At 42.5% G+C, this 105,000-nt stretch overlaps 2 protein-coding genes across 7 annotated transcripts; both read left to right on the top strand.

Annotated features, from left to right (window-relative positions):
- The first annotated feature begins 748 nt into the window (after positions 1–748).
- LOC121523318 (relaxin-3 receptor 1-like) lies at positions 749–17,175 on the top strand. 2 transcript variants are annotated; one of them, XM_041808147.1, is made up of 2 exons: positions 749–887; positions 14,815–17,175. In XM_041808147.1, exon 2 carries the CDS (start codon positions 15,010–15,012, stop codon positions 16,240–16,242), a length of 1,233 nt encoding a protein of 410 aa, XP_041664081.1. In that variant the 5' UTR covers positions 749–887; positions 14,815–15,009; the 3' UTR covers positions 16,243–17,175. The 2 variants fall into 2 exon arrangements, with proteins under 2 accessions (XP_041664081.1, XP_041664082.1); XM_041808148.1 differs by lacking the exon at positions 749–887 and adding an exon at positions 12,242–12,750.
- A 12,553-nt stretch (positions 17,176–29,728) lies between these two features.
- LOC121523492 (mucin-12-like) lies at positions 29,729–104,473 on the top strand. Of its 5 annotated transcripts, none has more exons than XM_041808403.1 (49): positions 29,729–29,965; positions 43,538–43,606; positions 43,725–43,749; positions 43,855–43,872; positions 51,256–51,318; positions 51,916–52,052; positions 52,134–52,250; positions 53,922–53,979; positions 54,140–54,187; positions 54,472–54,537; positions 54,710–54,843; positions 57,196–57,330; positions 57,407–57,464; positions 57,553–57,633; positions 59,604–59,665; positions 59,779–59,847; positions 59,939–59,963; positions 60,043–60,072; positions 60,278–60,346; positions 60,430–60,569; positions 63,714–63,833; positions 64,422–64,479; positions 64,666–64,710; positions 64,795–64,851; positions 64,942–65,090; positions 66,438–66,539; positions 66,619–66,667; positions 66,749–66,829; positions 66,974–67,300; positions 71,836–71,904; positions 72,110–72,246; positions 72,506–72,607; positions 72,714–72,771; positions 72,856–74,618; positions 84,765–86,112; positions 86,222–86,343; positions 86,421–86,534; positions 87,272–87,329; positions 89,706–89,828; positions 89,933–90,034; positions 90,123–90,467; positions 90,552–90,626; positions 92,816–92,949; positions 94,705–94,833; positions 94,973–95,030; positions 95,120–95,203; positions 95,304–95,399; positions 100,949–101,803; positions 102,245–104,473. In XM_041808403.1, the coding sequence occupies exons 1-49, from the start codon at positions 29,939–29,941 to the stop codon at positions 103,792–103,794; spliced, it is 9,741 nt and encodes a 3,246-aa protein (XP_041664337.1). In that variant the 5' UTR covers positions 29,729–29,938; the 3' UTR covers positions 103,795–104,473. The 5 variants fall into 5 exon arrangements, with proteins under 5 accessions (XP_041664337.1, XP_041664338.1, XP_041664336.1 ...); XM_041808404.1 differs by having other exon boundaries at positions 100,949–101,793; positions 102,235–104,473; XM_041808402.1 differs by having other exon boundaries at positions 100,949–104,473.
- The last annotated feature ends 527 nt before the right edge of the window (positions 104,474–105,000 follow it).

Raw genomic sequence — 105,000 nt, forward strand, 5'->3', positions numbered from 1 at the left:
TACTTTCAGGGGTGGTCTAATATATTTTTTAAGCACTGTATATATATATATGTATGTATGTGTGTGTGTGTGGGGGTGTGAGTGTGTGTGTATGTGTTCAAATAGATGGGTAAAGAAATAACAAGACAACTAACAAAATATATATAAAAAAATTAAGTCAGAAATAAGTAAATGAAAAGAAATGGATCTAAAAATACAGAATAAACAGACAAATAAATATAAACAAATTTGAAAAAAAAAAATAACAACAAGAAATATATAAAAATTAAAATGAAATGAAAAATAAACATGAAAGTGAAAAAGGTAAATGAATATATGTGTACATTACTAAATAAATGAACAAATAAATACATTAGGAAAAAAAAGATGAATGAATAAATGAAAAAAATTTAGGAAAAAGAAAAGTAGAGTAAGTAAACAAAATTAACAATCTGATCCATTTTAGTATAACATCTAATCTGCTCACGTTCAAGCTTGAATAAAAGTGTGTGAATTTTTAGTACAAACATGTAATGAACCCAAAAGGACAAAGGTCAATTATTCAGGCAGAGAAGAGCCTAAAAATAACATTAGAGGAATGTGGAGCCATCTGTGGGGGTCATGGAAAGAATCTGAGTCTTAATCACATTTGAATAAAATTCAAACACTTGCTGTCTGGGTGATGGCCAGGTTCCCATCACTTTTCCTCCCTAAATCTCAGCAGGGGTCTTCACTGGGGATTTCCATCCTCAGTATGCAGAGTGAAACTGTGATGGGTGGAGCATGGATCTGGGGGTGGGTGACATCCAGCCTGTTGTTTTCTGTCTTTAAGATAACTCCATGATGTGATGCACTGCTTCTGGAAAAATCACTGAAAGCTGCAGATTTGGCTCCTCTATGGGAAACAGGTGAGACTCTTTAGTGTAATAATGTGTTAACTGTAGACATAATTGAAGGTAGAACTGTTAACAACTGTTAGATCAGGCTTTAAAATGTGTTTATGTTGTAGTATTTTATATCACACAGCAGGAATGCTGTGAAAGATTGACATCTTTTAAGCATTACTGCAGTCTGGTACACAATACTACAAACAGACTCAGCAGCTTTAAGGTGAGATTTAAAGACTTGAGAGGTGGATGTTGTCTGGACTTGTCATGTGTAAATACACAGTAATTCATCCAATTTATAGCTAGATGACTGAAAGGCAGCATTTTGCACATTTTCATTAGAAATATCTCAAATCTTGAGCTTGGATCTTCAGATCAGGCCAACAATCAGAGTTTACAATGAGGACTCTTTTTGCACGCATATGTGACATGAACAAATAGAATCATTCATCACTCATTGGTGATTGTATTTGAGGCTGAACAGTGCCCTACAGCTTAGACTAGTCTGCAGCCCTTCTGCAGACAGACACATTGCGGACGTTACAGACATGTTAAGGATGTGTAGATTCTGCACACACATATCGTGGTGAAATTTCCTATATGTAGTTGTCTTTGCTCTCATTCCCTCACTTTCATTTGTCAAGTGGTTTTAGAAGAACATAAACTCCTTCTTATCTTTCCTTGTGCTGGTCTTGATATTTCTTGCCAAACTTTCCGTTTTGTCAGAGGGGAGTGAATGAAAACATGTCAGCATCTTATAATTAATCTCCTTAATATAAAGAGGTTCCAACTATTTTAAGGCAAACAAAGATCAACTGTTTTACTAAATATGGTCTGAAATGCTCTGATAGAAATTAGGAAATACCTGAAATATTTAGAAGAAGAAGATCTACTTTATACCAGTGGTTCATAAATGGTGCACTGATGCACACTGGTTTGTCTTATAGCAGGTCTAGGTGTGCCTGAGGATATGTAGAATAAGACATAACTGCAACTATACAGAAACTAAAGATACCCATGTAACCCAGGATAAAGACACTGTTTTAGATGCATATGCAGAATAATGGTTAACATGATCTGGGACTGAGCTCAGATTTTCCTTGGGCAGAAAAAAATGAAACCAGCATTGTATCTGAAGAAACCCAACAAAGGGAAATTAAATCCTAACTCTCTGTTGTTGAACACACACAAAGGTTGCCAAATATGCAAAAACAAGATCCTAAAAACGTGAACAAACAGGATCCGAAAAAAATGAACAAGCATAATCCGAAAAACATGCAAAAAAAAGAGGACCCTAAGAGCATTAACAACCAGGATCCTGTGAAAATGCACAAACAGAACCTGTACAAACAGGATCCTAAAAACATGCACAAACACGATCCTGTAAAAAAAATTCACAAACAGGATCCTAAAAACATGGAGAAACAGGAATCTTTAAACTTGCACAGACAGGATCCTGTAAAGATAATTCACAAACAGGATCCTGTAAAAAAAAATTCACAAACAAGATCCTAAAAACGTGGAGAAACAGGATTCTTTAAACATGCACAAACAGGATCCTGTAAAAATAATTCACAAACAGGATGCCAACAACATGGAGAAACAGGAATCTTTAAACATGCACATACAGGATCCTAAAAGCATGCTCAAACAGGATCCTGTGAACATGCACAAACAGGATCCTTTCAACATGCATAAACAGGATCCTAAAAACATGGAAAAACAGGATTCTTTAAACATGCACAAACAGGATCCTGTAAAGATAATTCACAAACAGGATCCTGTAAAAAAAATTCACAAACAGGATCCTAGAAACATGGAGCAACAGGAATTTTTAAACATGCACAGACAGGATCCTGTAAGGATAATTCACAAACAGGATCCTGTAAAAAAAAATCACAAACAGGATCCTAAAAACATGGAGAAACAGGAATCTTTAAACATGCACAAACAGGATCCACTGAACATGCACAAACAGGATCCGTTGAACATGTATAAACAGGATCCTAAAAACATGCACAAACAGGAACCTGTGAACCTGTACAAACAGGATTCTGCACAAACAGGATCATAAAAGCATGCACAACCAGGATCCTGTGAACATGCACAAACAGGATCCTAAAAGCAAAAAAAATGGGATTCTGTGAAAATGCACAAACGGGATCCTAAAAACATGCACAAACAGGATTCTTTAAACATGCATAAACAGGATCCTAAAAGCATGCACAAACAGGATCCATTGAACATGCATAAACAGGATCCTAAAAACATGAGAAAACAGGACACTAAAGACTTTCAAAAAAAAAGGATTTCGAAAACATGCACAAACAGGATCCTAAAAACATGCACAAACAGGATCATATGATCATGCACAAACAGGATCCTATGACAATGCACAAACAGGATCCTATGATCATGTAAAAACAGGATCCTGTGAACATGCACAGACAGGATCCTATGAACATGCACAAACAGGATACTTTAACATGCACAAAAAGGATTCTGTGAACCTACACAAACATAAACGTGTGAATATACACAAACATGATCCTTAAAACATGCACAATCAAGATCCTGTGAACTTGCACAAACATGATCCTTAAAACATGCACAAACAGGATCATGTGAACATGCACAAACATGATCCTAAAAGCACGCACATACGGGATCTTAAAAACATACACAAACAGGATCATAAAAGCATGCACAACCAGGATCCTGTGAACATGCACAAACAGGATCCTAAAAGCAAAAAAAATGGGATTCTGTGAAAATGCACAAACGGGATCCTAAAAACATGCACAAACATGAACCTAAAAACATGTGTAAACAGGATCCAAAGAACTTGATAAACAGGATCCTAAAAACATGCACCAACTGGATCCTAAAGACATGCACAAGCAGAATCCTATGATCATGTGAAAACAAGATCCTACAAACATGCACAAACAGCATCTATTATCATGTGAAAACAAGATCCTACGAACATGCACATACAGGATCGGATCATCATGTAAAAACAGGATCCTATGAACATGCACAGACAGGAACCTATAATCATGTAAAAACAGGATCCTGTGAACATGCACAAACAGGATCCGAAAAGCATGCACTAACAGGATCATATGATCATGCACACACACGATCCTGTGAACATGCACAAACAGGATCCTAAAAACATGGAGAAACAGGATCATGTGAACACGTACAGACAGGATCTGAAAAACATGCACAAAAGGGTTCATATGATCATGCACAAACAGGATCCTGTGAACATGCACAAAATGGATCCTGTGAACATACACAAACAGGATCCTGTGAACATACACAAACATGATCCTTAAAACATGCACAAACAAGAACCTGTGAAAAAAAACAAAAACATTATCCTCAAAAAATGCACAAAAAGGATCCGGTGAAAAAACAACAACATGATCCCTAAACCATGCACAAACAGGATCCTGTGAACATGCACAAACATGATCCTGAAAGCATGCACAAACAGGATCCTGTGAAAATGCAGAAAACGGAACCTATGATCATGTAAAAACAGGATCTTGTGAACATGCACACACAGGATCTGAAAAACATGCACGAATAGGATCATATGATCATGCACAAACAGGATCCTGTGAACATGCACAAACACGATCCTTAAAACATGCACTAACAGGATCCTGTGAAAAAAAACACAAACATTATCCTTAAAACATGCACTAACAAGATCCTGTGAACATGCACAAACAGGATCCTATGAACATGCACAAACAGGAACCTATAATCATGTAAAAACAGGATCCTGTGAACATGCACAAACAGGATCCTTAAAAAAATGGACAAACAGGATCCAAAAAGCATGGACAAACAGGAACCTAAAAACAGAGAAAAACAGGATCATATGAACATGCACAAACAGAATCCTAAAAGCATGCACAAACAGGATCCTGTAAAAAAAAAATCAAAAACAGCATCCTAAAAACATGAAGAAACAGGATTCTGTGAACATGCACTAACAGGATCCAGTGAAAAAAACACAAACATTATCCTTAAAACATGCACTAACAAGATCCTGTGAACATGCACAAACAGGATCCTATGAACATGCACAAACAGGAACCTATAATCATGTAAAAACAGGATCCTGTGAACATGCACAAACAGGATCCTTAAAAAAATGGACAAACAGGATCCAAAAAGCATGGACAAACAGGAACCTAAAAACATAGAAAAACAGGATCATATGAACATGCACAAACAGAATCCTAAAAGCATGCACAAACAGGATCCTGTAAAAAAAAATTCAAAAACAGCATCCTAAAAACATGAAGAAACAAGATCCTGTGAACATGCACAAACAGGATCCTGTGAAAATGCACAAACAGGATCCTTAAAAAAATGGACAAACAGGATCCAAAAAGCATGGACAAACAGGAACCTAAAAACATGGAGAAACAGGATTCTGTGAACATGCACAAACAGGATCCTGTAAAAAAAAATTCACAAACAGGATCCTGATGACATGGAAAAACAGGAATCTTTAAACATGCACAAACAGGATCCACTGAACATGAACAAACAGGATCCTGTGAACATGCACAAACAGGATCCTAAAATCATGAGGAAACAGGATACTAAAAACATGCACAAAAAGGATCTGTGAACCTGCACAAACAGGACCCTAAAGACATGCACAAGCAGGATCCTGTGAACATGTAAAAACAGGATCCTATGAACATGCACAAACAGGATCCTATGATCATGCACTAACAAGATCCTGTGAACATGCACAAACAGGATCCTATGAACATGCGCAAACAGGATCCTAAAAGCATGCACAAACAGGATCCTGCGAAAATGCACAAACAGGATCCTTAAAAAAATGGACAAACAGGATCCAAAAAGCATGGACAAACAGGAACCTCAAAACATGCACAAACAGGATTCTTTAAACATGAACAAACAGAATCCTAAAAGCATGCACAAACAGGATCCTGTAAAAAAAATTCACAAATAGGATCCAAAAAACATTGAGAAACAGGATTCTGTGAACATGCTCAAACATGATCCTGTAAAAAAAATTCACAAACAGGATACTGATAACATGGACAAACAGGAGCCTGTGAACATGCAAAAAAGGATCCTAAAAGCATGCACAAACAGGATCCATTGAACATGAACAAACAGGATCCTGTGAACATGCACAAACAGGATCCTAAAATCATGAGGAAACAGGATAATAAAAACATGCACAAACAGGATCTGTGAACCTGCACAAACAGGATCCGAAAAACATGCACAAACAGGACCCTAAAGACATGCACAGGCAGAATCCTATAATAATGTAAAAACAGGATCATATGAACATGCACAGACAGGATCCTATGATCATGTAAAAACAGGATCCTGTGAACATGCACAGACAGGATCCGAAAAATACGCACAAACAGGATCATATGATCATGCACAAACAGGATCCTGTGAACATGCACAAACATGTTCCTAAAAACATGCACAAACAGGATACTGAAAACATGCACAAACAGGATTCTATGAACATGCAGAGACTGGAAACTTTAACATGCATAAACAGGATCCTGTGAACCTACACAAACATGATCCTTAAAACATGTACAAACATGATCCTGTGAACAAACACAAAAATTATCCTTAAAACATGCACAAACAGGATCCTGTGAACATGAACAAACAGGATCCTGTGAACATGCACAAACATGTTCCTAAAAGCATGCACAAACAGGATCCTGTAAAAAAAATTCACAAACAGGATCTAAAAACATGGAGAAACAGGATTCTGTGACCATGCAGAAACAGGATCCTGTAAAAAAAATTCACAAACAGGATCCTGATAACATGGACAAACAGGAATCTTTAAACATGCACAAACAGGAGCCTGTGAACATGCACAAACGGGATCCTAAAATCATGCACAAACAGGATCCATTGAACATGAACAAACAAGATCCTGTGAACATGCACAAACGGGATCCTAAAATCATGAGGAAACAGGATAATAAAAACATGCACAAACAGGATCTGTGAACCTGAACAAACAGGATCCTAAAAACATGCACAAACAGGCCCCTAAAGACGTGCACAAGCAGAATCCTATAATAATGTAAAAACAGAATCCTATGAACATGCACAGACAGGATCCTATGATCATGTAAAAACAGGATCCTGTGAACATGCACAGACAGGATCCGAAAAATACGCACAAACAGGATCATATGATCATGCACAAACAGGATCCTGTGAACATGCACAAACATGTTCCTAAAACATGCACAAACAGGATACTGTGAACATGCACAAACAGGATCCTGTGAACATGCACAAACAGGATTCTATGAACATGCAGAGACTGGAAACTTGAACATGCACAAACAGGATCCTGTGAACCTACACAAACATGATCCTTAAAACATGCACAAACATGATCCTGTGAACAAACACAAAAATTATCCTAAAAACATGCACAAACAGGATCCTGTGAACATGCACAAACAGGATCATATGATCATGCATCAACATGATTTTAAAAACATGCACAATCAAGATCCTGTGAACTTGCACAAACATGATCCTAAAAACACACACATACAGGATCTCAAAAACCTGCATAAACAGGATCCTGAAAACATGCCCAAACATTAACCTAAAAACATGTGTAAACAGGATCCTAAGAACTTGACATACATGATCCTAAAAACCTGCACAAACGGGATCTTAATGACATGCACAAGAAGAATCCTGAGATCATGGGAAAACAAGATCCTACAAACATGCACAAACAGCATCTATGATCATGTGATAACAAGATCCTACGAACATGCACAAACAGGATTCTATAATCAAGTAAAAACAGGATCCCATAAAAAGTGCACAGACAGGATCCTATAATCATGTAAAAACAGGATCCTGTGAACATGCACAAACATGATCTTAAAAACATGCACAAACAGTATCATATGATCATGTACAAACAGGATCTTATGAAAATGCACAAACAGGATCCGAAAAGCATGCACAAACAAGATCCTATGAAAATGCACAAACAGGATCCTGTGATCATGTAAAAACAGGATCTTGTGAACATGCACAGATAGGATCTGAAAAACATGCACAAACTGGATCATATAATCATGCACAAACAGGATCCTGTGAACATGCACAAACATGATCCTGAAAACATTCACAACCATGAACCTAAAAACATGTGCAAACAGGATCCTGTGAACATGCACCGACATGATCCTGTTAACATGCACAAACATGATCCTTAAAGCATGCACAAACAGGATCCTTTGAACATGCACAAACATGATCCTAAAAACATGTACAAACAGGATCATGTGAACATGCACAAACATGATCCTAAAAGCATGCACAAACATGATTATGTGAACATGCACAAACATGATTCTAAAAGCATGCACAAAAATGATCCTTGAACATGCACAAACATGATCCTGTGAACATGCACAAACATGATCCTAAAAGCATGTCCAAAAATGATCATGTGAACATTCATTCATTCAACCTTTATTTAATCTCGAAGAAATCATTGAGGGTGTTCCCTCATTTTCAATGATGTCGAGAGTACAACCAATAAAATGCATCAAAAAGTGATACAAAGAATATCAACAAAACAATTAAAAACAGTTACATTCAAAAGCAGAGTAGTTCACAATCATAGTTTTAAACTGACCAATAGGGACAAGCGCTTGCAGTTTAAATGTTTGTTGTAAAGCATTCCAAGTGAACGCAGCAGAGAAGCTGAAAGCGGTTCTTCCAAATACAGTGTTTGCTCGAGGAACATCAAGCATCAGGAAGTTACTGGATCTGGTTGAGTACTGATTGTGAGACTGAATTAACAGAGATGTGATATATGATGGCATATTACCAAGTAGGGCTTTGTAAATGAATAAGTACCAATGCCTGTCACGTCTTACAGACAGGGGTGCCCAGCCCACCTTTTCATATAGAGTGCAATGATGAGTGGAGTAGCCTTGACCAGAGATGAATCTGAGGGCTGAGTGATAAATGGAGTCCAGGGGTTTAAGAGTAGAGGCAGAGGCGTTCCTATAAACAACATCCCCATAATCTAAAACAGATAAAAAGACAGCTTCAATGAGACGTTTCCTACTTAACAATGGGAAGTTAGTTTTATTCCTGTAAAAAAATCCAATTTTTTGTCTTAACTTGCTGGCCAGGGAGTCCATATGAAATTTGAAGGTGAGTTTTTGATCTAACCAAATACCAAGATATTTATACTCAGATACTCTTTCAATGCTGTGTCCTGTTAAAGTGGTAATGTGAACATTATTGTCGTTGATGTCTGTGGCTTTGGAGAAAAGCATGAATTTGGTCTTACTAGGATTGAGAACCAGTCTTAAATGAAACAGAGCGTGTTGTAATTGATTGAAGTTTTGCTGGAGGGTTTGAATGGCTGAATGTGCAGTATTGGCAAAACAATATAAAATTGTATCATCAGCGTAAAGGTGGGTGTTACAATCTATTATAGAGGATGTGATATTGTTGATATATATTGTAAATAATAAAGGACCCAGTATTGAACCTTGCGGTACACCTTTTGAAAGAGGCAAGTACACAGAGCGACAATTATCAACAACAACACATTGATCTCTCTGTGAAAGGTAGTCCTGGAACCATTTACAGGCTAGAGAGTCAAAACCAATTTCTCTTAACCTTTCAAGGAGCAAGGAATGGTCAACAGTATCAAAAGCTTCAGTTAAGTCTACAAATAAAGCAGCACAGTATTTCCTCTGGTCTAACTGAGAAATTATATCATTTGTGACAGAAGTGACTGCAGTGATGGTACTGTGATTTGTTCTAAAACCTGATTGGTGTGGATTTAATACATGATTACTGGAAAGGAAGGATTTGATTTGCTTGTTGACTAATGATTCTAAGATTTTTGCTAGGCAGGACAGTTTGGAGATGGGCCGATAGTTATTGAGGTCAGTTTTATCCCCACCCTTGTGTAATGGGAGAACATGTGCAGTCTTCCAGACCTTGGGGAAAACCCCAGTGGAAATAGACAGATTAAACAAATGTGCAACTTGCTCTGCAATAATTGGTGCACAGAGTTTTATGAAAAAAGGATCAATTTTATCTTGGCCAGTTGTTTTCCTGCCGTCTATATGTTGAAGTGCGTCTCTGACAGCAGAGGAAGTAAAGGGCTGCAAGCTAAATAGAGAGGTAGGGTTTGTGGAGGGAGCCTGAGACAGTGGCTGACTGTTTAAAGCAGAGCTGGAGTAAATGGTGTCAAACTGGTTTCCAGCAGCAGCAAAGTGTGTGTTAAAAACTTGGCAGATCTGTTCTGGTTTGTCTATGATACAGTGATTATATATAATACTTGAAGGAACAGTTGACATTGGGTTGTTTTTAATTACATTAACAGCTTTCCAGAACTTTGATGGGTCATTATAAGCATTAGAAACAATATCTATATAATAATTAGCTTTGGCTTTCCTCAGTGAAGAAGTGCATTTGTTTCTCAACTGTTTAAAAGTAAGCCAGTGCTCTGTACCCCCTGTTCGCTTTGCCAAAGCCCAGGCTTTATCCCTTTCCTTAAACATTAAGGATAGGTCTGTGGTGAACCATGGGCTACGTCTATCTTTGATCCTGAACTTTTTAAAAGGAGCATGTTCATCAATGATAGTAAGCAAGGTGTTTAGAAATACTTAAAAGCCTCTTCCATATTCAGTATTTCTGTTGTCTGATTTATGTTGCTGTCTATAATGTCTTGTAGAAAAGCCTGCTCATTGAAATTTTTAAAATTTCTTTTAAAAACAATCTTTGTGCTTGACTTGTTGATTTTAGCACCCCTAACACAGACTATAGGACAATGATCACTTAACCCAAGACCAAAAACGCCAGAGGCAGAAATGTTGTCAGGTCTGTTACACAAAATTAAATCAATTAGCGTTGACCTGGAGGAGTCCTTTAAATTAGGTCTGGTTGGTTCATTGACAATCTGTATCAGCTGTAGATCATCACATTTTTCTTTCAGGTGATCTGAGTCATTTGATAACCAGTTGAGGTTAAAATCACCTAAAACTATTAACTCAGACTTGTTGAGCTCTGAAAGTAATTCAGCTATATCAGAGACTGACAGAGAAGTGGCTGAGGGTGGTCTGTAGACACCAACAACATTGACTGGGCTATTGTTTGAAATGATAATTTTCAGAGCAATAAATTCAAAGGAATTGGGTACAGAAACAGCTTTTAAAGGAGTAACAGACAGGCATGACTTCACATACACAGCCACACCACCTCCTCTTCCAACTCTGTCTATTCTGTACAGGTTATAATTTTGTAGATTGAACTCAGAGTCGGGTATACTCTGCTTAAGCCAGGTCTCAGTTAAAACCAGGATGTCAGGATCTGTCTGTGAAAGGAGAATTTTTAACTGGTCTAATTTAAGCTCACTGCGCAAACTTCTGATATTTAAGTGCATCAGACCGAGTCCCTTCCTAGATTTAAAAGCAGACTGATTAAAGGGTGGTGGTCCTGAGTTGTGTATAGTTGTGGAAGTAGAGCTTGCTTGAGGAATGGGTTTTATAGTGATTAGATTTTCTGAATTATAACCTGTACAGTAATTAGACTTATGGTGTTTATAAAGGCTATTAGTGATTATGACTGGAATGTTATAAACAGGAGGAGTGACATTAAACAGAGGATGAGGTGTGTGTTGGCTGCCATACCTTCATACATTGAGAGATTTACAGGAGTGCAGCGTCAGCTCAATGTTCATGGATAGAAGGCGAGATCCTGAGAGGTTTGGGTGAAGACCATCATGTTTGAAGAGGTCTGGTCTGTTATAGAAGGTCATGAACTTGTCCACATAGGGGATGTTCTTAGAGCTGCAGTAGCCCTTAAGCCAGATGTGCAGCTGCCTTAAACGGCTGAACTTGACATCTCCAAAGCGGGGGGAGGGTAGTGGACCTGAGATGATGCATTTTTTATTTGTTTGCTTAATGTTGTTGATGAGGGTGAGGAAATCCTCCTTGAGTTTCTCAGACTGTTGCAGCCTGAGGTCGTTGGTGCCAGCGTGAATTACAACAGTGGAGAGAGATGGGTGATGACGTAGCAGCCGGTGGGCGGAGTTGTTTATGTCACTGACGAGAGCACCTGGATAGCACGATGTGGTGCACCTGCTGATGCGCACGTGCCTGACCATGGAGGATCCAACAACAAGTACAGATGAAGGGCAGGAATTGTTGTCCACCAAAGCTGCCCGCTGGGATGTTTTCCGGTTTGTAGAAGCAGGAAGAGATGGTCCACAGTGAGGCTCGGGCCGCGTACGGGGGTTAGCCACAGCGGAGATGTCGGCGCCGGATCGTCTCCTAGAGCGGTTGGCAGCCTGGCCGTGCGCGAGCTGCGGAGGGCAGGCTGGTGCCGGGAACTGGATACGCTGACCCAGCGGTGGAAACTCCTGCTCATCTTGGATGTTTATCTTGGGCTCCAGGGCTTGAAACCTGTTCTCCAGGTGTAGAGGCTCCAGTGCCGGGCAGGGAGGTGTGCGTTTGCTCCGCAGCTTACCTCCTTTTACCAGCGACCATGGCTCAGGTGTTGAGCAGGTCTGGGATTCGGGCTTTGCACCGAGGCTCAGCCAGATGTCTTCCCTTGCCGCACACGGGTCGTTAGATGGAGCCGATAGACCCGTTCCAGGGTAGCGTGGTGTCGCAGTCTGGTGGTGCTATGGAGGACAGCCTGGAGAGCGAGATGTGTTTAGCCTGGGCAGTAGCGATCGTGGTGAGACGGAGGAATTGGTCGTCTTTCATTCTCAATTCCTGACGAAGGCGGCAGATGTCTTCGGTGATCTCTGAATATGCAGGTAGGCAATCTTTACACACACCCATAGTTCAAGTCACAGCCCGACAACACCTTCAGCGAGTGTATATATCCAACCAGTCCCTTTAGTGGAAATCCACGACTGGATGGAAATAAAGAACGAGGCTGTCGGATGTGTCCAAAGTTTCTGTGCACAGAATCAAGTTCCGGAGTAGAATTATAGTTGAAAGCTGCTAACTAGCCTAGCCGCCGGGGCTAAAAACAGACCCCTGTAGGCTAGTGGCAGCCGGGAGTCGGGGCTGGTTTACAAACTTGTAAGTCCATAGTCTGGTGCGGCAAGCGTTCAGGACAAGATATGGTAGAGGTAAACCATGGGATATTAACTCATAAAAAAGGCACAGTAAAAGCATCAGATTATCCCACAGAAAGCGATTAAAAATGAGTGTTTACTCTGTCGTGAGTGTCCGCACCTGAGTGACCACCGGAACCGGAACTCTGAGCACGAACATGCACAAACATGATCCTAAAGACATGCACAAACATGAACCTAAAAATATGTGTAAACAGGATCCTAATAACATGCACAAACAGGATCCTGTGATGATGCACAAACAGGATCCTGTGAACATGCACATACAGGATCATATGTTCATGCACAAACATGATCTTAAAAACATGCACAACCATGATCCTGTGAACTTGTACAAACAGGATCCTATGAACATGCACAAACAGGATCCTGTGAACATGCACAAACAGGATCCTGTGAACATGCACAAACAGGATCCTGTGAACATGCACAAACAGGATCCTGTTAACATCATTAATGGAGGGACGTCTGAGAGCCGTCTACATCCCTCAAAGCAGCATCATCTGTGAGATTAGGGCAGACCTTTCCAAACTTCAGTAAACCACAGCCCAATCTGAAACCTGGAAACTTTCTAGGACCACTAAAACTTCCCAACACTGATTTAGCTCCAATCTAAAACTTCAGTCCTTAACACACTTAAACCTCCTGAACTTTTGTCTGGAGTGCGTTTCTAGTTTCTCACACTTCTTTGGGATTAATAGAACCTGTTCAATCAAACACCAGCCTTGTCATTGAGCAGGAATTTCTTGGACATTTTCCTTTCCAAAATCCATAGAAATTCCCGTACATTGCAAAGGAATTAGCAACAACTTCTGGGAAAATTCTTGAAAATATCTTTGAAGTATCCAGTGAATATAACCCATCATTTCTTTAAATAGTGCCCATGCTTCAGTGAAACTTTATCAGAAGCATAAACATTCCAACATTTTCCAGTGACAGTGTTACTTGGATTTGTGGAGTATTTTCATATATAGGGTCTGTACAGTTAATTCTCTGAAGTCCATTTACCGTATGTTATTTTTTCTTTTTTTTCTATCCTGTTTCTTAACCAGGGTGCAAGTACCATATTTTCTTCTCACATGCTGCAGAATGACAATGAAATGCTCACTGAATTCTTTCAAATTCAAAGTAAACTTCCAATGAAACTCTCAGAAATATATAAACATATCTCCCAAATGTCCATGAAAATACATGAAAACTCTTCATCAAATTCACAAAAGATCACAAATAAACTGGTACAGCAGTTCTGACACCAGACAAAGTCAATGATAATCTCCTGGCTGTATACTATCCTCTGGACAGGGATGAGAGCCAGACCTGAGCCCACATGGGGAACAACCTAACCACTGGTCCATCTGTGCTTCAGGTCTTTTCTTTTCTCCTGGACTCCATCTAGGACTCTTCCTGACCCGTCAGACTGAGCTGAACTGCAGAAGTGTTTCTGTATAGAGGGTTAATAACTAGATATTGGGTTCTCATCAACATTAAGAGACATCTGAAATGTAAAAACTTGGTTAAACTGTGACTTTTACATTTCTCCCCTCCTAAAGTTGACAGATGTTGAATCCCTTTATCTTTTAGTTTCTGTTTCCTCCCTCAGAAGTTGAGATGTGATTAGCTGATCTACCTCTGTGGGTAACACTTGGTATAATCTGTTTATCTGCCCAGACTAATGAACTTATTTACTCATGAAGTGCAGTGCCTATTATATAATCATCATTTCCTCTTTGTTTGCAGAGACAGATGACAGTCAGTTAGGAGGAAAACAACCAGAAGACACATTTTTAGCTCACTGTGGTCTCAGGGAGCAGAAGAAGAAGAAAAAGACGGCGTAGACGGTGCAGATAGAGCAGACGAAGAAGCAGACGGAGAAGACAGAGAAGACGGAGCTGAAGGAGCAGACAGAGCAGTATCACAGGCCTCTTGGCTCGAATGTTTGGACCGGGTCAGAACATGTCAGACTGGGACAGTAAGAGACTGGAGCTCCTCAGAAGCATCCTGAGCAGCTGCAGTGCAGCCTCATCCTGTAACCACTCCCACCTGATTTTCCACAACAGCAGCCTTGAGAAGGGCCTGGAGATCCTTGATGATGGATCCCCCTGGTTGAGAATCCTCATCTCTGTGGTTTACTTTGTGGTTGCCACAGCAGGAGTGTTGGGAAACCTGTTGGTGATGTTCCTGATGTATTCCACTCACACCATCACCACAGGAACCATCAACTTCTTTGTGTTTAACCTGGCATTAGCTCACCTGCTGTTCTCTCTCGCTCTGCCATTTTGGGCTGTGGACATCGCCTTAGACTACAGCTGGCCGTTTAGCTTAGCCACATGTAAAGCTGTGTCCCTGCTCACTGGGTTGAATGTCTTTGCAAGCTGCTTCTTCCTAACAGCTATGAGTGTGACTCGCTACTGCTCCGTGGCCACGGCTCTAAAACCCCGGGCCTCCCTGTGCAGCAGATACTGCACCTCCCCAGTGGCTACAGCTTTAATCTGGGCTGGCGCTCTCATAGCAGCGATGCCCAGAGCCGTGTTTGCAGACCTGAAAAATGTAGGAAGTGGAAACGACACAGCATGCCTGCTCCGCTTCCCAGATGGCACGGCCTGGCTGGGGATAAACCAGCTCCTGAGAGTAGTGCTGGGATTTCTGCTGCCCTACGCCACCATCATCCTCTCCTATCTTCTTCTTCTGCGCTTTCTCTGCAGGCACAAGCTGAAAGGCAGCAACTCTAGGAGAAAGGCTGACATTTCAAAGTCTGTAGCAGTGGTGGTGCTGTCGTTCTGTGCCTGCTGGTTCCCCTACAACATCCTGACATTCTGGAGCGTCCTCATTCAGCTGGACATCGTTGATATCAGCCCCTCCTTCTACTCAGCTCAAACCTACTTCTTCCCTCTGGCAAACTGCCTGGCCTTCACCAGCAGCTGTTTTAACCCTGTTATCTACTGCTTGGTGAGAAAAGAGTACCGCGTGGCTCTCCGCACTGTGCTCTTCAAGCTGAGCATGGCTATCATGTCCAAGATGCCCTACGGTCTAAACTCTGAGGAGGGGTCAGGCCCAGCAGGACAGCTGGCCATTCCTCTGGAGAACGTTTACAGCCAGATGACCCACACCGACATGAGGAGATACACAGCTCTGTCTGCACTGCCCACTGTGGTGTCAACACTGTAAAGCCACAAAAGAAGGCCATGGGAAAGTTCTAGTTTAAAGAAGGAATGACCCTGCAGGGTCTGAGTTCAGGGCTTTAGACGGCCTGCTGTAAAAAAGCTCCTCTGTTTTCACACACATGCTTTCCTGTGTCTCGTGCTTCGAGTTTTCAGAGCTCCGTCATTGTAAACATGACATGAAAAGTTCAGATTAGGATGATCAAATCAGCAAATCTAACATTGCTTTCCCCATATGCTAACTGTTGTTGCTAATAGAAGACCCATGTAGACTGTAGCACTGTAGTTTAAAGGAATGCGTGCTACTGTAGCCTGAACACCTTGTGCCGTCTGTTTGAACATAAAGTAATAAAGAGACTACATTAGCTCTGCTCTTCTGTGATAACTGCTAAAGGAATCTTTTTTGAGTCACTTTATTATTTTTGATTTTTTTACAAGCATAAACCTTAACAGCAGGGGTTCTCAACATTGGGGTCGGGACCCCCACGGGGGTCACAAGATGCCCTAAACAAACTAAGAATATTTTAAATTAAACTGTTGCCACTTTACACCTATTTTACCACATTTTTTCTACTTAAAAACTTTTTTTCCCCATTTCAAACCCTTTCCAACACTTCTTTCTGCCTGTCTCTGGCACTTTACACCTCTTGTTTTAACCACATTTCACTGATATGCTCATTTTTGCCAGTTTAACACATTTCTGCCCATGTCTCTGTCTTAGTTAACCGTTTTTGTAAGTTTATATAAATTTTTCATCCCATTTCACCAAATTTCCACCCATTTTTGCCAATTTAAAGTCATTTCAGCCATTTTTAATTCCCCTGCCACTATCTATGGTCGGTTTTGCCACTTTAACCAATTTTTGCCACTTCTAATGTCCACTACTTTAAAAATCCCATTTCACCACCTTTTCCACCATTTTTTTTGCCATTATTGACCTATTCTAGCCATTTTTTAAACCTATTTTATTTCTGTGTTAAGAAGGCTGTCTACCACACAAATGAAAGAAAATGCACTTGCTTCTGTGGTCAGAGTGGTTATTTTTCAGGTTAAAGCTCTCTCCTTTTCCCCCCTCATGGACGGCCTTGTCTCCACATGACTATTCTAGAAAATTCATGGCTGTGTTCAACCACCTTCAGGTCCAGTGGGGGTCCCTGGTCTCTGGCACCTTTATTTTGGGGTCCTGGGCTGAAAAGGTTGAGAACCCCTGCTTTAGAGATCCTAGGGGAGTGTGCCATACACTTTTTTCATGCTTAGGCCATTTAGGCAGTGTTGAGTAAATTTATCTGAAATTATCCAGAGGATTTTCATTTAAAAAGTTTTTAGATTTGTTTTCTCAGTTCCTTAAATTCACCTGAAATTGTTGCACTGACTGATTCCAGGATTTAAAAATATTATCATTTATTTTTGGATTATTTATGTGAGAAACATTAAATAAAGGAATTCACGTAAACTGAGTGCCAGAGAATCGCTCTTACGTTCACTGTTGTTCTGATGCTAGTGTATGAAAAAAATCTGTATCCTCATTTATCTACATGTTCATGACAAAAGGGAAAACAGAATTTATTTTCTTGGCAAATGAATTTCAAGTAAAAACTTGAATATCACACCAAAAACAAAACAAACAAACAAACAAAAGCTAAAATAGCTAAGCTACAAAAGAAAGAAAAAAAAAGAACACGTGTCTTCCTGAGAACAAGAACAGTGCCATTGAAAACCAATGAAAACACCATTTTTGAGCCCACATTTATCTAAAATTAACTGAAACAATTCTTTATATTAACCCTTATCTAGACCTAGCTGACGTTAACCCTTTGGTAGACCTAGCTGATGGTAACCCTTAGGTAGACCTAGCTGACGTTAACCCTTTGGTAGACCTAGCTTACGTTAACCCTTAGGCAGACCCAGCTGACGTTAACCCTTAGGCAGACCTAGCTGACGTTAAACCTTAGGCAGACCTAGCTGATGTTAACCCTTAGGTAGACCTAGCCGATGGTAACCTTGAGGTAGACCTAGCTGACGTTAACCCTTAGGCAGACCTAGCTGACGTTAACCCTTAGGCAGACCTAGCTGACGTTAACCCTTAGGCAGACCTAGCTGACGGTAACCCTTAGGCAGACCTAGCTGACGTTCACTCTTAGGTAGACCTTGCTGACGTTATCCCTTAGGCAGACCTAGCTGACGTTAACCCTTAGGTAGACCTAGCTGACGTTCACTCTTAGGTAGACCTTGCTGACGTTAACCCTTAGGCAGACCTAGCTGACGTTAACCCTTAGGCAGACCTAGCTGACGTTAACCCTTAGGCAGACCTAGCTGACGGTAACCCTTAGGCAGACCTAGCTGACGTTAACCCTTAGGCAGACCTAGCTGACGTTAACCCTTAGGTAGACCTAGCCGATGGTAACCTTGAGGTAGACCTAGCTGACGTTAATCCTTAGGCAGACCTAGCTGATGGTAGCCCTTAGGCAGACCTAGCTGATGTTAACCCTTAGGCAGACCTAGCTGACGGTAACCCTTAAGCAGACCTAGCTGACGTTAACCCTTAGGAAGATCTCGCTGACATTAACCCTTACGCAGACCTAGCTGATGTTAACCCTTACGCAGACCTAGCTGATGTTAACCCTTAGGCAGACCTAGCTGACATTAACCCTTAGGTAGACCTTGCTGACATTAACCCTTAGGCAGACCTAGCTGACATTAACCCTTAGGTAGACCTTGCTGACATTAACCCTTAGGCACACCTAGCTGACGGTAACCCTTAGGCAGACCTAGCGGAAGTTAACCATTAGGTAGACCTAGCTGATGGTAACCCTTAGGCAGACCTAGCTGACATTAACCCTTAGGTAGACCTTGCTGACATTAACCCTTAGGCAGACCTAGCTGACATTAACCCTTAGGTAGACCTTGCTGACATTAACCCTTAGGCACACCTAGCTGATGGTAACCCTTAGGCAGACCTAGCCGACAGTAACCCTTAGGTAGACCTAGCTGATGTTAACCCTTAGGTAGATCTCGCTGACATTAACCCTTAGGTAGACCTAGCTGACGTTAACCCTTAGGTGGACCTAGCTGACGTTAACCCTTAGGCAGACCTAGCTGACGTTAACCCTTAGGTAGACCTAGCTGACGTTAACCCTTAGGTAGACCTAGCTGATGTTAACCCTTAGGTAGACCTAGCTGATGTTAACCCTTAGGTAGACCTAGCTGATGTTAACCCTTAGGCAGACCTAGCTGACATTAACCCTTAGGTAGACCTTGCTGACATTAACCCTTAGGCAGACCTAGCTGACGTTAACCCTTAGGCAAACCTAGCTGACATTAACCGTTAGGTAGACCTTGCTGACATTAACCCTTAGGCAGACCTAGCTGAAGTTAACCCTTAGGCAAACCTAGCTGACATTAACCGTTAGGTAGACCTTGCTGACGTTAACCCTTAAGCAGACCTAGCTGACGTTAACCCTTAGGTAGACCTAGCTGACATTAACCCTTAGGTAGACCTAGCTGACATTAACCCTTAGGTAGACCTAGCTGACGTTAACCCTTAGGTAGACCTAGCTGATGTTAACCCTTAGGTAGACCTAGCTGATGTTAACCCTTAGGCACACCTAGCTGACGGTAACCCTTAGGCAGACCTAGCGGAAGTTAACCATTAGGTAGACCTAGCTGATGTTAACCCTTAGGTAGACCTAGCTGACGTTAACCCTTAGGTAGACCTAGCTGACGTTAACCCTTAGGTAGACCTAGCTGACGTTAACCCTTAGGTGGACCTAGCTGACGTTAACCCTTAGGCAGACCTAGCTGACGTTAACTCTTAGGTAGACCTAGCTGACGTTAACCCTTAGGTAGACCTAGCTGATGTTAACCCTTAGGTAGACCTAGCTGATGTTAACCCTTAGGTAGACCTAGCTGATGTTAACCCTTAGGCAGACCTAGCTGACATTAACCCTTAGGTAGACCTTGCTGACATTAACCCTTAGGCAGACCTAGCTGACGTTAACCCTTAGGCAAACCTAGCTGACATTAACCATTAGGTAGACCTTGCTGACGTTAACCCTTAAGCAGACCTAGCTGACGTTAACCCTTAGGTAGACCTAGCTGACGTTCACTCTTAGGTAGACCTTGCTGATGTTAACCCTTAGGTAGACCTAGCTGACGTTCACCCTTAGGTAGACCTAGCTGACGTTAACCCTTAGGTAGACCTAGCTGACGTTCACTCTTAGGTAGACCTTGCTGATGTTAACCCTTAGCTAGACCTAGCTGACGTTCACTCTTAGGTAGACCTAGCTGACGTTAACCCTTAGGTAGACCTAGCTGACGTTCACTCTTAGGTAGACCTTGCTGATGTTAACCCTTAGGTAGACCTAGCTGAAGTTAACCATTAGGTAGACCTAGCTGATGGTAACCCTTAGGCAAACCTAGCTGACATTAACCGTTAGGTAGACCTTGCTGACATTAACCCTTAGGCAGACCTAGCTGAAGTTAACCATTAGGCAGACCTAGCTGATGTCAACCCTTAGGTAGACCTAGCTGATGTTAACCCTTAGGTGGACCTAGCTGACGTTAACCCTTAGGCAGACCTAGCTGACGTTAACCCTTAGCTAGACCTAGCTGACGTTAACCCTTAGGCAGACCTAGCTGACGTTAACCCTTAGCTAGACCTAGCTGACGTTAACCCTTAGGTAGACCTAGCTGATGTTCACTCTTAGGTAGACCTTGCTGATGTTAACCCTTAGGTAGACCTAGCTGATGTCAACCCTTAGCTAGACCTAGCTGACGTTAACCCTTAGGTAGACCTAGCTGATGTTCACTCTTAGGTAGACCTTGCTGATGTTAACCCTTAGCTAGACCTAGCTGACGTTAACCCTTAGCTAGACCTAGCTGACGTTAACCCTTAGCTAGACCTAGCTGACGTTAACCCTTAGGTAGACCTAGCTGATGTTCACTCTTAGGTAGACCTTGCTGATGTTAACCCTTAGGTAGACCTAGCTGACGTTAACCCTTAGGTAGACCTAGCTGATGTTCACTCTTAGGTAGACCTTGCTGATGTTAACCCTTAGGTAGACCTAGCTGACGTTAACCCTTAGGTAGACCTAGCTGACGTTCACTCTTAGGTAGACCTAGCTGACGTTAACCCTTAGGTAGACCTAGCTGATGTTCACTCTTAGGTAGACCTTGCTGATGTTAACCCTTAGCTAGACCTAGCTGACGTTAACCCTTAGCTAGACCTAGCTGACGTTCACTCTTAGGTAGACCTAGCTGACGTTAACCCTTAGGTAGACCTAGCTGACATTAACCCTTAGGCAGACCTAGCTGACGTTAACCCTTAGGCAAACCTAGCTGACATTAACCATTAGGTAGACCTTGCTGACGTTAACCCTTAAGCAGACCTAGCTGACGTTAACCCTTAGGTAGACCTAGCTGACGTTCACTCTTAGGTAGACCTAGCTGACGTTAACCCTTAGGTAGACCTAGCTGACATTAACCCTTAGGCAGACCTAGCTGACGTTAACCCTTAGGCAAACCTAGCTGACATTAACCATTAGGTAGACCTTGCTGACGTTAACCCTTAAGCAGACCTAGCTGACGTTAACCCTTAGCTAGACCTAGCTGACGTTAACCCTTAGCTAGACCTAGCTGACGTTCACTCTTAGGTAGACCTAGCTGACGTTAACCCTTAGGTAGACCTAGCTGACATTAACCCTTAGGCAGACCTAGCTGACGTTAACCCTTAGGCAAACCTAGCTGACATTAACCATTAGGTAGACCTTGCTGACGTTAACCCTTAAGCAGACCTAGCTGACATTAACCCTTAGGTAGACCTTGCTGACATTAACCCTTAGGCAGACCTAGCTGACGTTAACCCTTAGGCAAACCTAGCTGACATTAACCATTAGGTAGACCTTGCTGACGTTAACCCTTAAGCAGACCTAGCTGACGTTAACCCTTAGGTAGACCTAGCTGACGTTCACTCTTAGGTAGACCTTGCTGATGTTAACCCTTAGGTAGACCTAGCTGACGTTCACCCTTAGGTAGACCTAGCTGACGTTAACCCTTAGGTAGACCTAGCTGACGTTCACTCTTAGGTAGACCTTGCTGATGTTAACCCTTAGCTAGACCTAGCTGACGTTCACTCTTAGGTAGACCTAGCTGACGTTAACCCTTAGGTAGACCTAGCTGACGTTCACTCTTAGGTAGACCTTGCTGATGTTAACCCTTAGGTAGACCTAGCTGAAGTTAACCATTAGGTAGACCTAGCTGATGGTAACCCTTAGGCAAACCTAGCTGACATTAACCGTTAGGTAGACCTTGCTGACATTAACCCTTAGGCAGACCTAGCTGAAGTTAACCATTAGGCAGACCTAGCTGATGTCAACCCTTAGGTAGACCTAGCTGATGTTAACCCTTAGGTGGACCTAGCTGACGTTAACCCTTAGGCAGACCTAGCTGACGTTAACCCTTAGCTAGACCTAGCTGACATTAACCCTTAGCTAGACCTAGCTGACGTTAACCCTTAGGCAGACCTAGCTGACGTTAACCCTTAGCTAGACCTAGCTGACGTTAACCCTTAGGTAGACCTAGCTGATGTTCACTCTTAGGTAGACCTTGCTGATGTTAACCCTTAGGTAGACCTAGCTGATGTCAACCCTTAGCTAGACCTAGCTGACGTTAACCCTTAGGTAGACCTAGCTGATGTTCACTCTTAGGTAGACCTTGCTGATGTTAACCCTTAGCTAGACCTAGCTGACGTTAACCCTTAGCTAGACCTAGCTGACGTTAACCCTTAGCTAGACCTAGCTGACGTTAACCCTTAGGTAGACCTAGCTGATGTTCACTCTTAGGTAGACCTTGCTGATGTTAACCCTTAGGTAGACCTAGCTGACGTTAACCCTTAGGTAGACCTAGCTGATGTTCACTCTTAGGTAGACCTTGCTGATGTTAACCCTTAGGTAGACCTAGCTGACGTTAACCCTTAGGTAGACCTAGCTGATGTTCACTCTTAGGTAGACCTTGCTGATGTTAACCCTTAGCTAGACCTAGCTGACGTTAACCCTTAGCTAGACCTAGCTGACGTTCACTCTTAGGTAGACCTAGCTGACGTTAACCCTTAGGTAGACCTAGCTGACGTTAACCCTTATGTAGACCTAGCTGACGTTCACTCTTAGGTAGACCTTGCTGATGTTAACCCTTAGGTAGACCTAGCTGATGTTCACTCTTAGGTAGACCTAGCTGATGTTAGCAATTTTTACTACTTACCACTAAATGGGGCCCTTGCCCTTTTTGGACAAATGTGTATCCATAAGGCACTTAAAAGATACTCTCACGGTGGGATTTTCTGTAACTCTGTGAAATGAAGGCATAAAGAAATGAAATAAAAATGTCTGTGGTTGTTGATAGGAATATAAACTTGGGTTTTTCATTTTAGATTTAAGAGATTGCATCTCTGAAGCGCAACTCCAACAAGTTTTGTTGTGCATTCAGCACATCAATAGCCGTTGATCAGAAAATTGATTAAAGTATTGATAATTTATCTAAATACTGAAAATTAACAAATATTTACTCTGTCATGATTAGAAGTGGAGGGAATTACAAAAAAGAAAATAAATCAACTGATTTAAACAAATTATGAATATAGTCATATAAAGTAGGGGCCAAAATGTGTCCCAGGGGTCAGTCTTTTTTTATATGGCAAATATCTCGTTTTACTGAATTGAAAATTGAATAACTGGCATTTAAAGGGTTAAAAACACAGAAAATCTTAAAAAAGGCCAAAAATTTACTATTCCATGATCAGAGCTGGAAGTGATAACAAAAACAAACAAAACATTTAAAAAAGATATAACTATAATATATAAACCCATTTATTTCTTTCTTTGACACACAGTAACATAGATGCTGTAATATTTAATCATTTTGACTTTATTTTTAGAAATCTTAAAACCCTTTATCATCACTGTTTGATTTCCCCTATAATTTTCTTACCTGTGAAACACGGTTGACAGTCTTTGGTTAAATGTTGACCCTGTTAGGCTCTCAGGTTTGACCTAAATCCAGATTTCGGCCCTGCATTAGGGTATGAAAGGGACTCTTGGATGAGAGCATGGATGCTTTGAGTGTAGCTCTGTGTTTTATCCACAGCCATGACATCCAAACACACACAGCTGCAGTCTGACATGTGACAGTCTTATGATTACTGCAGAGATCACCAAAGAACAACTAACCCTCTGAGAAGAGGATAAAATGTCTGATGAACACATTTGACCAGAAGAACAAAGAATCAACATGAGGACAGACTCAGACACGCACTAATGAAGGATCAGAATCCTGATACTTCACTAAACAGCAGAGGTGGGAAAAGAAAACAACTACGACACTCAGAGAGAAGGACCGTTACTCTGGTTACACTGATTGGTCTGTAAATCTGCCCACGTTAAAGTCAAACGTTTGACGGTAGAATATGATCCTTCATTACGGGCATCAGGAGAGTCAAATATACAGATGTGTAGAGTTCAGTCGAACTCTTCTTCTACTCCACACAGTCAAACTCCTACAGTCTGACTGAGCTATACAAACTCTGAACACTCTGTGGGAAGATGAGTCTCCTCTGAAAAATACATGTCTGCATCCTTTAGGACACAGGGGTCAAACTCTGATCTGATATTTCTGTTCTAACTGTCCCATCAGTCTGAGGTCTGCAGATTTCCTCCAGCATAAAAATGTCAACTTATCCTGATGATTTAAGATTTCTTTGTTAAAACACAAAATCTGAAAAAATAAGGAGTAAAAATATGTAGATAAGAAGTCAGGAATGTGGGAAAAGAAATTAATCTGTGTTTTCATTTTCCATTTTCCATTTAGCATCTCACAGTTAGGACTCAAACGTAGAATTTTGACTTTTAATTTCATACTTTGAGCATTTCAACTCAAAATTTCAACTTCTCATTTAATATTTGAACTTTTAGATTCATAATTCTAATATTTAAGTGATATTTCTTTGACCTTTCACCTGACTACAGCGTTGAACTAAACCGATGGATCATCGCTGTTAGATAACTCCGAAAGGAGTTAAATCAACTCTAAGTAGTTCAAGCCTGAGTTTCAACACTTCAGTTTTTACTGTTTATAGATGTGATGTAGAACCATTCTGTCTCTATGTGCTACGGTGGAGTCAGAGGAGGAGGGACAGAACAGGAGGGCTCCAGTAACAGTACTGTTACTCTGGTTAGAGCTGAAGGAAAGCACTGATTATCATAAGTTAATTTACAACTCTAAATTTAAAACATGTCCTCCCAGTGAGGGTCAACGAGGGGTCAGAAGGCGGTCATTAAACCAGTGGTAATTTTAGTAGATATTTTTAATTTCAGTCTTAGTCTTAGCCTTTAGATGACATGCCTTTTTGTTTCAAGTCACTTTTTAGTCATTTCTACCTTTTTTAGTTTCAGTCCATAAAAAGTCCTCATATTTTAGTCTTTACTTTTAGTCCAAGCATTTATTCTTTTGAATCTGGTACCAAATCATGGTAGTGTGCTCTCTGTCTAACCTGGGGTCCCTGCTTTTTACAGCTGAGAGGAAGAATAGATACAGATGCTTTGTTTTTGACAGATTTACTCACAGTGGAGAAGTATCACAGATTTTAAAAGTCAGATGAAAACTAAATTACATTTTAGTCTAATTTTAGTCATCTTGATGAAAACTAAACTTAGTTTTTGTCAGTTCTAGTCATCACAGATCTATTTTTGTTAGTCTTAGTCTAGTTTGTGTCATGGAACAAAAGGCTGTGGATGAACATTTTTAGTTGTAGTTTTAGTCGATGAAATCACCGCTGCACTAAAATGTCACTAAGGGATCACTGAGGAGTAAACTCACGATGAAAAAGTGGTCAGAATGTGGACAATAGTTTTCAAATTATTATAATTATTAAATTATAATAAATATTAAAAAATTTTTAAATTATGATATCAAAATACTGAACTGCCACTTTTAGAAAGCTCATCTGTGATTGTCTTTCTCTCACTACACCAGCAGGTGGTGCTGTTGTTCAACTTAAAGTCAGAGACTAGACCTGACTGTAGATGCTCTACACAATCAGATTCATATCTGTGACCAGACTGAGAAGACTGGACCAAACAGAGTCTGTGTGTACTGATGCATTATGGGAGTCATCCCTTGTCATAGACTGTCTCTAACTGACTTTAATTACCAACTCTGATATTTTGGATGTAAATGGGGAACCAAGTGTGAAAAAGCATCAATACTGATTTTCCCTGTGGAGGACTCCTGACCCTGACGGTAAGGTCAGTGCTCCTGAAAAAGACCCAGAATGTCTTCATGGAAGTGAATTATAGTTAGGCAGATCCCTTTAGACATATGGAATCACTAATAACTGAACACTGCTCCTACACAGAGTCTATATTGATCTGGAAGAGTGACACCACGCCTAGAGACATGTTATCACATGGTGAGTTTGAGTTTAGGGTTCTTTCTAAGGGCTGATGAGTGAGGACATTTCAATACAGTGATACTCAGCCCGTGGCTCTTTGTGATGATTTGTGGCTCTTTTATGTCTTATTTTGAAACATTATTCCCCCAGAAAAACCTTCAAAAGGAAACACTGACCTCAGAAATAAACCATTGTGAGTCACTTTAATCAGTTTGTTTCCACACTTACAGCAGGCTCAAGTTGTCGAACTTCATTTTCAACCTTTATTTCTTGTCTGTATATTCCCATTGCCCTTTAAATTGTGATCTTTTGTCACTTTTATTCAATTTCTACTGCTTATAGCCCATTTTTGACACTTCTTTTTGTATATTTTTGCCACTTTTGTCCAGATTTTGCCCATTTTTGACACTTTTGAAAAGCTTTTGGCCACTTTTTTGCTTTTTTTTTTGGTTACTTTTTGCCCTTTTAACCTGTCTTTTTCAATTGAATGCCACTTTTTTCCCATTTTGCCACTCTTTGCTACTTTTTGCCCATTTAAGTCACTTTTCACTCATTTTTTTTGCCACATTTTTGTCACTTTTTGACCATTTTTTCCACCTGTAACTCATTTTTTTGTCACTTCTCACCCTTTTATACCACTTTATTCCCAGTGTTTGCCATTTTATGCCCATCTTTCCTCTTTTCACTGATTATGGCTGCTTTTTGACCATTTTTGCCACACTCAACTTATTTGTACTGCCACTTTAACCTGTTTTCACCATTTTTCAGTTCTTACAGGTGTATTTTTCAACAGTTTGGCTCTTTGGTTGAGCAGGGTTGACACTGTTGTCATAAATACAAATATGTACACAGAGCCACAGACTCCCTAAAGGAAACTATCCATGTGCTAGCTGTGCTCCGTGCAGCAACACCCATGAGATGACCTGTACCTGTAAAACTGTGAAAAAGTATTTTCCCTCTCTGATTCCTGATTTTTGCATATTTATCACACTTAAATGTTTCAGATAATCAAACCAATTTTAATATTTCACGAAGACAACCCAAGTAAACAGAAAATGCAGTTTCTAAATGATGATTTTATTTATTAAGGGAATAAAAATCCAAACCTCTTTGTCCCTGTGGGAAAAAGTAATTGCCCCCTTGTTAAATCATGAGTTAACTGTGGCAGTTCTTGGAAAGCTGAGTTCAGTTTCTCTGGCCACACCCAGGCCTGATTACCTCCAGATTAGTTGAATGTAGAAATCCCTTAAATAGAAGCTGTCAGACAAAGTGAAGTAGGCTACAAGATCTCAGAAAGAAACGCATCATACCACCATCCAAAGAGATTCAAGAACACATGAGAAACAAAGTGATTGAAATCTATCAGACTGGAAAAGGTTACAGAGACATTTCCAAGGCTTTGGGACTCCAGAGAACCACAGTCAGAGCCATTATCCACAAATGGAGAAAACTGGGAACAGTGGTGAACCTTCCCAGGAGTGGTCGGCCAACCAAAATCACTCTGAGAGTGCAACGACGACTCATCCAGTAGGTCACAGAAGAACCCAGAACCACATCCCAAGACCTACAGGGCTCACTGGCCTCAGTTAAGGTCAGAGGTCATGACTCAACCATCAGAAAGACACTGGGCAACAATGGCATCATGGGAGAGTTCCAAGGCCAAAACCACTGCTGACAAAAAAGAACACAAAGGCTCGTCTCACATTTGATTAAAAACATCCTGATGATCCCCAAGACTTCTGGGAAATATTCTGTGGACTGACCAGACAGAAGTAGAACTTTCTGGAAGGTGTGTGTCCCGTTACATCTGGAGTAAAAAGATAAAAAGAACATGCCAATAGTCAGACATGGAGGTGGCAGTGTGATGGTCTGGACCAGGACCTGGACCACTTGCTGTCATTGATGGAACCATGAATTCTGCTGTCTGCCAGAAAATCCTGAAGGCCAACATCCGGCCATCAGCTATCAAGCACTCTTGGGTTATGAAGCAGGACAACGACCTGAAACACACCAGCAAGTCCACCTCTGAATGGATCAGAATAAACTAAATGAAGGTTCTGGAGTGGCCAAGTCAAGGTCTGGACTTAAATCCAGCTGAGATCCTGTGGTGTGACCTTAAACGGCAGTTCATGCTGGAAAACCCTCCAATATGGCTGAGTTAGAACAATGCAGTGAAGAAGAGTGGGACAACATTCCTCCACAGCAATGAGAAAGACTCATCAGCAGTTATCACAAACGCTTGATTTCAGTTATTGCTGCCAAGGATGGAACAACCAGTTATTAGGATCAGGGGGAAATTACTTTTGAAATTTTTTTAACTTAATAAATATCCTGATGAAGGTCTAGTACGGGAAATGAATGCCTCTCTGTTTTGCACGTTGGAAAGAGTGTGGATGTTTTATTTGAACTGGCATTGATTATTGTTACAGGAGGAAAAATGTCCTCAGATTCAGGAATGTGCCTGTTGTTGTTTCCACTGTAATCCTCCTGTCTTCACTGTTCTGAGCTTAGCTTTTATTATGTTTGTTGTCAGCATATTTACTGGTTATGACGTCATCAGTTAAGTCATAAAAGAAAAAAACGGTCAGAATCAGGATGTTCTCTAGAATTAGCAGAGCAGCACCACCTAGTGTCAAAGACTGTAAGTACAATACAGTCAGGCACCATGCTGTATATCTCATATTAAATATTATATGTACATATCTAATTTTAGAGTCCACATTTTTTTTGCCAGTTAAAACTGGGCCACGGCCGAAACTGGCCCCTGGACCATAGTTTTGATAGACCCAGATAAATTCTCCGTTTATCAAAGACTTTCTCTTACCAGGTACACATGACCCTAAAACCCTGACCACAGGTCTCACCTACTTGGGTCCTGACCCCCGGATCAGAGGCAGGGTGGACTATCCGGCTGGGTAACAGACTTGCCCTCATGATTCAGTTTGGGATCACCACAGCTGAGGCCCTCAGATCTGCCTCCGCATGCTTGTCAGAGTTCAGATTGGTCCTCGGTGCAGAGGGGAGGAGCTACCGCCATGTTTCCTCTACGAACCAGCTCAGTCCTGTCGGCTCAGACCTGCAGATTGCTGTGAGACTAGGACCACCTTAGCGGATACTGTGCATGTCGGACAAATATTCTCCATTCCTGGTCCTGGTTCAGGGTTCCATGCAGAGATCGTCTATTCTTACTCCTCATGACGGCGGACTTTGCCCTCTACCGGAGCTCCGCAGACTCTGTTAGACTTTAGTCTGAGAACTTCCGACCATGGAGACGCTGCGTCTGGGCTGCAGGGTAAGTGGTCCAGGTTTGATTTAGGGGGTCTGAGAGAGTCTGGGTGTTCTTAAACGGTGTCTAGATAAACTAGTGTTGTCTGAGCCTGAGTTTCTGCTCTCAGCTGGTTCCTGTCTGTCCGTGGCTGTTTAAACTGGGTTCTGACTCCTGATGAACTTCTGGTTGATGTTTCCACCATGGCACGGTTAATCAGCGTCACATGGCTGCACCAGTCAGTCCAGGTGTTCAGAAGTGTGTAGTCCACAGCTCTGGAGGTTCTTCCAGAGAGAAACCTGAGTATAGACGTTTAGAAAAGCTGATATTTGGAGGGACCTGCTGTCAGTCAGACATGCTTCCTTTCAGAAACTGTCACATTACATTCATGCCTCCAGCCTCTTCTTGTTCAATCTGAAGTAAACTCCTACTAAAAACCTAACCTAACTGAAGTTTCTGGAACTCTGGAGCTGATCAGATGAAGAGGAAGGTGGCAGTTCCTTTAACTGTTCAGATATTTAGTCAGAGATACATCTGACCGGATGAACAGGAAATAAATGTATACAGAGATTTGGAGGTGAGAGAGGAGGTCTGACAATGAGCTGTTTCAGGTTTAAGCATCTTCTCTCATTTTACACAAACACCTGAAACTGTCTGGACCAGGTCCTGGTCCTGGATGTGTGACCTTAAACTAAAACCAGACTCTTCATGAGGGCCCACAAGTGTCCCTGAACCCCATCCCCTAGGATGGTGTTTATCAGGTCCAATGTTAAGCGCCTCAATCAGGCTTGCCCACAGAATGCGCTGGGCCCCCAATAAACCCAGAGACTGGGCCCCTGATAAACCCAGAGACTGGGCCCCTGATAAACCCAGAGACTGAGCCCCTGATAAACCCAGAGACTGGGCCCCTGATAAACCCAGAGACTGGGCCACTAACGACTGGGCCCCTGATAGACTGGGCCTCTGATAAACTGGGAGACTGGGCCCCTGATAAACCTAGAGACTGGGCCCCTGATAGACTGAGCCCCTGATAAACCTAGAGACTGGGCCCCTTATAAACCCAGAGACTGGGCCCCTCATAAACCCAGAGCCCAGGCCCCCATAAATCCAGAGACTAAGCCCCTGTGAAAACCCAGAGACTTGGCCACTGATAAACCCAGAGAGAGGACCTGATAGACCCAGAGCCTGGGCCCCTGATAAACTGGGCCCCTGATAAACCCAGAGACTGATCCCCTGATAAACCCAGAGACTGGGCCCCTGATAAACCTAGAGACTGAGCCCCTGATAAACCCAGAGACTAGGCCCCTGATAAACTGGGCCCCTGATAAACCCAGAGACTGATCCCCTGATCGACCCAGAAACTGGGCCCCTGATGTGCTGGGCCCCAGATAAACCTAGAGACTGAGCCCCTGATAAACTCAGAGACTGGGCCCCTTATAAACCAAGAGACTGGGCCCCTGATAAACCCAGAGACTGAGCGCCTGATAGACCCAGAAACTGGGCCCCTGATAGGCTGGGCCCCTGATAAACCTAGAGACTGAGCCCCTGATAAACCCAGAAACTGGGCCCCTGATAAACCCAGAAACTGGGCCCCTGATAAACCTAGAGACTGAGCCCCTGATAAACCCAGAAACTGGGCCCCTGATAAACCCAGAGACTGAGCGCCTGATAAACCCAGAGACTGGGCCCCTGATTAACTGGGCCCCTGATAAACCCAGAGACTGATCCCCTGATACACCCAGAAACTGGGCCCCTGCTAGGCTGGGCCCCTGAAAAACCTAGAGAGTAGGACAGTAGGACTGTTATCTATTCTCTAGGTTGATGGGGCCCTACAGTGGGACTGTTATCTAATCTGTAGGTTGATGGGGCCCCACAGTGGGACTGTTATCTATTTTCTATGTCTATGGGACCCTACAGTGGGACTGTTATCTAATCTGTATGTTGATGGGGCCCTACAGTGGGACTGTTATCTAAACTTTAGGCTGATGGGGCCCTACAGTGGGACTGTTATCTATTTTCTCGGTCTGGGGGACACTACAGTGGGACTGTTATCTAATCTGTGGGTTCCTGGGGCCCCACAGTGGGACTGGTATCTAATCTGTAGGTTGATGGGGAACTAAAGTGGGACTGTTATCTATTTTCTAGGTCTATGGGACACTACAGTGGGACTGTTATCTAATCTGTGGGTTCCTGGGGCCCCACAGTGGGACTGTTATCTAATCTGTAGGTTGATGGGGCCCTACAGTGGGACTGTTACCTAATCTGTAGGTTGATGGGGAACTAAAGTAGGACTGCTATCTCATCTTTAGGTTGATGGGGCACTACAGTGGGACTGTTATCTAATCTGTATGTTGATGGGGAACTAAAGTGGGACTGCTTTCTCAACTTTAGGTTGATGGGGCCCTACAGTGGGACTGTTATCTAATCTGTGGGTTCCTGGGGCCCCACAGTGGGACTGTTATCTAATCTCTAGGTTGATGGGGCCCTACAGTTGGACTGCTATCTAATCTGTAGGTTGATGGGGCCCTACAGTGGGACTGTTATCTAATCTGTAGGTTCCTGGGATCCTCCAGTGGGACTGTTATCTCATCTGTAGGTTACTGGGGCCCTCCATTGGGACTGTTATCTAATCTGTAGGTTGTTCGGGCCCTACAGTGGGACTGCTATCTAATCTTTAGGTTGATGGGGCCCATCAATGGAACTATTTTCTAATCTGTAGGTTGATCGGGCCCTACAGTGGGATTGTATTCTAATCTGTAGGTTGATTCATCCCTACAGTGGGACTGCTATTTCATCTGTAGGTTCAGGGGGCCCTACAGTGGGACTGTTATCCAATCTGTAGGTCAATGGGGCCCTACAGTTGGACTGTTATCTCATCTGTATGTTCCTGGGGCCCTACAGTGGGACTGTTGTTTATTCTCTAGTTCTAATGGACCCTACAGTGGGACTGTTATCTAATCTGTAGGTTGATGGGCCCAACATTTATTCTGTTATCTAATCTGTGGGTTCATGGGGCCCATCAGTAGGACTGTTATCTAATCTCTGGGTTCCTGGGGCCCCACAGTGGGACTGTTATCTAATCTGGAGGTTGAGGGAGCCCTACAGTGGGACTGTTATCTAATCTGTAGGTTGATGGGGCCCTACAGTTAATCTGTTATCTAATCTGTAGGTTCCTGGGATCCTCCAGTGGGACTGTTATCTCATCTGTTGGTTTCCTGGGGCCCGTGGGACTGTTATCTAATCTCTAGGTTGATGGGGCCCTACAGTGTGACTGTTATCTAATCTGTAGGTCAATGGGGCCCGACAGTGGGACTTTTTATCTACTATGTAGGTTGATGGGGCCCCACAGTGGGATTGTCATCTAATCTGTAGGTTGATGGGGCCCTTCAGTGGGACTGTTATCTAATCTGTAGGTTTATGGGTCACTATAGTGGGACTGTTATCTAATCTCTAGGTTGAGGGGGCCCTACAGTCGGACTGTTATCTTTTCTGCAGGTCGATGATGCCCTACAGTGTGACTGTTATCTAATCTGTAGGTCAATGGGGCCCGACAGTGGGATTTTTATCTACTATGTAGGTTGATGGGGCCCTACAATGGGATTGTTATCTAATCTGTAGGTTGATGGGGCCCTACAGTGTGACTGTTATCTAATCTGTAGGTTGATGGGGCCCTACAGTGGGACTGTTATCTAATCTGTAGGTTGATGGGGCCCTACAGTGGGACTGTTATCTAATCCTTAGGTTGATGGGGCCCTCCAGTGGTACTGTTATCTAATCTCTAGGTTGATGGGGCCCTCCAGTGGTACTGTTATCTAATCTCTAGGTTGATGGGGCCCTCCAGTGGTACTGTTATCTAATCTATAGGTTGATGGGGTGCTACAGTGGGACTCTGATCTCTCTCTGGCCTCTAGTACCCAACACTTCTTCAGCTGAGGATCAGCACAGAAGACCACCAGCATCCACTTTAGACCTCACCTGCTTTCCCTGTTTGTCTCTGATTGAGTTTAGGCCTTGCTACGTTGAAGCTGTAGCACCAGCAGGGTTAGTTTTAGCATTAGCCTTAGGCTGGCCTCTCACCACTAAAATTGAGTTCAGATTTGTCTCCCCCCCTGATGGGGCCCTACAGTGGGACTGTTATCTATTTTCTCGGTCTGGGGGACACTACAGTGGGACTGTTATCTAATCTGTGGGTTCCTGGGGCCCCACAGTGGGACTGTTATCTAATCTGTAGGTTGATGGGACACTACAGCCGGACTGTTATCTAATCTATAGGTTGATCAGGCACTACAGTGGGACTGTTATCTAATCTGTAGGTTGATGGGGCCCTACAGTGGGACTGTTATCTAAACTTTAGGCTGATGGGGCCCTACAGTGGGACTGTTATCTATTTTCTAGGTCTATGGGACACTACAGTGGGACTGTTATCTAATCTGTGGGTTCCTGGGGCCCCACAGTGGGACTGTTATCTAATCTGTAGGTTGATGGGGCCCTACAGTGGGACTGTTACCTAATCTGTAGGTTGATGGGGAACTAAAGTAGGACTGCTATCTCATCTTTAGGTTGATGGGGCACTACAGTGGGACTGTTATCTAATCTGTATGTTGATGGGGAACTAAAGTGGGACTGCTTTCTCAACTTTAGGTTGATGGGGCCCTACAGTGGGACTGTTATCTAATCTGTGGGTTCCTGGGGCCCCACAGTGGGACTGTTATCTAATCTATAGGTTGATCGGGCCCTGATGTGGGACTGTTATCTAATCTGTAGGTTGAAAGGGCCCTACAGTGGGACTGTTATCTAATCTGTAGGTTGATAGGGCCCCACAGTGGGACTGTTATCTAAACTTTAGGCTGATGGGGCCCTACAGTGGGACTGTTATCTAATCTGTGGGTTCCTGGGGCCCCACAGTGGGACTGTTATCTAATCTATAGGTTGATCGGGCCCCACAGTGGGACTGTTATCTAATCTGTAGGTTGATGGGGCCCTACAGTGGGACTGTTATCTAATCTGTAGGTTGATGGGGCCCCACAGTGGGACTGTTATCTAAACTTTAGGCTGATGGGGCCCTACAGTGGGACTGTTATCTATTTTCTAGGTCTATGGGACACTACAGTGGGACTGTTATCTAATCTGTGGGTTCCTGGGGCCCCACAGTGGGACTGGTATCTAATCTGTAGGTTGATTGGGCACTACAGTGGGACTGTTATCTAATCTGTAGGTTGATGGGGCCCTACAGTGGGACTGTTATCTAATCTGTAGGTTGATGGGGCCCCACAGTGGGACTGTTATCTAAACTTTAGGCTGATGGGGCCCTACAGTGGGACTGTTATCTATTTTCTAGGTCTATGGGACACTACAGTGGGACTGTTATCTAATCTGTGGGTTCCTGGGGCCCCACAGTGGGACTGTTATCTAATCTGTAGGTTGATGGGGAACTAAAGTGGGACTGCTATCTCATCTTTAGGTTGATGGGGCACTACAGTGGGACTGTTATCTAATCTGTATGTTGATGGGGCCCTACAGTGGGACTGTTATCTAAACTTTAGGCTGATGGGGCCTTACAATAGGACTGTTATCTAATCTGTAGGTCAGTTGGGCCCTACAAGTGGACTGTTATCTAATCTGTAGGTTGATTGGGCCCTACAGTGGGACTGTTATCTAATCTGTAGGTTGATGGGGCCCCACAGTGGGACTGTATTCTAATCTGTAGGTTGATGGGGCCCTACAGTGGGACTGTTATCTAAACTTTAGGCTGATGGGGCCTTACAATAGGACTGTTATCTAATCTGTAGGTCGGTTGGGCCCTACAAGTGGACTGTTATGTAATCTGTAGGTTGATGGGGCCCTACAGTGGGACTGTATTCTAATCTGTAGGTTGATGGGTCCCAATAATGGGAGTGCTATCTAATCTGTAGGTTCCTGGTGCACTACAATGGGACTGTAAACTATTCTCTAGGTCTATGGGACCCTAAAGTGGGACTGTAACTTAATCTGTAGGTTCCTGGGGCCCTACAGTGGGACTGTTATCTAATCTGTAGGTTCTTGGGGCCCTACAGTGGGACTGTTATCTAATCTGTAGGTCAATGGGGCCCTAAAGTAGGACTGTATTCTAATCTGTAGGTTGATGGGGCCCTCCAGTGGAACTGTTATCTAATCAGTAGGTTCCTGGGGCCATACAGTGGCACTGGGTTCTATTCTCTAGGTCTATGGCACCCTACAGTGGGACTGTAATCTAATCTGTACGTTGATGGGGCCCTACTGTGGGACTGCTATCTAATCTGTAGGTTGATGGGGCCCTACAGTGGGACTGTTATCTAATCTGTAGGTTGATGGGGCCCCACAGTGGGACTGTATTCTAATCTGTAGGTTGATGGGGCCCTACAGTGGGACTGCTATCTAATCTGTAGGTTGATGGGGCCCTATAGTGGGACTGTTATCTAATCTGTAGGTTGATGGGGCCCTACAGTGGGACTGTTATCTAATCTGTAGGGTGATGGGGCCCTACATTGGGACTGTTATCTAATCTGTGGGTTTCTGGGGCCCCCAGTGGGACTGTTATCTAATCTGTAGGTTAATGGGGCCCTACAGTGGGACTGTAATCTAATCTGTAGGTTGATGGGGAACTAAAGTAGGACTGCTATCTAATCTGTAGGTTGATGGGGCACTACTGTGGTACTGTTATCCAATATGTAGGTTGATGGGGCCCTACAGTGGGACTGCTATCTAATCTGTAGGTTGATGGGGCCCTACAGTGGGACTGTTATCTAATCTGTAGGTTGATGGGGCCCAACAGTGGGACTGTTATCTAATTTGTAGGTTGATGGGGCCCTACATTGGAACTGTTTTCTAATCTGTGGGTTTCTGGGGCCCCACAGTGGGACTGTTATCTAATCTGTAGGTTGATGGGGCCCTACAGTGGGACTGTAATCTAATCTGTAGGTTGATAGGGGACTAAAGTGGGACTGCTATCTAATCTTTAGGTTGATGGGGCCCTCCAGTAGGACTGTTATCTAATCTGTAGGTTGATGGGGCACTACAGTGGGACTGTTATCTAATCTGTAGGCTGATGGGGCCCTACAGTGGGACTGTTATCTAATCTGTGGGTTCCTGGGGCCCCACAGTGGGACTGTTATCTAATCTGTAGGTTGATGGGGAACTAAAGTAGGACTGCTATCTCATCTTTAGGTTGATGGGGCACTACTGTGGTACTGTTATCCAATATGTAGGTTGATGGGGCCCTACAGTGGGACTGCTATCTAATCTGTAGGTTGATGGGGCCCTACAGTGGGACTGTTATCTAATCTGTAGGTTGATGGGGCCCAACAGTGGGACTGTTATCTAATTTGTAGGTTGATGGGGCCCTACATTGGAACTGTTTTCTAATCTGTGGGTTTCTGGGGCCCCACAGTGGGACTGTTATCTAATCTGTAGGTTGATGGGGCCCTACAGTGGGACTGTAATCTAATCTGTAGGTTGATAGGGGACTAAAGTGGGACTGCTATCTAATCTTTAGGTTGATGGGGCCCTCCAGTGGGACTGTTATCTAATCTCTAGGTTGAGGGGGCCCTACAGTGGGACTGTTGTCTATTCTGTAGGTTCCTGGGGCCCCACAGTGGGACTGTTATCTAATCTGTAGGTTGATGGGGTACTACAGTGGGACTGTTATCCAATATGTAGGTTGATGGGGCCCTACAGTGGGACTGTAATCTATTTTCTATGTCTTTGGGACCCTACAGTGGGACTTTTATCTAATCTGTATGTTGATGGGGCCCTACAGTGGGACTGTTATCTATTTTCTAGGTCTATGGGACACTACATTGGGACTGTTATCTAATCTGTGGGTTCCTGCAGCCCCACAGTGGGACTGTTATCTAATCTGTAGGTTGATCGGGCACTACAGTGGGACTGTTATCTAATCTGTAGGTCGATGGGGCCCTACATTGGAACTGTTATCTATTTTCTAGGTCTATGGGACCCTTCAGTGGGACTGTTATCTAATCTGTAGGTCGATAGGACCCTACAGCGGGACTGTTATATATTTTCTAGGTCTATGGGACCCTTCAGTGGGACTGTTATCTAATCTGTAGGTCGATAGGGCCCTACAGTGGGACTGTTATCTATTTTCTAGGTCTATGGGACCCTTCAGTGGGACTGTTATCTAATCTGTAGGTCGATAGGGCCCTACAGTGGGACTGTTATCTATTTTCTAGGTCTATGGGACCCTTCAGTGGGACTGTTATCTAATCTGTAGGTTGATGGGGCACCACAGTGGGACTGTTATCTAATCTGTAGGTTCCTGGGACCCTCCAGTGGGACTGTTATCTAATCTTTAGGTCGATGGGGCCCTACAGTAGGACTGTTATCTATTCTCTAGGTCTAATGGACCCTACAGTGGGACTGTTATCTAATCTGTAGATTGAGGGAGCCCTACAGTTAATCTGTTCTCTAATCTGTGGGTTCATGGCACCCCACAGTGGGACTTTTATCTAATCTTTGGGTTCCTGGGGCCCCACAGTGGGACTGTTATCTAATCTCTAGGTTGATGGGGCCCTACAGTGGGACTGCTATCTAATCTGTAGGTTGATGGGGCCCTACAGTGGGACTGTTATCTAATCTGTAGGTTGATGGGGCCCTACAGTGGGACTGTTATCTAATCTGTGGGTTCATGGGGCCCCACAGTGGGACTGTTATCTCATCTCTTGGTTTCCTGGGGCCCCACAGTGGGACTGTTATCTAATCTCTAGGTTGATGGGGCCCTACAGTTGGACTGCTATCTAATCTGTAGGTTGATGGGGCCCTACAGTGGGACTGTTATCTAATCTGTAGGTTCCTGGGATCCTCCAGTGGGACTGTTATCTCATCTGTAGGTTACTGGGGCCCTCCATTGGGACTGTTATCTAATCTGTAGGTTGTTCGGGCCCTACAGTGGGACTGCTATCTAATCTTTAGGTTGATGGGGCCCATCAATGGAACTATTTTCTAATCTGTAGGTTGATCGGGCCCTACAGTGGGATTGTATTCTAATCTGTAGGTTGATTCATCCCTACAGTGGGACTGCTATTTCATCTGTAGGTTCAGGGGGCCCTACAGTGGGACTGTTATCCAATCTGTAGGTCAATGGGGCCCTACAGTTGGACTGTTATCTCATCTGTATGTTCCTGGGGCCCTACAGTGGGACTGTTGTTTATTCTCTAGTTCTAATGGACCCTACAGTGGGACTGTTATCTAATCTGTAGGTTGATGGGCCCAACATTTATTCTGTTATCTAATCTGTGGGTTCATGGGGCCCATCAGTAGGACTGTTATCTAATCTCTGGGTTCCTGGGGCCCCACAGTGGGACTGTTATCTAATCTGGAGGTTGAGGGAGCCCTACAGTGGGACTGTTATCTAATCTGTAGGTTGATGGGGCCCTACAGTTAATCTGTTATCTAATCTGTAGGTTCCTGGGATCCTCCAGTGGGACTGTTATCTCATCTGTTGGTTTCCTGGGGCCCCACAGTGGGACTGTTATCTAATCTCTAGGTTGATGGGGCCCTACAGTGTGACTGTTATCTAATCTGTAGGTCAATGGGGCCCGACAGTGGGACTTTTTATCTACTATGTAGGTTGATGGGGCCCCACAGTGGGATTGTCATCTAATCTGTAGGTTGATGGGGCCCTTCAGTGGGACTGTTATCTAATCTGTAGGTTTATGGGTCACTATAGTGGGACTGTTATCTAATCTCTAGGTTGAGGGGGCCCTACAGTCGGACTGTTATCTTTTCTGCAGGTCGATGATGCCCTACAGTGTGACTGTTATCTAATCTGTAGGTCAATGGGGCCCGACAGTGGGATTTTTATCTACTATGTAGGTTGATGGGGCCCTACAATGGGATTGTTATCTAATCTGTAGGTTGATGGGGCCCTACAGTGTGACTGTTATCTAATCTGTAGGTTGATGGGGCCCTACAGTGGGACTGTTATCTAATCTGTAGGTTGATGGGGCCCTACAGTGGGACTGTTATCTAATCCTTAGGTTGATGGGGCCCTCCAGTGGTACTGTTATCTAATCTCTAGGTTGATGGGGCCCTCCAGTGGTACTGTTATCTAATCTCTAGGTTGATGGGGCCCTCCAGTGGTACTGTTATCTAATCTATAGGTTGATGGGGTGCTACAGTGGGACTCTGATCTCTCTCTGGCCTCTAGTACCCAACACTTCTTCAGCTGAGGATCAGCACAGAAGACCACCAGCATCCACTTTAGACCTCACCTGCTTTCCCTGTTTGTCTCTGATTGAGTTTAGGCCTTGCTACGTTGAAGCTGTAGCACCAGCAGGGTTAGTTTTAGCATTAGCCTTAGGCTGGCCTCTCACCACTAAAATTGAGTTCAGATTTGTCTCCCCCCCTGGTCGTGGAAGGGGGGGGGGGGCAGCTTAGATGTATGATTATTTGTCTGAATCATCCTCAGGTGTGTGGTGATGACACGATTTTTTTCCTGCTCCAAAAACTCGTAGTAGCCTCCCAGACCTTGAATAGAAAATATCAAACCTGTTTGCTCCTTGGTCGTCATGCCTCCCACTGAACCAGGACTTCATCCTCATTCTTGTCTTTGTTCTGTGGGGTTTGATGCAGCTATAGCACACCAGGACAGGCAGCCCAGGATAATGATAGTCGTCCATGTTTATTTTTATTCTCGTGAGATTCTGTGAAATCTCATGTGTGGAATGTTCACTATGAGTTGGTCTCTGCTCTAGTGAGCGCGCTCAGAGGATTATAAGATGAATGATCATTTGATATTGTCCTCATGTCAGCGGTCTCCCATGTTTTTAGGATTTTAGGATCGTCTGGAGTGTGGCTGGCCTAGCTGAATTCTTACCCCTACCCCCTAAATATGTTCAGACTGGGCTGCATGTGTTGTCAGAATAATCTCTAAATGGAGAGTCCTGGCTTTGGGAGCCACAGGTAGTGACAGCAGTGTTGTGTTGAAACTGGTCTGAACTGGACTTTAGGAGCCCGCTAACTAAGTACTAATCTGGAGAGGCACTCCTGGTCAGCAAAGAAGATGGCAGCATAAAACTTTGCTCCTGATAGCTAGCTTTATACCGACTCCCCAAGGTCCATTTAAACATTGTTAACCAGATTCAGTGAGCGGAGGGTTGAAACCAGAGGTAAAGAGAAACATGTCCAAGAGAAAGGACATTATTCAAACACAATGGACCAGGCCAGAGACAAACGGAGCAGCCTGCTAGTGCTAACTCCTAATTAACAGCTTAAAGGAAGTCTGCCGCTAAAGGAAGAAGTTCAGAGCAGGTTAAAAGAGCTGGTAAACGACTCTCTCTGTGGTTACATGCAGACAGGAAGCTCTCAGCAGATGTTGTGGTTCATCACGGATGCTCTGTCACCTCCAGTATGTGCACATAGTTCTGTTCAGGATGAGCGAAGAGTCTGAATGTCAGAGTTACTCCAGCTTTTCATATTTTACAGGCAGTTGCTCACAGAGATGTCTAAAGTTAGCCTGACATGCTGCTGAGACTGTGCTGGGGTTCAACACTCTGATCAAGGACGACTCTTTGGAGATCTGTGGGGTATTTGACCCCCTTGTGGATCCATTAGTAGACTTCTATTTAACATGATTAACAATGAGCTGCTGAGAGCTCATGAGAGGACACAGCTGTGTGGCAGGAGCAGTCCATGATCTCCACAGAGATGTGACTATGAGGTCAACATTTCTACGCTCCTGTAGACTTCTTATTGAAATGTGATTTCTTAGAACAACCCCTGCTTCAGTTCAGGATAGTTCTGTAAATGCTTCTACCAGTCTAAGAAAAACACATGCTCAATAAAGGCAAAGCTCAGTTCACCGGTCCATGTACCCCCAGCGCTCACCTTGAGTCAGGAGCTCTGGGAGTGGCTGGAAGAAAGAGACACAAGATGTCTGCTGTAGCAGCTCAACTTAGCATTCACTGATGCTTTATAGTCATGAGAAAAGGAAAGTCCTGAACAGGAGCTTTGTCATGTCAGCTCTTTTGTAATTCCTCAACAAGGCCCTTTGACTGAACCATCTCAGAACTACTGAAAACATTTCTGCTCCAAACAGCATCATTCTGTAGTCTATTTCTTCCTCTGACATAATAAGAACACGCTAAAATGCTCTAGGCTCAGCCAAGATGGTAAATTTTGGAGAAACACACTCACTGCTCATTTCCTCATACATGTGTGACTGATGTCCGTCTAACGATGAACATATTGATAATGCCCCCTAGGGTCCAACGCAAGGAACTGCACTTTTTTACAGATAGAATGTTGATGAACTACCTGTAGCCTTTGGAGAAAGAAGGATATTTTCTGTTTTTTCACCAGTAAGCAGCTTGGAATCTGTGTTTACTGGAGCTACTGAGGTTAAACAGGACTGACATTTTGCATAACGAGAAATTGCAGAAGTTGGCTGACCTGGAAAGCAGCGAGTGTTCCATCCATCCATATGAATGATCAAAACAGCTAAGCTAACTTGTTCAGTCATTCAAATGTTTGTATGATAAATATCCAGTTTTTTATGGAACCATCCCCTCCAGCTGTTCACTTAAATGTTGAAATATATCTGACACCACCAAAACAATCTCACAGCACTTCATATGGACTGATAAATCCTGATATAATTTATATCAGAGTTGTTAATCCGACTGCATATCATGTAGGGCTGGGTATTGTTAAGAACCTCACGATTCAATTCAATTTCGATTCTTTAGTTTGCGATTCAATTCCATATCAATTCGATTCGATATTGATTTAAATGCTTCAATGTCGATTCAGTAAGAAGTAGAAAACACAGATAACCTGCTGACAATTTTTTAATAATTATTTTCATGCCCATGTGAACGTATTTGGCTCACATTTTTTAGCAATAAATCATCTGAAAATAAAAATTTGAGCAGTAATAACTTATTTGTGCATATGGAGTACAAAAGTAAAAAAACATGACAGTTCTGTATAAACACTGAAAAAGTAAAGTGCATGTAAACTTAAATAATATTTCTGTCCTCTTGGAAACTGTGATAAACCTCACATAACATGATTATGGTTAGTTGTTGTTTGGTTGAGTGAGGCCTCCGTCCATACAACGCGAACCACACGCACAGTGACCCCCACTGGCCAGGAGGTGAATCGATTCAGAGGATTTGCTGAATCGATGTTGAATTGGGGGAGGAAATATTGCGATGCATCGATTAATCGATATTTTTGCCCACCCCTAATATCATGTCAAGCTGAGTCATCATAGCCTGTTAGCCAGTTAGCAGCTTGGTCAGCTAGCACGCTGCCATACAGTCTCTCTGAAATCTCCCACAAAGTTAAATTTTTTCTACCTACTTGTGGCACATTCCAGACGAGAATATTAGACCTTCACAGGCAGACCGGACACCACAGCGATTCCCATAGGAACGACTGGACTTCCTGTTGACTGTATCTATCCGTCTGTGGAAACGAGAGGTTATCTGGTGTCAGCCATTATCATTAACAACAGTGTCTGTGTTTGAGTTCTGTTGAAGTTGTTAACAGATTGTTTCTACTGAGACAGTGTTTGCAGAGTCTTCTGTTTTTCTGATGCAGCTCTCTGACTTTCTGTAGGTCTGCAGCACCAACTCTGTGAAGATCAAGGAGATGAAGCATCATATACGCTCAAAGATGCATCAGAAGGTGGGAATGAAATCTGCATCCAGTCAACACACCACATTATTTCCTCTTATTTCTGTTAGTTTTTAAGCCTTGGCATTGATCAGTCCGTCTGCTTTTGTCCTCTTGTCTTTACTGACAGGAAATGAAAAAAATCTTCGGGAAAGGTACCCTTTATTTAAATAATGTACAGTTTCACACCTGAGCAAAACTGAAAAGATTTTTTGGTCCAATTCATGTATTAATTCTTTCAAATCTCTTTCCCTTTCTAGCTCAGTTCACTGGTTGTGGTAAGTCCATTTCTTCTTCTTGATTGGCTGGTTCTTGTAAACCTTGGGACCAGCTGTCCTGCACTCTGCAACGAAGAGACACTTGATGATTCTGCAGAGACAAGTGTTCGTATTTCTTTAAGTGTGCATCTTAAAAACTGCGTGTCATTTTATGAGATGAGAATAAGACAGAAGCTTGAAGTTGTACAGTTTCCTCAGTCTTGTCCAAAGAGGCTGCTGACATCAACAGTGACGTTCTAGCAGAGTGTTTCTGCCAGTTCTCTGGCCCGGTCCTCTGTAGGTCACCATTTTACACCCGCTGGCCACCTTACCCCGGTCATGCTTTCTACTATATCAGACCTTAGACAAACTTGCCCAGTCTCTAGTGACTGATTCAACCAGTATAATCTTCCCTGGAGTCAGAATGACTGGGAGGAACTGTGCTAGAAAGGATAAATGAGTGCCTGCTAGGGTAGTGGATTTACAGCTCAGTCCAGGAGGAGACTGTGGCCTTACTGTTTTACCCAGGGTCCTGCAGGCGCTTGAGCTTGCTGTTTGTTTCCTAGGAAATCTGTGGAGACAGAAATATCAGAGACATAGGGCATGTTTCTGATGAGCAGTGACAGTCATGATTGATTAATAATGTCTGTTCTACTGTTTCTGATGAGCAGTGACAGTCATGATTGATTAATAATGTCTGTTCTACTGTTTCTGATGAGCAGTGACCGTCATGATTGATTAATAATGTCTGTTCTGTTTCTGATGAGCAGCTACAGTCATGATTGATTAATAATGTCTGTTCTACTGTTTCTGATGAGCAGTAACATTCATAATTGATTAATAATGTCTGTTCTACTGTTTCTGATGAGCAGTGACAGTCATGATTGATTAATAATGTCTGTTCTACTGTTTCTGATGAGCAGTGACAGTCATGATTGATTAATAATGTCTGTTCTACTGTTTCTGATGAGCAGTGACAGTCATGATTGATTAATAATGTCTGTTCTACTGTTTCTGATGAGCAGTGACAGTCTTGATTGATTAATAATGTCTGTTCTGTTTCTGATGAGCAGTGACAGCCATGATTGATTAGTAATGTCTGTTCTACTGTTTCTGATGAGCAGTGACAGCCATGATTGATTAGTAATGTCTGTTCTACTGTTTCTGATGAGCAGTAACAGTCATGATTGATTATTAATGTCTGTTCTGTTTCTGATGAGCAGTGACAGTCTTGATTGATTAAGAATGTCTGTTCTGTTTGATGAGCAGGGACAGTCTTGATTGATTAATAATGTCTGTTCTGTTTGATGAGCAGTGACAGTCTTGATTGATTAAGAATGTCTGTTCTGTTTGATGAGCACTGACAGTCTTGATTGATTAATAATGTCTGTTCTGTTTGATGAGCAGTGACAGCCATGATTGATTAGTAATGTCTGTTCTACTGTTTCTGATGAGCAGTAACAGTCATGATTGATTATTAATGTCTGTTCTGTTTCTGATGAGCAGTGACAGTCTTGATTGATTAAGAATGTCTGTTCTGTTTGATGAGCAGGGACAGTCTTGATTGATTAATAATGTCTGTTCTGTTTGATGAGCAGTGACAGTCATGATTGATTAGTAATGTCTGTTCTACTGTTTCTGATGAGCAGTAACAGTCATGATTGATTATTAATGTCTGTTCTGTTTCTGATGAGCAGTGACAGTCTTGATTGATTAATAATGTCTGTTCTGTTTGATGAGCAGTGACAGTCATGATTGATTAGTAATGTCTGTTCTACTGTTTCTGATGAGCAGTGACAGTCATGATTGATTATTAATGTCTGTTCTGTTTCTGATGAGCAGTGACAGTCTTGATTGATTAATAATGTCTGTTTGTTTGATGAGCAGTGACAGTCTTGATTGATTAAGAATGTCTGTTCTGTTTGATGAGCAGGGACAGTCTTGATTGATTAATAATGTCTGTTCTGTTTGATGAGCAGTGACAGTCTTGATTGATTATTAATGTCTGTTCTGTTTGATGAGCAGTGACAGTCTTGATTGATTAAGAATGTCTGTTCTGTTTGATGAGCAGGGACAGTCTTGATTGATTAATAATGTCTGTTCTGTTTGATGAGCAGTGACAGTCTTGATTGATTAAGAATGTCTGTTCTGTTTGATGAGCAGTGACAGTCTTGATTGATTAATAATGTCTGTTCTGTTTGATGAGCAGTGACAGTCTTGATTGATTAATAATGTCTGTTCTGTTTGATGAGCAGTGACAGTCTTGATTGATTAATAATGTCTGTTCTGTTTGATGAGCAGTGACAGTCTTGATTGATTAATAATGTCTGTTCTGTTTCTGATGAGCAGTGACAGTCTTGATTGATTAATAATGTCTGTTCTGTTTGATGAGCAGTGACAGTCTTGATTGATTAAGAATGTCTGTTCTGTTTGATGAGCAGTGACAGTCTTGATTGATTAATAATGTCTGTTCTGTTTGATGAGCAGTGACAGTCTTGATTGATTAATAATGTCTGTTCTGTTTGATGAGCAGTGACAGTCATGATTGATTATTAATGTCTGTTCTGTTTCTGATGAGCAGTGACAGTCTTGATTGATTAAGAATGTCTGTTCTGTTTGATGAGCACTGACAGTCATGATTGATTATTAATGTCTGTTCTGTTTGATGAGCAGTGACAGTCTTGATTGATTAATAATGTCTGTTCTGTTTGATGAGCAGTGACAGTCTTGATTGATTAATAATGTCTGTTCTGTTTCTGATGAGCAGTGACAGTCATGATTGATTATTAATGTCTGTTCTGTTTCTGATGAGCAGTGACAGTCATGATTGATTAAGAATGTCTGTTCTGTTTGATGAGCACTGACAGTCTTGATTGATTAATAATGTCTGTTCTGTTTGATGAGCAGTGACAGTCTTGATTGATTAATAATGTCTGTTCTGTTTGATGAGCACTGACAGTCTTGATTGATTAATAATGTCTGTTCTGTTTGATGAGCAGTGACAGTCTTGATTGATTAAGAATGTCTGTTCTGTTTGATGAGCACTGACAGTCTTGATTGATTAATAATGTCTGTTCTGTTTGATGAGCAGTGACAGTCTTGATTGATTAATAATGTCTGTTCTGTTTGATGAGCAGTGACAGTCTTGATTGATTAATAATGTCTGTTCTGTTTGATGAGCAGTGACAGTCTTGATTGATTAGTAATGTCTGTTGACTGATGTATTTCTGTGACTTTAAATGGTCCTGTGGCTGACGCGACCTCGTCTCTGATCAGACGGTTCTTGAGTGGCCTGGTTTAAGTCTGTGCTTCCTGAGCTCCTCCAGGATGGATTTTCAGAAGCTAATATTTGAATGAATTTGGTTTCTGCAGTTGGACACAGCAGAGACTCTGGAGCAGTGGCTCTCAAATAGGGGTACGCGTAGCCCAGGGGGTATGTGAGATTTTAAAATATTTTACGGCTATTTAAGAAAAATAGTGCCTTTCTATGCGCGTCAGGAGTGACATGATTTTGCGAGTATATTACGTACAGTCTAAAACACATCGGTGCTGCGAACGTCTGCGGTGTGTTTTCTCTGTCCTCTGATAAACAGTTACATTTATTGGAACTGAAGATTAAAGGTTTGTCCCTCTCTGTACTTCACTCCATGCATAGTGCAGCACTTTTCTGCACAGCCAGGAGGTCAGTGCCATCTTGTTTCACAGTTTCATTCACTGTGCCAGCCAAGTCTGTGAGAGGAGGGACTGATGTTTCATGTCAAATACTTTCAGTAGCAGTAATAGGGCACAGCTGAGGCTCGCTGTGAGAGGAGTTAACTCCCCTCCAGCGCACAGACTGGCTCATGTTTGTGTTCCAGACTGGTCAGAGGAGTCATTTCAGTGAGCTGGTTGATCTGGAGCATTTATAAGTCGTATGTCTGAGGTCAGAGGAGACTGTGTTGGTAAATATCAGGCGGTGTTAGAGAGGAGGACGCTTTTGTTCCTCTGTCTGCCCTTAAAATCGGCACCAGCACCATGTGTGCTCGTCAGAGCGAAACTTTGAAAAAATATCTGCAGCAGTGTCACGCTGTGAAATGATGCTGCTGGTGTGGAAGCTGGCATTGATCCGCTACAGGTTCAAATGTAAATATTTTGTGTGAATAATTTGCACGAAAAAATTGCATCTGGTATGTAAGGACTTTAAGTTTATAAAGTGGAGTTTATATTTTGTAAATGATTAAATTTAATCACCCTAAAACCCTGAGTCTCCCCCATGGCAGGATGATTTGACCCACACTGGCACATACCTGTTGATCACTGCATTCACAACCTCTCCATTCATGAGAAGGTTTATGATTTATTTTTGTGAGGAAATGCTGATCTAGAACTAAGTTCATGATTTCAGTTTAAGAAGAGATTTTAATTATGATCCCAAAAAGGGGCACTAAGCTGTCTTTTTTATAATCAGTTAATTATTTACAGGATTTTAGTTCCCTATGTTTTTATTTCCAAATAGTTCCAGAGAGACCACTGCAGCCCAGCAGAGTTTTGCACATGTCTGGGTTTAAATGGTTTTATCCCTTTCCACTCACTGTTTTCACTACATTAATTTGAATTCCCACATTTAGTGATTAGAAGATGTGCCATGAATTTAGTCATGCATTTTTGATATTTAAAATGTTTGAAAAAACATTTGTAATTCAAAATTGTTTATCAGTTACAAAGTTTGATAAATCAGACGGCTGTCACAGCGCTGTTTACTGTCTTTCTTTTTGGCCTAAAAGCTTTGCGCTGTTTAGGGGTACATGGCTGAAAAAAGGCTGAGAACCACTGAACTAGAGAGGAACCCTTAGCTGTCCTCTGTGTCTCTAGGCTCCATTCCTGTTACATAACAGGAGACAGCTGTCCTCAAATGAACTCTACAGCATTCACATGCATGTTGTTAATGCAGTCTGATTACAGAATACAGCCATGGGGATGGGTCCAAACTTATCTGGCCCTGTGTGAAAAAGTAATTTCCCCCTGAACCTAACAACTGGTTGTTCCACCTAGGCCTGGGTGATAAGGCCTAAAACTCAAATCAGGGTATTTTCTTGCCTTTGACGATACGGTTTTATATCATGGTATTACAAAATTAAAAAGAGATCATGCTTTTTAATCCAAATTCAAGTGTTATTAACCCCCTTCTCCCCTTAAAACAAGCCTTTGGTGGCATTCCCAGTTTATCTCCCAGTATAGGAACACAGAAAACATGTTGTATTTTTTAAGTCTCTCTAGGTTTACTTCTAAAATTTCATCTATAACCTGATGAGGTGTGTTAAGCTGCTAATAACTTGAACACGTTTCATGGTGAAAGCGTTCACAATAAAAGCATTTCAGAAAAATAACAGCCCAGACTTTTATTTTGAAGAGCTTGATGGAAGTATCGTGTTTAGCATTGAGTTAGCTTAGCTTTGGCTGCCGTACCGGAGAATACGGCTAGTTTACAGCAGCTTTTCTGACCTCATTTAACATCACAGCCTGGATCTTTGACTCGCTGTAGACTTAGAAAAGAAAGTCCTAAGTTAAAATAGACTTTTAAACGGTTGTTGATGCCGTTTTAAGATGAAGAGCTGCAGCGCTGGGCTCTCAGAGCAGCCAAAGCAGCACTTAGCCCCAGGCAGGCTGACACAGACAGCAGCTGACTTAGTTGCGGTACAGCCGTCAGACTTTGAGCTGAAAAAAACAGGTGTTTTTGCCTGCTAACTGTGCCTAGTTACAGCGGCAACAGTCCCTGACATTCGGTTAGTTACCTGGCTACACGTAATGCTAGAGCTAAACGTGCTATTGACTAGACTCAGGCTGAGCTGTGTGTCAAAACTGTTCTTTTTATCAGATGCTGTTATTTTTACTCCAGATGTAACGGGACACACACCTTCAGGGTTGGCTGACCACTCCTGGGAAGGTTCCCCACTGTTCCAAATTTTCTCCATTTGTGGATAATGGCGTTGACCATGGTTCTCTGGAGTCCCAAAGCCTTGGAAATGTCTCTGTAACCTTTTCCAGACTTTGTTTCTCATTAGTTCTTGAATTTCTTTGGATGGTGGTATGATGCGTTTCTTTCTGAGATCTTGTAGCCTACTTCACTTTGTCTGACAGCTTCTATTTAAGGGATTTCTACATTCAACTAATCTGGAGGTAATCAGGCCTGGGTGTGGCCAGAGAAACTGAACTCAGCTTTACAAGAACTGTGGTTAATCACAGTTAACTCATGATTTAACAAGGGGGCAATTACTTTTTCACACAGGGACAGAGAGGTTTGGATTTTTATTCCCTTAATAAATAAAATCATCATTTAGAAACTGCATTTTCTGTTTACTTGGGTTGTCTGTGTGAGATATTAAATTGGTTTGATGATTCCAAACATTCCAAGTATGTGCAAAAAAACTCAGGAATCAGAGAGGGTGCAAATACTTTTTCACAGCTCTGTAACTCAGCCATTTCTCCTGTACCACCCTGTCTCCTGTCACCCTGTCTTTCACACACTCATTGAAAGTGTGAAATATGAAACACAAATTATTTTGTAATACATATTCTACAAATATATTGACATATTTGGACATTTTGTTGTAGTTCTGGTTGGAAAAACATGACCAGAAAAATCCAAAGTGGAACAAAATGTTTTTTTCTTTTCTTAAATTATTATAATTGCACTTTATGTTGAAGTTTATTTATTTCCATTATCAGAAATATCCTGTGGACATTTATATAAATTTGTAGAAATAAACATTCAAAGTCAGTATCACATAGTTCCGTCATTTGGTTTCCTTTAAAGCTTTCTGAAATCGTCTGTGACGTTTTCTGTTCAACAATCACTGCTAAACGGTCATTTTAGGTTACATGGAGTTATGAGGGGGCCTTTCTTTGATAAATGAGAATTTAAAAGTGGGGAGAACAATGGATGTGAAGGGCCCCATACATGTGTCTGCTTAGGGCCCCAACTTGGCTAAATCTGCCCCTGGGAACCAGCTAAGGTGGAATCCTGTCTCCAAACATACGTCATGAATAATCACATACTGGTGTTGGTGAATACATGAAATCTCTGCTATGACTGTTATCAGTCAGTACCATCGGTCAGAGCGACCCGGCAGAGTGTGAGTCCTGTGAAAGAGGACTCTGAGCAGGACGTGGTCATCACCATGGTCCAGAGCAGTATGGTGTATCACAGCTTTCCCCTCAGTGCTGCTAACAGGACATGATGGTGGAAGGATGCTTGTGGATCAGAGAGGAGGAGCACTGTGAATGAAGACTACAGAGCTGGTCTCTGCAGGTTCACTGGTCTCTGATCCTCATCCTGTGAAGAGATTCTCTCTGCTGCACTTCCTCAGTAGGTGGAGATTCCCTTAATGGCTGACCTTCATTTCACTGGCTTGTTTTTTCCTACAGGTTTTCCCATGATTGCACTGAAGGACCCCCAGATCCAGAAGGAAATGATACAGCCCATCATCGGTGAGAGCAGTCAGACTTAGTCAAAAAGTGGAGCTGAGCTCTAATGAAGGATCCTAAATCTTATTTTATCATGGCTCCAGTCTTTAACCTCCCAGTGTGCACATATGAGGACACTCCTACAGCATTCTTCTGTCAGAATATGAGAGTCTTAGAGATCATGGTCCAGGATTTCCATATGGGTTTGACTAATTTGTCCAAGAATTTGCTTTGAAACTTTCCGGAATTATCTTGAAAATGTGTGTTTATGTTTGATGTTAGCAGTGTAATTTAGGTACTTTTGGGGGATTTGGAGGAAGTTATTTGTTAATCTTTGGGAGTTGGCTTGGACTTTTGGATTTGGGTGGGGAGTTTCCTTAATTTTTTTGAATTTTGATGATGAACATTTTGATGCTCTTGTCATTTTTGGGTTTTCTTTGAAGGAGATTCTTATGGTCAGATATTTTTCTGATCAAACTCTAAGTAGTGAAATGTGACTTATGGTTAAAACGTGAGTTGTAAGTGTGTTCAGGTCGTGACTGTTCTGACCCTTTTTGACACAAACCTAAATCTGTGCTCAGTTTCTGCTGAAGCTTAGGTGAAAACATGCTTTTCTTTCAGGTTTGTCCCTGCTGACCCTCTGTTTCAGTCCAGACACAGCCATCTTCTTCTACCTGTGCCACGTCTGTGAGGAAAAGTGTTTACCCAGGAACCTCTGCAGCCACCTCTACTCTAGTGACCACTGCAGCAACTACTTTGTAAGAGCAAACACCAGAAAATGCTGGTCAGCATTTAAAATCCAGGCTCATCATTGCTCCCTTTATATCTCGGCCCTTTAGACCTACACAGACCCCAACGTCATGAGCTTTTCCTGGACACCGAGTCTGGACATGAGCGTGATTCTGCGGAAGGAGGTCCGAGAGGAGGCCAGTAAAGCAGAGAGCAGACAGCTGCAGGTTTGTGGAAACAGTCTTAAACTGGCGCTCAATGATATTGGAAAAGAAAACAATATTGAGATCGTTTTTCTCTCTGCAATATACACTATATTGCCAAAAGTATTGGCTCACCTGCCTTGGCTCCCATGTGAACTTTAATGACATCACATTCTTAATCCAATATGATGTTGGTCCACCCTCTGCAGCTATAACACTTTCAACTCTTCTGGAAGGCTTTCCACAAGGTTTATGAGTGTGTTCATGGGAATTTTTGACCATTCTTCCAGAAGCACATTTGTGAGGTCACACACTGATGTTGGACCAGAAGGCCTGGCTCTCAGTCTCCGCTCTAATTCATCCCAAAGGTGTTCTGTGGGGTTGAGGTCAGGACTCTGTGCAGGCCAGTCAAGTTGATCCACACCAAACTCTCTCCTCCATGTCTTTATGGACCTTGCTTTGTGCACTGGTGCACAGTCATGTTGGAACAGGAAGGGGCCATCCCCAAACTGTTCCCACAAAGTTGGGAGCATGGAATTGTCCAGAATCTCTTGGTATGCTGAAGCATTCAGAGTTCCTTTGACTGGAACTAAGGGGCCAAGCCCAGCTCCTGAAAAACAAGCCCACACCATAATCCCCCCTCCACCAAACTTTACACTTGGCACAATGCAGTCAGACAAGTACTGTTCTCCTGGCAACCACCAAACCCAGACTGGTCCATCAGATCGCCAGATGGAGAAGCATGATTGGTCACTCCAGAGAAGGCGTCTCCACTGCTCTAGAGTCCAGTGGCGGCGTGCTTTACACCACTGCATCCACGCTTTGCATTGCACTTGGTGATGTATGGCTTGGATGCAGCTGTTACCATGGAAACCCATTCATGAAGCTCTCTACCACTGTTCTTGAGCTAATCTGAAGGCCACATGAAGTTTGGAGGTCTGTAGCCATTGACTCTGCAGAAAGTTGGCCACCTCTGTGCACTATGACCTCAGCATCCTCTGACCCCGCTCCATCATTTTACGTGGCCTACCACTTGGTGGCTGAGTTGCTGTGGTTCCCAATGGCTTCCACTTTGTTATAATCCCACTGACAGTTGACTGTGGAATATTTAGGAGCCAGGGAATTTCACCACTGTACTTGTTGCATAGGTGGCATCCTATCACAGTACCACGCTGGAATTCACTGAGCTCCTGAGAGCGAGCCATTCTTTCACTGATGTTTTATAGAAACAGTCTGCATGCCTAGGTGATGATTTTATACACCTGTGGACATGGAAGTGATTAGAACACCTGATTTACATTATTTGGATGGGTGAGTGAATACTTTTGGCAATATAGTGTATTTTGAAATGTTCCTGTTCAGGCCTCAGATGTTGACAGGGTGTGAGCTAAAACCAGACTTCTCTGGGACTTGACCTGTCCTGCATAAACAGACAGATCACTTCTTACACTCAGACTGGTCCGGATTCTCAGAGACTCCACTCTTTTCTGAAACCTTTTCTTCTCTGCTGTAGTAATCAGGCGTTGGCTTTAAGGGTCTTGAATGAAGTAGCAGCAGATCTAACACTGAGAGTGGACGGATGTCTGAAAGGGAGCCAGGTCTGGTGTATTAAAACAGACCAGCTGTATCTGTCACAGATGACACTTCTGATGTTTAAGGAGACTGTCTGATATTTTTACCTCTTCCTCTCTGCAGATGCTGGATTTAACAGAGTCCCTGCTAAGGAAGCTGGAGTCACTCACCTACTCTGAAGGTATTTTTATATTTATTTAAATGGAGAACCTCATTGAGATCAAGAATCTCATTTACAAGAGTGTCCTGGCCAAGATAGGCAGCAGCAAAATCTTTCTGCATCTGATTTTATATTTTCTAACATAATCTTTCAATGACAAATGTTCTGATCCATCTCCCAGTGATCAGATGTCTGTGTGAAAATGACAAACTCAGGAAACTACTGGAAGGTATGTCACATTTTCTCTCCATCATCTTTGCAATAGTCGCATTCTAAATGAAAACACTCTTAGTTTTTGAACTATGTTAGTGTCCCAAAAGTAGTGAAATATTCCGCTTAAAAAAACCTTTAAAAGTGAAGAAGAATAAATGTGTGCTGGATCAGTTCAAGGGTTTCCTAAATGCATAAATTCAATGTCTTAAAGAAGTCATTGGCGATGCTCAAAGACCGGCACCACCTGGAGCGAAGGGTTAATTAATAATACTACTAATAAAATTTATTTCTGTGCATCAGTGCAGCCGAAGAGGACGATGATACAAGCGTACCAAAGAGACCCCAGCAGGAAGCATCCTCTTCTAGGTAAAGACTCTGACTGCTTTTAAAGAAAACAGAAGAGGGAATCAGAACAGACAGTACTGAAAGAAAACGGCTTTGACTCCCATCAGAATGAGATAAAAGTTTCAAATGTAATGATATAGAAAGTTAAAGTGCTGGAGGGTTGTCTTCATCTTTGCCTTCCTCATCTCTGCAGGCATGCAGCACGTTGTTGAATGTGTTGGACCCACTGAGAGGAGACACTACCTCTGCACCCTCTGCAAGCTAACCCTGTCCACTCACATGATCATCAAACACGTCCTGAGCTTTGACCACATCTACTGCTATTTTGTGAGTAGATGACGGTGAAAGAGCATTCATTCAAACACAGACTAATACAGAAACTACAACTCTGAGTTATTAGTGACCTAATAGACTAGTGTTTCAGAGTGTGGGGCAGAGCTGAGAGAGCTGCAGCAGGACTGTAACTCTGGTGATTCATTGACAATGATGCTGAGAGATCATGTGACCGGTGGTGTAAATGAAGGCTGCTGTCGGAGGACAGACTTATGAAAACGCACTCAAGCTTGGATGAGCAATGGAGTCAATAAACAGAGACATAGTTTGGTATGAAAGAACCTGGAAATAGAACACAGCGGTCGGTGAACAAGGTCAGCCACACGCCCACAGCCTCAGCCTGACTAAATGCTGTGGTGGAGAAAACCTGCAGGCCAAAGACTGCAGGTCTACCGATGAAAAATGTTCCAACTGTGGGACAGAAAAAGAGCCTGCAGAAACAACGCAGGGTGAAGAAAATACTCCACAGTGTACGGCAGTGGTTCCCAAAGTGGGCCGTGGGCCCCCCCAAGGGGGGCGCAAGGTCATGATGGGGGGGTGCGGCAAGGCGAGGCCAAGCAACACAAGCTGATGATTTTGCCAGAATAGGAGCAGTTCATTGATGTCACCTCAGGTTCAACAATGCCACTGAGGGCCTTGGTGCCTCTTTCCTTTTGCAACATCCTACCTGTGTGAGAAAGTTGTTTTTTTCTGCTGTTGCTGCAATTAAGACAAAAAAACAAATCAAAGATGGACATTGAAAATGGCCTGAGATTGTCAGTCTCACAGCTGCGAGATCAATAGCACCAAAAAAGCCCATAGTGGTCACTCAAATTATGGCAAGACTTACTAATCTCGAAGATGTTTGTTAAGTTTGTATTTTCAGCGAGGTGTTCATCTTCAGAGAGTCAGAATTTAAAAACTCAAAAATAAGCTTTATGTTGTGGTAAATTCTTTAAAAAAAGGAATTTGTGTGCAAAAGTTGCAAATGCCAGTGTGTTTGTAACATGTTTTTCTATGTTCATATGTATGTTGAGGGTGGGGGGCCCCTAAAATATGTTCATCTGCCAAAGGGGGGCCCGACAAAAAAAGTTTGGGAACCACTGGTGTAAGGGGAGAAAAAGAAATATGAAAAGAGAACTGAGTTTAGACCAGAGGACGGGGGAGGGGGGATTTTTACTCTGTATCACATTAAGGTTTTCACACACTGGTTCTGTTGTTTTTGGATCCTTAACCTAAAAAAACATCACACACTCGAACTTTGCACACTGAATCTGCTCCGTTTTATCTGAAGTCACAGAGAGGATTAAGAGAATGAGGCGAATTGTTTGGTACAGTATGTATGTGGCTCTGTCTCTCCTTTAAAATCACTGCATCATCCATCCTGACAGAGCTTCAGACGGCACATGCTCAGACGGCACGCGCAAAGACAGCACCCGCTCTGATGGCTCGGACAGCACGCGCTCAGATGGCACAGCTGTGCCATGTTGGAGAGATGGAGAGCAACTTTGATTCAGTCTCCATGAGATGGCTGTGAGAACAAACTATGGATGATATCCACATAAGACATGGCGCTCAGAGTGAGGGTTAAATGCAACATTTACCAGTCCATGTCATCTAAATGACATGGACTGGTAAAAAAAACTCCAATCTGTCCTGAAAATATAATGATGGTCAAAAGTTTCAGTGTCGGCATGTGAAATAAATGGCACAGCATAGACTCGGTGTGCAAAGAGGATGACAGTGTTGATTTGAGAGAGGAGACGGTCGGTCCTAGAGAAGAACCAATCAGAAAAGAGCTCAGAGTAAAAGGGGAATAACCCTACACTTCAGTAGACACAGGCTGTCGAGTCACTGCAGCATCTAGGAGGGCATTTTACTAGTTTTTCTGTGATAACAGCCAAGCTTGCCCAGTGCAGGATGAAGATCAGAACCTACGGTGGCCATAGAGGGCCAATACTAAGAACAGCTAAAGTTCCAGTGGGTTGTAGTTGCAGTGGTAGTGAAAGGCTAGGTAGTGTCTTTGTGTGACCTCTAAAGAAGCCTGCAGAAGTCTGAAAAGTCAGCCTTCAGTAGAAACTGGTGTTCATTCTTTGTCCTTGTAGCTGATAAGAGTGTGAGCCAGCTGTGGGGAGCTTCAGGACTGTCAGTGAGTCTGTGTTTGTGCTGGAAGTTGGTCCATAAATGCCTGTCGAGGATAGAACTGTCAGCATTTCTGTCTGATCTGTCTTTATGTAGTCTGACAGGAACTCTGATAAACTCCCAGGTAAACTCTTCTGTCTTTCTAGCCTTTCTAATGAAACCAAAGCTGGGTTGTTCAGCTTCTCGTTGAGTAAATGTGTGCTTCTTCTGTGTCTCATGATGCAGAGAGAGTATCATCCCTCTACTCTGCTGTCCAAGGAGAGCTACAGCGTCTACAGCCCTCCATCGCTCTCCACCATGATCAGTAACTTGGCCAAGCAGACGGAGGAGATCCACGGCTCTGCCAGCACTGATATGAAGGTAATGGAGTTTAGATCCTAAATCTGTTCAGATCCAGGCTTTTGGTGGCGCTGATTTAAAACTCTGACTGTTTCAGCAAATACAACTGGAGCTGGCTGAATTCACATCTGTTGATTTCCCCTGTTACAGCAAAGGTTGGTCTTTCTATTTCATGGTGGGTTTATTTGATATTTCTCTGAATGAAATCCCTGTGACCTGCTGCGTTAACACGCTGTCTTTCAGCTTTGGATGCGCTGGAATCTATCAGAAAGAAAAGGAAGGAGAGCAGTTTGGTTACAGTCCCCGTTCCAGGGAAGAAGCTGGGTAGGTTTTATTTGAACTAAAATAGAGTTTGGTGGATCAGCCTTCAGGCTGTAGCCTTAAAAACCAGATGGATACGCCTGTTTCCGTGTTTCTCACTGGTGAATCCATCTGGCAAAGCTCCCATCTGAACCGTTTGGGCCCGGTTAGAAAGTGACAGGACCAATCAGTGAAGAGGGGCAGGACTTTCAGGCGTGGCGGAGTCGTGAGGTAAGCAAGCAGCAACGAGAGGCCGGTGCAGTTACGGTGGAAGAGATTAGCGTGGATGCTGCCAAAGCGCCAGTTTTATCAGAGCTTGACGACATTTCCTCGTTAAAAGGAGATCCAGCAAACATGTCAAAGACAAACACCCACACACTGTCCAACTTGCAAAGAAAAGGAGTATTTATTTGCAAAGTTTCGGTACTAGACCTTCAAGAGGCAAACCTGATGCCTGATGGAGGTCCAGTACCCAAACTAGCAAATAAATACTCCTTTTCTTTGCAAGTTGGACAGTGTTTGTCTTTGAAATGTTCGCTGGATACCCTGCTGGATGCACCTGTCCTGAGAAGTAGATGTGTGAAGTAACCTTTCCCTCGTTAAAAGGAGAACAAAGAACAGCAGTGAGTTGTTTTATTTTAAAAAACGATGAAAGTCGTGTACTGACATGTCTACAGTCACCATGGTTCAGGTCATGCAGTTCTTTACGGCAGCGGTTCTCAACCTTTTCAGCCCGCGACCCCCAAAATAAAGGTGCCAGAGACCCCTCTGTACCTGAAGGTGGATGAACAGCCATGAACATTCTACGATAGTCATGTGAAGACAAGGCCGCCTATTAGGGGGGATAAGGGGAGAGCTGTCTGGGGCTCAGCCAAAATGGGGGCTAACAAAATCTTGATCCAATGTAAAGTTACTCTGTGGTATCCATATTTAATATTTAACCCTGAATAATAACCACTGTTATCAAAGAAACACATATCTTTTTATTCATTTGTGTAGTAAGGAGTCCTTTTAAAAATGTAAATCCCTGTTGTCAAAAACAGAATAAAATTGTGTTTATTATGGCAAAAAAGGTGGATAAGATGGTGAAATTGGATTTTAAAAGTAACAGAAATGAGTTAGAAGTGTAAAAATTTTTAAGAGTGGCAAAAATATCACCAAAACATGGCAAAAACTGGCATATAAAGTGGAAAAGGGGATTAAAAAAGTGGCTGAAATGGTGTTAAAGTGGCAAAAAAATAGTGGAAATTTGGTGAAATTGGATGAAAAATTGATATCAACTGGCAAAAAGGGTTAGCTGAGGTAGAGATTGGCTGAAATGGGTTAAACTGGCAAAAACAGGAGTATCCAAAAGTGAAATGTAGTTAAAATGGGCATAAAAAAGTGGTAAAGATGGGTCAATAGTGGGAATAATGTGTCAGCAAAGCCAACAACAGGCGGAAAGTAGCAAGATTGGGTTTAGTAGTGGCAAAAACAGGCAGGAAAAATGTGTGGGAAAGGGTTTAAATGGACAAAAATGGGTTTTGGGCGGCAAAAATGTGCTAAAATTGGTGGGGAAAAGTGATGGAAACAGGTCAAAATTGTTGTAACAGTGTAATTAAAAAATATTTGAAGTTTTTTCAAAGCGTCTGGAGACCCTCTCAGTGTTTCAATCCCCCAACGTTGAGAACTACTGCTCTATGGAGTTTACTCCTCGTTAGCGGCTACGTCACGTGTTTTGTTGCTCTGATTGGCCCATAAAGATCTGGCAGAACATTCATCCAATCACCCTCCGAGTTGTTCAAAGGCTCTGCCCTTTCCCAAACGCTGTCTATGAGAGGTTTACCAGATGGATGTGTGAAACCAGGTTAATCAGTCTGAAGTCTTGTGAAATACCTCTTTGTTATGCTTCAAACATGATTGTGACACAGCTGTGGCCCTGAGCTGATCAGAAGACTGTTAGTGCTGCTACTATGTGGGCCTTTTGCCTTGATGCCTGTAGTGTTTTTGTTCAGGTTTTTCCTCCTCAGAGAGCCATGGGGAGTCTTGGACGTTATCTGTGAAAATATCCTGTCAGGTATGATCTCTGCTTTATTCTGAGCTCTCAGTCAGTCTCATTGTTTGTGTGTGTGGGAGCAGACAGAGCAGAATATGAAACGTGTTTGATTTGGTTTTCCTCCCTCCTTCCAGGACTGCGATGTCGACCTCTCTTACTTTGGTGCCTATCTGAAGCATCTGACGTCCTGGCATCACAGACAGGTACGCCAGCGTTTACTAAAAACAGGAATGAGCTGTGATTTGTTTTCTGCTAAAAATGGTCTGACAGAGTTCTCCTCTTTGGTATTTTTAGGCAGTGGAGAACACGTTTGGCAGAGGTACTGTGATTATTCCTACATGTCTGCTTGAGTATTACTGTTGACAACTAAAATAAGATCAGATTTATTTCCCTTTCAGCGGAGAGATCTGATGGTTATGAACCTAAAGGTATGTCATGACCCCCCAGTCTCAGTGTGTTTCTGATCTTAGTGTAAAGTTTCTGAGATGACCGACTCTGATCTGCTTTCTCTCGGCATTTTGGCTCACAATTTTATAAACTGTTTTCAAAAAGGAAAAAAATCTGTTTTTTGTGCTCTGCTTCAGGATAAAACGACTAACTTTGCTCCTCTAAACCATTTCCTGTTTTAAACAGGAAAGATCCCCTACATGCAGTCGTACACCCACCTCCAGGACTGCAGGAAGCACACTCAGCTGGCTGTGGGTGAGCGGAGCATTGCGCTGTCTCTATGTTTTCACATTTAGAGTGTCTGCTGTAGGTACTCTCCTCACCTGCCTGTTCTCCAGGTGTTTCCCTGCTGGTGATGTGTGTCTGCTCTGAGGTTCAGGTGGAACCCATCAGTGTCTGCTTCGCTTGTGCAGAATGTTTCCTGGAGTCTTCGGCTGTCAAACATCTAACCTCCCGCAAACACATGGTTCACACTCTGGTGAGTTTTTCTATCTAAGCTTGATCCTGAAGGTTCTGCAGGAAGGACAGCAGGGCTGGGCCCACTGATACTGATAGTTCATCACTGATATGTTTCATCAATATTAAGTCAAACACATGGTTTGAATGATAAAGAGGTCCAGAGAGACCCATACACATCACTGTCCAGGAACTGGTCTGGGATTTTAGAAACATCTACAACAGCCGGGTCCAGGTGATCTGCCAAAGGTTAGATAAACAGTGATGTTGATGTCAGTGGTCTTCTAGAGCAGTGGTTCTCAACCTTGGGGTTGGGACCCACTTTGGGGTCGCTAAACACTGAGCGAGGGTCTCCAGATGCCCTAAAAAAGTAAGAACATTTTTTTGAATTACACTGTTGCCACTTTACACCAATTTCGTCACAATTTTTACCCCTTTTCATCATTTTCCCCATCAATTTAAACATATTTTTGCCTTTTAACATCTATTTTGGTCAGTTTTTAACTCTTTCCACCACTTCTTTCTGCCTGTTTTGCCACTTCTGAACCACTGAAGCTTGATTCTGCCCCTGTTGACCCATTACTGCCACTATTAAACCCTTTTTACACCCAATTTTTCCCATTTTACCCACACTTCACCATTTGATATGCCCGATTTGGAAGTTGAGCCAGTTTCTGACGATATCTGCCTATTTTTTCGGCCTCAGTTAATACTTTTTTGCCAGTTTATATCAATTTTCCATCACATTTCACCAATTTTCCACCTATTTTTGCCAATTTAAAGCATTTCAGCCACATTTTAACTCCCTTTTACCTCTATTTATGCCCATTTTTACCGTTTTTATATAATTTCTGCCACTTCTAACCCATTTCTGCTCCTTTTAAAATCCAACTTCACAACCTTTTCCAACATTTTTTTTGTCATTATTAACCCATTTTAGCCATTTTCAAACCATTTTCATTCTTTTTTTGACATAAAGGATTTACATATTTAGGAAGGCTTTTTACTAGATACATGAATAAATACAGATATTTGTTTCTTTGATAAGAGTGGTTATTATTCAGGTTAAATATAAAATATGAATATCACAGCTTAACTTCACAATGGATTTTGCTGAGTGCCAGAAAGCTCTCCCATTTACCCCCCTTTATGCACAGCCTTGTCTCCACATGACTATCCTTCAAATTGACTATTCAATTTGGTCAATATCAAAACAGTTTTGCAACTTAAAACCCATTTTTGTCCATTTTAAACCCTTTCCACCATTTTTTTCTGCCTGTTTTTGCCACTTCTAAACCTATTCTTGCCACTATTCACCTATTGTTGCCTCTGTTAACCACTTTTGATGCCTATTTTTGCTCATTTTAACCCATTTTAACCACATTCCATTATTTGATATGCACATTTTTGCCAGTTCAACCAATTTCTGCCAAATTCTGCCTATTTTTCTGCCTTAGGTAACCTTTTTTTTTGCCAATTTATATCAATTTTTCATCCCATTACACCATTTCTGTCCATTTTTATAACTTTAAAGCCATTGCAGCCACTTTACCACTATTTATGTCCATTTTGCCACTTTAACCAAGTTTGGTAATTTTTTTGGCACTTCTACCTAATTTTTGCCATTTCTAACCCATTTCTGCTTCTTTTAAAATCCAATTTCACCACCTTTTCCACCATTATTGACCCATTTTAGCTATTTTTCAACCCATTTTTATTCTGTTTTTAACAACAGTGATTTACATTTTTAAGAAGGCTGTGTACTACACAAATGAAAAAACTAAAAACATTTGAATTTTTGATAAGAGTGGTTTTTATTCAGGTTAAATGAAGATGTGGATATCACAGCCTAACTTTACAATGGACCATGATTTTGTTGACCACCATGGTCCTCCATTTTGGCTGGGCCCCAGAAAGCTCTCCCTTTATCCCCCCTTATGGACTGCCTTGTCTCCACATGACTATTACTGAATGTTCATGGCTGTTCCACCACCTTCAGGTCCAGTGGGGGTCCCTGGTCTCTGGAACCTTTATTTCAGGGTTGTTGGCTGAAATGGTTAAGAACCCCTGCTCTAGGCAGTAATGCTCGTCAGCAGGAGAAAAGAACAATAGCATACCGTTTCTATGTTCCTTAATAAACCATACTGTTAATCTATCACAGTAAAGTTTTACTTTGCCAACATGTATGCATTAGAAAAATGATTGGGTTCAAAAATGCATCTGCTTTCTTCAGTTTCATGTGTAGGAAAAGTGATTCTCAGGGACCTTCACATATTTAGTCTGGTTTAGACTTCCTAGTAAACACACAGGAACGTTCCAGCTTCATAATATAGATGAGAACTGACTTTGGCATGAACTGAGAGCTTGATATTTTCAAGGATATTTTCAAATGTTAGGCAGGTGCATTAAACTGTTTTTAAGACTGAATGCCTACCTAATATCAGACAATTCTGATTTCATGTACAATGCAGGTCTAAAAAGTCCTTTGCACTTTTTAGTCATTAAAGTACCAATCTAATGTGGTAGAACTGTCAGTGTATCTGTACTGTTGCACCTAATGTGACTTCTGTCCTATATTAGGATTCACAGCCAGCTACACTCCCCTTTGCATCTCATCCTCCAAGGAACAGGCAGGTGTTGTGGTTGAACAGGATTTAATGCTAAAAAGGTGTGAAACTGAAATGATATACAAGATTGCAAAGGTATTGATTTACAATCAAAGGCATATCACATCAGGTAAGTACTGTACATAAAATTAAGTGAACAACTGAAGGTGACTATAATGAGGTAAATCACAATAATTCAAAAAAACACTGCTGTATGTGCAACAAACGCAAGTCTCCACGTGCTCTCTAACATGTGAACCACACTAAATGTGCTGCAAATATATATAACATACTTAACAATATACACTCTAATAACAACCTTCACTACAATACTCACTCATATTGCCACTCAAAAGGAAACAAACGGATGGCTGACGATAAGATTAAAACACACCATCTCTTGTAGGAACATGGAGAAAACTAGTTCCTGTGACATCACTTCCCTAACTCTGTTGAATGGGACTGTTCTAACTGAGAGACTGTGCCCCTAGAGGCCTGGAAGACAATAAATAAAGAACTTGTTCCAACACAGTATCTGAGCTCTTGTCTCAACATTTTAGCTCTACTTGGATCCCTGGAAGCTTCCTCTGGGATGGGAGAACAAGGAGGATTTTGGAGACCTGTGGTCTCTGGCCTGGACGAAGGAAAGAGAAAGAGAGGCACACCAAATGACCATGAAGGTAAGACGCCTAACTCTCTGTAGTCATCACTGATTGGTTGTTTCCTCTCTGTAGTCATCACTGATTGGGTGATTCCTCTCTGTAGTCATCACTGATTGGTTGTTTCCTCACTGTAGTCATCACTGATTGGCTGATTCCTCTCTGTAGTCATCACTGATTGGCTGTTTCCTCACTGTAGTCATCACTGATTGGCTGTTTCCTCACTGTAGTCATCACTGATTGGCTGTTTCCTCTCTGTAGTCATCACTGATTGGCTTATTTTTCTCCTGTAGTCATCACTGATTGGCTTATTTTTCTCCTGTAGTCATCACTGATTGGCTGTTTCCTCTCTGTAGTCATCACTGATTGGCTTATTTTTCTCCTGTAGTCATCACTGATTGGCTTATTTTTCTCCTGTAGTCATCACTGATTGGCTGTTTCCTCACTGTAGTCATCACTGATTGGCTGTTTCCTCACTGTAGTCATCACTGATTGGCTTATTTTTCTCCTGTAGTCATCACTGATTGGCTTATTTTTCTCCTGTAGTCATCACTGATTGGCTTATTTTTCTCCTGTAGTCATCACTGATTGGCTGTTTTCTCTCTGTAGATCCTTGATCTGCCATACCGGATTTTTAAGCAGCTTTTCCCACCATGCTACACCACAGGTAGGAGCTGGTCAAACCTCCATCGTTTCCTCTGAAAGTCCATGTGGTGTGGTACTTTTTAAATGGAAGCATGGCCTCATGTTAAATCTTTTTAGTTTGTGTTTACTTTCATAGTTCTAATGAAAATGTTCTTTATTAAACAGAAATCAGTTTTTCTGACTCTGTTCTTCCTGTTTTTGTCTGCAGTGATGATGACTCTCAGAAACCACTACACTCCTCTAAGGAGAGGAGGTTAGTAATAAAGCATCCTCATCGAGATGAAAACACGTACACCTCTTTAACGTTTGTCTCATGCGTACTTGCTTTTATGTTCAGTTCCAAAGTGTGAAACGTTCAGTAAAGACAAAGAAAACGGGAAGTTTCCTCTCCTGGGTGAGTCCCAGACATTAAATTAGACTTTCAGAGAAGGTTAATTCTTCTGTAGCTAATGTTTTGAACTGTTTCTTCTGTTAATTCTTGCAGGTAGACATTTCATGGTCATGCACTATATCTGTGACAGACTTGGTCAGCCCACGGAAGTGGGCTTCTTGTGTACGCTTTGTCGGAGGAGGCTTATAAACAAGGAATTTTACACCCATGTGTTCAGCCGAGAACACATCACAGCATTTCTAGTGAGTATTTTTAAGGACAACTTTGGTCCATATGAGATTATCTTATTTTCTCCTCCTGCCTGACAGTTTATGAGTCTACTACAGAGGAGAAACGGCAGCATTTCAGAGATTTCCTACATTAAACCTCTGACAGATTAACAAATAACAACGGCTAGAGACAACAGCACTGCTGGACGGATGGATGTAGTATACATACACACACACACACACATATATATATATAAGGGCTACAGTAACTGGTTCTTTTTGTAGTCGAGTACTCTATCGATTCTTCTGGCGATTAATCGAGTTCTCTAATTAGAAATATTGATTTATTTAATCAGTCACTTTTACTTTTTTCAAGAGAAGTAGTGCAAGACAAATAAGAAAAGAAGATTGGTCCCTTAAATAAACAACTTCCATATTAAAAATTGGTATTTACAGCATCTCTAAAGAAAATATATTTTACAAAGTGCAATGAAGTTCTGATAACAATTTACATTTCTTATAGACAAGGAAAAGAAGTTAAATAATTACATTAGATTATGTCATATTTTGGGTTAGGGATCTTTTTCCATGAAAGTTTTGGTGCCAACACTTTATTTCCTCTGTTGTAGTTTATTTCTAATTCAATCTAGTTTGTCATTTAAGTAAAGGGACACTTAATCATTTTAGCATCCTCTACTTTATGCATGAATGTAATATTTCACATTCTAGCAGGAATAAAGCTCCATCATTCACACAACGGTCTGATGATGTCTGAAAGGTCAACCTTTAGGTTACAGGAATATGGTCTATTTTTTAAAGGGTGTTCACTTTAAATTTTTGCACATTTTTGTTTGTGAGTTCATCCACCATAAGATAAAAATCTGACCTTTAAGACCATCCACTGACATGGACACATTTAAAGGGATAAAGCTGCTTCTATGACCTGTTCAATCCTGACTATATGATGATGAACTTCGAGCATTATTCGGGATGCTGAAATTTAGAAACTACACTGCAATCAAGACTTGAGTGTGCTGAATAACAATAGTAGCTAAAATGGTACCATGGCTGTGAGTTTGACAAGGCTTTAATATTTTTCACTTTTAAACCCTAATGATCCAATCTTCCCCGCTGACTGCTGTTCATTTTTATGGAATGTTTTCCCCCAGAAAGGGGCAGGGCTGGCATCGTTTGGACAAAGTACCCTACCCTGGTCGCTCTTATCAATCATTAAAATTGTGTATGGTTTACATAACTGTCCCCCTGGGGGCGCTAGCAGAGAAATAAGCATGGTTGGACTTCATATTAAGTACCAGTCAGTGGTTTGTTTTCACAGAAAAATGATGACTTTAACCAGAGTTTACATTTGTGTGTTTGTAGAAAAGTTTCCACCCTGGGTCGATGAATCCAGGAATGGACTCAGAGATCCTGCTGGACCTGGCAAAGCAGGCAGGAAGTGATCACACCACACTGAATGTGCAGGTATGAGGTTTCTGTCTCACAGAGATGAGCCTCTTTATCATTAATCCTGGTCTCATGTTCAAATGCTCTCCTCTGAAAGGAAATCCAGTTAGACCGGTCCATTTGGGAGCCATGCTCATATCAACAGGGTGAGTTTATGTTATGATAGAAGACATCAGCACCTGCTACCATACATTTCTTTTTGACTTTACCATTTTTTTGTATTCCAGCATATTCCCTCCTCACATATATCAAACACAAACAAGGGCGAGGAAAACTCTTACCCCCCATCACTGCCAAAAAGAAGCTGGGTACGTTACACCAGATCCTACTCATTAGAAACATGTCTGACTGTATGTTACCAAGTACAGCTGAGACCAGAGTCTCTTTAAATCAAGGACTCTTTGTGTTTTATTGCTTTAAAGTGCTAATGATGAATAACACATGCTCCACAGTCCCCAGAGTCACACTGACAACAGAAAAAGACGGCTCTGAGAAAAAGACTATGGAGCACTGTGAGAAGGCTGGAGGAGGAGCTAACACCACCAATAAACCAGAGAGTAGAGTCAAAGAGGAAGAGGAAGTGGACATGAAGAGTCCAACACAGAGTGAAAACAGATCAGTGAAAGCTTGTGCAGAGGAGACACAGAGCAGTAAGACATGCCCGGCACTGAAGGAGGAGATGATCGAAGAGCCAATAGTGACAAGACTGCATGAGGAAAAGAGCAGGGAAACGGCAGCAGAGGCAGACGTCAAACCTGGCCAGACTGTCAGAGACAGAGGTATGTGCATGCTCCTGTGATTTAGAGCCTAGTCAGTAGTCAGCCTCCCTCTGAAGTTTTCCTGAACTAATGCTTCACACATGTCCCTAAGACAGGGAGGGCGGGAAGGGAGGGAAGCCAAGATGGCCATACAAAAGTCCTTCTGCTAATGCCACACTATCACAGCATTAATGAGTGGTGGCTGAAACACAGCAGCTGCAGAAAATAACAGAGTTGATGGAGCCAGTGGTCCTCATCTGATCTGAACTGTTGGTGTTTTCACACCACAACCTGTGAATAGGTGTGAAGTTTGTTCAAGAAAAACAACTGTGACGCTTGTATTATGCTCTGCTTATGTTTTATCTGATACCATATAATAGAAATCACAGGCTGTGAGGAGTTTGTACTGTTTGACAAGAGCTGAAAGAAAATACGCCTCATGATTTATTAGTAAGTCCTGTTAAAACATAAGGAGTCCAGACCACAAGTTCACTCCTGGTTGACATCAAATGAAGTCAGACATAGAACTAAATTCAGCTGATATTAGTCTGGCCTGGCAGCTTTATTTTAATGAGGGATTAAATCAGTCTGGAGATTGAACTGAATCACTCACCAAAGTGAGATCTGATGAGTGATCTGAGAGTGAGGGGATCTGACCTCCTGAGAGCAGCTGCTTTTAGCCCACTGTGGAGAAGATGTTTGGGGTACAAGGCAAAGACCTCTCACATTTGTGCCACTTTGATTGGTTTCTCTTCCTCCACAAAGAGGATGGAAAGAAAAGACATGTATCAAAGAAAAGAGAGGAAGGAGCAGCTTAGTCTGTAGGGACCTGGACTAGGGCTGGGCGATAAATCGCAAATTAGATTAAATCATAATACGGCTGCAATCTGCAAACCACAGAAGTTGCAATACTAATGTTATTGGAAATGTGTAAAAATACTAGCTGAATACATTTCTTTTACAGCAGCAGAGATTTTATGCTCGTTGTGTAACATTAAATTGTGTTTTTTTTTCAGGATGATTTGCAAAAATCCTCTTTTTTTGTGATTTACATATGTTTTTCCTAATCAAAACAAGTGACACAAAAATGATAATCCCCTTCACCCTCAGAGATTCCTGGGACCATTTTCTGTACACCCTAATAATTTTTAACAAGTTTTTGAATAGTTGTATGTTTATTTAATTAGCCAAAATGGCTAAGCTTTGAGAAAACCGACAAATTTGTTCCTTCAGACAAAAACTGCCCCACTGAAGACCATTGAAAATGCCATTTTTATCCCACATTTATCCTAACTTAAACCAATCCATACCTTGATGTTAAGATTTAATTTTGTACTATTAGCCTTCAGTGTTTAATTTTTAAATTAGTTAACCAGATGCTCCTACTTTTTCTCCATTCTAAGCATGCAACAAAGTCTCACACTTTGGACTGTTTTCTAAAAGAGTACCTTGCTGCTGAAATGTTAGTGTGTGCCACTTTTGATGTTGGATGATGATTGTGTGTGTGCAGGTGCAGGTGAGGATGGGATGTGTGGGCGTGTGTGTGTGTCTATTTAATGTCCAGCTTTATGCACACTCTGTGTTTATTCAATCATAAAAACATGTTACAGCAGTTTACAGCAGTATAAGTTTTTTTCAATGAAAAAACAGTGGGGTTAAGGAACCATACTGGCCTTTAAAGGGTTAAAATTTCCCAAAATACATTTATTATTTGATATGTATTAGGACTGTCAAAGTTAACGCATTAATATCGCGTTAACTCAAATTGCTTTTAATGCTGCTAATTTTTTTTGTCGAACGATTAACGCATGCACGTTCTGTATGACCCTCGACCCATCCCGTAGTTTGCCAGACCAGGAAGTGGCGCCGTCGTGATGCGGTACAAGCGAGCAGAAATGGATAAAGGACAAGGACTTTTGAGTGACAGGTTCAGCTTTCAGATCATGTCAGATAAGACTGAAGTTATTTTCTCCTACTGTCAACATGAACAGAGTTACAGGAAGTTCGTAGAGTCTTATATAGCCCGCACCACTCGCTGGCCATGCACACCGCGAATGCAGAGAGCCGCCCCCCTCGCCATGCTGGATTTGTTTACAATGGAGACGCTCAGACAACTCTGCAGGGATGGACTCGGTATCTGGTAGACCGGGCATTTCCCGGTGTGCCGACGCACTTTTGGGCCAGTATGATTTATTCATTTATTTAGGCTATTATATCTGCCATGAACCGGCACCACAGCTGCGCTATTGACTGCTGACTGGTCTGATCACGTCCCCTAAAGGTCCGCTCTCATCCCCACGCAGCTCCTGCTTGAAAGTGAAAGCATTCAGAAAAAAACGAAACTTAATAAAACGATCGACTGGAACTGTGAATAAACGCCAAATTTACATAACAGTCAATCAAGATGCTGCAAAACTGTCAAAGCCTCTGCAGTCCCTGTAGGAGATTGTCTGATGCTGGTGAATGTACAGCTGCATCATGAGGAGGAGGAGGAGACAGAGCAGCAGAGGCTGGTGTGTGACAGGAGAGCAGAGGTTAGTGAATGAGCTCTGTAGAGTATCAGAATAGAAGCTGAAAGCATTATTAGACTGTGGCTCTCCTTTATTTAGGAAGAAAACATGGTTTTAGATTAAATCTGTAGCTCTTCTATGATCTGAAGAATGAAGAGATGGTTCAGTCCTCTTACTACACCTTAAAAGTTCTTCACTGAGACTTCTTTTACTTTGTGTGTTCATGAGTTTTGAAAAGAGGCTTCATATGTGTGTTTATTGACATCATTCCAGTAAATCTACTGGACTGATGACAGTCATTTCTTACTGTCAGCATTTATTTTACATTTGGACTACATTTTTTAGTTTGAAAGTAAAAACATGATAAATAATAGCAGACATTTTTAAGTAATGACTTGCTTTTTCTCCTGAGCAGGGCAGATGTGTCCACCTTACTCACATCAGAACAGTGAAACACCATTAGATGTGTCTGTGCCTTACTGCTGAGCTCTCAGCAGAGACTTGACTTCTTTATGTCCATGTGTGATGATGAGATCTGTTGTTCTGTGTTCAGCTGCTGAGAACAGAGGAGGTAACTTCTAGAAGTCTAAAGTTTGACTCTACATTGTGGTATGATTCAGTAATGTTACATTAAGGTCAGTATCTCCATCTGTTGGTCTTGAGTTTACCATGTTATGCTCTCAGCAGATTTTTGCAGCGTTCAGTATCTCTGAGCTCAGACTGGAGAATGTTCTGGACTTTAACTGTTGTTGTTCTGGGTTGTTGGCATGAACAAACATTTGCATAAAGAAAACATTTTTGTCCACTTGTGTTGATAAGGGTATTTAAATCTTGAGAAATAGTACTGTAAGGTACATTTAGAATAGACAAAAAAAGTGTGATTAATTTGTGATTAATCACGAGTTAACTATGGAATTTGTGAGATGAATCGCAATTAAAAATTTTAATCTATTGACAGCCCTAATTTTTACAGCAGTTTTGGGGAGGTGGCTGATTTCTGCCCGAAAGAACAAATTTGTGAGTTTTTCTTTAAATCTGACACTACAGAAAAAAAAAAAAAAAAATGCATGAAAATAAATGTTGCTGCCAATCATTATCCCATCTCAGGACCTAATAATCATAATAAGCAATTACTAATTCAAATGTACTTTATGGAAATTATTTCAGTTTGTGTGGAAGTGGAAAAATTAGACAATCAGATAAGCTCTGCAAACGGTTCAACCTGAACTGGGAACCAGTGGGCCACAGGTTCAAGCCCGTTTGAGGAGCAAGTCTGGAGATGGGGCTGGTTTGGTGAATTCTCTGGAACAAACTGGCAGAAGCTGTGATTGTTCAGCCTTAATCAGAGCAGAGTAGCTCTGCAGACCTGAAGATGCTGGTCTGAGATCTTCACAGGTGTGCCATGTTGACTGTGAAGTCTAAGAGGGAGCATTTCATAACCAACAGTAGTATTTCATATCAGTGCTTAATCTGAGTTTCTTCAGTTTCCAGTGGATCCTGACTGTGCATGCTTGTGCATTTTGCGTGTTTGTGTGGCATGACTTCTGGTTATCTTCGTCTTTCTTCTTTGGCTTCATATTCACACTCCTAGAAAGCAGCTGGAATGGTCGGTGGAGGGAATCTGAGGTGATTCATGTGAGCTGTAAAGGCTTGAACCAGAGCTGAGCCATGTTTGAAATATGAACCAAAGAATAGTAGAATGATGCAGCGAGAGAACGAGGCTGCAGGATAACCACACCCATCACTAGTGGTGGCTGTTGGTAGCTGTTGATGTTTAACCTGTAAACCCATGTTTGTTATCTGCATGTGCATGGCAGTGATTGGCTAGCATTAGCAAGCACCTGCTGGATCCATAAGCTTCCAGACAAGGGCTGTGTGTTTGTCTGGTAGGTTGTGTTCAGGACAAAGACGTTGGCTTGTTTCACTGTTTTAGGTCATGACTAAAGATGCTCCCTCCTGTGTTTCTGGATTCTTCTTCATGTGCTTCTTCATGGATCTCAGTGAGAAAGAGTCAGACTGTGGTTCCATCTGTACTTTTTTTAACAGCACTGAAGCTCCAACAACCTGACCGCCTGTGGAAATATCTCCAGAAGACAAGCAGAGCGCCTGTGATCGGTCTGTTCCTTTGATTTTCTTACCCTTCTAGTTGCTGACTAATCTATGTTCAGATCATTGTTGGGTAGTTTCTGGTTTAGAGGTGATGGGAAAGGAAATTACTCCTCCTGTTGTCTGATAGTTTTCATGTCTTTGGGGCTTTTCTACCAGCTCGTCTCAGAGGAAAGACTGATACTGCTTTCTTTCATGTTTAAATGTTTTCCAGGCTTAAGTGCTCTTATTGAATGCTGCTGTGATGGACGCCATCCCATCTACCTCTGTCAGTGCTGCTCTGTGAAGATCCAGGAGAACGAAGTGATCAGCCATGTTACCAGAGCGCAGCACCAGAAGATGTATTTGGTGGTGGGTCAATGTCAAACAGACTTCTAGACTCTTTAGGAGAGATAACATCAAATTAAATACTTAAAGTGATCCTAAAAGTCTGACCTTTTTAAGAGTGAGTGAAACCCTGGTGCATACTACAGAATCATAATTAATTCAGCCATACTGGCCCAACTGTTCATATTTTTATCCTAACATTGAAAATTCTTTCTTCTAATTTTACTAACACGTGGTCAAATGCACAGCCCTCAAAGCTCAGCTGGTGTGTTTCTACCATCAGGGTTTCCAGCAGCTCCCATGTCCACCAGGGATGAAGAAGGGGATGAAATTCTCCCATTTTGCTTCTCTGTTGGAGAAGGACATGGGATATGGAGAGGCTCAGGTTTGGCTTCTGTCGTATAAACTCCTATAACAAGTCCAAGGAGATTTGAAATGATTATTAACCTTTTTTTTTTTTTTTTCTCTTTTTTTTTTTTGCTGGACTCCAGGTTGTGGATCTGGATGATGAGATCTACAATAAGGTCTTACATCAGAGTTTTGATTTGGGTCAGTGTTAATCTCCTCTTTTAAAGTTGATTTTTATTCTTTTAGAGTCCAACAAGTAAAGTATTTTCCATCATTTCCTCACAGCCCTCCAGACAGTAAAGGCAGTACAGACAGAGGGAATAGTTCCTGAATCCCCCTTAAACTCTGCTCCACCTGAGGCTTGGTCTGAGGCTCCGTCTAAGGCTCCATCTCAGGCTCAGTCTGAGGCTCAGTCTGAGGCTCCGTCTGAGGCTCAGTCTGAGGCTCCATCTCAGGCTCAGTCTGAGGCTCAGTCTGAGGCTCCGTCTGAGGCTCAGTCTGAGGCTCCATCTCAGGCTCAGTCTGAGGCTCAGTCTGAGGCTCCATCTCAGGCTCAGTCTGAGGCTCAGTCTGACGCTCAGTCTGAGGCTCCGTCTGAGGCTCCGTCTGAGGCTCAGTCTGAGGCTCCATCTCAGGCTCCGTCTGAGGCTCCGTCTGAGGCTCCGTCTGAGGCTCCATCTCAGGCTCCGTCTGAGGCTCCGTCTGAGGCTCCGTCTGAGGCTCAGTCTGAGGCTCAGTCTGAGGCTCCATCTCAGGCTCAGTCTGAGGCTCAGTCTGAGGCTCCATCTCAGGCTCAGTCTGAGGCTCAGTCTGACGCTCAGTCTGAGGCTCCGTCTGAGGCTCCGTCTGAGGCTCAGTCTGAGGCTCCATCTCAGGCTCCGTCTGAGGCTCCGTCTGAGGCTCCGTCTGAGGCTCCATCTCAGGCTCCGTCTGAGGCTCCGTCTGAGGCTCCGTCTGAGGCTCAGTCTGAGGCTCCATCTCAGGCTCAGTCTGAGGCTCAGTCTGAGGCTCCATCTCAGGCTCAGTCTGAGGCTCAGTCTGAGGCTCCATCTGAGGCTCAGTCTGACACTCAGTCTGAGGCTCAGTCTGAGGCTCAGTCTGACGCTCAGTCTGACGCTCAGTCTGAGGCTCCATCAGATCCATCTGAGGCTCTGTCTGACGCTCAGTCTGAGGCTCATTCTGAGGCTCCATCTCAGGCTCAGTCTGAGGCTCAGTCTGAGGCTCCATCTCAGGCTCAGTCTGAGGCTCAGTCTGAGGCTCCATCTCAGGCTCAGTCTGAGGCTCAGTCTGAGGCTCCATCTCAGGCTCAGTCTGAGGCTCCATCAGATCCATCTGAGGCTCTGTCTGACGCTCAGTCTGAGGCTCCATCTCAGGCTCAATCTGAGGCTCCGTCTGAGGCTCATTCTGAGGCTCCGTCTGAAGCTTGGTCTGACGCTCAGTCTGAGGCTCCATCAGATCCATCTGAGGCTCTGTCTGACGCTCAGTCTGAGGCTCATTCTGAGGCTCCATCTCAGGCTCAGTCTGAGGCTCAGTCTGAGGCTCCATCTCAGGCTCAGTCTGAGGCTCAGTCTGAGGCTCCATCTCAGGCTCAGTCTGAGGCTCAGTCTGAGGCTCCATCTCAGGCTCAGTCTGAGGCTCCATCAGATCCATCTGAGGCTCTGTCTGACGCTCAGTCTGAGGCTCCATCTCAGGCTCAATCTGAGGCTCCGTCTGAGGCTCATTCTGAGGCTCCGTCTGAAGCTTGGTCTGACGCTCAGTCTGAGGCTCCATCAGATCCATCTGAGGCTCTGTCTGACGCTCAGTCTGAGGCTCATTCTGAGGCTCCACCTGAGGCTTGGTCTGACGCTCCACCTGATGCTCCGTCTGAGGTTCCGTCTGGGGCTCGGTCTAAGGTTAGGTCTGAGGCTCCACATGACGCTCCATCTAAAGCTCCACCTGAGGCTCATTCTGACGCTCCACCTGATGCTCCGTCTTATGCTCAACCTGGAGACCCCTTGTCCAAACCTCAGACTCAGCATGAAGACGCTGCTCTCCAGGATAACTATCAGGTGAGTCAGTGTGGTCTAGTTCAGGTTGATAGGGCCGTTTTCACTCCTCCTATTTCTGTTGTCGAAGTTAACACTTGGACTCAGCTTCAGCTTATTTGCATTGATTTCCCGATGTTGTTCTGTTTGTTTCTGTACATTTCACTTGTGGAGAATCTGTATATAACCGGGCTGACATGTGTGATGATTGAGAGGTTTTAGAGTTGACCGCTAGGCAGCAATACTGGTTCATGTTGAGCATTGTAAGACATGTTGACAATAAGGCAGAAAAACAAGAAGAAGTAATGCAACGTGTAACCCATGGAGACAATAAACAAAAAGCCTGCATGAAGAAACAAAAAGACGAAGCCATTCTTTGCACACCAACCAAACAAAACAACATGGATGACATATCTGTGTGTTTGTGTCCTTTAAAGAGGGTCTAGATGAGTTTTTCTTCCATGTCTTCTCACAGAAGAGTGTGGGTGTTACTCTGTTTGGGTAATGAATAATGGTCAGTGATAATAAAATCATATGAAGAACAGTCAAACTAAATGCTGCCCTCGCACCTTCACACACCTCAGGGTTTGGTGCATGTCAGGATTGTTGCACACTGGCTTTACAGCGCTTCTTCTGAGATGTCTATCTGACACAGGATACTCAAAATTCTCTGATCTTTTTTGTCTGTTACTGCCAACATGAAGTGAGAAAACACTGTATCACCGACAAAAGGTGGCACAGTGTCCGATTGGCATCAGGTGGTCTATTAAAATACTATTTATTTCCTTTACCTACACGTGAGCCATAGTCGATACGTAGCAGTGACCCATGTTACATCTTGGGCAGGGGTCTGCACACACAAATTATAATACACAGTGAGAATAATAATACAATAACAAGAATAGATCAAAACTTAAAAAAAAAAAATACAAAAAGGACGGTTATTGTTGAAATGCTGTCAACAGAGATTTTACATGAAGTAGTAAAATGAATTAATAAAGAAAATTCTTTAACTGAGAAGGGAGCAATAAGCTCCACAGTATTTGTGGCCAAAACAAACTCCCTATCTGTGCGAACATGAATGAACTGATGTAGATGCAATCAGAGATAGGGCTGTGTGTTGACAAGAATCTGGTGATGCAATACATATCGCGATACAGGGGTCCCGATATCGATATATTGTTATATTTATTGTAATTGTGTGTGTGTGTGTATATATATATATATATATACACAGTGCTTGACAAGTGTATTAGACCACCCTAACCCTAACCAAAGTCAGGTTTCTGTCACAGCTGCCCTAAATTAACAGCATTGGTAATTACCAAAATCATGTTTATGTTTCTGCAATGGTTAATACACCAATATGTAGAAGCTCTTTAACCCAGATGATATTTTTAATGCTAAAATAGAATTATTATTGTTATCCATGAATTTTCAAATTTACTGATCTACAAAAAAACTGAATAGATAGTAAAGCACATTAATATTTCTGATTAATATGTCAAATTATAGTTATTTACTGTCATTCCTGAAGAGAAAAATGAGTTTTAGTGCTTGAATGTTATGCTTGATTTATTTCTGACTTCTCAAAGAAGCCCAGTGAGCCGTCTCAAATTTGGGTGAATTCAGTTTGAAATTCCTCATTCCTGTTCAAAATGGTAAAACGTGGAGAGCTGACTGAAAATGATAGAGTCCCCATTAAAGCACTTCATGATGCTGGATGGTTTCTGAGACAAATATGACAGGTGGTCTAATAAATCTGTGAAGCACTGTATGTATACAGTCGTTAGAAAAAGTATGTGAACCCTTTGGGATTTCTTGGATTTCTGCATAAATTGGTCATCAAATGTGTTCTGATCTTCGTCTAATTCACAACAATAGACAAACTCAGTCTGCTTAAACTAATACCACACAAAAAAATGATGTGTTTTTATGTTTTTATTGAACAAACCATGTAAACATTCACAGTGCAGAATGGAACAAGTATGTGAACCCCGAGGCTAATATCTGGTTGACCCTCCTTTGGCAGCAATAACCTCAACCAAACATTTCCTGTAGTCACAGATCCCACCTGCACAATGGTTTGGAGGAATTTTTGACCATTCCTCTTTGCAAAACTGTTTTATTTCAGCAATATTCTTGGGATGTCTGGTGTGAATCGCTCTCTTGAGGTCATGCCACAGCATCTCAATGGGATTGAGGTCAGGACTCTGACTGGGCCACTCCAGAAGGCGTATTTTCTTCTGTTGAAGCCATTCTGTTGTTGATTTACTTCTATGCTTTGGGTCGTTGTCCTGTTGTATCACCCATCCTCTGTTGAGCTTCAGTTGGTGGACAGATGGTCTTAAGTTTTCCTGTAAAATGTCTTGATAAAATTGGGAATTCATTTTTCCATCAATGACAACAATCCGTCCAGGCCCTGAGGCAGAAAAGCAGCCCCAAACCATGATGGCCCCTCCACCATATTAACAGTTGGGATGAGGTTTTGATGTTGGTGTGCTGTGCCTTTTTTTCTCCACACATAGCGTTGTGTGTTCCTTCCAAACATCTCAATTTTGGTTTCATCTATGGACAGAATATTTTGCCAGTAGTGCTGTGGAACATCCAGGTGCTCTTGTGTAAACTTCAGATGTGCAGCAATGTGTTTTTTTGGACAGCAGTGGCTTCCTCCTTAGTGTCCTCCCATGAACTCCATTCTTGTTTAATGTTTTACTTATTGTAGATTTGTCAACACAAATGTTAGCATGTGCCAGAGGTTTCTGTAAGTCTTTAGCTGACACTCTAGGATTCTTCTTCACCTCATTGAGCATTCTGTGCTGTGCTCTTGCAGTCATCTTTACAGGACGACCACGCCTAGGGAGAGTAGCAACAGTGCTGAACCTTCTCCATTTGTAGACAGTCTGTCTTACCGTGGACACATGAACATCAAGGCTTTTAGAGACACTTTTGTAACCCTTTCCAGCTTCATGCGAGTCAACGATTCTTGATCGTAGGTCTTCTGAGAGCTCTTTTGTACCAGGCATGGTTCACATCAGGCAATGCTTCTTGAGAACAGCAAACTCAAACTGGTGTGTGTTTTTTATAGGGCAGGGCAGCTTTAACCAACACATCCAATCTCATCACATTGATTGGACTCCAGGTTGGCTGACTCCTGGCTCCAATTAGCTCTTGGAGAAGTCATTAGCCTAGGGGTTCACATACTTTTTCCACTCTGCACTGTGAATTAAAAACATGAAAATTATCATTTTTTGTGCAGTATTAGTTTAAGCAGACTGTGTTTGTCTATTGTTGTGACTTAAGTGAACACATTTGATGACCAATTTATGCAGAAATCCAAGAAATCCCAAAGGGTTCACATACTGTTCTTGCAACTGTATATTAGTGCTGTTACTCGATTACACATTTTTTATAGTTCAAGTATATTTTTATGTTTTGATATTTGTAAAAGTTGTTATTGTCAAGTGTTTTATTTTTATTCATTGAATTCTATGTACAGCACACTGAAAGTGCTTTTTGAAAAACACTATCATTTAGAAATCATACATTCAGAATAGAACCATTTACTTGCATTTTTGTTTGAGATAAAAGAAGTACTAGTATGGTGCTTAAATAAAGAAATGTATACTATAGTTTTTAACATTTAACATCTCAGCTTAGTTGTAATGGTTTGTAAATCAGAATGTCTGAATTCTCTGAGTAATAATATTTCTAAACTGCAAACAAGCCCAGCAGAAAAACACATCAGGTACAAAATAACTTCTAGGGATGGTTAATTTTTTTTGATATTGATACCCTTATCAATACCCCTTATTTATCCAAGTCCTTATTGGCACCACTATCAATACTTTCTATAGTTTGGTGGAAAGACAAAATGAGAGCTAACATTTAAATTACAGGTCTTATCTGAGAAGTGCTTGGGTTAAAAAGTTATGATTCAGTCTGTCACATCTATCTGCTCCCTCAAATATAAACACATTATTCATATTCACAACTGTATTTATTGACGTTTCTTCTTACAAGCTAAATTTTCCCATTTTTGTGACATTTGAATGCATCATAATACATACATACATATATATACATATATATAAAGAATACAGTCGTCTAATTTACTGAGGTTACTTGAACGCCTCATATTTCCGTCTTTCAGCTCGTTGTTCGCTCATTAACTTCAATTTTGCCTGTTCCGCCTAAGATTTCTACACTAGACTTATTCTTTTTAAAAAAAACAGGACTTACTACAAAGTTTTGGAGCCTTTGTCATAATTTCTCAGGGCAGCTGAAGAAGAAAACTTTCCTGATGCAGCTGAACGGAGTTTGTTCCTCAAGCAGACAGTTAAAGGTACAAGGTTCTAGTTTAATGTGATCCACAGTATTGATGTGCTGTTATGTGCTCTTTGGATGTATTTCTGTACTCCGGTTGTTACGTCATAGAGCCTGTGAGAGACGATAGCAGTATCGATAAGCTAAAAGGTTATTGATTTTAGGGTATTTCAAAAACACAGAACCAGTATTGATCCCCCATCCGTGGTCTCTAAGCCCCTTGTCGTCAACGATGTTGACGCTGTGCAGTCTCTGGGGACCCAGTAGCGATAGCATCAATTAGCACCCAGTAGCGATAGCATCAGTTAGCACCCAGTAGCGATAGCATCAGTTAGCACCCAGTAGCGATAGCATCAGTTAGCTTAGATGTTGTGGACAGATCCAGGTCTGTTGGACTCCGCCGCTGCAGCTTGATAGCCATGGTGATCCTGTGTTGTTGTTAGCATCATTGCTAACATTAGCAGATGTGTTTGCCTGAAGGTGGAACTGAAGACCATAGATATGGACCCGTGGATGTCTTGACGTCTTGATTGTTGTGCTTCGGTGTAAAGACAGTTCATCACTGCAGTATGTACACGCAGTTTTGGTTGTATCTCAACATCCATTCGCCAGCTTTTTACAAAGAAAGTTGCTGATAAGCAGACATGGGTCTGTCTCCTCACTCGGCTGTGTCCGAAATCACTCCCTTCACTATGTAGTGAATACGCAATGCAAAAAAAGAAAAAAACATATCCGCCTTATTACTGGGGCCGCTACTGTAAATCTTAATATGAGCGAAACTTCCGGTGCTAAAGCGGAAGTACATTGAATACATGTATTTAAGTACAGCAGCTCACGGACATTAGTAGACGCCTCATTGACTGTGTATGCCCGCTGCCGCGATACGTCGACATGTCCGCCATATTGCCAGAGGCAAGACTGTTCCATAAACAAATGCAAGTATCTGAGGGATGAAGGGTTTTCTGATTAAAAACACACACGTTTACATTTAAGTGATGGTAAAGAGTCGTTTGTATATAAAGTGGTTTACAATTCTTTTTTTGTTTATTAAATGATTCAAAATGACTATTAGAGAGCCAAAAATGTAGATAATTCAAGTATTAATATACTGCAACTGGAGGTGCGTCTGTGTTTTTTACTATTTAGAACTTAAATGACACATACATGCTCATAGAAAATTTTAGTACATTATTATTTTCACAATAACATGCCATGGTTAACTTACTATACATACATATATATATATTGTGATAATAATAATAATAATAATAATAATAATAAATACTGCTTCATTTTTGTTAAATCAATATGAGCTGAAAGTTTTAAATAATGTTTTCTGTAATGCTCAGTACCTGTGTTGCTACGTTCGTGGTACTTATATTGTGACAAAGTATATTGTATAGTATGAATATGTCTCTCACAACAGTGTTTTAAACATGCTGTTCACTGTCTAAGTGCATCGGGGATGTGATTCTTACAATATTAATTTATCATTAATTCTTAATACAAAACTTGAAATTTACCAAACTAAAGAGCTGACAACTTGATTCATGGATAATTTTACCAATATAATTCCCACATTTAAAGGGGGATTAGTTTGTGAAATAAGAATTTCAGCAACCCCACAAACTAGAGATGTCATCTGAACATGGTGTCCAAACTCCTTTAATGAAGCTAATAAAGTTAGCTAAATATGCTTGTCTAGGTTATCTGAGGTAATGCCGTCACTTTGTACTCTGTGTTAGAGAGAAGAGAAATAATGTTATCCGCCCCCCTAAGGCATCCACCACCTTCATGTCTGAGCTGTCATAGCTACTCACCTCTGTCTGCTCCAGGTCTCTCTCCACACTCCTTCTTGGTGATTTCAACATCCATGTCGACTCCACCCGCTGCATACTTGCCACTGAATTCTTATCCCTACTTGACTGCTTCAGCATCACACAACATGTTAAAGGACCTACTCACACTCTGGATCTTGTGTGCTCCACTGGGACTACTCCAACCAACCTACAGTGCCTGGACCTAGCTGTCTCTGATCATTATGCTGTCCTCTTCACTGTTCCTGTGTCCCTTTCAAGACAGCGCACCAAATGCATCATCACGTTCCACAATCTTAAATCTGTGAACATACCAGCCCTCTCAAATTTGCTTGAAATCCATCTGGCTCCAAAAACTCTCACGAACACTGTGGATGACCTGACGACCCACTACAACACTGCTCTATTCCTCAGACTTGACTCTCTCACCCCCCTCAAATGCCACTCTGTCTCATACTCCTGTCCAGCCCCTTGGTTCACAGTTGAACGCTGTGCCATGAAGACCTCTGGATGTTGTTTGGAGAGACTACACAAAAAAATCAGGCCTCACTGTCCACGTGGAAGCCTACAAAGAGCATATTAGCTCTTACAAAGATGCTCTCACCAAAGCCAAAACAAATTGTTACTCCACTCTCATCAGGGACCAGCAAAATCACCCCAGGCGGCTCTGATCATTGCTCCAAGTTCCAGGAATTCTTCAGAGACAAAGTAAACACCATCCACCAGCAACTCCTGGTACCTGACCCTCCCCCACATGGCACTGCTACCTCTGGGTCTCACCTGCCTCAGCACTGTCTATCCTCCTTCTCACCTGTCAACACCCTCCTTGTGACCAAGCTGGTCACCAAGACTAAGGCTTCTACATGCTCTCTGGATCCCATGCCCACGGCCCTGGTCAAAGCATACCTACCTGTCCCGTGCCTCATCATGGTGGACATCATCAGCTCCTCTCTAAGAACTGGAATAGCCCTCTCTTGCTTCAAATTGGCCTCAGTATTACCTATTCTCAAAAGGCCAGGTTCGGACCCGGAGGACCTCAACAACTACAGACCGATCGCCAACCTTCCATTCCTCAGCAAGATACTGGAAAAAGCAGTTGCCAACCATCTCCATCACTATATGCTCCACCATGAGCTCTGTGAAACCCTCCAATCAGGATTCAGACCACACTACAGCAGTGAAACCGCCCTCATTAAAATCACTAACGACCTTCTCATAGCAGCTGATTACGGAAAAATCAGCCTACTCAGTCTCCTCGACCTCTCTGCAGCCTTTGACACAATCTCCCTCACCATCCTCCTCAACAGCCTATTCAACCACCTGGGCATTACCAGAACAGCTTTCTCCTGGATTCAGTCCTACCTCTCAGACAGAAAACAGTTTGTCACCATCGGCAAGTCCCGCTCTACCCCAACCCCAACCCTGTAAACTGAGGCGTGCCCCAAGGCTCTGTTATTTGACCTCTTCTCTTCATCATTTACATGCTCCCTCATGGACACATTATCTGTAAACATGGTCTCAGCTTCCATTCCTAGTCCGATGACTCACAACTCTATCTACACACCACACCATCCACTCAGCTCCCCCCTCAGTCACTGGTCAACTGTCTGCAAGAAATTAAAACCTGGATGTCAGCCAACAAACTCAAACTAAACAGCAATAAAACAGAGCTCATGGTCGTGGCCCCCAAAGCACTGCTCAGGAAGGTTGGAGATCTCGTACTTCATTTTGATGTCAATCCATCCGCCCATCCTCCGAGGTCTGAAATCTGGGCATCATCATGGACTCCTTCCAGTCCCATATCAAATCCGTAACCAAAACTGCCTTTTTCCATCTAAAGAACATCTCCAGACTCAGACCATCACTCACAGACTCAGTTGCGGAGACACTCATCCACTCTTTCATCAGCTCCCGTTTGGATTACTGCAGTGGAGTCCTGTCTGGGGTACCTCACAAAGCCCTGGACAGGCTCCAATACATCCAAAACTCTGCTGCCAGGTTTCTCACCCACACTAGGCCCTGGCAGCACATCACCCGAACCCTCATCCACCTCCACTGGCTCCCAGTTACATTCCGCATCAAGTACAAAATCCTCCGCCTCACTTACAAATCCCTTCATGCCCTTGTCCCTCAGTACCTCTCTGACCTCCTTCAGTCATATACCTCAACCCAGAGCCTCTGGTCCTCAGACGCGGGCCTTCTCACAGTTCCCACCACCAAACTTTGCACCTATGGAGACAGAGCGTTCAGGACTACAGCCTCCATCCTCTGGAACTCCCTTCCTGAAAGCATCTGCAACACTCCTTCCTTGGACATGTTTAAAAAAACACCTTAAGCACCACCTGTTCACCACAGCCTACAGTCTCGCCTTAACATACACTCAACTTAGTGTTTGTCTCATGTGTTGTCTTGTTTTCCACTCTTCTGTAAAGCTACCATGGGTCTCATGAAAGGCACTATATAAGTCCAAGCTATTATTATTATTATCATTATCCCATCTGAGGTGAAGCAGTCGAATTTTGTATTTATAATAGGTAAAATGATGTCAATAGGTAAATGTGCTTTATGATGAAACTTATTTGTCTCCACTGACTTTATCTACTCATGTTCTCGCTCTTCACTATTATCCACACATTGCATGTCTCTGTCTCCTCCTGCTGTCTCTTTCCTGTGTGATCTTTTGTCAACACTCCTACATTTAAAAAAGTTGAGTTTCTGTCATAATCTGTGTGTGGATGAGGTTTATTCAAGAGCGAAAATAATAATCATATCGCTAACAGCATCAGGCGCTATGAGAAACATGCACACGAGAAATAAAAAGGCAAACGGGATCATCCTCCAGTTTATTGATCCCGGATGAATGAATTATAAAATGATCGTCAGGTGTCTCGTGGATGGGCCGCTCAGTCAGTCTGTATAGGAGCCGAGCTGATCCTCCCCACACACCTGTGAGGGACCGTGCGTATTTCTGACTGCTGTGGTGAGAAGATTAAGAGGGAGCTGGTGCGGACATGAGCCCAACTGTCGCTGATTTTTACCATGTTTCCCACCAGTTTGTCAGCTTGCAGCGTGATATACAGGGATTGCAAGATTTTCCTGTATTAAGTGTCAGACTTGTAGCAAGAATTTAATAAATTGTGCGCAACTGCCATCCAAAACTCAGCGCTCCCTTACTATCGCAGACGTAAAACAAGCGAGACATTGGTTCATACCAGGGTTGTTATAGTTAACTAAAACTAACTAAATAACTAAAACTAAATTTCAAAACTCATTTTAGTTAAATGAAGCTAAATAAAAACTAAGCTTTACCAAAAAATGAAAACTAACTAAAACTGTATTGTGAGCTTACAAAACTAATGAAAATAAAATAAAAATAGAGACAAAATATCCTTAGTTTTAGTCTTTGACATAACCATACTGACTGGCACCTACACACAAGTGTGGTGGGTGTAAAATTGCCTGAATTGATTAGTTTAAGACTTCTTCTCAAAACATCATCTTTAAATGAACAAATGATAGTAAAGATTAGCCTGTTTGAATATGTTTTTAAAAATGTATGATGTTGACTCAGTCCAGACATGTACCCAAAAAAAAAACTATAAAACTAATAAAAACTAAACTAAAACAAAGAATTTTTGCAAAATAAAACTAAAACTAAAATAAATTAATAATGGTAGGGGAAACACTGAAAATAAAAACATTAAAAAAGAACATAAGCCAAAAATTCTGTGGTACGCTAATAATGATTAGACAGTATTGGACAGTTATTACATAGTAGCAACAATGTGTAAACCTGTGGTGGATGAACCTGACAATGGTTCAGCTGTACACTATGGACAAAAGTATTCGCCCACTTGTTCATTATCGAATACAGCTGTTGCTATCAAACCCACAGGTGTCTGAGATCATGAGACCTCATGGAAGTGAGTTATGGAAATTAACATTAGATCCACAGAGAGACTTTGAAGTGCATTTTCTCAACAGCTGAAAATAATCACTCATTGAATGTGTGTGTCTCATTTCAAAGGTGGTGGCTATGGAGATTGATGGTGACTCTGAAGATGGTATAGGAACAAGTAGCAACTCCAGAAACAAACATGTAGCTGCATCTACAGCTCAAACCAACAGCTGCACTACCCCCGCCATCAGTAGAGAAGGTGGTTACACATGTGCAGCATCCTCAACCACTGCTGGTGCAACAACCGCCAAATCAACAAGTAGCAACTCCGAAAACAGCACAGCAATGATGTCTACAGCTCAAAGCAATAGTGACATAACAACCAGTCCCAGCAGGAAAGAGACTTCCTCCACATGTGGAGCATTTACCCCCAGTTCCACTGCAGTGACAGCCGAACTGACTGTAGCCAACTCCAGCACCAGTTTAACAACCAGCACATCTACAGCTCCCATCACAAGTGCCTCTGAAACCACCAGCAACAAAGCAGAGAAAACATCCAGTGCCACTGCAACTACCCCCAAATCCTCCAGATTTCACCCGTATACTAGTGCAGCTACCACCAAATCCTCTAGAGTTCACCCATATACTAGTGCAGCTACCACCAAATCCTCCAGAGTTCACCCGTATACTAGTGCAACTACCCCCAAATCCTCCAGAGTTCACCCGTATACTAGTGCAACTACCACCAAATCCTCTAGAGTTAACCCATATACTAGTGCAACTACCACCAAATCCTCCAGAGTTCACCCGTATACTAGTGCAACTACCCCCAAATCCTCCAGAGTTCACCCGTATACTAGTGCAACTACCACCAAATCCTCTAGAGTTAACCCATATACTAGTGCAACTACCACCAAATCCTCCAGAGTTAACCCATATACTAGTGCAACTACCACCAAATCCTCCAGAGTTCACCCGTATACTAGTGCAACTACCACCAAATCCTCCAGAGTTCACCCGTATACTAGTGTAACTACCACCAAATCCTCTAGAGTTAACCCGTATACTAGTGCAACTACCACCAAATCCTCCAGAGTTAACCCATATACTAGTGCAACTACCACCAAATCCTCTAGAGTTAACCCGTATACTAGTGCAACTACCACCAAATCCTCTAGAGTTAACCCGTATACTTGTGCAACAACCAACCCATCTGCAGATTCAGTTGACAGAGCTGCTTTAACTAAAGTTGCAGCGACACACAAAGCTAACACAGAACCTAGCAGTCCATCTGGAGTACAAGAAGTCTCATCTCAACTAATGCAGTCTTCTGAGCACTCTGCTAAAGCTTCAGTCAAATGTGGAAATAGTGAATCCTCTGAGAAGTCTTCACGAGTGAAGAAACCTGTGGGTTCAAATGCTGATGTTCCAAATAATCCTAACAGTGCTGCACACAGTAACAGGTCTGTGAAAATTGGTGAGTGGTGATTTTATTTCCATGGATATTTATTCAGAAAAGTCCCTTTTCCTCCTGAGTCATTTTTCATTATTGTATTTTAGTGTTTTCTGTTGTCTCTTCTCCTCAGGGGTGAACTACCTCATTGAGGTGACATGTGGGGAAAGGAAGCAGCTCTACTGTCAGCTTTGTGCCTGCAGAATGAGAAACTCAGGTCATCTTATCAGCCACACACACAAGCTCAACTATGCGGTGGGTCTGCCAGTGCAGAAGTTCCTAAAGAAGACATAATAAAAGATTGAAACTAAATGCTTTTTTGTTTTTAATAGAAAAGGAAGTACCCAGGGTGTCCCACCCATCCGTCTGAGATTAAAAGTAAGCTGGACCACATAGTCACCCACTTGGCAGAGATTGAGAAAGGCCTTGGAACTGCTTGTCCTCAGGTAACCCTCTTTAACACATCAGAAATGACCGCCAGTGTTTACTGGAGGTTGTATCATGTTCCTGTGTAGTCATCAACAACCATCTAAACCAGTGGTTCTCAACTGGTTGGGTATGGGGTACCACCTCAACCTCCTGAATGAGCATAACCACCCACATTTCTGAAAATGTTCAACAAATCAGATTTATTCAACAATGACTATTGAAGTTTGGTTCTGATCTGGAAGAAACTGTGACAGACACAAAAGACAGGAGTAGCATGTCATTATAGAGACCCTGAACTGTCATGCATGCATATAATGTGTTTTTCTCCATTTCCCATGATAGGTGTAAATCTGGGTTGTTTTCTAGAGATTCTGAGAAACAAAAACATTAAAATAAGAACACCAGTTAAGTCTTCTTTATAAAAGCATTTAAGCAGGTTTAGATTTCAAGAAAATGACCAAAATGAACTTGTTATCATGGAAAACAGAATAAGATGTATAGATTTATTTTGGCTCAGACCTACCATGCATCATAGACTGTTGCCAGTTTTTTCCAGGAACACCTTCAGGATCCCCTGGAAAAAGCTCTGTGGCCTGCTTTTGGGTCCCAACCCAACAGATGGAACCACTGGTCTAAATCATAACAAGAGGACTTGATATGGTTTAGACACAGACCATTTCACATCTCTGAATCATGTTCACCAAGCAGTCATGTTGATCTGAGTAATCACTGAGTGATTGTCTCTATTTGCCAGAGAGTTGAAGTGAAGATGGATGTTTACAAAGAACTGAAAACACTTCCAGAAGGCTTAGGTATGTGATGGTACTCAAACACTCATTTCAAATAGTCAATGATACATTAATGCCAATGCACCACACTGCTGCTGTTTGCAAAGCTACACCTCTTCCACCCCAGCCTCCTCCTTTATAGACTAAGGCTTCACCTCCTCCACCCCAGCCTCCTCCTTTATAGACTAAGGCTTCACCTCCTCCACCCCAGCCTCCTCCTTTATAGACTAAGGCTTCACCTCCTCCACCCCAGCCTCCTCCTTTATAGACTAAAGCTTCACCTCCTCCACCCCAGCCTCCTCCTTTATAGACTAAGGCTTCACCTCCTCCACCCCAGCCTCCTCCTTTATAGACTAAAGCTTCACCTCTTCCACCCCAGCCTCCTCTTTTATAGACTAAAGCTTCACCTCCTCCACCCCAGCCTCCTCCTTTTTAGACTAAAGCTCCACCTCCTCCACCCCAGCCTCCTCCTTTACAGACTAAAGCTTCAACTCCTCCACCCCAGCCTTCTCCTTTATAGACTAAAGCTTCACCTCCTCCATCCCAGCCTCCTCCTTTACAGACTAAAGCTTCACCTCCTCCACCCCAGCCTCCTCCTTTATAGCCGAAAGCTTCACCTCCTCCACCCCAGCCTCCTCCTTTATAGACTAAAGCTACACCTCCTCCACCCCAGCCTCCTCCTTTATAGACTAAAGCTTCACCTCCTCCACCCCAGCCTCCTCCTTTATAGACTAAAGCTTCACCTCCTCCACCCCAGCCTCCTCCTTTATAGACGAAAGCTTCACCTCCTCCACCCCAGCCTCTTCCTTTATAAACTAAAGCTCCACCTCCTCCACCCCAGCCTCCTCCTTTATAGATGAAAGCTACACCTCCTCCACCCCAGCCTCCACCTTTATAAACTAAAGCTCCACCTCCTCCACCCCAGCCTCCTCCTTTATAGACGAAAGCTACACCTCCTCCACCCCAGCCTCCTCCTTTACAGACTAAAGCTCCACCTCCTCCACCCCAGCCTCCTCCTTTATAGACGAAAGCTTCACCTCCTCCACCCCAGCCTCCTCCTTTATAGACGAAAGCTTCACCTCCTCCACCCCAGCCTCTTCCTTTATAAACTAAAGCTCCACCTCCTCCACCCCAGCCTCCTCCTTTATAGATGAAAGCTACACCTCCTCCACCCCAGCCTCCACCTTTATAAACTAAAGCTCCACCTCCTCCACCCCAGCCTCCTCCTTTATAGACGAAAGCTACACCTCCTCCACCCCAGCCTCCTCCTTTACAGACTAAAGCTCTATCTCCTCCTCCACCCCAGCCTCCTCCTTTATAAACTAAAGCTCCACCTCCTCCACCCCAGCCTCCTCCTTTATAAACTAAAGCTCCACCTCCTCCACCCCAGCCTTCTCCTTTATAGACGAAAGCTACACCTCCTCCACCCCAGCCTCCTCCTTTATAAACTAAAGCTCCACCTCCTCCACCCCAGCCTCCTCCTTTATAGACGAAAGCTCCACTTCCTCCATCCCAGCCTCCTCCTTTATAGACTAAAGCTACACCTCCTCCACCCCAGCCTCCTCCTTTATAGACGAAAGCTTCATTTCCTCCATCCCAGCCTCCTCCTTTATAGACTAAAGCTTCACCTCCTCCACCCCAACCTCCTCCTTTACAGACTAAAGCTTCACCTCCTCCACCCCAGCCTCCTCCTTTATAGACTAAAGCTTCACCTCCTCCAACCCAGCCTCCTCCTTTGTAGACAAAAGCTTCACCTCCTCCACCCCAGCCTTCTCCTTTATAGCATAAAGCTTCACCTCCTCCACCCCAGCCTCCTCCTTTATAGACGAAAGCTACACCTCCTCCACCCCAGCCTCCTCCTTTACAGACTAAAGCTTTATCTCCTCCTCCACCCCAGCCTCCTCCTTTATAAACTAAAGCTCCACCTCCTCCACCCCAGCCTCCTCCTTTATAGACAAAAGCTTCTCCTCCTCCATCCCAGCCTCCTCCTTTATAGACTAAAGCTTCACCTCCTCCATCCCAGCATCCTCCTTTATAGACTAAAGCTACACCTCCTCCACCAAACATGTGGGGAATACACCAAACATGTGGGGGACACAGTCAAAGTTTTGACTCCAGGGGCTGAATACTTTTGCACATCACACTTTTCAGATTTTTATGTGTAAAACATTATGACAGCCATGTGTAATTTTCCTTTCATTTCACAGTTATGCTCAACTTTATATTGATCTCTCAAATTAAATCCTAATTAAATAAATATTTATGGATGTGGTTGTAACGTGAAGAAATGTGGAAAGGTTCAAGGATGAATCACAGGAAAATCACAGTTTCTCTCAGCGTAGATGGCAGCGGATTGTTTCTGCTCATCCTACTGACTGAAATTCTCTGTCTTTTCTGCAGTCGTAGGAAGATTGACAGAAATGTTAAAACAGAGTGGGGGGGTCAGGTCCTCAACAAGTGACCCCAGGGAGGTGTGGACCCCTGACCTGTCCAGTCCATTTGATGCTTCTAGTCCAGATGATGGTATTTTCACTTCTCATTTCTAAGAAACACGTCTGTAATGTTTATTTTTTCCTCCTGTTAATACTTAGAGGATAAATTTCAATAATCAGGCTGTTGTTTCTCAGAGATGTTGGTGTGGCAGAATGACACCGCTGGACTTTCTCCTGAGATCCAGTCTGAGCCTGAGAGCAGACATGATGTCCAGAAACCACATGGAAAGATTCCAGGTACAAACCAGTAAGCCTACTAAAAGGCTTTGGTCCAGGTCTTTGTCCTGTAAAGTCAAATAATCCTGTTCTTCTGACTTTATTTCAGATGAAGGGTCTGTTTTAAAAGAGGACAGAGGTCTGGAATTGACTCTGAGTCTCTCTGCATCTACATCAACAAAAACACTCACTGAAGCCTCCACATCCTCAGAGAGTCATGAGGAGAGAAACCATGAGGACAGACCTGATCCTGGTTCACTGGTCAAGCAGAAGGCGCCGGAAGACTCTGAGAATACATCTGTGAAATACTCTGACACTAAAGAGCTCTCCTCTGCTGAACCAGCAAAAACAGACCAACTAACATGCAGTCAGAAGGCTAAACCAGGACCAGGACAGTCAACCTGCAGTTTAAGAGCGGAGCTCCAGTGTGCTCCACAGAAACCTCGGACCACAGGTATGACTGACTGCAGGAATGTGACTTACTGCATTCATGTTTTCATCCTAAGCTGTAGTTCTCTGTCTCACATGGCTGTCACAGTTGGAGCGTCCCCTGGCTGCAGTCATCTATCCACATATTTATCTGTGAAGAGATCGAACCCCAACAAGATCCTAGGTGGGTGTTTTCCGTCCTTACCTTCACATCTTTTATCTGGGTCTTGGTTTTAACAGGGTCCATTGTTTAAGGGTCAGGGCAGCTCCAGACCTGGAGTCTCAGGTTAGCTCCATATTATCAGGAAACACTTCTTTGACTGCTTCAGTTGAGCACATTCTAGGTCAGGGGTTTTAAAGTCAGTCACAGCAGGGCCAGATTCTGAATGTAGGTCTAACCCCACAGCCTGACAGGGTCAGCATTAAACCATAAACTGTCAACCTCATTTCACCTGTGATGAATTATGGAGGAAAAAACTAGCACTGGTGATAAATGAGATTTAAAAACGTCATAATAAAAAGTTTAAAAGCTCAAACTGTGAGATAAAAAGTCACATGTTTTAGTTCAAAAGGTCAAAAAATGAAATTAAAAGTCCAATAATGTTCTAAAAGGCAAATATCTGAAAAAGTCACAATCATGTTGTAACCCTCTGAGGACAGCGTTGTCATATATGAACAGAAGAGACGCGTCATTTTAAAGAACTTTTGAACCATAAATCACAGCCACTTCCTCTGAAAGACCTCCTCTGTGCCGTTCTGATGGCGCTATCCACGCCTTCCTAGCTCTGACGGAACCTTTTCCAGCGAGCCTGGAACCTGGTTGACTTTCTGGAGTCTTTTGAGATTTTTTTTTTATTAAAGAGATATTATTTTATCTTATTTTATTTATTTTTTAATTGAGTGATGCAGGACAGGACATGGGGGACAGGGGGACTTCCCTGTCTTGTCCCTCTGTTTAACTGGAATGAAGAGGACAGTGTGCTATTTGTGAGGATTCGAGCTGAGGGGTTCTTATGAAGATGTTTGATTAAAGAGATCATCTCCTATGTTAAATCTGTGAAGGGCTCCATAGAAGTGCTGCCATTCTATCTGGTCCAACTATTTCAGCATCAAGAGATATCAAATCATCGCTAATTCCTCTCTAAATAATATTAAGAAGGCGTCAAACATGGAGTTCCTGTATCAACCCTGTTTGATCAATATGGACCATCTTAATCAGCATAGGGGATAGTCTGGCAGTATTTCAGCAGAAAGCTTCCCATCCACATTAAGAAGTGAGATGGGATGGTAGGCAATTATGAGTTTAAAAACGGATGATTTTGACTTTTTAAATTCACAATTTAAAATTTTAAATCATGATTGTGAGATGCAAAATTTAAAATATTACATGAAAACACAAATGAATTTCTTTTCCTACATCCTGACTTTTTATCAGTTTTTTTACTCTTTAGTTTTTAAATGTCTGTGAATTAACCAGAATATTTTAAATCATCATGGTTAAGTTGACATGTTTGTACTGGAGGAAGCCTGCAGACCTCATAGTCGTGGGCCAGCTAGAATAAAAATGATCTGATCTGGTGGGCTGGGTATAACTGTACCATGGGCCAGATTTGGCCCCTGGGCCATGAGTTTGACACCCCTGTTCTAGGTCATCGGGTTAATTTCCATTTTTATTGCCTTTCCTGCCAGTGCATAAAAAGAAACCACCACCATTCTAGTGCTCTGATATTTTTGATCCTCTGAATTTTCTATGAATGCTGCTTCTGAGTTCACAAATATCCCTGAATGACTAAGATCAGTGGTAGGACTGAGTGGTATTACATTATCTCAGGGTCTTTAACATTAGCCACAGTATTAATTTATTATAGTCATGAAAAAAAATCTGCTTTATGTGTGCATGTTTACGACAGTCTTCAAAGTGTGTGTCTGTTTCCAGTAGCAGCGCCATCATCTGTGTGTGAAGATGTTGTAAAGGTGACCAATAAGAAGATAATAAATCAGTAAATAATATAAGATAATAATAAATAATAAAACAAATGAAGAACAATAAGACTGAAGAAGGTGGAGGCCATTCTGAGGAACATGGATCATCCACTTCATATCACCTTAAATGACCAAAAAAACAACGGTGGTGGACGGCTCCTCTCTCTTCACTACAGGACAGAAAGATATAGAAGGTCTTTCATACCATCAGCAATAAGACTATATAATTCTACCATTAACAGATGAGACTCCAGACAAATGAATTTCCCTTTGGGGATTAATGAAGTTATTATTATTATTATTATTAATAACAGGACTCCTGTTTATCATGAAGGGCTCATTAGTCTGCTGAATGTAATGACTGCTGTGTGACCTCCATGTTTCCATCAGGCCTGAAGTCTATCTGGGAGTGTCGGGGGATCAAACAGAGCACTTTCTTCCTGTGTGAGAGCTGCTGCGAGAGGCTGTTCACCACCGACATCTGTCAGCACATAGAGAGTGACTCACACCACCGCAACTACATGGTAGGCAGTAGGGGTGTAGCGGCTTTAGTACTCGTCCTGAACCATCACGGTTTGGTGCACACAGTCACACGACAAAGACGTACGACCATAAAAAAAAAAAAGATACAAATATCAGTGTTTGCTGCCAATCCAGGTTAAGTGTTTGCTAACTGCCAACAAAGAAGAGGAAATAGCCTGCATATTAAAAACACACGAAGAAGAAGGGTCTGCTTTAGCCTCCCGCCACAGGAGAGGTGGAGTGGGGAGACCTGCTGCGCATTAGTTTACATATTTTAATGAGCATAAATAATTTTTGAGTGTTTTTTTATGTTTTACATCAGGATGTTTGAGGCTGTTTTCTGTGTTGCTCTTCATCTGGCCTGGTTTTTGTTTCCCTCCCATCTGTCTAGGGATGCACGATAATTATCGGTACCAACAAATTATCGCCTGATATTGCATATATTTTACATATTTTAATCATCCTGATAATAAAATATTAACTGATAAAATCCACCGATAATAAAAGGGTTTGTCTTCTTTCTTACGAGACTACACATTCCGAAACAGTAGATGGCACCGCAGTACGAATCCCGCAGTTAAGGACCATAGAAGAAGAGGAAGCAGCCTCAGTGCTAAGAAGCTAACAGAGGTTAACAACACAGCGGTACTGGCGGAGTTATTCAGTATTTATGGGGAGGAGTTTTAACACAACTGATCTTAAAAGTCACTTAAAAGACATCATCCAAAGACGTTAAAACTAGCGTTAGCCGCGGGCATTAGGACCGAGCCAAAGGCTAAGACGAGGCAGAGCGCCGATTGAGTAGGCATTGGAATCTGCTAAAAGTTTGCCAGAGCCAAAAGGCAACGCTGACAATGACAAAATCATTCTGACAGTCTCCTGATCCACCGCTGCTTTCATAGGCGTGTCCCTCCCTGCTCTGGTTGATGTGGTTTTGTTCAGTCTGACATTGGGAACAGAAGTTGAGCCACAGACCGTGGTGGACTTTACATTTTTAACCTATTTCTGATATGACATATGTCAGTGCATATTATTAATCTTTATGTAAAACATCAACTCTTTATATTTGACTTATGCTGCAAAAACAAAAGGGACCCCCAAACATCTCCGTTTGTTAAGCATGAAAGCCTGTTATCATTTGGTTTTATGTCTGATTTAACATGAGTTAGCTGAATTCTTGTTTAGTTGATTGAAATGTCAGATTTGACCACTTGTCAAGATACTTAAATTTATTTCAAAGGGAAAACCTATGCCAGCTGTTTGTGTGTTGTACTTTGGTACACAAATGTTCAAAAAAATAACAGCTGTAAAGTCAGAATTGTTCTTTGATGTAAACACGAGTGATGTCATTTAGAATTAGTTATAAATATCTTTTCTCACCACATATTAACACCTTCTTACCCCTAGATGTGCATAAAAACATCCAGTGAACTTATTTTTTATCACAGGCTGTACCAACTATCACTGATAGTGCTAGACACTGGAACAAAGGGCTGATTGATCGATTCTGATGTATATTTCCAACATGAAAAAAGGTGTTAGCTGCACCAATGTTTGCTAAAGGAAAACTCCCAATGATAGCTGAGGCACATCTAGAATTATAAATCTGGGACTTTTTCTCTTTTTTTAACAATGAAGCAAACCTGTACCAAACCATGACCCATGTGAAGGGTTACACCCTGAGTAGGGAGTGCCTCTTCAACGTCAAACTCTAAAATAAATGCTCTCCTATCCATGATCTAAATGCCTGTCTTTAGGTGAGAACGTTCAGAGATGTTCCCTGGTGGAAGGTGGAGGATCTGACCCTCCAGGACAGACTGGGACTCTTCAGAGAAGCTGCAGGGCTGGTTGCCATGTGGGAGCATTCTGTCCAGATGGATGCCAAGGTAGGCACAAAAACTGTCATGATGAATGCTGTCCTTGGGCCAATCTGAGCAGAAATAGATAGGATCATTGTTCATGAAGACAATTCCATGCACAGACAACAAATGCACTCGTTTTTTAATGCTTTTCAATCTTTCCCAGTGCACTCTGCTGCCACCTAAAGACTTTGAATATGTGAAGACGGCTCCATTCAGTGAAGGTATCATGCAGCTTATAGGCATTGTTCCATAGTGATTTTATTCAGAGAAAAGTGGCGTTAGAGTGAAATGTTCTGTTTGCATCTCATAGCTTTAAAGTTTCTACAAGACTATGAGAAGGAAGAAACAGCAGAAAGCAGCATCTTTCCTCCCATCAGCACTCCACAGATAGAGGGTGAGTCCCATCAGCCCAGCAACAGTTGCCTGGCGCCACTGACCAGACCAACGAAGCAGAGCATGAATATGAATGATGACTTTTAGTTTCTGATGCACAGGCCAGCTGCCTGAGGGACGGCCAGATGAAGCCAAGTCTGAGTCCGCAGAGACACGGTCGGCACAGATGCTAGAGGCGGACGAGAGGAAAGACAACGGTGTGGTGGCGTTTCATTTGTATTTTAGATTACTGATGTGTTTCCAATAAGGTTGGGTTCATGTTTGTGTAGATGTTTTGAAGTTTAAGAGCATTTATTGACTGTTTTAATGATTTAAGGATCCATCCAGAATGAAGGTTTCTCTCAAACTAAAGTTGGGAGTGCCTGTGTGACTAGCAGATGTAAGTCTGATGTGATTTACATGCCTGTCGCTCCCATTCACAGACCAGGGGGCCTCATCAGCCCTCTCTGCACATCAGTTCAGTGTTTGCATGATCAAAATGATCAAGGTCATGGATATTAAGGTCTGACTAAACAGAAAATGAACTTGGACATCACACATTATTAAAGTAGGGCTCAAGATATCTATTTTTGGAGATCAGTGCTCTTCATGATCAGTGAAGGAGTGTGGCCGGCTCTGCCTCTCTCTCCTGCTCACTAAAACTGAAACTCTTCATGGAGTTTCTCCTGTAAATCTAGTCCTTGTTCTGCTGTATCCTGGTGAACAATAACTTCTGCAGCGGTTTAGTTTGTGAATATATTTTTATTTATTTATTCATTTATTTCGGACAACAAATAATAAAAAAGTGAACCAATGATAAAATAATTCATAGTCCATTCCACAAAGTTTTTCATGAGTCCGAAACAGGAGTAGGAAGAAGCAGAAGCTTTTCGAGTCTTACCCCCACTTACTGTCCTTTTATAACATCATGATGTTCCCGTGTCACTCTTTATCCCAAGCCCCCCTCACCCACCCCCGCCCTCATTCATTCCCTCACTCACTCACCCATCCTTCCATTCATTTTTCATTCTTAAGCGTAGGACATTCAATAGAGACAACTTATGTCAATCCCCAATCTTACAATTCCAAAAAAGGTAGATAGAATAATCCTGACGATAACAGATTTGTTTTTTCGTTTTTTTTTTTCTGAGGATTACATGAACAGCCCTTAGACAACATTTGGCTCTCCTTCTATGATTCTGTAACTCTCAATAATAACTTTTTTGTAACTTTTCTTCAGTTGTTGGACATTTTCACTCTTTTTCATATGTTTTTCTAAACCATTCCACAGTGTCACCCCCACAGACAGAAATGCACATACTTTTAAGAGTAGTATGAACACTGGGTAATTTTAAATTAAGCTCCCTCCTTGATTCATACCCTCCCTCTCTGTCCAAGAACAATTTATTCAGGTTACCAGGTAGTAATTTTTTTCTTGCTTTATAAACTATTTGTACAGTTTTAAATTTTACTAGATCCATAAATTTTAGCGTATTTGACTTTAAAAACAGCTGATTGGTGTGGTCGTTGTAACCCAATTTATGCGCGACCCTTATTGCTTTCTTTTGTATTATGCATATCATCTGTAGGGTGCTTTTATAGGTGTTCCCCTACACCTCAACACAATACATTAAATATGGCAGCACCAGTGAACAGCACAAAATAAATAATGCATTCTTGTTCAGGATGTGCTTAGCCCGACCTAAAACTCCAACCGTTCTTGCCAGTTTAGAACAAGTGTATCTTACATGAGCTTTCCAGCACAGTTTGTGGTCAAGTATAACTCCAAGGAATTTGTTTTCATATACTCTTTCAACAGTTACATCATCAACCATCATTTTCACCTGTATGTTTATTTTACGGTTACCAAATAACATAAATTTAGTTTTTTTCCAAATTCAATGACAGTTTATTTTTGTTTATTTCAGTTTACTTAGTTCTTTCATGACCACATCCAACAGTTGCTGTAATTCCTCACCTGTACAGAGTATATATGTGTCATCTGCAAAAACAACCAGTTTCAATATTTTTGATACTTTACATTTGTTGTTCATGTATAAGATAAAAAGTTTTGGGCCTAATATTGACCCCTGCGGGACTCCACAGGTAATGTCTAGATAATGTGACTTGAAGTTACCCAGCTGCTGCCTGTCTTTGATATAGCTCTTTAACCATCCAAAACAACACCTCTCACACCGAACTGTTCCATTTTTTAGTAATATATCATGATCTATTGTGTCAAAAGCTTTCTTTAAGTCTATGAATACCCAGATAGCATACTTCTTACTGTCAATAGCGCTTATGATCTCTTCTGTTAAGTCCATGTGCCAGTGCCGTTGATCTATTTGTCCTAAAACCATATTGACTGTCCATGAGTAAATTGTGTTTTTCGATAAAACTGTCCAGCCTTGCAACAAAGAGTTTTTCTAAGATTTTGGAAAATTGTGGAGGTAAAGATACGGGCCTGTAATTGGTGAACTTGTGTTTGTCTCCTGCCTTGTACGAGGGGATAACTTTAGCAACCTTCATTTTACTTGGAAAAGTACCAGTCTTGAAAGACAAATTAAAAAGATATGTTAGTGGATCGATGATGCCATCCATTACAGTTTTCACCAGAGTCATATCAATATTGTTACAGTCTTTAGATGTTTTATTTTTACATTTCTTAAAAATTTCTATTATTTCCCTTCTTTCTACTGCTCTTAAAAACATCGAGCTCCCATTCTTTTCTTCCTGAACTGGCGTCCAACCTCCATCTCCCGTTTGAGGAGTTGCTATTTGTCCTGCTAGTTTGGGTCCAATATTTACAAAAAACTCATTGAACCCATCCACCACCTTATGCATATCCTCCATTTTAGTATCTTTATCAATTAAAAATAAGGATAAGTGCTATTATTTGAACCATTCTTCGTGATGCTAGTTAATATTTTCCATGTTTCCTTGATATTATTTTTATTGTTTTCTAGTATTTTGCCATAATAATCATTTTTACATTTTCTCATAATATTAGTTAATGTGTTCTTGTATGATTTATATATATTCTCAGATTCAATTGTTCTCAGTTTTATAAAATTTTTGTACAAGTCGTTTTTCTTCCTGCAGGCATTTGATAATCTCTTAGTGAACCAAGGCCTCTCCTTATAGATTGTTTTAGTTTTGTATTGTTGAAAGGGACACTGTTTTTCGTATAGTGCTATAAATAAATTTAAAAAGGTCTCATAAGCTTGATCTACATTATTGGAATTATAAACTTCTTTCCAATCATGTGATAAGAGTTCACTTCTAACTGCATTTTAAGTTTTTTCAGTTCTTACCCTCCTGAATCTAGTTACCTTTTCATCATTTTTCTTTCTACAGTCACGGTCATACACTGTGAACACTGATAGATGGTCACTGATGTCATTCAGAAGCAGACCACTCACTAAATTATTTTCCATATTGTTAGTAAAAATGTTATCTATTAATGTCGCACTATGAGATGTTATTCTACCTGGCTTTGTAATCAGTAGATACAGACTCATACTGAACATGGATGCAACAAACTTATCCGTCTTCACATGTTTTTTCGGATTAAGCAAGTCTATGTTGAAACCCCCGCAAATGAAGGTAACCTTCTGACAGGACTTTGCAAAGATATCTTCCATGATACTCTTAAAAGTGTCAACATCAGAACTAGGTGCTCTATATACACAGCTAACCAAAATATTTTTTTGCTTTCCATGTTGATTTCTATGGTAATACACTCCATTACATCATCCACTGTCTTTGTCATACTTTCATTTACCTTATATTTAATGTTCTTATCTTTATATAAAGCAACACCCCCTCCTTTTTTGTTCTTCCTGTTGATTTGGTTCATTTCATACCCTTTCAATTCAAAATCCATCCCTTTCTCTGAGTCAAGCCAAGTTTCTGAAATGGCAATCACATTAAATGGTTTATTGAACTGGCTCAGATATTCTTTAATAGTTTGGAAATTTGCATATAAGCTCCTACTATTGATGTGGATAATTGATAAGCAGTGATTTGATGCAATTTTAGAATTAAACTTTTCATCAGTATAGTAACTGCAGTGATTGTTTATTTTGTTGAAAAAATTGCTATCAGGATCTATATCTTGGTCTATTTCAAACATAAAGTAAGGTTTACATCACTTTTAAGATTTGCACAATGTGTCAGTTGTGTCTGGCCATTACCTAGCATAGTTGTCCTCTGTGTATTTGTTCAACTCCTCCACATTTCTGATGACGAGCACTCTAGCCTCCTCAGGTGTACCATTTAGTTTTATGAAAACCCTGCAGTTCGACGTCCATGTGGATTGGGTCTTCTTTTGCTTCCGCAGGAACCGGGCTTTTTTGGCAATGTCTGCATTTTTCTTGGTCAAGTGATCATTCAGATAGACCTCTGTTCCCTTCAGCTTCGGCCCCTGCCTCAGCAGCTCCATCTTATGCTTTCTGTTTACGAAGCGTATGATTATGGCTGGTTTGTCCTCTTTCTTTCTCTGTGGGAGGGGATGACAGGCCTCGATGTTATTTGTATCCACCTTAAGCCCTTTGGAGTGCAAAAAGGTAGTGACCTGATCCTCCACAGATTGATCCTCCATCTCATCAGGTTCATGATCCTCCATTCTCGACACCGCTTTGGCATACGACCTTGGTTTTGTTTCAAGTCCTGAAACAATTATGTCATTCATACAGGTGTATTGCCACTCTGTTTTCCAGGAGAGCAATCATTTTGTCTTTCTCATCATTTTTCAACCTCAGGGCTTTGACCTCCCCCACCAAAGCCACGATTTGTTTCTGTTGTTTACTGACCGTTGTTATTTCTTCTGCGAGAAAGTCCATAGATTTTTTAAGATCCTCCACTTCGTCTCATGTCACATTCCTCTTTGCTGGCATCGTTTTGCTGGTGGTAGTGAAGAAGAATGCCCACTGGACCAGCTGCTAGGCTACGGTTAGCCGTCGGCGCAGCCCCGCTAGTGGTTGTGAAGAGGCCCGCTAGTCCAGCTGCTAGGCTACGGTTAGCCTTGGGCACAGCCCCGCTGATGGTGATGAGTAGGCCCGCTAGTCCAGCTGCTAGGTCACGGTTAGCCTTGGGCGCAGCCTCGCTGGTGGCGGGGAGTAGGGCCGCAGGTCCAGCCGCCAGGCTACTGTTAGCTGTCGGCGCGGGCCCGCTGGTGTCCCGCTGGTTGTTACCAGACCGCCCACTTGTCTAGCTGCTAGGCATCTGTTCAGATCACAGTAAAGTAAAAGTAAAAATTTAGAGTCACCAGTTAAACTATGAGCATGTCTTCAGTGGTGGGAGGAAGTTACCCGGAGAGAACCCATTTATGATTAAGCTCTGTGAAGTTCTCACGCTCCTTCTGAATAAACATCAAACGTGGTCATGCAATGTGGGGGGCCTCATACCAGAGTCTGCTCTGGGCCTCACTTTGGCCAGAGGAGGCCCTGCATCTTTACAGAGCTGTGAAAAAGTATATGCCCCCTCTCTGATTCCTGATGTATCATTTAGAAACTGCATTTTGGATTTACCTAGGTTGTCTTTGAGAGATATTAAAATTGGTTTGATGATCTGATATATTAGAATGTGATAAATATGCAAAAACATCAGGAATCAGAGAGGGGGCAGATACTTTTTCACAGTACTGTAGGTAAGTGTTGTAGACGTGGAACCTGCAAATGACCTGTAAATAAAAAAAGCCAGTCTCTGAGCTGGAACTGTGTTAAAGTTTCACTCTTCTGCTTTCTCTTTCCACTGACTCTCTCAGGAGGCAGACAGGAAAAAGAAAAAGAGCTTTTGGATGATGTCAACCAGAGCAGAGGGTCCAGTCTTGAGACCTGCCCAGAAGCTGGTTCTGTTCTTGCTCCATTCCCTGGTCCAGGTCAGAGTCCAGAAGAGGAGTTAGAGATCCCACAAGAACTCAGACCACAGGTTACTGGCCAGAACCAGAATCCAAAACCAACAGAAGTACATGCAGAATCCTCATCTGCTGCTCTTCCAAAAACCAGTCCACATCTGCCCTCTGCTGAAGATAAAAGCCCTGTAAGCAGGAAGAGACCAGCTGAAACATCTGTAGAGACACTGGGCAGGCCCTGCAACACCAACCCACCAATTAAAGACCCTGGACCGGCTCAAACCACAGTGGTTTCTCTGCAGCCAAGCATGGAACCTGCTCCACTTCAGCCTGCTCCACTTCAGTCTGCTCCTCCTCAGTCTGCTCCTCTTCAGTCTGCTCCACTTCAGTCTGCTCCTCCTCAGCCTGCTCAAAGGTCTGCTCCTCCTCAGTCTGCTCCACTTCAGTCTGCTCCACTTCAGTCTGCTCCTCCTCAGTCTGCTCCTCCTCAGTCTGCTCCACTTCAGCCTGCTCCTCTTCAGTCTGCTCCACTTCAGCCTGCTCCACTTCAGTCTGCTCCTCCTCAGTCTGCTCCACTTCAGTCTGCTCCACTTCAGTCTGCTCCTCCTCAGTCTGCTCCACTTCAGTCTGCTCCACTTCAGTCTGCTCCTCCTCAGCCTGCTCCTCCTCAGTCTGCTCAAAGGTCTGCTCCACTTCAGCCTGCTCCTCTTCAGTCTGCTCCACTTCAGCCTGCTCCACTTCAGTCTGCTCCACTTCAGTTTGCTCCTCCTCAGCCTGCTCAAAGGTCTGCTCCTCCTCAGTCTGCTCCACTTCAGTCTGCTCCACTTCAGTCTGCTCCTCCTCAGCCTGCTCAAAGGTCTGCTCCTCCTCAGTCTGCTCCACTTCAGTCTGCTCCACTTCAGTCTGCTCCTCCTCAGTCTGCTCCTCCTCAGTCTGCTCCACTTCAGCCTGCTCCTCTTCAGTCTGCTCCACTTCAGCCTGCTCCACTTCAGTCTGCTCCTCCTCAGTCTGCTCCACTTCAGTCTGCTCCACTTCAGTCTGCTCCTCCTCAGTCTGCTCCACTTCAGTCTGCTCCACTTCAGTCTGCTCCTCCTCAGCCTGCTCCTCCTCAGTCTGCTCAAAGGTCTGCTCCACTTCAGCCTGCTCCTCTTCAGTCTGCTCCACTTCAGCCTGCTCCACTTCAGTCTGCTCCACTTCAGTTTGCTCCTCCTCAGTCTGCTCCTCCTCAGTCTCCTCCTCTTCAGTCTCCTCCTCCTCAGTCTCCTCCTCTTCAGTCTCCTCCTCTTCAGTCTGGTCCTCTTCAGTCTCCTGCTCTTCAGCTCGCTGTTAGCCCATCTCCCCTCTTCACTGAGAAGAAAAAGTCAGGACCTGGTTCTAAAGGACCAGACTTTTCTAGGAGAGGCATAACTCTGGATGACCTCATCGCTCTGGTTAATGAGAAGAGGTCAGAGAAGAAGGTTTCCTCTGCTAACAGTCCATTAGTTGGAGAATTTAAAATCAAAAGAGAGCAAGCGTTTGAGGAGACAATGCCTGAGAAAAAGATGCGAATGGATCCAAAGGCTCAGCTGGATAAATCTGCAGATGGTCCAGTTTTACTATCTGACCCCTCATCAGAGCCCAGGGACCATCAGTATCAGGGAAGTGTTGATGTTCAAAGCATGAGTCCATCCAAGCCTGGTCCTAGTGGAGAGACCACCAAACACAACCCAGAGCAAAAAGCAAACCTGGAGCCCAGCAGCTGGGAGGTTTCTCAGCTGCCGATCAGTCCCATCATCACTGCGAGGCTGGACTCCTCAAAGCACTACAAAACCAGGAGCTACACTGAGGTGAACATACAGGCCACTCAGAGCTGCCCAACAGTCCCAACAATGAGCCACAACGACACTCAGGCAGTTTCAGCAGGGTATGCTCACACCAGCCAAGACAGGTATTCATGCTATCCTCCTGGAGCTGTGGAGGGCTTCACAACACCCACCTACGGAACCGTATACACTCACAGTTTATACCAAGAGGCTTCAATAGGCAGCCAGGGGTCAGGCAACGTCTCCTCACAGACTTTGGGACACAGCACAGCAGTTCCAGCACCTGCAGGATGGGAGAGTCTGCACATGCAGCCGCAGCAGACCTTCCTGCAGCCGCAGCAGACCTTAGTGCAGCCGCAGCAGACCTTACTACAGCCTCAGCAGACCTTAGTGCAGCCGCAGCAGACCTTACTACAGCCTCAGCAGACCTTAGTGCAGCTGCAGCAGACCTTACTGCAGCCGCAGCAGACCTTAGTGCAGCCGCAGCAGACCTTACTGCAGCCGCAGCAGACCTTACTACAGCCTCAGCAGACCTTACTGCAGCCGCAGCAGACCTTACTGCAGCCGCAGCAGACCTTACTACAGCCTCAGCAGACCTTAGTGCAGCCGCAGCAGACCTTACTACAGCCTCAGCAGACCTTAGTGCAGCCTCAGCAGACCTTACTACAGCCTCAGCAGACCTTAGTGCAGCCACAGCAGACCTTAGTGCAGCAACAGTTGGTGCATCAGCAGATGTTAATGCAGCAGCAGCCAAACCAGCAGCTGATGCATCAGCAGCTCATCCAGCAGCAGTATATGTGGTCGAGTGCTGCTCTGCCTGTTTACTATCCTCTTCCAGCCAACAGTCAGATCATAACTCAGGGCTCTACAAACTCCTCCTGGTTTTTCACAGTAGCTCCAAACATCAGGAACAGTACGCCTCAAGTTAACCAGGAAAACTTCTCTTTACCAAAGTAGGCCACTAAAGCAGAGTCAACATTGAATGTCTGATGGTTTGCAGCATGCAACTGTTAAATGCACTTTATTTTTTGTATTCTGTTAACAGTACTACTAATGTTGTCTTTCAGTGCAGCTGCCAGTAATAAGATTCTGTACACTCTAATGTCTCGATAGACGGGATGGCAGTCGTGTCTGTGAGAGCATCTGAATTCCTTATTCCATTTCAGAACATACAGAACATGTGAAAAGAGAAAACTGTTAGACTTCTACAGCTGTTTGCTCTTTAGCTTGGTTTTCTCTACACTGTATGTCCATGTGTGTCATACTAAATAGTAGTTTTTTGTGATTGTGGCACATGGAGCCTTTTCACATCAGCGTATAAAATCTCTATGCTCTGATTTTAGGGCTGATTTCTCTGTTTGGCTGCTTCGCTCTGTTTTTTCACTAAAGAAGGATACCACACTTTTATTCACACATGAAACATCTGTACAAACTGACACATTAGTTTAACTTCTGTTGAAGTTGGTGTCCTTAATGTTTGAATAAACTGGGTTTAAATAGAAGGGCTGTGCTTCCAACTCTTCTGAGAACCATTCTACCATGTCTGTCAATGTTTCTGTTCGGCATTTATGTGATGTGAATTTTGTGCTTTTGTATTCAAACTTTAATTTTAGTAATAAATAAATATTTTAAAGTGGCTCCTCTGTATTTATTTATGATACTTACTTATCTCTTTAACATCGAGAACTTCTCTCTCCTGGTTTATGGCAGTACAGCGATCTCAAATTCACGTTAGTTCTGTGTCTATGGAGCTGCCACTTTGGCAGGTGGATTCATTTGATGAGGTATCATATGAAAATCCTGAATTTTACTCTGTTCAAGTAGATAAAGTGAAATGTTCCTAGTATATAAGAAAACACTGTCATGGGCTCCTTCATGTCCAGATTATTTTCAGTCACAGGTTGTAAAGGTTCAGGTGTAACTGTAATGAAGCCTCAACAGGAGAATCTGTGGCTCTGTCTCTCTGTCTCATGGATCTGTCTCTCTGTCTGTCTGTCTCTCTGTGTTGCTATCTCTCTGTCTCTGTGTGTCTGTCTATCTGTCTGTCTGTCTGACTGTCTGTGTATGTCTGACTGTCTGTCTCTCTGTCTGACTTTATTTCTGTCAGTCTGTCTCTCTGTCTGCCTGTCTGTCTGTCTCTGTCTGTCTGTATGTCTCTGTCTG

This window comes from Cheilinus undulatus, linkage group 16, assembly GCF_018320785.1.
Source record: "Cheilinus undulatus linkage group 16, ASM1832078v1, whole genome shotgun sequence".
Taxonomy (NCBI): Eukaryota; Metazoa; Chordata; class Actinopteri; order Labriformes; family Labridae; genus Cheilinus; species Cheilinus undulatus.

Excerpts from the sequence above, each read along its gene's own strand:
- LOC121523318 (XM_041808147.1), top strand. The coding sequence starts at position 15,010 with ATGTTTGGACCGGGTCAGAACATGTCAGACTGGGACAGTAAGAGACTG.
- LOC121523492 (XM_041808402.1), top strand. The coding sequence starts at position 29,939 with ATGGAGACGCTGCGTCTGGGCTGCAGG. Across the intron at positions 29,966-43,537 it reads CGCTGCGTCTGGGCTGCAGG|GTCTGCAGCACCAACTCTGT; the intron begins GTAAGTGGTCCA and ends GACTTTCTGTAG. Across the intron at positions 64,480-64,665 it reads CCCACCATGCTACACCACAG|TGATGATGACTCTCAGAAAC; the intron begins GTAGGAGCTGGT and ends TTTTGTCTGCAG.